Source organism: Corapipo altera, unplaced genomic scaffold (assembly GCF_003945725.1).
Source record: "Corapipo altera isolate COAL_440 unplaced genomic scaffold, ASM394572v1 78, whole genome shotgun sequence".
Taxonomy (NCBI): domain Eukaryota; kingdom Metazoa; phylum Chordata; class Aves; order Passeriformes; family Pipridae; genus Corapipo; species Corapipo altera.
Window position 1 is genome coordinate 6,101,145 of NW_020884904.1, and position 144,179 is coordinate 6,245,323.

The window sequence follows — 144,179 nt, forward strand, 5'->3', positions numbered from 1 at the left end:
ATCTTATGTACCACTGTCTGATTTCCACCAGCCTTTCTCACTAACAGAACATTGTTGTTTACAAATAGAGCCTCTGACACGGCCACTGTGAGTAACTGCAGAAGAATCAAGCTCGGAGCACCTGAAAAGGTGACTATTTCAGACTAATCTCTTTTATGTTATTTTGCCCTGGGTTTATTCTACTGTTGTGCAAAATTATAGACTTCTGCAATCAGGACTGGCAGCAAGATGAGGACACCTGCTAACATATGTCCCTTTGTCTCCCTGCAGAATCACCTTTACCCATATAACTTCAGAGAGAACAGGGTTTGTGTAAGCACAGGTGGTTTACCTGCTCCTTCTTCCAACAGAGTGGAAACTTGTATGAATACATATAAAGGCATGATAAAAAAACCCCTACACTGTCAAATACAAACTGGATTCTGTTTTATTATTTATGTGTGATAATTTTTGTGAGCTATACCAGCTTCTTTAGAAATTGCTCTTCCCCCTTTCAGAAGATGGCTTTGCTGTATTGTAACATTTCAAACTTGATGGACACTACTTCTTTCTCATATCAGGTGTCAGGAATAAGAGAAGAATGCATTTTAAGCCTGCATACAAACAAATGAAATTGTTTTCAGAAAATAATTTTCTCTCAAAATTACAACTACTACTACATCTCCTACCTGAGTTCCAGTACCACATTATATCAAAAAGCTATTCTATCCAAGCATTAAACACACCGCTATAGGACTCCTTCCCTGCATATGCAAAGCAAAATTGTTTTATATTTGAAAAGAGAAAGAAGGAGACATAAGAAATCTAAAAGATACATTAAAACCCATGTACGTGTCCTTTAAATTTACATATAGACTATAACAGTAGTGATATCTACCAGTTGTTTCTAGAAGGCTTTACAGGAATAGATCTTTCACAAGCTTGAAGTCATGTACATTTGAAAGAAAGCAACTGGATTTTACAATACAGATGAACTTTCTAGGAGTCAGAAACTCCTCCATGTAGTAAATGATTGTGGAATAATCTTCAGTTGGTGATGTGAAAGGTGCTCTGAATGCTCATGTAAAGGACACACCACAGAAAGGATGACAAACGTGATTGGCTATTGGTCTGCTGTTACATGAATTCCTGTGTTTTACTGTGCATAAATACAAAGGAAACAAATCCACAAAGCTATCCCATGCTCCAAAACCATAAGTTCCATAATCAGTAAATTTTAAACATGGTTCTGAATTCTTCATTACTTCAGATACATAATATTAAAAGATGGTAAAATTATGACTCTTTATTATTTTTAGATAATGAAATCTTACCTAAGAAGAAATCAAATTGCATCTAAATTGGCTTTAAACTAGTTTCATTTCTTCTTTGCTAGTTGTGGCATTAAGGGAAAAGGAATAAAAGGAGCAGCCCATTTAGTAGGCAAAGAAATACATTAAAGTGTGTGTTGAGTAACCTGATTCCTGTGGCTTTTTATCTACTTTCTCTACTTCATTAATGTAACATGGACCAGAGAAAGTACACCAAAGCCAAGTGCATGCAGCACTCAAGAGTAGATGGATTCTGCTGCAGGCAGAGTCTAGCATATAATTCTAGAAATCTGTTTGCAGTTATTGGGAAGAGGCTGTGTTAAAGAATATCTTTTATTTCTCACTTCCTTTTCTCTCATATGCATTTTCCCTCCAACGCTTACAGGAGAGAACAGAACTCTCAGTGAAAATATTACTAGTTTTCCATCATTTCATTAGAAATGAAACACTTGTTGCAGCAAGAAACACAATCCACAGGGACAAATTACAAAGGCAGAAAAGAGATCTTTTTAATGACTTACTGTTAACAGACTTCTCAAAGCAGTCAGAAAAGGCCCTTTTTCATCGGAGACAGTTTCTCGCCTGGTATGGGCAGCTTCTAAAGCTTCTGACATAAGATATGCAAACCTGAAGAATGATGGGGAGAGAGACAGCAGCAGATGGGAAAGTGAAAAGAGAAAAGGTAACAGTAACAGGAAGAGGGAAGAGAAAAAGAAGAAACATAATGTAAGGAAGCAACTTTAATTACAAGGAAAAAAAACAGTGAAAAAAGAAGAGGAATAAACATGGAAAAGGCTCCACATTGTGAATTCATACTGATAAAAAAAAAATTTATCAGAAGCTATGGAAACCATCCATACAGGTTAGCCTCATGCCTTTCATTACTCCAGTCCTGACACCTGGTTCAATGGGTCGGGGCCAATGCTCCGTGCTGAGCACTGACAACCTTTGCCTTTTCCCACTTGGGAGCACGCGGTTCCCCGCGGGCTGGCTGCACTCGGTCCATGCGCGTTCCCAGGAGCTCCGGGAGCAGCCCCAGCTCCTCTCGCCCTGGGGTGAGGCGCAACCTTAAACCGGACCCCACCGAGGGGGTCCCGGCTCCTGCTCAGACACCAGGACACGAATCATTTCCTGAATCATACAATCACAGAATCAACCGGGTTGGAAAAGACCCTCGAGATCATCAAGTCCAACCCTTGATCCAACACCGCCGTGGTTACTAGACCATGGCCCTAAGTGCCACATTCAGTCTCATCTGATAAATCCATCACCTCACTGGGCAGCCCATTCCAATGTCGGATTACTCTCTCTGTAAAAAATTTTTTCCTAATATCCAACCTAAACCTCCCCTGGCTGAGAAGCCCAGAAGGGCGGAAAAGTGGAAATAAACTCGAGGAGGCGGCGAGGTCAGCGGCGGCACGGGCGGGCAGGAGAAGGGAGAAGCGATAGCGGGGCCGCCCGACAGCAGGGATGCAACCAGCCCGGGGCTGCACAGCGAGGGGCGGTGTCCGGGGTGGGCGCTGGGGAAGGGCAGGGCTGGGGGGCGGAGGGCGGGAGGCTGATAAACCCCCAGTCCGCCCCGCCCGGGAGGGCGGGATGAGTTCCAGGCGCAGGTAGCGGCTGGAGCTCCGCGGGAAGTCGCCGCTGCTTTCCAGCCGTCCCACATGGAGACCCGGCTCCTGCTCGGGGCGCTGCTGTGCGCCTGGCTGCCGTCGGGTGAGCTCCCGCCGGGCAGGGCGCGGGGATGAGGTGGGATGGGATGGGAGAGAGGACAGGGCAGCCCTGGCCATCTCTAACCTACCGCCTTTGCCTTCCAGCCTTGTCTCCGTGGGGCGCCTGGGCGCAGCTCCCTGCCGACGGGGATGTGCCGCTCCGCAGGTAAGAGCCGGCCAGGGCACAGCGGGGCTCCTTCCCCGCCGCGGTGATGCGCGGCGGGAGGGCCGGGCCGGGTGGGCTGCCTGGGCCGAGCCAACCCTGCCTTATTCTCTGCCCGCAGCCGAGGCAGCGCCGGGGGACCTCGGATAGGAGAGGGCCTCTCCGCGGCGATGCAGGTATGGGGGGGAGTGCAGGACGCTGTGATGGGGTAGCTGGCGGGCACGGCAGGGCCGGGAACGCGGCACCTCCTCGGAGAGGCTGGGATGTGCAGCTGGGATGTGCAGCTTCCCTCCGAGGAGCCCCGGGAGGAGAGCATCGACCGCGATGCGACCAGGGCTGATGAGGTGATGCGGTGCCGTCGCTCGTGGTCCCAGGTGGTGGCAGGTTTGCCCGGCGAGACCCCTTTGAGGGGGCAGGTGGCCTCGGATCGAGGGATGGCTGTGCTGGCTGTCATCAGGATGATGTGCTTCTCAAATCTTGGTTGAATATGTCTGTACATTACTGTGATACCATCAATATTTCTGGTGGCTGTTCTTTGTAATTCTTAAGGACTTGTCCTCGAATGTGTATTTTATCCCACTCACGAGGAGTGTAATTTATGAATGAAAGAAAACTTGGGGTTTGAAGTGTTTAAGCAATGAGGAAAAACTGTATGGTTGTATCTAGAGTTTCAGCTCCTTCAGAAAGCTGTTTGTTGTACGAAGCATCCTTGTTCAAGGGAAAGCTGAGGTCTGGTCTGGCTCATCCAGCAACAGTTGCTTTGTGGGAGCCTTTTTGCTTCTCAGTAAAAGTGAGCTGGCAGTATCAGATCACTACAGCTCAGCACTCAGGTTTTTGGATGTGGTTTATCTTGGCAACTCGACTATATCACTCATGGCACGTTGCTGAAATGTAATTAGGGTGTGTGGTTCCTGCTCCCTTGTTTGAGGGTGGGAAAAGGAAAGTTTGCTTTGTTGTCCTTGTTTGTGGCTCCACAGAGGAGTTGCTTTTCTTTCTGCTTTCTTCCTGCTCTTTCTGGGGAAAGTTCAGCAAAGAAAAAAAAGTCACCTAACTGCAAACAGGTAATGAAATCAACCACCAATAACAGCAAATGCTCATAGATTGAGGTTCTCCCCCTAAGAAATCAAAAAATAGCAATAGACTCTTTGTTTCCTTCTGTGTTAGCCTACTGAGCAGGAGTCTTCAGTAAGAAATATGTTTGGGTGACTGGAAAAAGAAAAAAGAACTATTGCACGCTTGAGCAGAGTGACTGTACTTTTTACTTCACAGTGGAGTTTTTGATAATGTAGTGAGCAAATATAAAACAATGAACTTAACTAAAACTGGTAAATTTACTGATAGACTCTGAAGAGACTTTGAAATTTCTTGGTTATAGCTGCTGATTTATTTGTTCTTTCTGAAAGGAGTCTGGAATGGCAATTTATAACACCTCATCTACTACAATGTCCTTATCTCGGACCGGGAGACTTCACAGTATGAAATGTGGATCATCCAGTAAGTTATTTGTTTCCACATGAAATCTCTTGTACTTTATTTTCTGCATAATTTAATTATTTTTTAGAAAGAAATAAAATAACTAATACAGGTCTTTGTGATAAAGGAGGCCTGCTCTGATCAATCTCTAAGATCCATGGGAGTGGGATAATTTGTTATGGAGTTTAATGTAGCTTTAAGTTTACACCTAGTTCTGGTTTGATAATTTGAAAGACTGTCTCTAACTACAGTTTTTCTAATAAAAAGCTTTTACTAGGGCAATCTGCTCTTGTAGTGATATATCTAAAAAAGTGGATTGCTGCTGGGTGCCATTAAATTGTCTGCCCTGTACCTTTCCTGTGCTTGGAGGTTTTTTGTTTGCTATGTTTTTACTGAGGTGATCTATGGATGCTCTTCGTGTGTATGGGTTAGCAAGATAGGATGCTTTAGCCACCAGCTTGCAGCGGTGGGTATTTTCTTGAGGAATGTGTGTGTTGGTTTTTTGGTTCGTCTTATTTTCACAAATGAAGTGGACAGGCTTAAATATTTTTGCTGAAGGGTAAAGGTCCTCTCTGTTAACTTTACAGAAAGGTCCATGTTATGCTTGTTCTGTACAGAGGAGAAGTCTGAGGCAAAATAATTCCTAGTAATTTTAGTTAGTGATGCAAAACCTCTAGTTTCTCTTCTGTTAGCCTGATGGATTGCATTGGATGTGGGACCAACCTGATAGTGAATAGTGTGGATTTGTACCCCATAACTTTATAGCACAAAGGGCAAGATGTGTGGAATGGACTCATCAATTGTGATTAGGGTTGTGTCATCTCCAGAAACTTTTAATATCTTTAATACATACTATTTTCAGAAGCTTTTGAGAAGTGTGTAGCTAGATGTGGAGGAACAGTGCAAAAGTTTAGAGAAGCATAGTATTACTCAAATAAGAACTATTACTTATGAATCTCTCTCCATTATATGAAAAAGTCATATATGTTGCATATGATAAAGTTGCTTTACAAATATAGCACTCTATACTAGTAAAACTCCCTCTCTTTTTGAGGGTTGCATTGGCTTACTGACCAAGTACTTATGATTTCATTTTTTTAAAACTAAATAAAGCAGCTTAAAAAGAGAAGATAAGCAAATCATTCTGAGAAATTTGCTGCCATAATAATTATTTGTTTCCCTGAGTTTATTTTCTTTGTAGTCAAAGCTCCTTTAACAGGACTAGTGGATTTCATTTTTTCCTTCAGAGCAACCAGCTGGGAAAAAAAACCTTCTAAGATACGTTGTGTTACTGTTCAAGTGTGCAATAAAACACATGTACATAAACCCTTTGCAAGATTTCTATTTAGAAGCTCTTGCAAAGGTTTACATGCAAGTTTATTGCCTCTTAAATAGGCCTAATATTCAAGAAAGGGGAGAAAAAATTAGAACAAGGGAGAATGAAATGCGTAGAAAATTTCTCATGCTAACTCATCACATGTCTAAGCTTCTAAAGGAGGATGCAGTTACAATGGCAAAAAATAGATTTCATTGCTCTCTGCAGGTGTAATAGTACAGCCTTTCTGTTTTTACTTCCTCATATTTCTATGAGGCAAAAATATTACATGTGGATTTTCCATTTCTGATGGACTTGCTTTGGAAAGACAATGTTGTTGAAGACATACTTTAAAAGTTATTAATGATTGCCCATACTTGAAGGCAAATAAAATTAGTCTTATTAAACTTTTTAAACAGTGTAATACCCAGACCTGGAAGTTTCCTTTTTAAATTCCAGTAAACTTTGTGTGGGAAATGGAATCCATTGTTGTCTGTGTGTGAAAGACATATTGAAAAACAAAACAAAAGAATAACCTGATCTGCTTCATACAAGACTTTAGGTATCATGCTCCAAATACTTAGAAAAATAGTTTCATTTTGGCCTCTCCAATTTGAAGAGATGCAAGCTGCTATAAATCTACCCATGGACTGGGATTTGCACCCATTTGAGGGTATATGAAATAGTAAAGCTTTTTTTTTTTGTTAAAAAAACAACTCACCAAACACCAAAAAAAACCAGAACAAGAAACAAATCCAAAAAACCTCCAAAACAGAACAGCAAGGTAGGCTGTCAGCTGCTCTCCCTAGTTTAGCAGTGTCTCTAAGAAAATAATCTTTGAAATAAAACTATGGTAGAATGAAATATAAGTTCATTATAATCACAGGCAATTCATGTTGCAAGAATATTTTTTCTTGCTTTTAGTTGCTCTATGGAGATAAACCAACATGTTTTATGTGGAATGAGTGCATGACTGGTGCAATAGATGTCTTTACCTTTGTGTAAAATTAGTCAACTGAAAGCAGTTCAGAAAGCGAGGTCATGTCTTATCTGTCAATGAAACAAAAAAGTTGCTACAGCACAAACAAATGCCAAGAGATAAATTCTTGTGTTAGTTTCTTCTACCTAGGGAGCATGGCATTTGAAATGTTTACCATAATAATTGACAAAACCAACACATAGTTTACATAGCTGTTAAACTGTTAACTTTTTTTGGCACAAATCTGTTTTTCATGCAAAATTAAAAAAACGGTAAATGAAGTGAAAAAACCAAACCCCAAACAGAAAACTGCAGAGCTAATATATAAGCATATAAAGAACCTGGGACAGGCAAAACAAATTATTTGTGGAAGTATTCAAACTACTGCTGAGAATTTATAATATGTTTTATAATTCATAATATGTCAAATTTCTTGTGTTGAAATGCTGTAGCAGGCATGAGTCACTGTTACTATAGAAGATACTTGTCCCTTAAAATGTGTGCTTGAAGACTGATTTGAGGAGATGCACACGAGCAGAACATCTGCAGCTCTCATTAGAGAGAAAGTAATGCAAGAAATAAAATGTGTGCACAATATCATAGATGCAATATATATATCTATAATAATATTTCAAAATGCGTACTTTGATGAAGATGCAAGATGGCTTTGAACAGTTATTCTGATGCTCCTAAAACATGTCTTTTCAGAGAACATAAACAGTAGTCACTTGTGTGAAGGTGGACACTGATCTCCAGAAACCCTTGCAGTGAAGTGCAAACAGCCTAGATTACAGTCACACTTTTTCAAAGGGTCTGATAAATAATGGGTTTGAGGCCCTGCTACTGCTTCTAGAGTGGCAGCACTGTCTTCAAGGCTCTTACTGCCTGACACTGAAGAATTTAAAAGGAGGATGAACTGAAAAGGAGGTTCATGCACCCAAGGGACTAAAATAACCCTATGTGCATATTGTGTGGGATTGCAGCCTATTCAGTAATTACCTGATGGTTAGGATATTTAAACTGTGAGAACAGAGAAGAACTCTGACCTGTGTTACGAGGTGATCCCGAGTCTTCACCCTGCTCAATAAAGAGGAAATTTGGGATGAGTAGCTTCATGACTGCAGTGGTCATATTCTGCAGGTTGTAGTGGCGACAGGTTAGAAATCCCTTAATTACCTATGTGAGTCAAATCATATTGCTTAGGCCTACCATTTTCTGCTAGAAAAGTCTCACAAGTTTTCAGTTTCAGATTCCAACCCAGTGCACTCAACTGGCATAATGTCGAAGGGGAAAGAGGAGCTGAGAACTTTTTAGTAGGTGTCGCTTTCAGGTAAATGAAAGGCACAATATTCTTCCATAAGTTTTCCCAGTTCTAGTTTTCATTTAGTCTTGATGTTTTTTCCTTTTCTGCAGGTATTAAAATGTTTTTCACATCTCTGGGGCAGACATGACATAACCTTTCCATAAACTTTTCCATTTGACATGATCATATGGGTTAGCTTATTTAGGGAGCTTGTATTCCTTTAATGACGAAGATCAGAATTTGTTCCCAATATCCTAGGAAGTATTTCTGTGTTAACTGAGTGGAGCTATATGATTAAAGGAGGCCACTTTGTTTACAGTAGTAGGAGCACTAAATGTGATCTGAAACAATGCCACTTTTCTCAGTACACATCTAAGGATAACTATTATTTGCACACACAGCTCTTCTATGCAGTGTAAGGAAACATACTTTAAAGTGATGTAAACAGGGATAGAAAGAAATACAAGAGCTATGATTATTATATTTTCTTACAATCTTACATACTCAGAAGAAAACTTTGTAAAGAAGAAAACACTCATCACTGAGTCATTTCACCTCCACTTCAGATTTAACTCCCTTTCTCTCTAAAAGAGAGCCAGGGAGATCCTTCCTGATGACAACAAGGGCCCCCAGGCCAACTGACTGTGTTCACAATCTGAATATACATGACTTGAAGCAGGTTACCTGAGCCACACATAGAGGGGAATCATTCAACCTGAAACATCAAAAGAGGGCTAACTTCCTCTACAACCAAGAGGAACATGACTTGCAGTCTAATTGCACATTATTGTAACTGGACAGGCAATAGGGCAGAATCTTAGAGAAGCAAAGAATGGAGGCCTGAGCTCTGGTTACTCAAGTCTCACAATTCTCAAGATGAAAGAGCAGAATGTCTACCTCTCTTGACAAGAGGAACAAGGCTTTTGCATTATTGACAAGATTGGTCACTGTGAGTATGTAAATGAGACTGCTCAGTCAGAGTAAGTAGGAACCTTTCTACATGCTGCTTGCATTAGTTTTTATTGAACTCGGGCTGGCCAGGCAGGCAAAGGAGCATTGCCTTTTGCTTTGTCTACCTGCTTTGTTCTTTTCAGCATGGCTTCTATTTTTTTTCTTTTTTTTCCCTGCTGTATATGTGGGGTGCATGTTGAAAACGAAGGTATCAAAATTAATTGTTTGGATATCTTCAAATAACTAATTAGTATTTATAAGGTGATTGCAAATGGAAATAGCACTAATAAAATGTACTGTCAGATTTTGTTGGAACTTAGTAAGGGTTCTGTAAACTTGTAACTGAAGATAGTATTTTGTAAAAATCACGTGGCTTTAAGTGGATGAACACGTAAGCTTTTTTCTTTAGTTATATTTTGCTGTAATATTCTTGATGTCTTCCTCATTCTAACATTATGGTATTTAACATGATGTAATGATAATGTCTTGAAATTGGAAGAGAGTAGGTTTAGATTAGATATTAGGATGAAATTCTTTACTGTGAGGATGGTGAGGTACTGGAACAGGTTGCCCAGGGAAGTTGTGGATGCCCCATCCCTGGAAGTGTTCAAGGCCAGGCTGGATGGGACTTTGAGTGACCTGGTCTAGTGCAAGGTGTGCCTGCCCATGGCAGGGGGATTGGAATAGATGATCTTAAAGGTCCCTTCTAATGCAAACAATTCTATGGTTCTGTGATTATTTTTCAAGAATGATGTGTTTATAAAGATAAAGAAAAGAAGGCTGAGTCTTTAGTTTGTCTCTTCCTGAAACAGCTTCTCCTGAGCAACTTGTCTGCAGCAAATGCAATCTCAATTTGTGTTCTAAAGTGCAAAAATTACATCATTATATAATAGGCAATTATTAAAATTCAAATCCTCTCCTAAAAAAACTGTATAAGAACAAGTATTAGCAAAATAAGTGAATAGATCACAATTGTTAAAAAAAGATTCAAGCACAAAGTTTGAATTTAGTAGCAAGAAACTTTATTTCTGCTTGTGCACATCTTTCTTTAAACTGTGAAAACTTGTTTGGTCATATTTTGATGGGGATCTTCCCAGGGAAAATAAAAAGCCCAGCACCTCCCTGCCCCAAGCCCAAACCTGTCAAGTTGCAAGTCAGGGATCTGTGTCTTTGTGGAAAGTGTTTGTGGTTTGTACAGTTAGAAACTGCAAGATAGAAGGAGGACAGGCAAGTGAAAGAAATACAGCTGGCATCTGAACATTTGTATTTCTAATGTATTGTATTTGCTCTCATCCTGGCAGAGCTTACCCATAGGGTATTACTAGTATAAGTAAGATATAGGCACTGTGCTTTTTTTTGTGCAGTATTTGTTCACTTCATCTATTTATTGCTTAGGGGACTGAAAACATGTCAGACTAACACATGGAACAGTCATTTTGATTTGGCTTCCCTACATATGTAATATATTTGCTAAACTGGCTGTATGTTTTGAGGTGAAGCTTTCACAGTATTTTTCCTTTTTGTGGAGGCCAGTTGGATTCTCCAGGACCCTTTAATGCTAAGTCAACCTCTCCTGTCATTCATGTAGTGAATTTCAGCTTTGGTGAAAGCACTGGGTCTTAAGAAAATTATTTATTTTTATTATGCCTTGTTTTTTTTCCACTCAGATTCACTTACATGTTTTAATGGAGGTGAGTGTGTCTACACGGAGCTGTGCAACTGCAGTCGATTTAATGCAACTGGACCGAGATGCCAGACAGGTGTGTAAAAAGAGAAAACTAACTGCAATTCTGAGATTGTACTTGGGTTCCCACAACTACAAGAATGACTGTCCTCTGCCTAAAGGTTCCTTCTTGCTCTAGCACTTTTCCCTCCGATTCTTCTAAGTGATAATATTTCACAGCACACCACATATACTGTGCCATGTCAACTAGAGTGTGAATAAAAAAAAAAAACAAACCCAGTGCTATGTCTAAAGTGACTTTCCTTTTGTTAGTGTATAACACAGGTGCTGAAAGAGATCATATATGCAGAACATGGGGCCAGTATAATTTTGAAACTTTTGATGGACTCTATTATTATTTTTCTGGGAAATCTTCATACGCACTTGTGAGATATGCTGAAGTAGAGGAACAGAGCTTTTCCATACAGGTAGGGAACCATAATTCTGCATTCCTTTTAAATGTTATTGGACATGCTAATGATGTATTAATTTTAAGAGATTAAAAGTTACTTGAAATGATACTATGGGGTTGTGGAATGTAAGATAGATGTAATTCTGATGTGTTGTGGGCTGTCAGTTACCACAGCACGAAATATAAACAACTGGAATAAAACTGATGTGTGTACTGCCAAAACTTGCGTTGTTTTCACAAAACTGTGAAAAGACCACAGCTATGAAGACACTACTCAGTTTTTTTGTGCTAGAGTGGGACCAAACTACTTGTTCACAACTGAGTGTGGGGTTGGGGGTATTAGTTGTGTGACATGTGGATTACAAAGAATTTGATTAAAAACTTGACTTTGACGCTAGTGTTTTTATTTGGCAGGTGAATAATGATCCTGAATGCCGTTCTTCTCCTTATTCCTGCCAAAGGTCCATTAGTTTATTCTTTTCTGGAGATGAACAGATAAAGATGAGCAGTGAAGTCACCTATAAAGGCTTTGGGTAATTCCAGTCATGTTTCTGATGTTCTAGTTACATTAGAATTAATGTCATGGTAACATTTTGATAGCAAAGATGTAAACTTATTTGTATTTGTTGGTAGTTTGAAAAAGTATCCAGACCACAGATGCAATAATTACTCCCCATCTACAGAATAGTGTCTGAGGAAGGTGATATATATTGGTAGTATATAGTATTAAGAAGTATAACCATTGACATTCATGCTTTGATTTTTGCTGTTATTTGCAACTTCATTTGGTTTTGTGGAGTTAGTCAATATTTACATCAGGAATTTTCAGATGCATGAGGAAGTCATTACATCAGCAAATAATTTATTTTTAATGGTTATATTTTCTAATGTAATGTCGTTTTTGATTCTGTGTCATTTCAGAGTACGATTACCTTATGTTATTGGAAACTTACACATCCAGAAACTAGCTGGATACTTCCTAGTCAGGCACCAGTATGCCTTTACTCTGGCATGGGATGGTACATCTGCAGTGTATATCAAAATGGCACCAGAGTACCTGGGCAAAACACATGGACTGTGTGGAAACAATAATGCTATTCTGCAGGATGACCTTGAAACTAGTTATGGTGAGTATTTAAGATGCTTCCTGTTGTATAATATGTGGGGGTTTTTTTCAGGTGAAATAAATGTTACTTTGCTCAGTTTTTAATTATAATGCTAAGTGAATTTAGGATGAACAACTTTTGTAATGGAAAATACAATGTGGAAATAACTGGTAGATGATACTGTTAGTGAAGAGGACCAGTTTCAATACAGTTGGGGCTGTGGGGAGGAACATCTTAAGAAAGCTGTCTTGCTCAATTACCTGCAATGGCATTTGTACTTGAGTTTCCTGGGACCTGAAAGGTAAAATCTGATTTTAAATGTTCGCTGTCCTCATAGCAATTCTTCAACCTGTGGAAGCCTGAGATATTGCTATTGGAAATAAATCAATAATTACTAAATCAAATAAATGAAAACTGTCAAATCCTCTTTGATCTGGCATTTCATTTATGATAACACTCTCAGAATTAACTAGTGATCCTTCATTATTAACTTCAGACACTTACAAGAGTCTTGGCTTTCAGTAAATACTGAGTGAAGACCTCAATAAAATAAACAGGGAAAGAAAAACAGGTCTCTTGAAAGGTACTTCAAGTTAGGCTATAAAAACTGGAAATCATTGCTTTGGGCTGTTTAGCTCTTTGCTCCCCTTTAACATTAGGGTATTTCTGTAGAGTACTACTCCAGAACTCAGAGTAGATGTGGGTAATCCAAGCAGTAATCAGTGCCACCGCTTGTCCATGATGGATGATAGTAGTAATGATTAGCTAGTTTCACTCTAGCATGGGCCTTTCTACTTATGTGAAAGTGTCACACCCTGCTTGGCTAATGCAGACAATCATTTTGAACTGTTGCAGTGACCCATGAATGCCTCATCTTTCTTCAGTTTTACACTCTCTGTTAGGAGCTTCATATAAAATAGAAGCATAGACCTATATATATATATACAGTTTATTAAAGCTCTTTTTTTTTTTTTTCAATTAATGGACTAAGGGAGGCATGGCACTCCTCACTTAAGGCCCTTTCTTGCCAAATTGCCTGAGTAAGCTGCCTTCTGCTATTCTAAAACCCCTTCTGTAGTTCCTTTTAAAAGTATTTTTTGCTTCTTGGAAGTACCGGATCGATTTTCAGCTGATTCATTTAGTAGTAGGAAGGGTTGGGTGTTCTCTTCTTAATGTGTTTTGATTATTGAGATGTTTCCCTGGGAAATCCTATAGAAACGCTGTTGTTCTTCCAAGTCGCTGTGTGACTGTATGTGTGTGTCTTGTTTAGGAAAACTGACAGATGATGTAACTGAATTTGTAGAGAGTTGGCAGGAAAATCCTCCACAAGGAACACCCAACTGGGATAAATCTCTTCTCAATGAACCACCGTGCCTTACACAAACCCATGAATCTCTACAGGTTTGGATCAACACAAAAACGTTATTACAATAGTTGGTGATTCTAATTAGAGCAAGAGTTTGACTTAATGCTTTGAAGGAGACTAGAAATATTCAATCTCACTGGAAATATTCAAAGCTCTTTGGAGAAATGAATTGAAATGATTGCTGCAGTAGATGTTCTCATCGTCTCATCCTGCCTCCCCCCTTTTCTTCTGTATTTCTTGATCTTTTCAAATATTGTATTGTCTGCATAGCAGCCAATAGAAGTGTTTGAATATGGAGCTAAATGAGTGAAAAGTTGTAAAACAATCATGTTCTAGAACTAGTTCCCATTCCTTCCCTTAGGAAGCATAGAAAGAAGCAGGGATGCAAAACTAGAATGAGAGCACAGTTAATTTGTCAGTGTTTAAAAATGAATTATTGTTACTTTTGTCCATAACACTGAAGTAATTTTTCCTTTTAAGTAGTATTTCCAGGATATAACCCTTAAATGAAGTGCTTTGAAACTAAAGCTGATGACAAACATGGTTTATTTCTGCTGCCTGTGTATTTTAATTAAAATGAAGACCTTTTTCAGGTTATTTTGGCTTAGTTGTAGTTCCCTTGGGGAAGGAATATGTTTTACTATCACTGGTATGGTATTGGTTATGGATACTCTGGCATGTAGAGCAATATGTTGCTAGACACTGCTTCTAGCTGGTGAGAGGACAGTGATTCCTAGTCAGAGATGTCTGTTCTGATTTTCCGTAGTATTCTTTTATATTCAGCTTGTGTTTATTTTTTAAAAACTTCACAACAACTGTCTCTTTCATTTCAGAGGACATATGCTCTGTGTTATATCCTGTTACATCCCCCATTCAAACAATGTCATGAATATGTGAGTCCTCTTTCTTTTATGGCAAGCTGCACAAATGATCTTTGCATGTAAGTGAATGTTTTGGTAACAAAGCTGTTATAAAAAAAAAAGTCCTTCTATCATGAGAATTAATTCTAAATGTTAGCGAGACTGATTTGTGTCTTTTTCTGCATATTTGTTTCTATCTAACATTATTATTTTGTCTTTGCTCATTTGTTCTAGTTTTACTGCAGTGGAACACTGTGGAGTTGTTCCTATTTTCTTTGGTATAAGAGTGACCAAAGTCAGGCTGTGATATCTTCATACTTTGTTAATGTATCTCCCGTGAATATGGCATCTGTTTTGATTCTGAGTGTGCAACATCCTTAGTATTAGTGTAGTATTGCTATAATGAAAAGTAATAGTGAAAAGGTCATTTTGGCATCTGCAAGCCATATGGTGATCCATTGTAAAGAGAAATTTGATTACTATTTGAACTTAGGCTAACATATCACAACCTGCTATACTCCTTGTCCAAGCAATTTTTACCAGTCAAATCTAAAGGCAGGGCAGAAGGTAATTTCCATTCACAGTACCATGGTGACTCACTGGTGGAAATCTTGTGAGTTTTCTGCAGGGTGTTAGCCCTTTTGTAAAACTCAAGAGCTTTATTCAAGTCTGTTAATACTGCTGTAGGTCTGTCTTTCATGGATTTATTCAAGAAATTAGTGTGAGGTCTCAAATATATTGATATTCATATTGATGATCTGTCTTCAAGTGTGGCAGAATGTCTAATCCATTAAAGACTTTTAACCTAGACCAACAGCACAGTACAATTTTAAAGTAGGTTCAAACAAGATGGTTGTATGCAATGCAGGAGCATTCATGAGGTTATGATTGCGTGTTTGAACGTAGGTAGAAAATAATATGCCAATTTTTATTTGTGTAAGGTCAGCAGTTGATAATGCAACTTGGTGTCGAGCACTAACTGAATACGCCAGAGCGTGTGCCCAAGCAGGAAAACCACTTCATGGATGGCGTGTGCACTTTGAGCAGTGTGGTACGTAGATGCTTTCATACTTGGAAGCACTGCTTATTAACTGTATTTTGAAAAGGATGCTCTTCATAGTTTTACTTCATTGTCCTTCCTCCTATTTTGTATTCATATAGCTCTTAATGAAACTGAGTGAATGAAACTCACTCAAGGCTACATAAATGAGATGGGATTTCTCTTTCATGTGTATAATTTGTACTGACTGTATTTAAAGTACTAAGCTTATTACAATGTGATTTAAGAGCCTTCTTACTAAATCAGATATTTTTAAAGATAATTAACCATTTTTATTTTCATAGAGCTACTCTTTCAAATGTCCAAATCTTCATGACTTTCTGATGTGTGTGTCATGAGTCTTAAATTAAATTCAAATTACACTTGCATAAGTCTTCATTATATAAGTCACGTAAAGTAAGTTTGAAAGAGATTATCTAATTTGTTTACCTGCCTGTAACACAGGACCCAAACTTCTTTGTTATCCAGGACAGATTTCCCCTATGGTTCCAAAAATCTCTGTTAATGGATGTTCTGACTGTGATGGTCTGAGTATCTGAATAGCTCTACTGTGAGAAAATTTCTGAGTCTCTCTTGGTGTAATTTAAGATTATTCCTTCTTAAAGCACCTTTAATAGACAAAATGTGAATATATATAAATATGTATCAATTCCGTGTGTGTGTTATGAAAACCATTTTTCTAGACAACAGATACTCAATTGACTTGCCAAAAAGTAAATACCTGAAAGAAACATGAGCAATCTATTTAAACCCTGAGGCATTACCACAATACCTTTTCTCTACCTGTTTCTATTTTTTAGTCATTACCTGTGCTGAACCCTTGACCTACAATGAATGCATCAACTGTTGTCCTGTTTCATGTCATCAGCAATCACAGTGCATTGACAGTGAGCTTTCCTGTGTTGATGGATGCTACTGTCCAGATGGTAAGTTTTGCTTCTCAAATACATATTGTTTAATTCCATATAACTTTGAGGTTGTTCTTCCCCAAGTTTACGTCTCTATATGACCTGACTAGATTAAAGCCTTCCCAGGAGCTCTTTATAAATGAGCTGCTAATGGTGTGTGGATGAATGACCTTATTTTCCTTACTGACAGCAGCCCTTTCCTCCTTCTAACAAGTAGCAGGAGATTTCAGCACAGATGCACATTCTAGCTGTACAGACCACGATTTGAATGAAAAATGGTGTTTACTCTGTTGTTATAGGACAGCCATCCTCCTGATTGTGGTGGTTGCTGCTTGGTTTTTGAGGAGAAGGAGGATTATTTTGGTGGGTTGGGTTTTGGTTTTTGTGTTTGTTTTGTTTGCTTGTTGCTTTTTTTGTTTTTTTCTGCATTTTTTTTCTGCATTTTTTTCCTGGGGACTACCTGCAAGGTTACAGAGCTTAGGAGAGCTCAAAAACATGCCATGAGTAAAACTCATTCATGTGGTCATAAACAGGTTTTCATACTGAGATTCTTACACTGTTGTATGGTTCTGGCAAGTGACGTATTTACAGTGTGACCTATAGCAAAACTTTACCCTCATCACCAAAATAGACGTCTATGTCCAGTTTTCCTCTAGTTACTGGCTTCTCTTGGATACGTAATTCTATATAAAAGAGGATAGAGGAAGTTATGGCATGGATCTTCAAGTCACACCTCTTATATGTACCCTGATTATTTATAAGTTTAATCATCTTTATTATTTATTAATCATTTTACCTTTTATGGGTTGTAAAGGCTTTTAGATTCTGGCTCTCTAATAACAAAATAATAAACCAACCAGAAAACACCAAAGCAAAAACCTGTTTCAGTAAAATAAGGACCAAAAGGTATCTTAAAATGGGCAAAGATTTGTAAATGTGTTTAAAAAATAAGCCAAAGGTACTCAAAGAAGTGTGACTTGTGTATTCAGTTTGGGGTTTTTTTTGTGTGTGTGGTTTCCTCCCCCTCCCACCCAGTATTAAATATTTATTATTCATACTATATTTAGTGTATCTCAGGCAATTTAGTGATTTGATCTATGTAATATAATTTATTTAATAAAATTCAAATGCACTTTTTTTGGTGACAATTACTAACTACTAGTCTAGAGTATATTAGCATACAAGACTATTTGTGTTGTTCTTGAATATACTTTGTAATGCTCTGTCAGTCATTTGTAGGGGTATTTCTCTTTTTTTCTTGTTGTTTTATTTATTCTAGGCTTAATTTATGAAAATGAATTGTGTGTCAAACCTATGGACTGTCCTTGTGACTACCATGGAAGTTTCTTTGAAATGGGTTCGGTGGTTTATGAGGAATGTAATAACTGGTGAGTAGTTTTGCTTTTTATGCTGTGGACTTCATCCTTTCGTGGTCATAAGACACAACTTCTTCAAGGCCTATTTCAGTTGGACGTAAGAAACCTAATGTAAATGTGACACTAAGCTGATGTTTTTGAGAATTTCTAAGGTAATTTTATACATTTGAAAGAAAAATCTATAGGAAGAGAAAGTGCCTTTTGTTGGATCACCTTTATTGAAGAAAATGGATGAGTTTGCAGATGCGCATCTTTTTTTTCCACAAGAGTTCTACTTTTAAGTCATAGGATTCAAATTGCTTGTGTTTTTTTTTCTCATTTTTATTACTCCTTAACTTTTTTAATGGTTATTAAGGATCTAAAAATAAATGAAAGTGTTACTGGATGCATGGATGAAATTTCAGCTTATTGTATCTTCATGACAAGTTCTTGCCACAGCTTGCAGGCGTTCTAATGACTGTGATATCTCTGTACCCTTTTGTAAGATGGAAGACACTTTGTGCTCATTTCACAGAGAATGAATCTAGGAAGAACAACTGAGGGACAACTGCATGTAATTCACAAAATAAAAGTTTGAAACCTTTTTGTTTTGATTTCAGCACCTGCATTGGAGGAAAGTGGATCTGTACAAATCTTACATGTCCGGGTATGTGAAAGTCTCGAATACTTAACTTTTTGATAACTGAATTCTTGAGGTAAAACATTATGATATTTCATTACGTAATTTGCATTTTATTTCTATCTACGTATAAATGCATCTACAGACTAAGTAGATTAAATATTAAAGTGGTCTAAATAGCAGGCATGTGCCTTTCAGCTTAGTGCAGCCCATACATCACCATAATGTCTCTACATGAGTAGATGACACTACCTGATCATTTATTTTCTTCAACCAAATTTTCTACTGCAACCCTCACTTGACATCATTACAGCAAGTTTAATTTATTGTACTCAGTATTGCTGGCTTATCAGTTAACCGTGGGAGTGCTTAATGTTTCTGAAAATCAGTTTTAAGAGCCACAAATCAAATCCCCACTATGTAAGGATTACACATACTATTGCTTCTTTTTGGGGGAAGAGATGTTGAGGTATCCCAGCCAGGCATCAGGTACAAACCCCATTACAAAAGCAAGGATAAGGTTCAGCTCTTTAACTATGTTCCTAGTGACTGGTTGTAATATTCTATAATTTCATAAATTATAGAATATTATCACAGTGTATAAACCCTACAGCAGTAGTACCTGTTGAGAGTGCACTGTCTTTGCTGCATACTTAAATGCATTACTTATTGTGTTTCTCAGCTGAATGCTCGGTTTCAGGAGACACTCATTTCATGACCTTTGATGGGCGCAAATACACTTTCCAAGCTCCCTGCCAGTATATTCTAGCCAAGAGCCGAACATCTGGAGCATTTACTGTATCCTTGCAAAATGCTCCTTGTGGACAGGTAAGTCTTAGAATTTTCTTATAGTGTTTATGTCTTGAAGGGTCTATTATTTGGGGAAAAAAGTATTAAAAAAAAAAAAGGCAAGCGAGCTGCCTGCAACTGCATATAATAAATAGTAGCAACAACTTTCTGTAATGATGTAGTTGGACAGCAACAGAGCAGAGAAAGTCTGTACATAACTTCTCATGTTTGCTTGGGGTAATAGGGAAGATATGCTAGTGCTCTGATTCACTGTTCACTGAGGTCATTCAATAGCATGTGAGGGTTCATGCAGCACACCCTGGATGATGACTTCTTTTCTTGAGCTTTCTGAGTACATCTTTTTGAACTTGCAACCAGCACAAAGACTACTGCTTATTACTGCTTGAAGGAAGAATGACTTTATGTCTTCAATATAGATTTCTTTTTTGTCTTTGTTCTTGCAACTTGAAATTTGCTTTTACTTATGTTGATATGAAAACGTTTGGTTAGGTTTTTGGGCAGCTCTCTCAGATTTGTTTATATAAATGCATTTGTCTTACTGTTGCTAAACTGGTAGCCTTTACAGTTGTTTTTAACCAAACATCCATGTGTATGTAGGTAGCTGATACTAGCGGTGCTGCTAAAGGTGATATTAAGGGTGCTCCTACTTTATATTTGAAGGTTTCTGGTACTGTACATAGAAATTGCCAAATGTTTAATCTGTCTTATATCCAAGACCTATTCTCTTTTCTTTGTTGTGTATGTGAATTTCTGAGCATGTATTATAAAACTGTGTGAGGTATGGAACACTGGTAAGATTTTTGACTACATTTTCATTACAGTCTTGATAGGACGAAAAGCATAGTTGACTGAGTTGAGCCATTTTCTGGAATCAGACTTTTCTCACTGGCTGAGTTCTACATGTGTTTGTAAGGGCAGAATTTGACCCACATTTGTATTAGGGTCATGATGCCACTGTGGATGCCTACTTACTAAGTTGCTGGACTTGCAGTAGGGAAAAGATTTTGTATCTTGGCCAAATTTCTCTTCTTTCTCTAATGGTCTTCTGTAATGATTTTTACTTAGAAGCAACTGTGCAGGTATTTGAAGTGTATATTGCCTTAAACATAACATTGCTGTAATTCTAGACCACCTACTTACTATATGTTAGGCCTATATTGTTATATAATTCACATAAAATCAGATTTAGTACTATTACTTTGTACTTCTGTGGAGGTAGCTACTTGTGTTTCATTGTATTAATTTACTTTTGTGTTCTAAATAAATATATGATCCTGCAAGTCCTTTTACATTAATGATTAGGGTCACTCTTTTCTGCAGCTTATATTGTTCATGTACTTGAGATTTCCTTGGGAAGAAAAATGGTTGCATAAGTTGTCATACTACACTTTATCTAAAGGCACATTGCACTAAATCCTACTTCTCTGTATGACAGAAAATACATTTAAGCAGAAAGAATTCTTATTGAAAGTGGCAGTGGCAAGTTTTTTATACTAGAAATTATGTATTTGCGATCCAGATAAGAGATGGAAGACTGAGTGCAGGGAATCCCCTCATCTCAGTGATAAAAGTTGAGAGGCAAGAAAAATAGCTTAACTGGATAGAGACAAAATATATGTTACAACTAGATGATCCTCAAGTAAATGTCTCTTCTATGGTTCCTAGGGGAAACGTAAAGACACCAGGTGAGATATGTGACAGGGCTTAGAAGTTACCACCGTTGAAAAAGTGGATTCCTGTGTTGCAAATACAGCTGCTTTAAAATGCTCTAATAGCCTCTAGCTGTTTGAGGTAGAAGCATTACAGTGGGGGCTGTGAAATGAGATCTTGGCAAGGACATGCACATTAAAAGAACTTCTAGGCTTTAACCTCTGCATGCATTGTTCTTTGGATTGGGAAGAATCTAGAGATCCTGCTAGTATTTCCTGTTTATGGGAAGATTGAGAGTGTTTCAAGATACAATATATTTGGTTAGTGTTACAATTCCCCACTTCAAGTGCATATTTGGCTTAGCTTGTTTTTATTTTATTAATTCATTAATTCATTGGGGTTTTTTAATTAATTCATTCATTCATTCTGGGCTAAATTTGGAGTCCTGAGGGTCTGATTAAGTTACTATCATCTGGAAGAAAATAAATAAAAATAAGAGCTTTGAAACAAAACATAAACATAGCCATAAATCTGTTCAGTCAGTGTCGTATTCTCAGAATTTCATGGAGTCCAAAAAGCTTGACAAAGGTGGTTGGTTGTATATAGTATAACTGTACTATATAATTGAAGAAAAGCAAAGGAAATCTCCAGAGAAACACTCTGGGCAACTCTTTTATCAAATGAGAGTTGAGAGCTGAATGACTTCTTGCAGAAGCCTACAGTGAGGAACCTTCCAACCTGACCTGTTGAAAATCCCATCAATGAACAACAGAGGTCTGGAGCAAACACCTTTTGTGGTGATGTGCGGGGTATGAATATGTGTCTCATTTCTTGTGCTACAGAACAGTTATTCTGTGTGCAAAACAGACAGAATTGCGCCTTTTGGTTTAGTTGTTGTGATTACTTTTTGCTGGGGAAAGTGAAAATGGAGTTAGTTGGCTTTCTCCAGTACTGATGAGGTTGCAAAGTGCTTTGTAGTAACTCCTGGTTTCTTCTTCACCCTGACTTAGCAACTCTGCTTAATGGTGTCTCTGTGTTGAAGTGGTTTGTAGGTGAAAAAACAGATTCTCTTGCCTTTTACTACGTGTGGGGCTTCATACTTTGCATAGCCTTTAACAAAGGTAACCTGATCAGTCCCTAATGGTATAGACCTTTACAGAGGTTTGGGTGAAACATTCTGGATGTTAGCAGTCAGATGAGTGATCAGAGGATTATGTGATATGTTCCAGGGCTAACTTAGTTATCAGTCTACAAGTGGTAAGAGGGTAGTGAGAACAGTTTGTGTAGTATAAGGCAAGAATGTGGGTTTTTTTCAGTGCAGCTATTCGAGTGTCTAATTATCAACTAGCTGGTACCACTTGGCAGAAGAGTGCTTTTCAGTTCCCCAGGCACTGTCCATTATCTTTTTTCCCATTTATAAAAATTAATGAATTGAAATGGGAAGCTAAAAGATTTGTAATGTGGAATCTCATATTTCTTGATGGTTTGAGATTTTACGTGCTTCTTTAAAAATGCCTTATCACTCCCATCTTATTCAAGCAGATTAAAAAATGTGGAAAGAAAATACCTGGAGAGATTTTAGCTTTCTGAATCACAAAGAATCCAGTCATTTGAAGCCTTAGAGCTGGTGACATAAACAGTCATCAGGCAACAAGTTATTTGAAAACGATGTGAAATTTTGTTTAAGCACTTTTTGGAAGGAGAATCAGTCAAGTGATCAGCACAGCTTAACTTTATCTGAGTTTCAGGTGACGACCTCGCTGGCTTTGTAGTTTGTATGATGAGAAGGTCTTCTGAATATAGATTTTTTTTTTTTTAAAGTGTCTAGTGAGAGAAATGGCCATTCCTGTGAAAACACCTGCTGAAAGCTGGCAGGGACAGTGCTGTGAAAGAAACAGTTCATTGGAACAGAGAACAATTGTCAGGCTGAATTTCTCCTTCAGTTTCAGCACGAAGGAATAATAAAGCTTTTGTTGATATCCTGTAATAATGTATATACTGTGGAGGGTTGTTTCCTTGGCTCTGATCTCCTATGCATGTCACCTGCCATCCTTTTATCTTCAACTTCTTAAAAAGCCAACTGTGTCATCAGTATATAACCATTGTTTCTGAATAAAATGCACAGAAACCTAATTTCTTAAGTAGAGGCAAGAAAGCAAGATACACTACAAGGCTTGACTTCACAAAAGAGATGCCTGTCTTCACTGTCAGTCCAGAGGAGCTGGTTGAGCTGATGAAATAGTGCTAGTTATTTTTATAATTTGCTAGTTTCATTTTATCATTTCAGCTGTTGGTGAAAGATCACTTTTGAATTAGTCTCTAGAGACAGGGAAATTCTGCATGTAGTTTTTAATCTTTGCATACTACTGTGTGTATTTATGTGTCCATGGTACTTGAAGAGCTGACAAATGATCTCTTTGCTAGTTCAGCATCTGTGAAATCCACGTGGTAGCGTTCAGAGATCCTTGCAGCTCTAGTAATGGTTTTCATCAAGCAGGGCAACGTTTGCCCTGTATTAGACAAGTCCCAGTGAAAGTCAAGAGTTGAATAAAAGTGTAAATCCGTGAACTGAGCGTTGTAATCTCTTTGCTCTGTGAATGGTGCTATTCACTGTATAATTTTGCTGTTTGTGCAACTGTCCAAAGGTCATTTTAACTGTATCTGTTTCAGTGCCTCTTTCAGCACTGAAGATTGTTAAAATTTCACAGTTTCACCATTAGTTACGCCTTCACTGAAGGCAGTGGAGCTGAACAATGCAACCTCCCATACCTGTGCTGAACATTTCTGGACTGCAGCACTGTTCCAGATCCAATCAATGGGAAATTTTCTGCAGTGAGACCTAGACTGCTCTTTGACCAAGTCATTTCAGACATGTTCTGGTATATGAGACTGTTTGGGGGTTGTGCTGAAAATGGTGTTAATAATAGAGATATTTTTGTTATGACATTATGAGATGTTGAAGATGCATAATTGAGATGAGAGTAAAATGAACAAATAGTGTGACCAAAATGACCAGACCCAATTTTTGTCATTGTTCTTGAATACCTGTTGAATGTTTACAAGGTCTTGCAGGGAAGGAGGCTGAACAGAAGAAACAGCAGTTGAGTGCTTCCCCATTTTGTCTGTAGATGGCAGGGAATGGACAGTCTCTCAGCTTTATCCAGCTACACCAAGCCTGTGTAAATAAGCTGATGTCTCAGAAGCTATAGTAGAGAGATTTGAGGGTAGCAGGAGTGGCAGAAACCTAATTTTTTCCTAGAGCAAGGAGAAAGTAGAATGCGGACTGGAATTATGATATCTTTCAACATGTAGCAAGGTCAGTTACAGAATGCTTATATGGTATAGTTCAAGTCATCTCTCAATCCACCTCTGTGCCTGATTCTCTGTGATAGAACATTTTTCTTTTTAAAAAATTAAGTAGTGATCAAATTAATTCTTTTAAGAAAAATCTGTTAATCTATTGTGAAATGAAAATGAGAATAAACATGGTAGTAAATGGTAGTAACAATAAACAAGTCAGGCCTGTTGGATGTTGTGTAATTGTACGCTCCACGATGCTGCCTTTCTTTCACCAGTATTCATCCATGGAGCTTATGAACATACGCCACGACTCCTCTCAGAAATAATCAACTTATATGCTGTTTTAAATAATGATTCACAAGATACTTCTGTCTTTCATTATTGTTTGCCTTCAAAAGAATTTTGCATCTTAAAAATACTTTAAAAGGACCTGAGTATATTAGAACACTTTAAAGTAGAGACTTGGATTTCAGTGCACTGAAATACAGATAATGCAGCCTTGTTTGTGAGCAGTAATTCAGCCTCAGTGGGTCTTTAATCAGGGGGTTCCATGAATTGCAGGTGTCTTGGTACTAAGCTATGTGAGAATTGTTTCTGTTTCTCTTTACAAATCCCACTTTTGAGCTGTATTTGCATTGCAGGTTAGAGTTATTGTTAAACCTATATGAGAAATCATTCAAAATACTACATTTTCTTACTTAGCTGTAAAGCTGTATGTTTTACAAGTGCACTCTGCTAAGAAGGAAGGTATAACTTAAAATTTTTCAATCCCCACTAAGTATACCTTTACTTGTTTGTTTTCCTCTTTCTTGTAGAACCAGGATGGATCATGTATCCAATCAGTCAGCCTTATTCTTAAGCAGGATCCCAAGAGGCAAGTGACTCTGACTCATTCAGGAGATGTTTTGATATATGACCAATACAAAATTAACCTACCTTATGCAGATGGTAAGGAATTATATATAAGCATATAATTCTTATCAAACACTGAAGAAATATTTTATTGATATTTGTTTACTCTCAATATTGCTAACATACTGAAGTTAAATGGCATAGTTTAGTATTAATGTTGTTAATTTTTTATGAATGTTTTGCCAATTAACTGCTGGCATACTTTTTACATAATAGGAGTTGTACATTAGCTGTGTTGGGCTGGTGACTCTTAGGTTAAGATTGTGTTTGTTTTAACAAGTCCACATGCCACCCCTTACACTTGCAAGGTTGGTTAGTTCTTTTCTGAGGGGGAATTATTTTTTCTGATTCTTGAACTGAATAATCTCTTTTTCCCTTTTTGGTAAGCAACTCAAGTAAATGTAGGTGAAAGGAACCCTCTTGCCCCTTACAGATAAACTACAGATTTTCAGATGAAAAATTTATTTTGGTCCTTTTTTTTTCCTTTTAGTTTTTAAATCTCTCCCTCTCAAAGATATCTGTTATTCTACTTATGAATATGTGACTGTGTTCTGTGAGATTTAGCGTTAGCTTTAATGAGAGCTTTTTAATGAAATCATTAGTACATTTGATGTCTGCAAGACCTTGGGTCTTTGTGCATTTCACAAAAATGTATAGGCTTTAATATAGGAAGCATGTGCCTGGTGTTAGGATTACTTTGTCTACAAGAAGTGGTCTGCAGTGTTTGTATCTTTAAATTGATTTAATTTAGTTTACTTTCATGAACATTTCAGTGGACTCTGGATGCATTTTAAAAAAATGGTGACTCTCACAAGTTTCTTGTTTTCTTCTTAAAAGTTTGAATCAGTGTAACCTTGCATGAGAAACCAATGATTAGGGGACAATAGGGTCTTAATAAGAAAAAACGCAACTCTAGATAAAAATTATATGAACCAAAACCAGTGAAATGACAAGAAACAAAATGTAAATTACAAACAGGTTTCTTTTGCCTTTCAACTATCTGTTTTTACTCACCAGAATTATTTGAAATACGGAAACTGTCCTCTGTATTTCTGCAAGTAAAGACACACATTGGATTACAGATCCTGTACGACAGAGAAGGACTGAGGCTTTACCTTCAAGTGGATGAACGGTGGAAGGACGATACCACGGGCCTTTGTGGAACCTTCAATGGGAATACAGAGGATGATTTTTTGTATGAATAGCTGCAAGATTTCTATTTTTCCAGTATATGAATATCTACAGTTAGTGATAGATCAAGTGTGTATTGAAACTGAATGGGTAGATGGCAAGAATAATTTATTTTGCAGTTTTCCATTAGTGAGATAGATGGTAGGCTTTAGTTTGCTAACAGAAAAGCTGCATGATATCAAGCCAGGTTTTACTTTAAATATTCTAATATAAAAATACAGTGAAATATGTAAGGTGCTCAAGGGCTAATTTATCGGAAAGGTTTTGTCTGAAATATGAAGTGACCTACATAAGGAACTTTCTGCCTCCCTGCAAGCCTCTCCTGTTTTCTGTTGCAATTTCTAACCTGCTGCCTCTGACAGAGCCTCCATTGTTCAGTGCCTGCAGGTCTGCAACAGGAGTTGGCTGTTGCCTGAACTTCTTTTGGTTGTGATGCAGTGAAAGGTGGTCAGAGCTGCCTGAGCACTATAGTCAAGATTACTGTTTGTCCAGCTTCTTTGCAACATATTTCTCAGAGATACTGGAGAGCAAATTGGCTTCTGAGGGATTAGAGCAGCCAGATAGGAGAAGAAAGAACAGGAATGTAGAGCATGACAGAATGTTTCTTTTACCAGTATAGGAAAAGAAAGAGTAGGAGAACTTTTTTCTCTCAAAACAGTTGGGTTTTTTCTAAATCAAGAGTAGTTGAAAAATTAAAAAACTTTCCATTATAGTTCCCATTTGGAAACATGCATACACACACAAATATGCCAGTGGAGTTTTGAACAAATCTATCTTACTGATTAAAAAGTATTATCAGAATATTATTTATAATGAGACTAGGAAATATATAGACAAGATCTCAATAAAGAGATTATTTATGTAAAACTACTTAAAATATTTCTCTTTGACAAGTAGTTTGGTAGTGTGTTTTTGATGACAGTCTTTGGATTGTTCTCATATAAGTGAGAAGTTTTTCAATAGTTTGGTATTTGCAAAAAGAAGTCCTTAAACTTGGGAAGTTATGAATTGTGCTGAGACATGACACAGACTATGGTGTACAAGCATTTTGATTTGTGTACAAAAAAACATGATCCATGCTAGATTTGGGAGACTTGTCATAGACAGTAGTGTGTTTTGCAACACCTCCACACCCAGCTATTTTACTGGCAGAAGTACTACTGATTGTGTGCCTAAGGCACTCTTTTCCCTAGACTGAAACACACCATATTTAAATGCACAGTTTTGATCGTTCTCCCTGTACAACCTGCCTTGGTTACTTAGATCAAAGTCTTTATCATTCAGCTTCTATTGCCCCTCTAATTACCTGGGCCTCCGGGATATCTATTAATTTGCTTTTGTAGTTATATTTCTGAATGCTTATCTTTCTTTCCCTTCCTCTTCCTTGCAGAGAATAAAGAGCATGGAAATACAGCTACCCAGAAACAGACAGGAAAATATAGGTAGAGGATAGAGAAAAATGGATCAGATATCACTGAGGAAGCAAAAGTAGGAATAAGAGAGTGCAGACTGTCAGGACAGTGGTGTGCCCTCCTTCTCTCTTATAAAAACAGAACTTGGTCTATTTTGATCTTTCCTCCAGTAAAAGGCATCTAACAGCTCTAGTTCACATGTTGTCTTTCCTCCCTGGGCCTTTGCCTGGAAAGAAAGAAGAGTTCTGAAACTTAAGCTGACAGTGCTTTAGAGGAGAGAGCATGAGAATGTGGAGCAGTGCAAGGGGAACTTGAATCGACATGGTAGAACTGAGACCATTCTGTACATTCATTGTAGCTTTTCTGACTGAACTCTGTTTTGTGAAAGATCTCCAGTTGGAGTAACTGAAAGCACTCCAGAGCTGTTTGGAAACACGTGGAAGACTTCATCGGCGTGCATTGTTGTGCATGATAGTTCACAAATGGATCCCTGTGATATTCATCTGCAGGCAGGTGGGCAGTGAAGGCCAATTGTTATTGACAGATTACTTTCTACTTAGTACATCTGTGCCCATTTTCCTAGTTGGATCAGGTAAAGTAATAACCAGTCCTACCCACTGAAATAATTATTACTTACAGGTAGCATATGGTGAATTCAATCCCCTAAGAAATCATACTGTGTGTTGTTTAAGGATTTTGAGATACTTGCAGAAGCACTTGAAATACCCCCTTTTTATTTCTGGTTTTCAGTTATGCTTTATTAAGTTAGACATGCATTAAAGGTTGATGGTGTTGTCTAGTATTGGTGATGCTGCAAGTTAAGATGGAAACTGAAAACTATTGCAGCATTCTCTTTTGAAAATAGTGAAAAAATTAAATGTTTGATTTAGTTGTCTACTATTGAAGAGGATGAGTAGGAGAAAAGTGCTGATGCACTGACAGTCTTTAGATTCAGCTAAAAGGGTCCAGTTGGGGAAATATGCTAGTGACTGATGCCATGAAGACCACAGATGGTCACTAAGTCATCCTTTAATAATGATGAACTTTTTTGATTGTCAATTATATCCATTTCACAGTTCCTACCACATCTTGTCTTCGTCTCTACACACTTGTTGAGACGTAAAGGTGAAATGTTAAGGGTTTACCTGTACTTTCAGCAGTGCTAGGGAATCATCATGCCTCTTGCTAAAACAGCATCTGTCTTTTGAGTATTTATACAGTAGGCAGTATTAAGAAGCTGTATTCTTTGTAACGGGTTTGGATGTGAATGTAGAAAGAATTAGCCTGTATAGGAAGTCAGAAATTCTGGAAAAGGGATTTTGAAGTCCTAGTTTATACATTATGCTCTTTTTGGTGGTAAATTTATCTCTTTATTAGTATGCTAATATAGCATATTATTTATTTTAACCACTATTGCACAACTATTTAATTCATTCAGAATTGAGATATTCAGGTGAGTGCTGTGTTTGGAGCTTCTTACACAGCTATTTGATACTGCTCTTGCTCTCCTGTGTGACAAGCCAGCAACTCTGGTGCTGGATGCAGCCTTAGGCAACTAAAGCAATGGGTAATAGATTATTTTTTACAATACTGACCTATTGAAGTATTTATTGGGAATGACTTAAGCTAAAGTGATGGACTTGAGCTAAAGTGATGTGTAATGAAATATGTGTTCTCCAAAGGCACTGGTTAGTTTATAGCACCTGTTGCCTAACTCAACTCCATGAATCAGTTTAAAGGTAGAAGTCCTATGAGGAGAGGCTGAGGGAGCTGGGGTTGTTCAGTCTGGAGAAGAGAAGGCTTAGAGGCGACCTCATCACTCTCTTCAACTACCTGAAGGGAGGTTATAGCCAGGTGGGGGTTGGTCTCTTCTCCCAGGCAACCAACAATAGGACAAGGGGACATGGGCTCAAGCTCTGCCAGGGGAGGTTTAGGTTAGATGTTAGGAAGAAATTCTTTACAGAGAGGGTTATCAGGCATTGGAACGGCCTACCCAGAGAGGTGGTGGATTCACCATCCCTAGAGGTTTTTAAAAAGAGATTGGATGTGGCCCTTAGTGCCATGATATAGTAATTGGAGTTGGATCAGGGGTTGGACTTGATGATCTTGGAGGTCTTTTCCAACCCAATCTATTCTATGATTCTATGATTCTATGACTTGACTCTAGGCACTGCCTGCATATTGTAAAGTTTTCTGAATACCTTAAAATCATACCAAGAACAAGCTCAACACTATGAGCAGCTTTTTTTTCCTACTGTACAGTTGTATAGATATCAAAGATAAAAAGATTACGTAACAGAAGTATATAACCATGACCAGTTGCATTGTATAGAAAACACTTTTTGTTCCAAGTCTTTTTAAACTCCTTCACTGAAACAGTGTTTAATCTGTTATTTGTGTAGCCTCTTATGCAGCGGAAGCTTGTAGCATCCTTACGAAAGATCTTTTTGCTCCATGCTACCCCTATTTGAGTCCTGTTCCCTATTTTGAGCAGTGCAGAAGAGACACTTGCAAATGTGGACAGACTTGTTTTTGCTCTGCTCTGGCCCATTATGCTCATCATTGCCGAAGGTTCGGAGTTGTAATAGATTTCAGAGGAGCTGTCCCAGAATGTGGTGAGTTTCCTTTCACTTCTAGTCTTAAATAGTTACTGTTGGAGGACTTTAGAATGACATTTGGAAAATAAAATTAATATAATCTTTTAAATGAGGAGAGGATTAATCCCAGCATGATCTTTTGCACACAGGACAAGGTTCTTTTTTGTCTGGACAGAATTTAGTACCAGTGTTCTTAGAGGATTGCTCCTTTACAGTTTGCTTTCTTTAGTTCTTGGTTTGAAACATTGCAAAGATTTTATTTTTAAGTAGTTGGAGGGCTTAAAATATACACAGAATTTAAAATAAATCTGAATCTCTTATATGCCATTGTGTATCTCATACCATGTATATATTATTCATGAGCTGCATATATAGATTTATTAGTTTCTTCATAGGTGCTAGGTTTATCTAATTCTTTAAATGAATGAGGTGAAAAATGATGGTAATGTGTTTAGCAGTTTTAATTGGATTACTGCCAACTGACTGCTGTCTGACAGTCTGTCTTAGCTTACACTCTTAGTGTCAGTGGCGCTGAAATACACAGAGTGCTTAAGTGAATGTTGAAAATTGGTATTGTTGACATGTAGTTTAAGATGAATAGAAGAATATAAATATTATAAAGGTAGCCAAAGGTGACAGCTTTATAAAGCCTTACAAGTAGAGGAGTGGGATAATATTAAGTTTTTTCATTTATATTAACCTGTAGTGATGCAAAAGATATTGATAGGACATGTAGTGCCCTCACGTACATTTCTTAAAAATTATAGAATTGGAAACCCTATAAAACAACCCGAAACTGGTACCCCTGATGTTTCAGTAGGTTTGGCTCTATTAACAAGGCTTTTCTAAGGAACATTCATGAATTTAAGATCTAGTAATTGTCATCACATCATTACATCACGTCACAGCATTATCCATGTTGTAATGCATGATAAAGACGATATAGGAAGGTTGATCCAGTTTAAGTTTCTGTATGTATATCTGAAAAACTGACTTGCTTGCATTCATATTGGCATGAATGGCCATGCCCACTATGACTGAATGAGTCATTCGAACCATTTGATTTTATTTTACTTTTCTAGAAGCAAGTATAGTTTTCCTGTAATATATTCTAAAATTCATGATTCTAGGGTTTAAAATATGTGAATCTTTTTTGTATTTCAAGAACTTCAGATTTTTTTTCTAGTAGCGTAGGAGACATATATATAGATAGATAAAGATATATAAAAGAAAGTTTAAGATGGTATTGTGCAACATCTGCAAAGTATATACCTTTTATGTATTGCTTTCAACAGTTTATTTAAGATGCTCTGGGTTTCCCATGCACAAGGGCCAAGCATTTTCAGAGTTAAGAGGCAAAAAGGCTTCAGTTGTTCAGTTTCCCCAGTGTAAATCTGGATTAACTGCACAGGCTCATCGCACTTGTTATTACTGTGGATTTACATCTGTGTAGTGTACACCACATAGTGCCAAGATAGCAATTTTAGTGGAATTTAATGTGATTGGGAATGAAAGAATGGAGATGTTTATCAGAAAAGTGTTGGGAGGTCCTTGAGTCTCTTGCACCGTAATTTGAGAGACTCATTTCATTTGGACAGCTCTTTCATGTGAAGATACAAAGGAGTACAGTACTTGTGTATCTACCTGTGGCAGAACCTGCCAAGCACTGTCTGTGCCAGAGACATGCAGCAGTGATTGTGTTGAAGGCTGTGCTTGTCCCTCTGGAATGTATTTGAATTCCAAGACTGAACGATGTGTACAGAGGTAGGTAAAGCTGTGGTTCTCATAGTCACACTTGCTCTTTTAGACCACTGCATTTGCATGTCAGAGTGAAAAGCTAATAAACATGTAATGTAATAAACATGCATGTAGACATGCATCTGTAAACTTGTCAGAGTCTTAGAATGATACAGAACTGATGTCTGTATTGCTTAAAAAATAGCTCTTCTATAATATGGACACTCGTTCAACATCATCAACACTAGTTGTTACGTTTTGTCTGATTTTTTTTGGTATATGAAAGATTGGAAACATAACGTTCTACTTTCTTACTGATTTGATTTGGATGTGCTTGAGTTATGTGGCAGTATTGAGACCAATTTCTTGGTTTTTAAAAAAACCCAACCAACTGCAAAACACCCAACCAACCAAAAAAAAAATCCTCACCAAAAGCAACAAAGCAACCAATTGAAATTTGAACAGCAATTATGTCAGTGAGAATTTTTTTTTCTTTGTTCAGTTTGGGTTAATCAGTTTCATGTTTTTTCTCTGCTCCAGAAATGAATGCCCATGTTATTTTCAAGGAATTGACTATCCCCCTGGAGAAAATGTTATGACATCTTTAGGCAAATGGTAAGATACAAAACTGTGTTTTCACCTGACTAAATGGTATCACTTTAAGAGTTCTGTCAAATCATTCTGGCTAGAATGTGGGGTTTTGTTCTTTGATTTGTTTTTTTTTTAATGAAACACACAGAGTAAAGGTACACCTGTTTTCTAGGCATATTTGACAGAGGTTCTTTAGAACTTAACTAAAAACAGAACAGAACAAATAATGTCTATGATGGATATCACAAGTATTATCAGCATAATACTTTGGTTTGTTTTAAAGGCCATATAAGAGATTTGGTATTTTCGGACACCAATTGCAGTAGGGGCACTTACACTCATTTTCACTTTTATCAGCAGTCCATAAATCCTGATCATTATAAATCTATATCTTAATCATCAAGTTGGCTCATTTTTACCTTAAGGCAGATTTCCTGGAGAGTGTCAGGCAGCCCGTTCTGCATATGGGGCTGTGCAAAGGCTGGGTGCAGTGTTGCCTTCGGTACTGCTTTGCCTGTCACCTGGGTTATACTGTGGAGTCCTTGAGAACTTTCCCTACAGGGCTTTGAGGTCCAAACAAAACTCCAAAAGTATTTACAAAATGGCTGTGGCACATGCAGAATTTGATTCTGAATCTGCTGACTAGCTGTAAGGACACTGGGGATGTCTCAGCCGTTGCAAAGAATGAAAGAATAGTGCTGGAGTTCATGGACTCAGGTTCTCTGGTGAAGCACAGGACATGAAATGAAGCCAGTACTGCTTCAGTTTTCCCTGACAACGAGTTGCAACCAGAGCTGCTACCATTTTGTAAAAGTACTGGACCATTTTGGCTTCCATTAGACAGGAGCTGTCAGTTTAGGTTTCTCAGTGCTTCCCTACATAGAGTATCTTGTTAGGGTTGAGTTTTCTGCAGTTTTGAACTGTTTCGTATAGGGGGAAAAATGTTTTGTCTGTTCCTGTCTGTGTGGTATTCTGCATATGTGAGTGGGTAAACATGCTACAACTTTATATGATAAAGTAACTGAAAAATTTTATTTTGAATATTTGATTAGCTTGGAATTCTTTGAAATTGTTTAGGTTTTGATTATGAACTGTAGTTCCATGTGGTTCTTATAATAGCCACAGTAGGCTGTGATTTCAGGTTCCTATCATTTTGCTGAAGCAAAATTACTTTGAGGCAGCATGAGGATGAAATTTAGCAATTGCTTCACTGTTTCCTTTTGTGAGTCAGTAACACTAAAGTAATTGAAACATTCATTTTGTTATAAATGAGATGGAAATCCATGATCTTGTCAGATATTTGCCAGTAGATACCTGTTTGTGATTCATGCTAGGAGTGGTTGAGAGAAGAACAAGTTACTGATCTGCTGTTACTATGTTGTGCTTGGGTAAAAGTCACTCTAGTACAAAATATTGTTGCAGATATAATAACTTTTGATTTTATTATATTCAACATGGGGGTTTTGCCTTCAGCTGTGGGATAACTTAAGAACTATTGGTGTCATCAAGATTTTCACCTAAACTAGTAGCTTGCTTTTCAACCGAGTTCTATGATTATGGTGAGAAAAATGACATGTTAAGAATTTTCATACATGAGTACATACCCAGAGCTGTATCCTATGCATATGTGTGTTTAGGGTTTGGTTTTGTTGCTATTGCTCCTTGCATTTTTGTTTCAGATAATAACAATTTTTTTAAGTTCATGGCTTGGTTTATTATTACTGCATTGATATTTAGGGAGCAGTGTAGTGGTATATTTCTGTATGTATTTTGTTGTCAAGCAAGCTATCCTGACTCGTAATAATGTTATGTATAAAGCAAAAGTTTGAAGTGTAACTTATCCACTGTTCTAATATTCAGTGCAAACATTTATACAGTTACTTTTTAATGACTTATACTGCATGCTTCATTATTAAATAGAAAATATTAATATTTCAGATCTTCCCGGCTCTCATTACATCTCTGTATATTTTTATTGCAGCCATTGCAGTGATGGAGTAATGAATTGTGATAACAACATAATAGGTGAGTGAAGAGAGAGGTAAAAGATACTTCAAGTCCAATGAATACATATTCTCCAATCCCTGTGGAACCTCTTGCCTGTAGTAGAAGATTGTGCAATGTGTACAAATTAATAACTTCCAGGAGAGGATCCATAATTTAGAAATTATATGGTTGTGTATTTGAAAACAAGGCTGGTGCAAAGAAGCAGTATAACTGTTCAAAATACTGTTAAATCTGAGCAACTTTTTTCCCCAGTGCTTTAAAATATTATTTTTTTTTTTTAGATTGCTAATGCAGATAAGCTTAGCTGCATGATAAACAGCAGACTTTCAGTAGGGCCAACAAAAATTTGCTTTGCCCCATAAAACATGAATGTAGGAATTGGATACTGGCATTAATTTTTCACAAATATGTTTTCTTTCTCTCCACAAACTCTGAGTAACACAAATATGAAAAAAAAATTTATTTTGTCATACTTTGCAATACAATGTAACAAGTACTTTTTCCATTACGGTATATTTCATATATCATTAAATATTATGGTCCATACTCATGTTATGATGTGTGTTTTACTTCACTGAAAATAACATTTATTTATTTGAGGTTTCCATTCTGGAATTGCCAACTCTTTGACCAGAAATTCCCCATGCACTTGAAGGTGGTGATTTTACTGATTTTACAATTTTCCAGAACCTCCTTAACAAATAATTAAGTAAGCAAAACCCCAGCAACCAACCAAAATCAATTTAAAACGCTGAGACTACTTCTGGCATTTCTGTTTTGTGTACACAGTATGCTTGGTGCAGCCCTAGAGCAATTTTGCAAGAGAGTTGTTTTATTCATGGTCAGTGCTCCAGCATGGAAAGTCATATCTAGTTCTCAGATTCTTTGTATCTTTTTCTTTCTGTTGAAATATGTTTCTCTGTTGGTAGTACTTTGCATGTCTGGACTGATTCCTGACTAACCATTTAGAAAGTCATGTCCCTTACTAAAGGAATATATTAATTTCAGTATTATATATGAGATTTATAGATGTTCTATGAAGTTACCTATGTTTAGGAATGAGAGGCAATTGAATGTTTAGTAGTATTACTGGATTTTATACTTCTATGTCATATCCTCAATCTAAATTTATTGCACAGACTTACAGAATACAAAATTTCAGCTATGAAGATCAATGTGTTTGTCAATTTTTCCCCCAGCACACAACTGCCCAGTTGGACAGATTTATATTAACTGCACAAGTAATCCACAAGTTGATCCTGAACTCAGCAGAGAGAGAACTTGTGAAAATCAGCTGCTAAATCTCACTTTCTCAGCACACCTTCCTTGTGTGTCAGGTTGTGTCTGCCCACGAGGGTGAGTACAGACAGATGTGCATCTTTTGGTGCACAAAACATAAATAAATTACTACCTTCAGTAGTGATTAAGTAATTAATTCAGCTGAGGTTTTCTACTCAGCAGAATTCTATTTGGAGAGTGTGAATTGTCAAAGGGTGGGCATCCAACTTGTGAAGGCTTACACCACAATTTTGTCAGTTGAAGTCATAATAAATGCTAAACCAAGAGGCAAGAGGAGCCAAAGGTCTAATACCTCACAATAATAAAGACAAAATAGCAAAATGACAGTGAAATAATGTGATTCAATCCTTATAGTGCAGCAGAACTGTGTTTATCTACAATTTTTTTTCAGTTATCTAAGCTCTTATTTGATTATTTTGCTGAGGGAAACGTGTTTCTTCATTTATAGGCATAATTTTCAATATTCTCTCCTTCAAAAGGGTCTTTAAAGCTTTGGGAATTTATGTTGATAATGTGCAGATGAACTTTTGTTGTGTTTTGAAATTAAGCACTGTATTGTTGAGGGATTTTTGAGTATAAAAATAACAGTGTGTTTAAGTTATGCTGGTTTTGATGGGATTTAGTTTCTTGAGCACATAGCTTGAAGGTTTTGAGTATTGTCACTTTAAAATTATTGTTTATACCTTGTGAGCCACCTCAAAACAAAGAGTAGAATCCAGAGCCTCACTTGATCTGGGTTGAAATAGCTCAGTTGAAGTGTGTGGACTCGTAGTGATTGATGTGTGGATATTTCTATGTCATGATAAAAGGTTGCTACTCAGAATTCTGGGGTTTTACCTAATCATTCAGAAACATGAAATGGAACCTGTAATTAATCCAAGTCACAATATGGTACCGTGGTGAAAAAGTACAGTGCTGAGGTAGATTTTGAAATTACCTGGAGGTGAGTATTTTCAGAATCACAAAAACTCACCCTCCTAGACCTGGCAGGTACCCTTCAAAAACAGTGGCTACCTTCAGCAGCACTATATGGCCAGCAACTCAGATCATATAAAGTTCTTATTCTCTGCTATTCTACTGTGCATAACCTCTGAGGTTGTGAACTTTTCTGCTGCTTCCTGGTGTAAGTTAGTTCTGGAATTTAAACAATTAAAATTATTTCTAGTGTTGGAAGGCTCACTGTCAAGTGTTAGTGATCCCAAAGCTCTGGTCATATGGCTATATATTTAAAGGAGGCAGAGTTTTATGATTTCCTAGGAACAAAAATAGAAAATTAAAAAGTTTCATCTTTACTTTGGCATACTGAATTCTGTTCTCCTAAGGCTGTATGCTGCTTGTAAAGATACTCACATAAACTTTTTTGGGTTTTTTGGGGGGAGTGGGGGAAACACAAGGAGAGGTTTGTTTGGTTTTCAGGATTTTATCCTCACTGCTTAAGGTAGAACTAGGAAACAGTGTTAGGAGCCTAGGATTTGAATTAGAGTTTGAACTAGAATCTGTACTGAAGAAGTAGAAATGACAAAGTTATTTGCAAACTTGTCAAAACCGATATCTTTTAAATATTCAGCTCTGGTGGTCTGATATTGCTGGTATATTTATGTTTTTATTTGAGATTGCTTTAGGAAAAATTGAGATGGTCCTGAAAGCGTGTGTTTTCAGGTGTACTTTTGGAAACATGAGAGACTTCTGCTATGCCTTAACCATGCAGATTTTTTATTTAGACAATGAATCCTAATGGTTTAGGAATTTTAATAATAGTTGCTTTTGGATACAGTCTGTTAGAACTGAATAGCCCTAACATTTTAAGTCAGTCACTGAATTCACACTCCAATGATTTGTACTGCAGATTGACCATGTTAGAGTCAGAGCAATACAGTAAGGTAAATCTAAATTGTTGGAAGAGAAAGGCAGATGAAATACCATTGCCTTCACACAGTACCTTATCCTGTGTTGATGACAGTTCAAGTAGTGCAGAATTCAAATGCACTGTGAATTTGTGCAACTTTAAAATCACCTTTCTAGACAATCAGTTCTTGCTGGTGAAATATAAAACTGTGGTGACACTGTCCACTTCAAAAGGGTGAAACAACCACAGAATTTATTTGATCTTAATATTAGTTTTTTACCTGAAATAATTAATCTTAGTCCTTTATTAATGCTTTTGCTCCTTTTTGAGATCTTGTATCTGTTTATCTTGATTCATTACTTGTAAGCTAAACAGACTTAAGTAGTAATGAAATCAGTTTAATGTATTTGATTAGTTGATTTAGGTAAACTAATGAAATCAGTGAAATAAAGTGAATATGTCACAGTTAAGACACCTATATTGGAAACTACATTTTTTCATGAGGAAGGACCTCTCTGATCTGTTTAATGGGCTGATTATTCTTCAGTGATACCTTGAAAGGTACTTAACACAAAGAGTAGGAGAGAACCTCTTTTTACAGAAAAGGTGTTAGTATTTCAAGAAGATAATATTTTTATTTTGCAGTCTTATTTTTCTAGTGTCTGGAGTCTGAAATATTCTTTCAAGTACTTCACTATTTCTAGCATTCCTTCTTTCTTGTGCTCAGAATACATTCTAATGGTCCTTGCATAAAGTGGGGATTAAATACAAAATAAGTAGATCATAGGGAAAAGTAGCAGTTGTCTCCAAGTGTGCTTCATTTGTCCTTCTTTTTAATCTGTAGTGAGTATGCTTTTATTTGGACTGAGTCACGTGAATTGTTTTGTAATGTACATTAGTGTATATTCTAGATCACGTTATCCATACACATTTCCATTAACTGAAATATTTAGTAATTTCCATTTATATTTTACATTAATGCCACCTTGTTGGAAAAAAAAAGAGACCCTCCAGCCCCTAAATATGAATAATAAATAAGAGCTCTGAGAGTTATGTCAATAACTTGCACTACAAATTGTCTCAGATGCAGAGTGATGTTTTCTATTACTTCTGTTGCATCTACCTAATAGATCTTCCTTATTTTTTCCCTTTTGTGGTTCTATCCCCTCTATAAGCTATGTTAATTAAACCATCTGCTATACAATTAACCTAAAAAGAGGAGTCTCTGCTAATTTCTCAGTATTTTGAAACAAAAGAAATTGTTGTTGTGATTAACTTCATTTGAACTTTAAGTCATAACCAACTTCTCTTCCTAGTCGTAGTTATAAAACTGGCTGTAATTTTCTCCTTGTTTCAGTGACTTTTTTCCCCCCTCAATGTTAATAGTGCAAGGCAATAAAAGATGGATTCTCAGGTGGCTACTAATAGTGATTATCTGTCACTTAATTTCTCACAGCTCAGCAACATCCAGTACCCAACTGGATATTTTATGGAGTGTCCACAGACTGTCCTTACAAAAAAAGCAACATCATTACCAATTATTCAGTACAATTACCAAGAACAAATACTTTGGGATCACAATTCAAAGTATGAAAGGAACACTTATATACTATTTTGAAATAGTGTGCTCCATTTTTCCAAGTATGTATATTTATTTATATATATAGTCTATGAGCCTGCAGGAACCTCAAGAATACTAGACAGAATTGCTGCATCAAAGTTTTCTTTTTTTCTTCTCCGTTATATCCTTTAATTGCCTATAACTGTGTGAGCCACCTTTTTAAGCAGCATCTCTGAGAGAATATTTTCTTTTGTGCTGAAACTGGACTCTACTAAATTTGGGGCAATTTAATATAATAAGAATTTTTGTCTGTTCCTTTTTTCATCACTTGTTGCTCTCATAAAACAAAACTATGAAAAGATAGTAAATTCAAGGCTGTGGTATCCTGTAATTTGCAATGAAGTTTTGTAACTAAGGCATGTCATGCCAGGTTTTCTTTCCAAACATCTCTAAATTATCACAGTATTTCTGTGGTGGTGTACTGTATCAAATAACACATAAGGAGCTTAAATACATTCTTGCAAGGTTTTCTAAAAAAAAAAAAAAAAAAAACAACCCTCATCACTTTCTAATTTTCACAAAGAAAACAATGAATTTTGTCATCTTATAAACATGCCAATGGACAATCAAACCTAGTAATGGGGGAAGAATGCAGTTGAGTTTCAAATATTTTAGAAAGCTATCTTTATTGAAGTAATTATGTTGACTATATTATGTCTTCAAATATGTCTCTGTAGATGAAATCAAAGTCCTGTGCTTTTGGTGTGTGTTTAATATCCTTTTTCAAAAGGCCTACTCCTCCTCAGTTTAAACTCAGGATTTATTGGTTTTAGTATAAAATAAAAAGTGTGTTCTGTTCAAACCTCTCTTTTGGATGACCCTGTTGTTGCTATTGGGCTAAGTATTTTTAATATTTTGCTTCATCTGGTTTAGGCAGTGTTTTGGAGAGGTCTGTTAGGAAGATTTAATGTTTTCCAGGCAAATCCCTCCATGGATACCATCATAGTTATGCACTCCACTGTTTCCTCAGGAAAATACAATTCTGTTACAAAGACTACATCAACATTCCTGTATTTGAGTGCTTCAGTATTCACACTGAATCTTATGCTGTTTTCCATTTCTGATGACTGTACAGTCACAGGATGCTAAAGGTGCTGGATTGGAGCTCATTTCCAAAGAATACACCTATTTCAGTGCCATCACAAGACAACCCAGTTCTTTTCCATGCCCTCCTTCTTGCTGGACTTCCAACTTTCTTTGATATATTTCAGTGTTCCTTATTTCCTCTTTCAATACTTCCAAAACCCTCTTGGTTGCTTACTTTCTAGTTTACACTGTCTGCAAATAAATCTCTAGGGTTTTTTTCTGTACTTGTGTTTAATTAACAGTGAAACTTCACCAGCATAATTCAGATTCTTGAGCACCTTTTCATATTACCTTCTGTCTTCTGACTTCTTTTTAAGAGAAGCATTGAACTCTGTCACTTGGTTTGAAAGGAATACTTCTGTTACCTTTGTAGTTACTTTATGAAATTATTTTTATTACAAAAATGTGTTATTTATCTAAACTTGTGAATTAAATCAGAAAAATGTTATACTAAAATACCATTAGTGTATTTCACTTCTTGTGAGAATCTTTGAGAGGAGTTGAGGATTTTGAATCAGTCAAGCCATCTTTTGGGGGTTTGTGTTGTTTAATTTTTAATTTCCACTAAAATTTAAGCAGATACTTGGTCTGATTGTTAAAAAAAAAAAAAAAAAAAAAAAGAGGTGGTGTTATTTACTGTCAATGATGATTAAGTCCATTGTCCCACCACCTCTGGTTAAATCATCTTTGTTGAAAACTGCTTCAGCTATATAACTGAATTCTGTCATCTGACACATAAGTTACCATCTTCTTTTACTGTGGATTCAGAATTTGGAGTCAAGGAATATACTTTGATCTTTATCTGCAAATATACATTGATTCTCTCCAGAAGCATAATTAATAAAAATAGGTTCATGTCCCCCCCAGAGCATGCAATTCTTTTCAGAAGAACTGGTGCTGACAGAGTAGGAAGAGCTTATAGAGTCCTCTTGGCCATTCACAAACAGCAATTTTTGGTATCTCCATTTCCCCTGGAGTCCTGCCTTACATGATTTTTAGCACTGAATTGTACCCACAGCATTCTTAAAGGAAATTAGGATGAAACACAGGATGTTGCATTGAAACACATACCCACGTTTTATGCAGCTCTGAGTATAACATAATTTTGCTCTTTTCTGTCTGCAACAATCAGTAGGTGTGTGACGGCAGAAACTTCTTTCTGTTTGAGGATACTTTAGAGGAAGGACAGGCAATGGATGAGCCAAATTTCAGGTGCCTGTGTGGGAAAGGTTGCAGAATATGGGAAGCTGGATGAATCCTTGTCCTCTACCACTTGCTCTTGTTTTTCTTACATTCATGTACTTTTGGTCTTTAAGCTGCTACTACCATTTCTGTTTAGGGCCTGCTCTGCTTAGCACCAGTATGGTGCTGATGGTACAGCTGATTGCAGGAGAGTTTCCCAATCCAGGAAGAAGCTGCACAAGTGGAACATCAGTTAAAGCATCAAAATCAGTCATTAATATTGAAGGATATAGCAAGGATACTAAAAACCTGCCAAACATTCTACAAAATTACTTAATATTTTGGTATAATAAGCTAAGAGAAAGGGGAAAAAGAGGTGGACTGTAAAGAACTCCCCAAACAAAAAAGAAAACACTCAGCGGGATTATAGTAACTCTCCCTGTCTAGACAGTGTGTGGGCAACAATTAAGCCATTAGGTGCTACAATAATGCTCTTAACATCTGCTTTTCTTTCAAAATTTGTTCATCTTTTTTTCTGGTTAGGCAAGTCAGGGGTGGTGTTGGAATTCTGGTATTAGAAATGCTACTTGTTGCTTATGTCATTCTTTTTTACTTCCCTTAAACTCTTATTATAGGTGTTTGTAGGAAGATTTGTGAAACGGTCAGAGAGCAAATTTGTTGTTGGTGCAAAAGTATTCGTGGGTGCAAGAATCAGTTGACAGTAGGCTGTTGCCTGAGTGAGGGGAAGGAGCTTGTGCAATACATAACCTGTTGAAAACTGCTCTGCTGGAAGCTGGGAGAGAGTTATTTTTTCATCTTTTGGTCCAGAACTCTGTGCTTTGCAGAAGCAAAGAAGGGTTTGGTGATTCACAGGTGACATGTTGCTTCTAATGATGCCAATAATTATTTCCAAGACTATTTGCATATCTTTGTGTGAGTGAAGAAAGCTACAGGTAACAATGAGATGATAATGGAAGTGAACATTCAGCGTGGTGAAGTGTGAAAGCTGTCCTTGTGTCTTTGCAGTAAGTATAACCATCAAGAAAAATTTCAGATACTTCAAAGAGGAGCTGTGCAAGGCATCTCTGTAGGGTATTTGTGGTGAATTCTTAGATCATTGAAATCTATCCATTTGCTTGGCTTTACAAGAGAGAAAGCTGTTATCATGTCTTTTTTTTTAATCCAGTGTAATAACATGAGGGAAAAACTGCATTTAATGTTACCTTGTCAGTGTGATCTCTTTGTGTCTGAATGTGGCCTGTTCAGTTCTGGGGAGCTTTTCAGTCTCACAGTTGATTGTCTCCAAGTGACAAAATACTTGAAATAAGTATGGGTTACAAAGAACAATTTACATACCCTGGAGGAAAAGAACAATTTTTAAGTTTAATGGGGGAGGGGGTTTATGATGTTCTGTGTGTTCCCATTAAGAAGCACTACAGAGTTGTAAATTTCTGTCTGATAAATAGGACTCTGAAGAGGAGTCTAAGTCATAGTATCCAAAATACCAGTTCATTAATATGAGTAAGTAAAATGTTCCATGATAAGTACCATGATGAAATCTTTCCTTTTAGATACCAGGGAAACAAAACAGTATCGTCATCATGTTTGTCACGCATGTGCCTCACACCTACGATTTCTTGCCCAAATTACAGTGCTACACGTCAGAAACACCAAATCTGTGTTCTTAAGAAAACTGTTGGGAACACAGGCAAACCTGTATAAAACTTACATTACTACATAAATTTACTGGAATTCTAAACACATCTTGAAAAAAAAAGTAATCTTGTGAGCCCAACAGTACTGTTTTCAGGGACTGTTTATTTCTCAATACAAATACATTTCAAATGTTAGAAGCAAGGATAATCATAGATTGCACGGTGCCTGTAAGGAATTCTTTTACTATGTCACTGGCATGTTAGTTGTTCCAGCTGATTATGTTATATCAAGTGGGATCCCGTATAGGATCAAAACAAGCTGGAGCCACATCAGTTGGAGTGAAAGATGCTGCTGCAGCTTATCAAGAGTTTGTTTCACAACTGTCATTTGGCAGATTGATTTAACAGGTGTTTTTTTTATCGATTGTTGAACCTTTGGGTCCTGTACTGGTATCCTTTTACCTATCTAATAGCACTACAATATTTATTTTTTTTAATAAAAGAAACACAACTTTCTTGGGTTCTGTGAAAATATAGTTTTTTAATAAAATAATTCAATACTTCTGGTGTATTTCCTGATATTTATTTGTAGAATTCACTTGAGGTCTTTCTTTAACTTTCATACTCTCATATTTCAGATTTTCTGGGTATTATTAAAAGCTACAACCATTTTACTTTAAAATTTAGACCAGTTGCTTTATTTAGTCTTGCTGGGCAAGAATTCCTCTGTTCTTTTTCTATTAAAACAATCTTTTTAACAGTTGTGGTTTGTTTTTTTTTTAAATCTGTTACTCTAGGAGTTGTGATTATAAGCAAAAATTTATAGCATTAGTCTTGAACTGTAAATAGCTGTGCATATGGTTATCTATGTTCAATGAAAATCTCCCTTAAAGACTAGGAGGATATTTCTGCCAATAAAATGAAGTATATTTGTAATTACTTCCATGAAGGTGCCTGTCATACATACTCAATTTCATGCAACCAGGATAGCTCTTTTGATATTGATTGAATTATTCACAGGGCAAGAGGTGTAACTACAACTACAGGAAAACTCTGCAGCAAATTAAACCTCTTTAAATTAGGTAGAGAAAAGAAGAGAACCAGAAGAAATCCTCATTTAAAAATTCTAAGACTAAATATGCCACTAATTTTTGATAGTAAGAGCATATACCACTAGAACAAAGAGCCATACTGGCTCCCATGTCTCATGAGTGATCTCTTGGCTTAAGTTAAATACAAGTTAATTGGCTTATTTACAAGAAATTTGGAGAAATTTAGAGGATTTCTAGAAATTCTTAGTTTCCCTGAACTTAAAATTTTTGTTAATGAATCACTCTTCACAGGGTTAGTAATTGAAGTGCTAGAGCCCAAAGTGCTGGTACTTAGTAAAGATAACATATTCAGGTACCTGTGAAAGGAATGTATCAAATTACTCATCCATAATTAGTAATAAAATTGCACCTTTTCAATTTCAGAAGTTTTAAAATATTATTTGCTTTCTGCTAATAATAATGCTAGTGATTTTAAAGTTTAGGAAAATACTGTTGTATCTAGATAGCATCTATACTGCTGAATTTGCATTTTTGTTCTTTTTTTGACAGTCTTGTTAAACATGGGGAAGTGTGCTTGGATGCAGATGAATGTCCATGTTCATGGAAAGGAAAGGAATATTTTCCGGGGGACAAAGTAATTTCTTCCTGTCATACCTGGTAAGCAGAGGTCTCTTTAAGTGATTATTTCATTTTAGTTGTTTATTTGTAGATTGATTTTTTTTCCTTCATGTATTTTAATCATAAATTTCACAGCAGATTATGGTAAATCATTTACTTTGATTTTGTATTTACATTTCTTCAAAGAGGTATTAAAATGACATTGGCTTATGGTTTGTTGTTTCAAAGAGCTTTTACATAACAAAATAATAGCTATTTGGGATTTTCTTCTCTTTTAAAAAAAGCTTGATTTAAAAAAAAGTTTGGGTTTTTTTGTTGGCAAGGTCATCTAAACTAATATTCAATGGTTAGTGTTCATAAAGTAGAGGAAAAGTACTTATATAACACCTTAGTGACACTTGTTAGAGCTTCTTATTTATTCATTTTCACATTTAGCATTAAATCTGAGCAGTCTAACAACCAAAATATAACCCTGTAGCCATAAGTATACACCCACTACAATGATAATTTAAGGAGGGTACTGAGCAACATCATGTACTGAGCATGGTAGCAGATAAATTGATTGCTAATTTTGCATATGTGGATAACTGATGAATCAATTGGCTTTAAAAGGAGGTGTTCCAATAGGCAAGGTTTGATAGGATCACTCAAATACATGCAGAAACCTATTTCTTTTACTGTCCAGTGTTGTAAATGCAGCACATAGGTACAGCTATGTTACCCTGTGAAGTTTTCTTGAGCACTCAGTAGAATGTGTTACATTACCATTTTAATAAGCTTTACAAGAATGTGACTATATTCCACATCTGCATGATCCTGAAACAAACTTTTTTCTTGATGGTCCCCGTCTGTTTTCTTCTCTGACCACAGCTGAATGTTGCAAGCTGGCACTGAGCAGTGCTATTTGTCTTACCAGAGCCTCAGAAAAATCAGCTGTCAAGCACGGAGATAACTGAGGTAGTGGTGTAGCCTCCAGATTCTCTGCAGAGCAGCTCCTTCCTTTTGTCCCCTTCTTGTAGCTCACCAGGAACATGTAACTGGGGTCACCTGGTGAACTGCTGCTCCTGGCCTGCACAGCTTAGTATAGCCTGGCACGGTGAAGGCTTCTCCAGTCAGCACTAGTCACTGCCTTGTCTGGATGTCGTTGCCCCCTCCAGCCTTGTGCTGACTGCCTACCTCTGCCTCTCGTCAGGTCCTCAGTATCTGCTCTAGAAGAGATTTGTAGCCCTTTGGTCGACTGGTGAAGCGACTTACAAGCCATCTCCACTGGGCAGGCAGGTAAAGCGACCGGGTTATTCACCCCCTTATTTCCAAAGGCCTCTCCATTTGGACCTGGTGTGGGATTGCTTGCATCAGAAAGAGTTTATTAGATCCCATTTAATCTGTATGAGACTTCACCAAAGGCAACTGCAGTGCAGGCAGAAAGACACTGGATATTTAGCTTTCTCTCTTTTTTTTTTCTCAGGCCAGGCTCATTAATTCATGTACAGATCTTTAAGGCTGTCATGGTTTTTCTAGTCTTCTATGTCCAGAAGCAAAGATAAAGTGATAATAGCTTTTTGGCAATCAGTTGTCTGCTGACAGATGGGAGTCTGCAACAAGCTCTGCTTCATACAAAGCATATGAAGTCTTTGAGTCTGCTATATGTGTATGCAGGGGTGCATCTGATATGTTAAAGGAAATGTTCAAAGCGTGAGAATACTTCTGTGCAAACAAACCCACTTAGGCACTCATAGAAGTTATAATTTAGTGGTTTTTAGTGCAGAGAATCAGTGTACATTGATATTAAATATAATCTTACTCATACGAGATGTAGTATTAAAAACAACTATTAATCTGATTTACCTATTGAACAGTAAAATGGCAAATAAAATAATTTCTTAACTTGGCAAAACTACCTGTGAAGTGCCAGGAACTTTCAACTCAAACTCTGGGATCTTACTGAACTATGGTTCTGGGTTTTCCAATTTTTGGTTTTTGTGCAAGTGCCTGAAATTTTTAGCATGTGCTGTCAAGGTTCTAACAGAAAGAGTTCTGATGCTGAGGGTATGACAGCATTTTGGTGCTGTGCTGTACAAGGTAAGATGGGTGGTGCAGTGCTGGTTTGCTGTCATTTGTTGAGACCATTGAGCAACTGCTGGTTATTGTCTGTGGGCTGCTGAATTGGGCCTTCTGTTATTAAACAAATACTTTTTGGAAATATGTTTTTTTAAAAAGCTCGTTGAAGTTTGGAAGATGCTGATAGTTCTGCTTTTCCGAGTAGGGCTCTCTAGATTCTGATAACTAAATGTTAGTTCACTTGGTATGAAACAAGCCTGGTACAGAGGACTTTGAAGACATTGTGTACCTCTTAATCCCTCCCTTCTGACTGTAAACATGTTAAGACTCCTGAAAAAAGGAAAGTATGAAAGGAGCTCCCTACTCTTTACATGTTAAGAAAAGTTTCCACATGAGTACTTAACAGATCGGCATGTGGAGGAGGATTTGAATAAGCCAAGAGTAAAATTAAAAGCTAATGTCTCGCAGAGAACATGAGAAGCAGTACTTAGTCCTTCAGTCCAAATATAATTCTTTCCATCTGCCCCTCTCTTGATCAGCTTGATTAGGTTCCTGCCTTCATTGCTGCCTTGAGGTGACTAGGGTTAGCTGGGCAAACCCTGCTGCTGTCTCCTTGTGCTTTGGCACAGCAAACACTTCATATATCATACTTTTAACTTATTTTAGCCATGTGCTTAGTGTATTTATATATGTACCTATACAAAACACAAGTGCTGGGGCCAAATCAATGACGGGATAAGCAGAGTCTTCAAAAATCTGGACAAAGATTCCATGAAGGTGCAAGCTACCTGATAAGGGAACAGGAGGAAGACGATATTAGTGTTTGGAGCTGCTTAGATTTTTTAGGTATTTGCTGCTCTTTTGAAAACAGTGGTGTTCTGACCCTGTGATAGCAATATGAACAGAAAAGGAAAAATTATAATGACAAAAAGTTATACTGAGAAAAAACTTCATACTGCTTGGTGCTTCAGTATATGAGATACCAAATGTTAGCAATTTATCCACTATTTCCGTAAGTCAGGTTAATACATTAGGTGTAAAATGTGAGACATTCATTTAATGAGGAAATAAAAAATCTTTTTTTTTTTTTTTAAAAGTAAACTTAGGTACCATAATTACATCACATGCTGTATTTAGTTTAACCTGTATTTATAAATATACCTGCAGAAAAGCTGTATCGGGGCACCAGCTCTGCTGTCTTTATCAAGAGAAGTTTTTTAAGTATCCAGGTCATTTAGAAACGTAAAAATAACCTTTTAAAGATTACCTGTGGATATGGGAAATAAAATTATATCCACTATTTATAAAACTTAAGTAGTTTCTGAAAAAGTAATTTAGATTGCAAGAGGGTGATGCGGAAAGAGGTATAAGATCCAGTGCTGCAAAGCCTCTTACAAAGCAAAGGGAATTCAGGAAAGTCTAAACAATCACTTAGTATATGTGTGATGAAAGCCCTCTGATGCTTAAGGTGGTCATAGACAGAACTTGAACTATTCTGGAAACCCCTAAGATGTTAGGCTAGGGTTTGGGGGTGACAATATGTAGGCATCAGGAAAAAAAATAAATCCAACAACCGGAAATATGGTTCTTTCAAGGAATCTAAACAACAAAATAATGCTACTGAAATGTTTCCTCTGTAATTCTGTGAAATTCCCATTCAAGCAGAGAATGCATAAAGACTGGAATAACAGGACATGTTATTTTTTGATTCTAAGATTCAACTTGTATAGAAAAAAACGTTCAGTGAAAAGCTGAAAAAAAAAGCTTTGTCCTTGTGGCATGTTATTGATGTGCCAGTAGAGAATAAATTGTAGTACTTTGGATGATATTTTTTTTTCTTGTTTTGATGTCTATATTTGCTGGAACCTATAAATTCTAGCTGAATAAGAAGCATAGACAGTATGAGTTCAATGTGTACATTTTTTTTCCAGAGAATCAATTTATGTATTCTGCTTTTGGACAACATTTCAAAATGCTTCTGTCCACACTCATCACACTTGCATGGCTTTTATTTTTTTGCTTCTCAGTGTAATAGCTGTAATAATTTTTCTGGGCTTGCAGCTGATATTACCGTTATTGATCATACATTTTTCAGCATTTGCCAGCACGGATCATTTCAGTGCACCTTCCATCCTTGCCCATCAATGTGTACTGCGTATGGGGACCGGCATTACAGAACGTTTGATGGACTAACTTTTGACTTTCTTGGAACTTGTAAGGTTTACCTAGTTAAGGTGAGATTTTTTTTTTTTTTGTAAAGCCTCTCTAAAACTGGATTTAAAACTCTCTCTTAAAATCTACCATTCTACTTATTTCCTATCTGTACATTTTATTAAGTCCTGCATACTGTTTTTTCATTTTTGATGTTGTCTAGAATTTGAATCAAACATAGTATAATAAATATACGCTGAGGTTTCTGCTAATGGAACTTTGTATATATACATATTTATATTAGTATATTTAAAAGTCATCTTTTTTATTTTTCAGGGTACTTCTTCAACCAGTCTTTCTGTTATTATAGAGAATATTGACTGCTTTAGTACTGGAATCATTTGCAGAAAAAACATTTTCATTAATGTTGGAAAATCTTTTTTAGTATTTGATGATGAGACAGGAAATCCAGTAAGTTTTGGGTTTTGCCACTGATCAAAAAGTAGTGTATGCACTTCTATGGGTGTTTCTTACTTTCATTACCAAAAACTTACTGTGCCACTTAAGTAGCAAAGGTGTAAATATCTTTACTGTGAATGCTGATCATATCTGTATTGTTCATTGGAAGTATTAAAATCTTGTCTGTATTTGACAAAAGTGTTAGTTGAGATATTGTAGCTCTTTTGTTTAGACTTGATTCCTGTTTAATATCTTAGGAAAAATCCAGATGTTTTGAAGTCAGTGGGAATTTCGGTTTTAAGTCCACTAGAACTAAGAGTTTAGTCTGCTCTGGAACGTATAAGAGGAATATTTCTATACAGTTAAAAAAAACCCCCAAATTACAGCCCCTGGTATACTCTATAGCCTGAATGTAATTTTTATTTTGGCCAAACTGCAAATTCTATTGCTGTAAGCATTTAGTATTTCTAGCAGTTTTAGTATAAATGGTACTATTTACAGCTTATAGACTGACTATTTAAAGGAAGTTGAATCTCTCTGTTTGAGATATTGTGTAGTTAAACCAGACATCTTAGTCCATGCTACAAATAAATTGGAATCTGATTGTTATTGGATGGAGAGAAGAAAGCTTTATGTAAATGAGATTGTAATCTATGGACATATTGGGACAGTTCCTTATTTCAGGACGTTGTTCCATGCATCTTTATTACCTATCCATAGTAGAAAAAAAGGCAGGTGACTGAGACTGAATTAGGTATAGTTGAGGGGAAAATCATAATCAGGAACCTTAAAACTACTCTTATACCTCCCGGAAGAACCATTAACATTTTAACCTTCACTGTTACCCATCCTTAAATTTGATAATGATCTTTTAAAGTAGGGAAGTCATAAAAATACAATACAGTTCACAATCAAAGTCCAGACCCCTTTTGCTTGAGCATTTGCCCCTATGTGGCCCTCTGTCTGCTTTTGGACTTATGTCTGAGAACCATGTAGTTCGTTTTATTTAGGCATTTCATTTCCTGTCAAGTGAACATGAAGACATTGCTTCCATTATAAGCTCCCTTGTTTTATTTTGAACAGAGCTTATCTAGTTACATAGACAACGTACAAAAATTGCAATTATGGAAGGCTGGGTTTTTCACTGTTGTTCATTTTCCTGATGAACATATCACCATTCTTTGGGATCAAAGAACAACAGTTCATGTCCAGATGGGTCATCAGTGGCAGGTAGGTGAAAGTCAATGCTCTTATTGCCATTTCTTTGAGGTGTTTATGTAAATCTCATTAAATAAGACATATCATTATACAGGGAATAGACAATGTGTCAGAAATCAAGGAGAGAAACATTCAAACTGCCTTGTCAGTTACAATATTTATTCTTATTGATTTTTTTTTAAAGTTACTCTTTACGGTATAGCTGCTGTAACAACAGAAACAAATATCTTTGGGGAGAAATTCTCCTTCAGTACTCATTCCTTACATGACTAGAGTAGGTGTTATTTTGCTGAAGCAAAAGAAAAGCATGTAACTGGCTAACAACTCACTTCTTTGAACAAAAACATCAGCTCCTTTCTCAGAGACCTGGGGATACATAGTTGAAAGGGAATAATACTGGCATTGTCAAAATAAAATATTCTCCATAGCTTTATTATCATGAAAAACTGAATTGTTTTGGGTGAAATTTAGCTAAAGAAGGATCAAAACCTGACAAATTTATAATTAAGTAACTGAAAGCAAAAGTTTTGGAAGTTGTTATGGATGGTAGCATTTTGTCACATGAAAATGTTTTTATGTATGTATATATATGTGTGTGTATTTTTTTTTCCTCCAGGGTGAATTGACTGGATTATGTGGAAATTTTGATTTGAAGACAGTAAACGAATTGAGGACTCCAGATAATTTTGAATTAACAAACTCACAAGAGTTTGGAAACAGCTGGACAGCTGTAGAGGTACATAGTAAATAGAATGTGTTTACTCGTAGATTTTTTTGCTGTTATGTCATATAACTTATCTAGAATGAAATCAGAAATTCATTCCTGAAAGTGTCAGTCAGGCAGCAATGCAAATGACAATATCAGGGATTCTTACAGGTGCTGTAATCTGTTAAGGAAAAGAAAATAATCACCTTTTTTGCCTTCACAGTGCAATAGTGTAGAGAAAAATGCTGTACAATATTCTGAACATTTTTGAAGATATTTGAACAGTAAAGTAGTAATTTTTTTGCCTAATAGAATAGTTGTGGGTTCACTTTAGACTGTGTTGTCAGTTTAGCTGATCTTTCATAGCTGGGAAATATTTAACTGTGCAGACCTAACAATGGAAAGAAAAAAATTCTTTCCATACACTGTAAAGTTAAAAACTGAGCTTTTTTTTTTTAATGTCACATGTCTAGTGGTGTTCACAGAAATGTCCCTTCCTAGTAGTTAGAGTAAAAATATCTGATTTCTGACACTTTTAATGTGAATTGTCCAAGTGACCCTTGTTATTTATGGAAGTGAGACTGTTCAGGTGTAAGGAGTGCAGGTTGGGACTGCCTGGCAACTCTGGTTAGACCTACATGTGCATGTGTGTTTTTCTGCTGCTGTCAGATACATAAAATGTTTTTTCAGCTTGTGTAATTTTCCTTTTCTTCAGATTAGCATCACCTTTTAATTCTATATCTTTGTCCTGCTTTAGTTTCATAAGCCATACATTTGTTTCATGGTTTACATCTCTTAAAAAAAAACAACCGCAGAACTATGCTTTGCAAGTTCAAACACAAAGTGGTTATGAAAAAAGTTTCTCACCTTAATTTTGCTTTCTGGTTAAGTGTGTTGACAGCTCTGACATTCGAAATCCGTGCAGTTTGAATCCCCTTAGAGAGCCATTTGCCAAGAAGGAATGTGGAATACTATTAAGTGAAGCATTTGAAGCTTGCCATCCAGTGGTGAGTTGTGGTCATGTATAGAAACAAGTGAAGGTGAATATATCAGTAGAGAAAAATGTTACTTTTAAACTTGAAGCACTTCAAATCTTCATCTTGTCTCCCATTTCATGATAATTTTGACTAGCAAAAGAACACAAAGAAGGTCTAACCCATACCTATTCTGATTCTAAAATGTGAATGTTAAACTGGACTGTCTGCACTTAGCTGATGTAGACAGGAAGTGACTTTGGCACCAGTTTAGTCTTCTACAATATGGGTAGTCCTAGTAGTCTCCTTTGTAATTAATGCAGACAAAAATACACCCATTTTGAGGTGGTTTTTTTAATTACAAGCATTATTTGCCTTCTTTTCCTCAAATGTATTATATAGCACACACATTTTTCACATGTATGTAAATAAATTAACATTTAGGTAGGCAGTATCAGATGTGAAGATATATGCCTTTTTTTTTTCCTCATTCCTAGGAAAAAAAAAGGGCATATATCTTCTCACTCAGGCAACCACCTAAGGCAGTAAATGAGCCACTCAACATGTTGTGGCGGTCAGTCATCTCAGGTTCAGTTGGAGCATGGAGGAGAAGCTCTTTTCCAGTGGTAGGTCTCACATGGACAATTACACATCCCAAGATGTTCAGGTGTTGAGACTGTGTGCATGGCTTAAAAGCTTTAAAATACTGTAAGGGCAAAATGACAAATTCTCTTGTGAAATTGTCTGATAATATGAAGAGAATGAATCACTCTCACATGAGGAGTTGTCCATCTACTGTATTATTTCTTACATTTTATGTGTATCTGACTTTCTCAGTGCTTCTGAGGTTTATTGATTTGTGATCAGCTTAGAAAGTCTTATTTTGTAAGTTTCTCTGTATTTTGTTAGGGCTTAAATATTAAAAACCGTACAAAACACAAACTCACATCAACATCTTAACGTGCCTGTTCTTAATGAGTTATTGATTTAATTCTGTTATTAAGTGCTGGAGAAGATGATGTGTTCTAATAAACCTTTCTTCTTGTCTTTCAGGAAGCACTTAAAGTAAAATGTTTATTGCTTCATAGTTTGATATATTAACTTCTGAAAGAGTCATAGCTTTGTATCAAGGTGTTGGTTGGCAGTGTCTATATGAGTATTTTTGATAAGTGATATTTTCGTTTCCAGATTGACGTCACCTGGTTTTATTCCAACTGCTTGACAGATACGTGTGGTTGTAACCAAGGAGGTGACTGTGAGTGTTTCTGTACAAGTGTATCAGCATATGCCCATCAGTGCTGCCAGCATGGAGTTGCAGTGGACTGGAGGTCCCCTAGAGTGTGTCGTAAGTTTACTTAAACCAGCATTGCCCATGGCTGCTACTGTCTGCATGCACGAGAGGCAGACCTGAAAAATCAGTCACTTCAGGGTACCTGGGCCATGAATTGAATGACTAAGCCGCACTGGTAGGAAGATGAGTTGGTGCCTCTCATTGTGATTTCGTTTTGGTGGATTATGTTCTTCTCGCCACATTTGTGAGTGGTACTTTTCTATTTTTAATTCCTTGCCCTATGATGTGAGAGGAAAAGTAATGGAAAGTCTGTATTAGGGTACAGCTTGCATCCCCCAAACCAAAGGTACAAAGTTAACAGCTCAAGTGATTTCTGTTTTCAGCAGGACTTTACTTCTCATTAAGGTCTAGGAAACACAGCTGCCTTACTAGAGCCCCCGGATAAGGTATGAAATATAAAGGTCTTCTGAAGAAAAACAGTAGGTTTTAAGCATTACCTTAGAGTATCCTTATCCAACAATGCTTAGAAGTTGTAAAACAATCTAAGGCCTTTTTCTATATAGTGGAAATGCCTAATATGAGACAGTCATTTCCCCAAAAATGTGATAAGAAAGGGCAGGATATAAAGAATGGGAAGAAACAAGCAGTTTTCTAACTTTGCAGTTGCACAGAGTATGCAGCTTGCTCAATTGCACAGCAAATTTGTCACAGAGTGAACGGATTACTCTTAAATTTTGATAGAAAAGGTTTGTGTGTTTTAGTGAGAGCACGGAAAAACAACGCAGCTCAGTCTTAGCCACTAGAGGTCACAAAAAGACAACTGTATGTGTGTAAACTTAGTATTTCCTGCTAGGAAGCAATGCTTTCTTTAAATAAGTGTAGTTTAAATTAGTATTTTACCTAAAGCAATGAAGTAAATATTTGACAATAATTTTTTAATAAACCTTTATGTATGATCTCATTTGGTCAAGCTTTTGGCTTACATCTTAATTGTAAAGGGTAATAGAAAACCAGTTTATCTGCAGAATGCCTGTTAACTGCATTTATTTTCTTTTTTTTAGCGTATGATTGCGAATATTTCAACAAAGGTAAGTCCTAAAGGAGTTGATAAAATGTCACTAGAATCTTTGGTTTCTTTATATAAATCTTAGAACTTTGTATAAAAATAATTGTGAATTATTTTTGTGAAATAATAACTTGTGAATGTTTTATTTTTTATATAGCTGAGATTATGCTTTACTGGTTTATTTTTCTTTTTCAAAGGCTTTTAATGTAATAATATTTTTTTTATTCTTGGACCTTTCCCAAGAGCATATGTTTAGCTAATTTTCTTTGCAGTGATGGACCATGATTAAACAACTAAATCATTAAGTAATTAATAGACTATTCAACTAAATAGTACTAGGGGCACTACTTGCTTAAGACATAATGCAGTTCAAAGCTAATCCCCAGTGGGTCTGTTAAATCACTGATGGTCTCCTGTGCAGCCTCCAGAGGGAGGTAGCTGTTAAGGTATGACAACTTTTTGTCTCCAAATGGGGAATAACCCTCTATTTAGTTATGTCTACCCTAGCCTTAAGTTCCTAAGCAGCAAGCACTGCTGCTGCATAGAGTGGCTCTCAGTGAGGGGTGTGCACAACTTGTACAAGGTGCTGGAGTAAACCTTGAATCCGCACTGGCTGCTGTAATGCCCTGTTAGCACTGGAATCCATCTTCAGACTATTTTAAAGTTACATTGCCAGTGTCTGCATAGTTAGACGTGGCATGCAAGCCAGCCTGATGTGAGGAGTGGTCAGGACTCCTGCTATTTATTCTATAACTCTTTTTATCAAACCCATGTAGAAGCCCATCTATCCACATGGTTTGTGGTATTTTGGTCTTCTTTTAGACTCAATATTGCAGGAGCTCACCCCCAGAAACATCTCAGAGAGGGATCAAGTTTAAATTAGAAGAGACCTGTGCAGTTTTCCAGGCCCAAACCATATGGCCAAGAAATCTACATTTTCTTGTACGCTGACTGCTGAAAAGATTTTGCGTGGGGTCAAATTGCTAATGCATGGGAATTTCATCTACATCACTATCTAAGCCTCTAAATTAATTTAAATAAAGGAGAGTTGAACGTAAGAGGTGATTGAAGTTTTACATTTCCTGTTTGGTTTGGGGTTTGTTTTGTTTTGTTTTATAAATGAAATACATCTAGTCTGATACTAGATGATCTTAGTGCAGTTTTAACATTGAAAGTACAGTGCCTCTAACATCTATGGTAGTCATCAAGCTAGATGATAACACATACTTTTAAGGTGTGTTATTAGTTTTATTTGTTACTGAACTCTCACTGATAGAAATAAGTTGAAAGAGTGGAGAGTTTGTGCATGTGACCAACCTTGTAATAAGCATTTTTATCATATACTTCTTACTTTGTATCTTGTTTGCTAATCCAAGTCATCAGTATTTAACCTATGATGTTTCAGAGCTGCCACTGGGGAAAAAGAAATCATCTCCGTGCTGAAGATTTACTCATCTACCTCACTTATAGCATTACCTAGAATTACTTAGTTTTGGAGAGAGGAAGGTTAAAGCATCATCTTAGACCAGAGAGATGTTTTCTCTGTGTAACTTTGTCATGAATCCAGAGTGACATAGTTCCTATTGTCTTTGGAAAGGGAAAATTCTCAGCTGGTGGGTGTGGTCTTTCAGGTTTTGGATGGGCCTGAGATATGAGATTAAAGATATAGTAATATTTCTAGAACTCTGGATGTTTTAAGTAATAATTTTAAAAATGTTTTTCAACTCTCTGTGCTGAAGGTGACGAGGTATCATTGTACATGTTTGGGTGAGCATGGACTTCTGTCCTAACTACTTACTTTTTTAAAGCTTTAGAATCTAAAACTCTTGATGTAGTGCAGCCTCCTTAGTATTTCAAAATTCTTAATAAATTTTAAGATTAGTGAGAACCAGAATATGAAGGCAGACTGCAAATTGCAGTCCAAGCTTTTAACTTCTTTGAACAGATTTTAAAGGTCAATGGTATTAGCTGCGACTATTGGCTGACAACTTCTGGGACACTTTTATCTCAGATGTATGCTTACCTGACTTGTGAGTAAAATTGTAATGAGGTGAATTGCTAAAGTGTGGTCTGAAATGCCTGATTTTAACAGAGAACTTTACAAAACCAGTTTCAATCATTTAAAAATAAGCTTTAAAATATTTTTCTGCAGTGAAATTGGAACTAAATGAGAAGGTGTGACATTTTAAGATTTGTGAAATCATAACTTTGCATGCTTTTGACATTTTTTACTTGTAGGTAAAATATGACCATTCTTTGCTTATGATGCCAATTTCTTCCTGTGTTACTTCCCAGTGGTTATATTTATATCTCCACTGTTTGATACTTGATGACAACAAATTTTTATTCCCTGCAAAATGCCTCACACATTAGACACTAATAAAATAGATTTTAAAGAATAATAAGAAGTGTATAATCAGTTTGACTATGCAAATAAACAGTTTAGAGGGATCCTAGGGTGGTGTACAGACATACTGTTTACTTCTAAGTCAAATAATGGAGGGGTCAGCTAACTTTAATAAAGTAGATATGGAACCAAAGCAGATGAGAGGGACAAAAAATAAAAGCTAATCATGAGTCTTGAAAATTGAAGGTAGGTATTCTTGACAGTTTTCAGAACAGGTATTTTCTAAGAGAGTTTGACTTCATTTTGATTGTCATTATAGTTTAGTCCATGGCACCTAGAGCTATTTTCAGAGTGGTGAGATGTGTGCTCTGTCTTAACGTTTAGAGCTCAAGCATTTGTGACACTTGACATGAAAGATAATTGTGGTTTTTCTCTCAACAGCTCTGGGAAAGGGCCCTTACAAGTTGGTCAGCTATTTGGAAGGAAAATTTCTGATGGCAGTGAAATCGATGGATGGTGTTGTTTTCCCAGTGAGAGAAGAAGATCCTTTTGCTGGACATGCAGTGAGCTTTATGTTGACTTCAGGACTTTATAAACCCAAAGCACATGGTAAAGTCACAGTAACCTAGCATCTTAATAAGACAGAGCAAATTCTGCCCTTGAATATGAGCTTATGTTTAAGAATAGACTGGGGTCAAAAAATCTTTTCTTTATGTGCTAGCTGAATATGCACTCAATGTCTGCCAAAATTTTCATTGGGTTGGTTTTAGTTGGATGATCACAACTTTGTAAACAGATACCTTTAGTTGAAAAGCAACAGCCCCCTCCAACCTTCAGAAGCATCAAACTGGTATTATAGCCCAGTGCTCCAGATATGTGTTCCTCCCTTTACATTTCTTCTGCCAAAAGTGGGACATGGGAAAGAGTGGGAGAGAAATGTGGCAAGAAAAGTGCTCCCTACTTCACTCGTTCTGCCACCATTGCTCATTGTCTGCCTGCTTGTACAGAGATGCCCACTGGCACTAACCTGTGCTTTATAAGACTGAGTACTACAAATTTGTCTCCTTCAGGTCCTGACTTAGGTTGCCCCTAAGGGAGCATGGTGCTTATTCAGCAGACAAAAGATGTCTTGCAAACTTTCAGACAGGTGGAGAAAACTTAGAAGAGTATATTCAGCATTTGTGACATTAATTAAATGCTAGAGTTGTCTGCGTACACAGCTTTAATGCCCACAGAGCACTTGAGTTTCAGTAGAGTTTTACTGCCCAGAGTCCCCCCATCAGCTCTTTGGACAGCCTGAAGGTGACTGTCTTTGTGTAAGCAAAGGAGGGATATGGGTCAGTTGAAAAAATGACAAGCATTTGATTCCTAATACTGCTGTCTGTAGAACTGACACAAGAACTCATGTAACAGAATATCTAGGGCCAGATTTCTTTTATTAGTCATAGTTTTGAGGCACTTGTACATTGCATTCAATTTATGTTTGGAAAGGGAAGGTCAGTCCTACTGCTCTATTCCCATATAAAAATCTGCTCAAAATTTAACCTGGTGAATAGAATTTGTGCTTTATAGTCCAATTTGAACAAATGGAATTTCATCATTTGGTCATGGAGGAGTTTGTATGATCTATATGATATATCATTCATAGAAAATTCAAGTAAATATTATGCATATATCAGCAAAATGCAGGTCTTTTATCAGTTTCAGGCCATTTGTGGACAATGGAGAGTTTTGGGTATTGATGCACTGACTGGCTGCGTAGCAGATGTTAAAAATAATGCTGACTGTCCATTGTTACTTATTTAATAGCTTCTTGCTACAGGCAAATAATAAAAAGACATTCATTAGTACGCTAGGGTTTTCAGATTAATTGAAGTTCAAATGCTCAGAAAACAAGGTGATCTTCCACAAGTGTTATGCCAGAATGTGATAATGTATCCTTTTAATAGAAATATTTGTTTTCTATGCTTTCTTTTTTCTTTTTTTTTTTTTGTTGAGTAATGCTGCCCAGTCCTAGAGTGTTAATTGATTTTACAGTAGTTTGATGACTGTTTCCAAGAGAATAGCAGAGTTTACAGCAAAGTAGAATGAAGTAATTCTGTGAGCAACAGATGCCTGTAACAGGCTCAAAGTCTGCTGCTCTGCAATTGGTTGTACTGAGGCTGCTTGAAATCAGCAGTGCTGATTGCAGGGTAAGGTATCATGAGGGGACACTTGCCAGAAAACAGACTTTGCTCTAACATTTTTAGAGGAAGGGGCAGGGAGCTGAATGCAAAATATGTTTTCGTAATTTGTTTTTAATGAAACACTGAGCTCTTAAGCTATAAATTCCTGATGGCAAATGTTACTTGTAAAGCTAGTCAAATGAAGTTTAAATTTTTATTAAATAAATGGTTTAGCAAAGACTGTAAATTAAGTTCTGCTTGACTGCAGGGCTATATTCCTTTATCCTGGTGTGGGCAAATGTCTTAATCTCCTTGTATTCCTCTTGAAATCTGTAGAGTATTTTGAAAAGTAAATATCCTTCACCATCTAGCACTCTGAAATCTATACATAGTGTATTTGCTTACAAGATTGAGGCTGTTTTCACTGGAAAGGCCTAAGTCAGTTTTCATTCCTCACACTACTAATATCAGTAGTGGTACATCAGAATGAGCTTAGTTTATTATACATAAATCAACAAGTAAATGAGTTCTGTGTATTTTATTTTGTTTTCCAGATTCCAACTTGATTTCATTTGAAACAGCTGAGAGACCGAACTATTTTCTTCAGTTGGTCTCCAATAATACTCTTGTTCTTTCCAAATGGAAAAAAACTGAAGAGTTTCACAACAGGTCTACATTTGTCATTCACAAGAATACATGGCTTTCAGGATACAGTTCCTTTGAGTCATTTGCAAAACCAGGATATTTCATCCACATTTCAGCCTCTTCAGTTGAGCTTTTGAAGTACCATCATTCAGAGGAATTCAGACTGTCAACCCTTTTTAAACTTGTAGGTAGGTGATTAAAATTTAATATTATGAGCAGCAGTTTCCTCCCTGTGAAAATCCAGCCTAAATGGTGTTGATATTTTTGGAGGTTATGAGATTGCTTGCTTCTTCCCTACCTCACAGGGACCTGTGTGTACTCCATGATGTGCAGGGTGAAAATCTAAAAAGGTTCTAAAATCCCTGAGCGTTGTAATGAAGATGAGATTCTCTTTTCTTGTGAAAAACCAGTAAATAGCTTGACATACAGTGGGGTTTGGAAATACATGTCCTGGTGTATAGTTTGTGGGCAATACTGGCCTTGTAGATGGTAACAAAATTCTTAAGGAGTCGAAAATTTGTGCTCATGAATAATGGATTAATGAAGGGAATAGAAAAGAATGGAATGGATCTCTAAAAGTTGAGGTCTGTTGATGATGTTTTCTCCTCCTTTCCCTTTGCCTGCTGCCAAGAGAGAGATTTCTGTACAGTGCATTCTCATTCCAAGCTTTATGGCCTCCTTAGAAGTCATGTTTCCTATGAAAAACACCTTGACTTTTATCCACTACCCACTCAGAGATGCTCTGCCTTTTGGGATGTTAACCCCTAGTATTTTAGTCATCATCTAGTTGGAGGTATTCACCTTTTCTTGAGCATCTTGATATGCATTTCCCTGATGTTTCTTGAGCAGCTACAGCTCTTGAATACAAACCTCAGACTGCTGTGAGAGTATTTCTACCTATTTGAGGGATTCCCATTCCCATAATAGTTCCATTCCACTGAGACTTTAGGATGAGAAATGAAGGAGATATTCTCTCCTAGGACCATTCATAGGAGCTGGCTGCAGAAGTTACTCCTACACGAACTGATAAAGAAAACAGATAAAAAAATCATTAATCAATCAAGATCTTTCTTTTTTAGATTATTAAGGAAAAGAAAGGGTTGGAATAACTGTCTTTACATATTCCTAAACACTTGGGAACCATGTGCTGACATGAAGATGGCCTTAGAGGTCAAGAAAAAGATGCCAGAAGTTATATTGACCTATAAAAAAAAGCCAAGCAGATTATTCAAGAAACCACTGTTTGCTTTAGCTTCTGCTTGCCTTGACGTATCAGATACAACAGACGTATTCATATCACTTTATGAAATTCAGCAACAACCAGTACTTGCTGAATCCACTGGCTATTGTGTGGTATATAAACTTCCAAGATCACTGCAAGTGTTTATTTTTATGTTCTAAAGCTTTTTATTGTGCTGTAGTTTTAAATGGATTACAATTTGTTTATTTGGGTAACGGGAGTATTTTAATAAGTATTCCTGGCAATACCATTTTTAAAAATCATCTCTTCATTCTCTGACACTGAAATTGCTTTACAAACAAAGAAAGAAAATGAAATATTGTATCAAATGAAGCATGGCCTGGCCATGTTTTACAGTGACCATGTTCAATCTTGGCACAGACAAACCTGAAGCAGCCTCTGACTTCTCTGTTAGAAGAGGCCAACTGTATGCCTCGTGGAGCTTCTTGTTATCAAAACATTGAATTAAAGTGTTAATGGTGTCATTGTGAATCTGCCGGTGTTTTGCTGTACATTGTGCTGACAGCCTAATGCAGCTGTTGACTGGCACACTCCAACTTCAGAAAAATGACAGATTTTGTCATTGCCAAATGCCTGTTGCCTCTTGACAAATGCTTGTAATCGCAGAGATGTTGAGGTTTTTGGATAGCAGAATTATGGAGCTAATGCTATTACCAGGATGTTCATACAACATTTCAAGCAAGGAACTTTTTTTGGACATAACAAAAATATCTCCTCGGTCTTTTATCTTTGAGGGAGGAATGAAGAAGGTTAAAACATGTTCCAATTCTCAGTGGTCGTCCATTAACAGAGAATGGTACGTCTTTTCAAGTGTGAAGTCTTTACCCTTCAGTCATTATACCAAAAAATCCTATCTATGCCAGTGGAAAACTAAAACAATTTACCTCAGCAAGTAGGATCAGATCAAATGATCGAGAGGTATTTCATTAATCGCCACATCCGAGGGCTTGGGTTTCAGAGTTTTATAAGCAGAGAAACACAGAGCTTGAATCTTTCTCCAGTGTACTTTCACAAGGGCCAGGCTGCTGATGTAGGGTAATTACATGGTCTAAAAATACAGCAGCATTTGTTTAAGTTAATGGAAAAGTTACACCAGCTCCAGAGTGCGCAGGCAAAAGCATATTGAGTTTCCTGCTGACTATTGTAAATGCTTTACATATTAGATCAGAAACTCTGGAACAGCTATTCCTGCGGAATCAGAGGATAAATATCGGGAGCAGAATAATAGGCCCAGTAAATCCCCTTGGCCAGAAAGTTCCTCATGAGACTTCTTCATGCTGTGACGCACATTCAAAAGGAAGAATTTTAAATGACCTGATCACCACAGCAATAGATACGTATCTGTTTAAAGTCAGCTGACGAGTCACTTTTTCCAGTTTCATCGTGATAAATATTGTCGCATTGGAATACTTTGGCTATAAATTGCACTATATAATAGCACATGGGCTAAGGCTGCGAAGTGTTTTCCATGAGAAGTCACTTCAGCTTTTAAATTGAGTTATGTTCATTATACTTAGATTTGTCTGCTGTCCTGTTCCCACAAACATTTGAAGAAATTGAGTTGATAACTGAATTTTAATATCTAGCCTATACTTACAAGAGAATACATTTTTGCATTCTATTCAGGAATTTTTACTGGCAGATGGGTTGGTATGCATTCAGTCAAAAGAAGGAAGGCACTTGGCCTACCAGATGGACAAGCACAGAGGTGTCATGTAAGAGTGATCAGTTCACATTTGAAATTGTTGGGGAATCAGCGTATGTAGGGAATTGATGGTCTTTTTATGGATATAGCTGCAGTTTTCTTACCTTTTTTTAAAATCATGTGCTCAAGCTAGTTACCTTTTATCTTTCATATAATTATCATCCCTTTAAGATCACTATGGGTTATTTTTATGTATGTCATAAAAATGTGACTTGCCCTATACAAATTTTGCAACAAAGTTCTTAATGATGTTAGTTATGTGCTTTAATAGCTAACTCACTGTAAACATATGACCTGTTTTAGAGAGTTTTCAGCTAAAATTAAAAGCTCAAGGTACAGGCATACTGCACAGAGGTATTTTTCAATGTTTAAGTTTGATACAGAGCATTTTTGGTTCCTTTTAATGTTAGTATCTTAATTAACTGGATCACATTTGGGAACACAGTACAAAACCAAAAATTTAATAAATTTTAATGAAAAACCTTTTTTTTGCAAAACCATCTTTCCACCTTTAGCCAGATTTATACATAATAACATTGACTATTTAACTTCAACTTACTCTTATCCTGTTCCATGAGTAGAATTAATTTTCTGGACTGTCCTGTTTTACTCATAACAAGTTGCTGTTGAGTTTAACTTGAGCTCATGTGCTTTTTTGGCCCAAAAGATCATGACATGAGCCTTGAGACTGGATAATGCTGAGCAACTGTTGTTGAACCTGCAAATCCAGGGTATGTCACTGAGCACATCTGCTTGGTAGCTCACAGAATCAGACTGAGGTTACTGTAGAATAATGTTTTACCTCCCATTTTCAGCTGCATAGGAGGAGATTAAACAGTTAACATTGTAATAGTAAACTGAACCATAAGTATTTGAGAGGTAGATAATTACACTTTTCTTTCAGTGATGTTTTGGCTGGGCACGAAGTTTAGTTTTTCCAATGATGTTTGCTTACATTTCTCGTTGAAGAAACTTAGAAGCCATGAGCAGAGTTTGCTGGTAGTTTGTGTACGTTAAGTGGGTAGATAGGATTTCATGTTTCTAAACTTGTAACTGAGGAGGTAGGCAATCTAAGTTACTAAGCAGAGTTTTGCTGCGGTTATAAATAGAACTAATTCTAAAGCAGTTTTTGTACCTATTAAATTTTTTTGGAGTTTGGGGGAAAGGTAGCAAAACAGAAAAAAGTATCAGGTAAGAGTGAAAATCCAAGTACTTAATTTTTTTCATTATTTTTTAAACCCTGATTTTAAATACAGCCTTTTATTAACATTAAAACATTTCAATTTTTAGGGTTTACTCTTCAGTAAATTGCCATTTTTGGGGGCATAACATGCAATTAATCATAATATACAGATTCTAACAATGGCAAATTTTGTCTGTGTGAGGTAAAATCATAGAAAAGCAAGGCCGTCTGGACTTGTGATCTTTAGGAATTGTCAACACCAAAAAAGTGGCCAAGCTGCTAAGAAAGGTGGTTGTGACTCAGCAGAATACCACAGTCTGTCAGTGATAAAAAAATCAAAGTTCTTCATTAAATGGTAGCAACTGTTCTTGTTATCACAGTACCATTTTTGAAAGCCACAGAGAAAAGAAATCCTTAGTTACAGGGAAGATGCTTCTCTTATGTCCAAGAAAGTGAGCAAGCAATGGAGTTGGGGATTATCTTTTAATATATCGTCTTTGGCAGCATGTGTACCTGCATTCATACGAAAGCTTTCTGCAGTACTATAGTATGTTGATATGCTCAGCTCCTGTTAGGTAGGAGAACTGTAGTCTCAGCTGGTGTGTCAACTGCAGCAACTGCCACCCAGGACATAATTCACCATTTTGTAAAGGATTTGCTGTGTCACCAAACAGAAGACAAATGCTTGTAGACTTCACTAGGAGACACATGGATATTTTCAAATGCCGTGACGAATCCTTTTGAGGAACACATGCCTGATACCAGAAGCTTGATTCATTGTCTGTAAACTGTGTATCATTCTTTTGTTGTGAGTGAACTTTACTGTCGCATAGGGTACAGTAATCTCATATTAATGATTGCTGGAGGGGGAATTTAAGCATTAAAAAAATGGGAAGCATGTGGTGGAGGTGGCTGACTAGCATCCTGGCTAGCATAGAGAATTCATGCCATGACACTGGCGAAATCCAGAGTTTCTGTGCTGTGATGGTTTCAGTCATGGGAATTGCAGTATTGTAGTAACAACAAAGCTGAGGCTGGTCTGATGTGGAAGGTAATGTCTAAAATCTGTACAGAGACTGAAAGGAATATTTCCCTCAGTTTAGGGAGACAGGTGCTTGAATGGCTTTAAAGCACATTGTTACTGCTTTTCCTTATATGTTAAAGATTAAATGATTGTGGGTATTGGGGTCACAGTTAATATATAGATTACTGAGAGAAGCAAAATAACCTATATTTTATCTAGATACTTTATTGTTCTTTTGGCTTATTCTTGACTTCATGTTAGTTCAGACCATGGCTCTGTGCTTCTGTTTCTCCTCCTCTGCATTTTCTGTCTAATCTCTACATCATCTTAACTTTTTAAGCAGGAACTACATCCTCATAGAATCATAAAATATCCTGAGCTGGAAGGGATGCGGACACACAAGGGTCATCGAAGTCCAACTCCTGGTCCTTCACAGGACAACCCCAAGAGTCACACCATGTACCTGAAAGTGTCCAAACACTTGAACTGTGTCAGGCTTGGTGCTGTCACCACTTCCCTGGGGAGCCTGTTCCAGTGCCCAGCCACCCTCTAGGGGAAGAACTTTTCCCCTATATTTAACATAAATGTCCTCTGACACAGCTTCAGACCGTTCCCTTGGATCCTGTCACTGGTCACTGCAAAGAAGACGTCAGTGCCTGCCCCTCCTCTTCCCCTCGCAATGAGGACTCCCCTCAGTCTCCTCTTTACCAGGCTGAACAGACCAAGTGCCCTCAGCTGCTCCTCATACAGCTTCCCCTCAAGGCCCTTCACCATCTTCATTGCCTCCTTTGGGCACTCTCTAATCATATATTGTGGTCTTAAGGTGAGGCTGTACCAGTGCAGAGTAGAGGTTGTTTCCGTGCTGTGTTTTTTGTTTTGTTTTGTTTTACAGTGGTTTGTGCTGTCAGTGTTAGGTCCTTGGGATGCTTAGGAATTTCAGAAGTGATGTTTACAGTAGTAAAAACTTTAAATATGATAAATGACTGAAGTTCTCCTAATGCTTGAAAGGCATTTTCTAATAATTCATAACAAAGCACAGATTTCACTATACCTCATGGGTTTACTGAGGCATACTGAAAACTTTCTGAGATAATGGAAAACAATGCAATATCTTCAACTCTTGCTGTGGGGATTTGGTGTGCTCTGTAATGTAATTTACACACTAATACATGCTAATACAGCTTGGACTGGCATACTCAGTTCTCTAAAATCCCTCTAAAATCCCTTGACTGTCAACTGGTTCTACAGCTCTTTGAAAGCAATTTTTGTGATCAGGTTCATGAATTCATCTGTTGTCCATAGTTCTTTATGGAGAAGTAGGGGCAACATCTGCAGACAAGCGTGACTTCGTTCTTGACTCAAAGAAATGTTTATGAACCACTCAACAAATGCTATGCCTTTATGTAGAAATTCGCCCTAATTCCTACCAAGGCATGCAACACCACCAAACTCTGTGAACTTAATCTGTAAAAAAAGCTTGAGGAAAGCATGGCTATCATTTCATAAAGTTTATTTGGAGAATGGGAGATGGTATGTTAATCCCAGCACTTGGAAGTGTTAATTCACGATCACTGTTCTGCTAAATTGAGAAACTATAATTCTTCTTTGGGTTACAGTATGTCCTCTGCAAAGCTTGTACCTTTATGTGTTTCAGACTTATTCAGTGGTTAATGGTGAGTTTTGTGGCAAGAGTGAAAACCTGTGGATTGGTCTCTGCACTTAATCTAGGGTAGACTGATGAATGAGATTTCCTAGATTCCACTAGGCTTTACTGTTATTGCTGGTTGTTACTATTGTTGGTGATTTTCCCTGCCAACAGGTCTCTAATGTATTCTGTCTTTCTGTCATGTATCTTCCTTTGTTCTTAAACCTTATCACTCTGACCAGTCAGTGCATACAAAACCCTATACATCAGTCAGAAAAATGTATGGAAATAATTCCTTAATTCCTCCAGTAGATTTAAGTAACTAAAATTAATTTCAGTAGAAGGGGTCAAAGAAGAATTCAGTGACATGTACTTAATTTCTTATGGGAACATAACTTCATAAAAGCATTTGTTACTGTCATAAGAATAATGTTTTTAAAAGCAGTGACAAGTTACGTCCATGGATAAAGTGAGATGTAAAAGGGTAACACTAGATGGCAACATACACATCCTTTTGTCTGAGTTTGACTTACATTTTTAAGAGAATTATTTGTATTTTAGAGGAAGACATTAATGGTTAATGACAGAGGGATAATTACTTGTAAGTACAGATGTCCCTAAATTTCAGGAAGAACAATTTCTTAAGATCTTCACAGAAAAATGGATGTCTTCAAGAAGATATAAAAGAACTACTTTCTTTGTATCTCAGTCAAGCAAAGATCAGCAAAACTTAAAAAGTACTTCAAAACATCAAAAATGGAATCTCTTTCTAAGCAGTTAGCATTTTCTTTCTGGTGATTAATGTAAACATTAAGAGCAGTTATTCTTTGTAGGCTCTGAACAGCATTACTCTAAGCTCAGGTTTACCAGTTCAGAGGGGATCCATATATCATGATGGTGTCTTCTGGAGGCATAAATGTAGGGAAGGGTCACTGCCCTGCCCTACTGCTACTAGAAGGAGCTGGGGTGGGCTGTCACAGTTCAGGTACTGAAGTCTAGATATATTGTGTAAATCTTGCAGGTGCTGGAAGAGCACTGGACTAATGTAGTATTGTGTGGGAAACTTCTGCAGGCAGAAGGGGAGGGCTAGAATTGAAAAAGAAAGTGTGATAGTGCATTTGAACATAGAAGTGTGTGTCACCCACACGATGATTACCATAAATTTGTTCCTCTCAGATTTTACACTCTGTTTCTTCTTTACATTAATTTTGTAAAGTTTCTGCATAATTTAGTAAGTACTGGAAGTATAGCTGATCCTTATTTCTATTTATTCTCACTTTGAAGTTTAACTCTTCCTCTATCTGAACTTGTACTTTGGGTTCCCATTATGTGACTTGGAAATCTTTCAATAAGCACCGTCTGCACAGATGCTCTGAAGTCAGGTTGGGGTTGTTTTTTGTTGTATTTTGGTTGAGTTAGGTTTGGGATATTTTTTTAAATTTGCCATAGAGTTTAATTACTGGTAGCAGTTTCATTTACTGGTACTGGTATTTCGTGTGGTGCAGTATATGTTTTAAGCATTGCAAGACTACATGTTTCATCTTAAGTGAGTTGCTTTGTTCATGATGGAAGCGGTTAGAATTTCAGATTCAGAATATTTTGAGGTTTTGAATGAATTTCTCTTGGAGTGGCTATCTTGTATGGCTTTTGAGAAGATCAAATGTTAAGATATACTACTTTAAAGAGCCTTAGCTGGCATAATTTCTGATTGCTTTGAAATGGTGTTTTGTTTTGGCTTGTAAAATACAATTGTATTGTACAAGTTCTGTACACCTTTGTGTTATATCAGCAAATTTTACACATGAAGTAAGCAATTGTTATGATAACCTATGCTATAAAGTGTATCAGTGCATCCAAATAGTGTTTTTAATTTTGATTCTAATAGCAGTAATTGTACAGAAACATCATAATTTTAATTTTACACTTTGTTTGAATAACCTGACATATAGTTTTGTTGTTGATATAGTTGTAAAACTTAAAAGCGACAGCTCTAACTTGTCTGGTTTTAATTTTCCTATGATTGTAATATGCAGTAAATGTGGCTAATTCGATGATATTTTTTATACTGTAAAGAGTAAAACACACTGTAGAGCAAGCATACTCTAATATATGCTGTGTAAATGTAAACTGGTTTTCTATTTTAAAAACCTTAGTAGTTAAAAATATTACCAATTTTATTTGTAGAGGAAACAAGTAGAAATAGTAGCAGACTTAGAGCTGCAGTGAATGTAAACCATGCCTCTTAGGGGTACTTATCTCTGTTCTAGAAATATATGAGAATAACAGATCTTTGTTGGTTTTCAGATGTCAAATTTAAATTTCTGTCCCGTTCTACATGTGAATGGCATTATGATGCCTGTACAAGCCCTTGTTTCAAGACATGTAGAGACCCTTTTGGAAAAAACTGTCAGACAGTACCAAAGTAAGTATCTGTATTTTTATGGAAGAGTGTGTAATTTGGGCAATATACTTAAGCAGGATAGTAGAAATATAAGTGACCAGATATATGCTTAGTATATCAGGACTGTGTTCTTGTATAAGGAGCTAAGGCAAAGAGAAAAGAAATGGAATAAAAGCTGCTGCTGCAGCTACATAAAAGTGACATTTCCGTCGTTAGTGTACCGTCAGATTCTGGATGTATATTTCTATGTGTACACCCTGGGGGTGGTATCAATAAAGAAAGGTTATTACAAGTTTGTTTCAAATAGTTGTGCCCCTACGTTTCCATTATCTCATAGCGACAGCCGTATCTGTACTTGCTTTTTCTTCCCAGTTGGAATTTTTGCTAAGCCTGATAAAACTGGCATTTTGTTTTTCGCATGTAAAAATGTTTGGTGTATCTTAAGCAATAGTATTCACTATTGAACGTGTGACTGTTGATTTCAAAGGCTGAGTATCACAGAGCTTATGCTTTAGCTTAGGTCTGAGTGAGAAGGGAAGTCATGACAATGACATTTTGAAGGTTCACCTCACACTGAGGTGAACCAGGCATACTTTATATATAAATTCAGTTTTTCTAAAATTAAATTCTCAATCCGGAAGATACTGTTCATCTAGTTAATAATAACTGTTTTTCTTTTAGAGTGGAAGGATGCATCCCTGCCTGCCCTCTCAATATGTTGCTGGATGAAATCACTCAAAGATGCGTGTATTTTGAAGATTGTATGTCTGAAAAAATGATATATTTTATGTATTATAGTTAGCTTATTAATTTCTTAGTTCTTTACTCATAATTTCAAATATCAGTGCCTACATTTGTGTAACCGTGATCTTAGTTATATGAATCTTGAGCTCACTAAACATATACTTGTGTTAAAATAATTTCATTTGTCAAAAATATGAGACAAATCTTAAACTAAGTAAGATGTTCTTGCTTCAAAACATTTCAGTAACATTATATTTCAAGCAAATGATTTAATGAATTTATTTTTTAATTTTTCTACAAGCTTTAGAAGTTTAAAGGCAATTGAAGAGATCATTTATATGAGTTAACCTGTAACTAAGTTAGCTTCATACTATAATTATTCATGAATTTCAGGCTGTTTTCCTGTGTCTCATTTCAGGCATTGAACCTGCAGATGATATTCCACCTTTGTCTCCCAGCATTCAAACACCAGCAGTCCCACACATAACATCAAGTGCAAGTTTGGCAGCGATCGGTGAAGCATTAACTTCGTTTCCTGTACCGGGAGCAAAGGACGTGGAAACAACACTTGCTGCAAAATTGCAGCTCACTGCAACTACAGGGAAAACTGGATTTTCAGCTGTTACATCTAGTACAACACTTCCAACAATAACTTTATCATCAAACATTTCATCACAGTCAACAGAAATGACATCTGGGGGAAGCACAACAGCAATATCTGGGACAACAAAATCTGGTGTAAGCTTGTTTGCTTCTGGTGACACTTCTCCTGTGTTTCCATCAGCTGTCAGTTCAGAAACTTCCACAAAGGTACAAGTGATCAGTAGTGGTTCCACTGAAGTATTGAGGGCCACAAAACCTCAGACACTAACTGCTACACATGCAGTGACTACAAGCACAGAATCAGAAAGCAAACCAGTTGCTACTTCTGTTTTTACTGGGACGCCACTCATACTTAGAACAACAGAAATGCCAGTCAAAACTAAAACAATGGAAATATCTGAAATAGCCATAAGAACACGTCCCACAAAAGAAGCACAAGTAAAGCCAGAAGGAGTTATAAGGTTTACACCCAGTTCATTTGAATCAATAACAGATAAAACTACTGCATATGTGCCACAGTTTTCCAGATCACCACCTCTGGATGTACCTTCATATACAACACCAGTAAACTTAACAAGAACTTCGGAAGGGACAAAAATCAGCACAGAACAGTCTTTTAGCACAGTAGCTAATGTTACAGTAACATCAGTTTCTCCTATGCTCACTACTTCATCTTTATTAAAACCGGTGTCTTCAGCAACAGCTGTTTTAACCAAGCAAACTGTGAAGACAACATTTTCGCCAACATCCATGCCATCTATTTCATTAGGAAAGACAACTGTAGAACCTCCTTTTATAATGGTTCAACACCTGACTGGTACTCCAGAGGTACCTTTCACTACAACTCTAGGTTCAAAGAAGACAACTCTACAAACTCAAGAGAGATCATCAGGAACAACTTTATCGTTTGCAACTCATAAAAAGGAAATTCCCAAAACAACATCTCATGTGGAGCATACATCAAGTTCCTATTTCCCTCCATATTCACTACACCCTAGTTCTACAACTGAAAAATATTTCACTCTTTCTACAAAAAGACCTTCAGTGTCTGTACCTACTCCTGCTTCTCCAGCTTCAGGTGAATTTAAAAAAACATTTAAAACTGTTTCGACTACAGGTTACCCCTCATACACAGTTCTAAATACAACACAGTTCCTGACTACATTATACACAAAGTATCCTGTTGTGGCTGAGACTATCAGAGTGACACCTTTGTCTGTTAAGGAAACATCCAGAATAACATCCCCTCTTGAATTAGCAGCAAAGACAACTTTGTTTTCTGGAAAAGCGTCTACTGAATACAAGTCAACTCTGGTTTCAAGTACAGCAAAGACAAGCACTTCAGCATATTCAGGTAGTGTTACCACATCAGAAATGAAAACCAAAGAAACCACCACAGTTCCTTTTGTAGCTACAGAAAGAGAATCATCTCAAAGAACATCCATCACTGGATCTCCACTTACTCTCCTTAGTGGGACTGAAACCACATTGTTGACAACACAGCCTGATAAATCACAAGTGCAAAGTATTACTACCATCTCTACTAGAAAGCCATCTGCCTTGACTTTTTCACCATCAAGTTCTCTAATCCCTTTAAACATTTCTCTTCCTTCACTACCCTCAGATGGAAAAGAAGTATCACTGACAACTCTCAGTCCCATGCATACATCCCATGAAACAATCTCTTTATACCCAAGAACAACTATAGAAAAATCTATGTTAACGACAGAAAAGACCTCTCCAGTCCTGACTTTCTCTATTTTATCCACTATAACAGAACAATCAAGTCTAGTAACAACGGAATCATATGAAAAATCACCAGGCAAAGCTATTTTGAATATTACTAATGCCACAATCTCCCCATCCTCTGAATTTAGCAGCCAGCTCATAACAACCACAAAAGTAATGACAGGCAAAGAAAAACCCTCTCTGTCTCCTTCTGTTGTACTTCCAGTAACAAAGTCTTCTTATACTTTCTCTGTCTCTCAGTATCTAGGAGATAAATTAGTTTCTTCACCTTCTTTAACACAACGGATACCAGAAATAACAACCACACCAAAATATTCAGTAGAAACTAAAACAATTTCTACAGCACTGAAGCCTACAGTCCAAAGTATAACAGATACAGTGAAACTTACAGCAGCTGCAGCTCAGCCATCCCTGCCTCCATCTTCAGCAGGCCCCTTCTCTTGGCAGACATCTTCAGGACATAAACTTTCAGTACAGACCACAAAGACCATGGTTATACCACATTTTTCTACTCAGAAGATTATGGAACTTGATCATCGGACTTCTGAACCTTCCCTGATGAGCCAAAGCATTACCCCAGCTTACCAATATCCTGCAGAAACACTAACAAAATCCACTACAGCAAAACTGCCTTCCTTATACCCCTTAATGACCTCGCTACCAGAAGGCATTCATTCAAGTATATTGCCTTCCTCAGTAGGTCCTACAAAACTTATTTTACCAACTGAAAAATATTTGCGTTTAACTGATTCGGTCACGCAGCCAGAGGTATTAAGAACTTCTGTTTTGCAGTCTACAGTCCCAACTAGAACAACAGCTGACTTTATTTTTGGCACCAAAATTCCCTCTTTCTCACCAAAAGTGCTTGCAGCTTCCTCCTCTTTAACAACAATTAAAAAGGAGCCGTTTCCTTCATTTTCCACACAAAAGGCAGCTACGGATCTAAAATTCACACACCAGGCCTTGTTTTCTGAATCACTTGATTCAAGACAAACACTTGAAACAACCTCATCTTCACCAGGTCCTAAGTCAGCCTCTTCAACAGTTTTGTTACCAGAAACAACAGAAATTCCCATTGTGATGGGGAGTGGGCCATCCACATCAACAAGCAAAAGCGATACAGAGAAAACTGCGGTGTTGCCTAAGCAGGTCACACCTTCAGCCACCACCTTCAGTTCCGCGTTTGTAGCAAGTACAGCTGCAGCTTCAGCCTCTTCAATGATAAGCAGTGCTGGGCAAAATCTTAGTATTGCATCAGCAACTTTAGGCAAAGCAGAAGTGGTCACAGAACCCATCACAAGTGCAGTGAAGCCCACTTCTGTTACTTCAGAAGCAAAAGGAGCTGTGCCTCTTGACACAGTAAAATCTGAAGAGCCACAACTACCAACACAAGTCCAACCTGTTCTTACTCAGGGTGTTACTGTTACCCCAGAAACACCTCAGACATTTTACTCTCCATATTTCACGAACAAAACTTCAGTTCTGTCTACTATACCTACATCTTCTGAATCAAAACCATTTTCTTCTACAGCTGCATCATCAGTCAGTACTACTCAAAGTTCAAAACCTGAAATATCATCTGGGATGCAAACACCTTCTGTGAGTTCACTGCTAATGATACCTGGTCATCGAAATGACACAACAGCTCCCTCAGTTTCCTCGTTTGCCTATTTATCTACCAAACCACTTCATGACTTGACTACAACACTTTCTGATGGACTGGCAACAGCTGAAGCCATGTCAGGAGTCACAGCATCACCTTTTATGGTGCCTCAAGAAACAGCAACTCTTCAAACTTGTACAGTGAGTAGCTATAAATATTTATCTGTCTGTTTTGGAATATGTCTTTTACACACTGATTAAAAAAAATTGTGAGCCATACCTTGATCTTGAAAATTTAAAATATCTGTATCAAACAGGGAGCCCAGTTATGTTATCAATTGTATCTGAAACCTTGGATGATTTCATTGCGCATAATGTTTTTTTCCTAAATTTTATACTGTACTCAGTTTTATTCCTCAGTTTTCTGAGGCATGACCATTAAAAGGGTTTTTTGGCAAAAATGGTGCTTTTATATGCTTTTGTCATATCGCTCTCCTTAAAATATATCTTTCCAGAGATCCCCGCTATTATGCCTGCTCGTGCCCTTCCGTATTTTTCCTTCTCAACTTTTTTCAAAGTAAAGTTAAAAATTCAGTAGTGCTGTTCTCACCTTTACAACAGGACAGCAGTGTTAATGGTGTCCTCAGAATGGTCAGGTTTTCAACATGCTCTTCACTTGTAGCTTCTATGAGCGTTGTAGGGATCGACAAGTATTCTGTACCTGAAGAATGTGAACCCATTTTTTAAACAAAAACTTTACAATATTTTGATACTAAATTGATAAGAATGGTAACCTGTGTCTTTTATTAAATGTGCCTTAGCCAATCACAGAGAATGAGTGCATAAAACACATTTGCTTGGATGGACAACTGATCCAAGTTAATAAGTCCCAGAACTGCCCATACAATGCAACTCAACCCAGCTGTGGAGTTTTAGGATTTGCTACTCAAATGAATGGTGACAAATGCTGCCCAAAGTGGGAATGTGCATGTAAGTTTCAATTATGTACCTTTGAAGTGAATTTAGCTACCAATTTAATGCATGTGTAAGAAGGCTAAGAACTGACACTTCTATACCATAGCATAGAAATAGAAGATGCAGACTGTAGGGGGTTACTCATTGTCTAATGAAAGTTATAATTCTAGTGGTACCTCCAGGGAAATTAAATCAAAATACTCCTTTGATTTAGGATATTCCTCTAACTCAGCTTTAGGTATCTGCAGTAAATATGTCCAAGTCTGACTTAGACCCATCTTGTCATTGGTCTAATCAGGGGACACTTAATCAACATAGTCAGTGGATTCTTTGGTTCATTTTATATCTACTTGAGGATGAGAAGATTCCCCAGACTGTTAACTATCTCTGTTAGCAGTTTGGGGATTCTGTACAGTAGTCACTCCCATCAGTTACCTGGAATTGGGTAGAAGGAATCCAAACCTTGAAGACAGTTTGATTTAGTACATAACAGCAAGGAAATTATTCAGGGATAAGCAATTGGAATTTCTGGTTGTACTCTAAAGTTTGAATGAACTCGGAGTAGAACTTCAAGCCCTTTGAAACACAAAAGCTTTAGCAATGAGACTGGGAAATAGAAACTTTCCACCTTAGGAACAAGACTAGAAGAGAACTAAGGACCTGGTGGGAGCTACTGTCATTCATGATTTTTCCTAGTTTAGCGTTTCTAAAAATTGCAAACCCTTGCTGCCAAGACCTGTAAGGATAATTGCAGAGGTCTGCAGGTTGTCCCCCTGAAATATGCAGGATTTGACTCTGCTGTCCATTTCCAGACATGAAACAGTATCAAATATAGCTGAAAATATATGTTGCATATATGAAACTCTAGTAAGTTAATCTTCTAAAATTTATTTGTTTATTTTCATATTTTGTAATACTGAAATTCTAAAATAAGTTAGAAAAAAATTTACTGCTTTTTTTCCCTCAGGTCGTTGCACCATTTTCTCTGATCTGAGCATTGTAACCTATGATGGAAATCATTTGGCTTTATTCAAAGAAGCATCCTACATTGTTAGTCAAACTCAAGATGAAACTATAACCATCCATGTCCTTGACTGTAGAATGGTAACTAACATTTATCAGCTAACAGAAGGTGTTTGGTATTACTAGTAAGATGTATCTTAAAAGCAAGAGCATAGTAATACTACAGAGTTGTGGTTATTATTCACTCCTGTGCAATATCTATGAATTGTACTTGCATTTTATAACACTCACAGTTTGTATAACACTTTGTCACCTGACTGCATACGCATAGTTCCTTCTGAGACAGCTGGAAGATGAGAAGTAGATCCATGTTACTTTATAGTTTGTGCAATACAGACAAGGTGGTGAGAGGTTAAGTGGATACGCAGCACCAGTCACTTCTGTGAGTGCTGTCACCTAACAAAGACCACTGTAGTTGATATTTATCACCAGTGTATTTCAATGCGTGGTTTCTACCTGTGTTCATGTGGAGAAATTCACACTGAAAACACCAATCTTCAGAGCCGTAAAAGACTGTAGGAATGCCAGACTGAATTGGATCATGCTGTGCATTCTGAGTTTCTGACATGGGAGGAAGAGAGAAATCCTAGTGGGCATCCTGTCTAATGGGTAGTGTGGATTGGCTTTTGTCATGAAAAGTTAATTTCTTATGAGTCTTTACAAAACTCTTTAAATTCCAGTCTCTTCCATGAAAGCTAGGTAATTTTGTTATCCATATAAATGTCCATTACAAAGTTTGGTTCCAAGTTGTACCTTATGCAAGTTAATTTCAGGAGTTCAGTATGATTGATTTGAAAAAGATGTGTTTATGACTTTCAGATTTGCTTTCCTGTTGCATTCAGTACTTTCTGTTTTGTTCAGTGCCTTTTAACTCAGGAATTATACATGTATTTCTGATCCATTACTTCTGTACTGTACATATATCATACAGATAATCATTCCCAGTCTCATTCTTGCTCACCTTCAGGCAGTTAGTTCATATTTTTTGGTGTCCAAACCGCTAGTCCACTGATTTTCTTTCCCCTGAAAACTTGTATTTCTGTTATAATTGTATCAATTGTATAAATTGATTGTATCATACAATCAAAAGATTGTATGATACAGCACAGTTGCTGTAAACAAGAGGTTCACAGTATTTTCCTTATTTATTTTACACGAATGCTGTCCAGATAAACTTTGTAGTCCTGACTTGAAACTGTAGTCAGCAATGGATTTCCTTTCTTAATAATATATCCCCCAAAAATCCTTAATTTCCCAGTGCCTAAAAAGAGTAAGCAGCTAACATAGAAAGATTTTGCACATCATGACTATGGTTAATGTATTTTTGCTTTCTCCACAGAGTAATTCAAATTCAACTTCTTTGTGCCTGGCAACGTTGAATCTAACCTATGTATCAAACCAAATTATTATCAATCGTTTAAGTAGAAAAGTAAGTATTATGAAGCTTTTTCTTTTCCTTTTAGATGGTATATTTACTTCTGTAATCAACTGCCTTCTCACATGGATACTGAGGATTAATGTAGAACAAAAAAGGTCATATAAATTGTTGATTTCGTAATTTAGTAAACTCCTACTAAATTCAAAGAGCCAAACTGTCATACAGGGACAGTTACTGAGGTAAGTCACAGAGTAAGGCACATAAACTCTTAGTCCCTTTGGTGTCTATATTATCTTTGTCGAGGAGAGCCTGACTTCTTTTGAATTTGGTTATGATTTAGATGTCTAAACTGCTGAGAATCTTGCCTTAGTTCTTCTACCTGACAATTAACCTCTCTTCTGCCTGTCTTTTAGATAACAGTAAATTCAAGATCTGCTTGGCCTACTGTTAGAAAATATGGATACAAAGTTGAAGATTCAGGCTTCAAGTATGCAGTTGAGACCCCATCAAAAATCAGAATTCAGTGGTTTCACAACACAGGTGTGATGATTATTGAGTTTAATAGTAGCAGAGAACCAAGCACTTTGGGACTGTGTGGTAAGTATAGACGAGTGTAAGCAATAAAGGCATTCAGATGCTAGGGAGACACATTTTCCTAATTATATAAACTATTTATTGCAGGATCTGTCCCAAAAGAGTTATTGCAGATCATTGCAAAGTTTAAGATACTATTAAAATTAGTCTATTATTAATTTTTTTAGTTGTTGAAATGATGTCTGACATCTATCCCTATAATCACTTTTTGCCCATAGTGTTGCTCCTGTCTGTAACCTGTTTGAATCACAGGCATGACTGCTGTAACTAAACCCAAATAAATAAGACAGGTATAAGTCCACAATATCAAATAGGTCCTTTACAGATACAGTGTTTGATATCCATCTGATAGGAAGCGATATGTACTATTTTCAGTTTCTAAAGGTCAGATTTCTCAGGAAATGTTAACTTGAGAGAACTAGTCTGTTGGAGGAAATAGTTCAGAGGGAATTTCTTAATAATAACAGGTTAAATAAACATCATGTTGCCCTCTGTTAGATCAGTTCAATAGTTTTGCCTACTTTCTTTCTTTCTAAAAAGCATAGCCTTGAATAAGCTGTGGGTGTTATAACCTTTGCAAGCATGTATTTGTTGATGTAAATCCCTACCATGTTAGCTGAATCTGTAAATTTATCTGCTGTAAATTGGAGCTGGAAAACGGGATTAAAGAGATCATATAATTGCAGTGGATATCTTTCCAGTTTCAGAAAGGGCAAATGCCTGGAGCTCAGTATCAAATACCAGTGATAGCTCAGTCCAGTTTCAAGTCCTGAAGGCAGTAATGTGCTTCTCACAAAGTTTGAATTCATGCCATTTTGAAATTGGATTATTATCTGTAATTTGCCCTAACTTTTGTTTTCAGAACCGTTCTTACTCTCTTTGTCTAGTTGTTATTGTGATTAGATCAAACAGAAACAAGAAAGTAAAGACTGGGGTTTTTTAGTAAGCCCAATTCAAGTTATCCGGAAAGTCTCTTTTGCCTTTATGTGTTTGATTACTGTGATAGGGAGCACTGAGAACATTATATTCCTGGTTTACAAGGCATTTTGACTAGATGACAACACATTTCTGTGGATGATGTTGCAAGTACAACTTCTTCAGAGAATGTGCTGTGTATTTCTGGTATTCCTCTCTGACTGGGATTCGCTGCATAGGTCTGCCTGCACTGTGCTGTCTGGTGCAACTTACAGAGCCTACTTTAAGTGAGCTTCTTGTGGTGCATCTTTTCAGGCTAAATTAGTCCACCCGGATCTCCTGTGCTTTCTGTGTAATTCTGCTGCTTGTATTTGACCTTTCTCAGATGTCTTTTAGCTTAACTGCAGTATTGGTAGATCCTGATTTCTCAGCTTCATGGAAATGCTAAAACTCAAGACATCATTGCAGTTTTGTGGTACAGTCCTCCCTTGGAAGGATTTGTTTCAGAGACAACAGCGTGTTTTACAGTACAAGGATTGGCCAAATGTGTCAGCTGGTGAAGAGCTGGTGGGGGAGAGGAGGAGTTTGGGAAGGGAACATTGACATCTCTACAGCAAAACTGGTGAAAGAGAGTACAAGAATGTCAGTTTTAGCTGTAACCAGATCCTGCCAAGACAAATGTGAAGCCTTAGTTTTGCTGTATTAAATCTCCTTGTCAATGTATAAGAGAAGTGAAAAAAGATATCCCTGACATGACAGCAATCCTTTGAAGTCTTTCGGGACCATCAAATACTTCCTATCTGTGTTGCATATACTCACAACCTCAAAAGGTTCAACCAGAAACATTTTTTATCAAATAAAGGTTACAGTTTGAAAAGCTGTTTTACTCTCTGAATGCCTGTTGCTGTATCACTGATTGTCAGTGACTTCCTCTTGTCATAAGCGATTGTGAAAAATGGTAAAACAGACCAGTTCTTTAGAAAAGGGTGAAATCCACAAATAGTTTTTGAACAGATAAATATTTAGGATTGTGTTTGTGGAGACTTCAGAAAAAAAGATTCTAGAAGTCTGATACAAAAGTCTCAGAAACTGATTAGGAAGAAAGAACTGGGGACTCATCCGTCATTCTGCTTTTTTTCTACCTGCTATCTTTTAAAGGACCTTCTGAGGAGGCTACTGTAATACTTGGATGTTCTGTGTTGACCAGACTCACCCTCCACGTTATATTGCTTCTTTTGCTCCAAAATGTTTCAAAATTACCAGCTATCTTAGCTAAAACAAGGGGGGAAAATGGTGATGCTGCCTTCTGAGAAGCAAATATAGAAAAGTTGGATTTTTTTTTTTCTCCTGCTGAGTGATAATATAGATATACCTGGAAGTGCCAAAAACTGCACTTCTATGCTAGCTCTTCAGACAACAGATGCTTAAGGTTGCTCAGAAGCATAAGTAGAATGATACAGTATGAAATACTGTATGATACAGTTTGAAATACAGTATCAGATAAGCATCTTTGCATTTTATGGGAGTTCCCTCTTCTTACAACATTTACAGTTTTAATTTGTTGCTATACACAGAGGTACTTTGTAACCTTTTTTAAAATAGATTTTTGTTTAGTGCCTGTGCAACTGAGGGGTGAAGTTTTGTGCCATAGCTGGACTTTCTGAATAGCTCTTTGATATGCAATAGATTTCCACTCATAGATGCATCTTTACTTTCGTTTTTCTTAATTTTTCTGAAACTTGTGTGTTTTGATCCACCAAACACTTTCTACATCTGTTGTAGGTTGTTATACTGTTATATTGTGTAAGATTTTATAAAGCTATTTACTTGTTTGAATGTGCCACTTCAAACATTCTTCAGAACGAACCACATGGTGTTAACCTTTCTTTTCCTTCTGGTAATTCACAGGGTTTTGTGATAGAACCTTGGAAAATGACTTGATGCTACCCAACAGGACAGTTTTAAACAAAAGCAGTTCACCATCGACTTTTATAGACAGCTGGCAAGTGCCAGACACATTAAAGTATGCTGGAGAAGACAGGCATCAGGAAACTAATTGCTCACTCACAGACTGCTCAGAGTGCTTAAGAATGGTGTTGAACCAGACCTTCAGCAGCTGTCATCCTTATGTATGTTAACTATTTTGAAGCTTACATTTTGAGAGAGCTGCAGTTCAGATATAATCTTGCATACTTGATAATTTCGTTACTGTGAGACTGCATGTAAACACATCTATTGAATGAGATGTATACTTTATCTTACATCTACAGTTGCAGGGTAAAACTAATTGAAGAGTATGGCAGTTTGATAGGAGAGTCACAGTTAGCAATAACACTTTTGGAATTTCATCTCTGTTAGTTTTGAAATAACACCTAATTCATAAACCAGTCTCAGCTAATTCAACTGTATCAATAAGATGTAGAGAAAAGTAAAAGAAAATAGTTTTAGAATCTAATTAATCCTTAAGTCTTCAGCAATTTAACAAGTCCCAAATTGCAATAGGTAACCTGAGAACCTGCATTCTGAAAGGCTCTAGAGACACAGTTCCAGCTCAGAGATGTGAAAGGGTAGAACAGATCCTATAAAGCAAGCCTAAGGCAAATAACAAACTCACAGTGTGCAAATAAATTATTTTGATCATATGAGTGCAGTACCATTTGACCTTTTGTATATTGTTGAGTTTGATGAAGAGGAAGCCAAAACCAGGTAAAAACATAGAAGTAAGGAAGAACAAAGAACAAGTAATTATGCCTTCTGTTGGAAAAACTGTATTACCTCTTACTTTGTCACTTATAAGAGATGAAACTGAGGAATATAAGCATGGCAACATTCAGAAAGTCTTACTCTTAAATACTAGTAGATTGCCTCTGTACACCAGTGAAGGCTTACTGTAAACCAAGAACTTTTGGCTTCATTGTTTGCAGCTGACACTTTAAAAGGTCAGTCTTTTTCCCACCTAGCGTAGTCTCTATGAAGGCACCATATCTTTTTTTTTTTTTATTTTGTTAGGTTCCACCTGAGCTGTTCTGTGATATATGGGTTCAAGACACTGAGTACATTCGAAATCCATGCATTTCCCTAGCTGCCTATGTGGCAATGTGCAACAAATTTAATATTTGTATAGAATGGAGGAGCTCTGATTACTGCCGTAAGTATTCTGCATGTATGTGCACCTCTAGTGCTCACAGAGGCAGAACTTGCCTAGTACAAGAGTTACTGTAAGTTGAAAATACCAATTGAGTCTTCGTGTACTTTGGAATTATTATTGAGATAATAAATTTAGCGTTTTTTATTATACACTCCAAGCAGTGTTCAAAGGAATCAGGATCATTATAGCCATTTGAAAGATGGAAAAGGTAAACTGAAGAACCTTGGTCACACGTCTACCTCTGGTTTATTATGTATATTTATGCAGAAGTTAAATCTTCTCTCTTGCAATGTAGTGTTTATTTCTCAACCACTTCCCAGTGATAAAAACAAAACACAACAGAATTGGTTGCGGAAAGGAGGAAACCACAAAAAAATAAGTTCTGAACAGTATTACTGATCTGTGTAGTATTTGCAAAGGTTTTTGAAGTTTGAATTATTTTGTGTCAACACTGTTGACATAGTTTGATATCTCTACTGCCAAAAAGCAAACCAAAGCCTGATGAAAATGTTACTACAAAAAGAGAAGTAAAAGTACTTGAAAATCCCTTTTGATTGAATTTGTCATGTAGAAGGTAACTGGTTTGTATTGCTGTGTCAGACTGGTAGATTTCTGAATTGGCAAGCACAGGAAGTTGACAAGACAATAATTTCTTCTCTTAGGTATTGCCTCATGTGATTACAACTTCAGAATGTGTGATTTGTTTATTTTATTTCTAGCCTTCCCCTGCTCTGAGAACTTCTCCTATCAGCCTTGTATAGCTGCCTGTGAGGTTCCAGATAGTTGTCAGAATAATGAGGTTGCTTCTCTGGATTCAGACTCCTGCTCAGTGTTGACAGAAGGCTGTGTCTGTGCTGGAGGGACCATCCTTCACCGAACTCATACTGCTATCTGTATTCCTGAAGAAAAATGTGGTATATTTGGATGTGATTTTCTTCTTTATTATCTGCAAGTTGGTGGTCAGATACTTCATTATTAATAAGTTGAGTTCTGGTTTGGTGTTGTGTGGGTTTTGCATATGTCATTCAGTTGAGGATTCTAGATATTCAGCAAACATTAGCTGGGCAGGTGAGCGAACAAGGAATGTCCTTGTGACATACATTTTGCTCACCTCTCAGCTGAAGAGTGCTCTTCAAAATGGAAGTCTGTTTATGCATTCTAGTATTCTAAGCATGTTAGTTTTGGCCTCCTTTTTACCTAAGCTCTTTGCCAAGGGTCCAGCCTTTCAATACTTAATGGCATTCAAAAAATATGCAGCAACAGTTAATTACACATTTTGAATAATACATGTATATGTCCTATATTCTTTCTGCCAGCATTCATGTTTATTTTTATTATAATTCTGCCTCAGCACACCAAATAGGAAACCAATGCCTAACAACACAAACCTTAAAGATGTAGATTTATTAAGATTTATTATGATAAAGCAGACAACATAAAACACTGTAAAGTAGTAATAGTTTTGATATGTGTGAAATACAAAAGTATTTTGTGTGGAGACACAAAACAAAGTGGAGGCCCGGATCTTCTGGAGGATACTGAGTGTCTTGCTTTTCCACAGGGACTCAATCTCAGACTGTCTTCTCTTTCACTTTCTTGTGGGGTGATGGAAATGGGTGAAGCCTTTAAAATTCTGGGATTTTTAGACTTCATAGAAAATGGTGGTCAAAATTTGAAATAAAAAAGGATTACTTCTGTTTTCTGTTGTCCTGATCTAGCTTGTACAGACAGCTCAGGAACACCTCACGCAGTGGGTGAGATTTGGAACACTTCTTTGAGTGGATGCTGTATGCAAAAATGTGTCGACAGTGAGACTATTATTCCAGTGGAGTACAACTGTTCAGATACCCACGATTTAGACTGTCAGCGATTTGCAGAAGTGACCTTGCATGTTCCTGGTGATCAGACATGTTGTCCTCAGAAGATCTGTAGTAAGTATTCCTTAATGATTATGAATACTGCCACTGAAATATGCAGATATCTTTACTCTCTGATTGTGGGTTTTTTTCCCATTACATATCTTAATTTTGAAGCAAATGGAAATGACTTTGGTTTGAATTAACAGATTACTAGAAAATTGTAGGAACTTTTTACTGTTTGGCTCAATATCCAGTAGGTTTTGGGGCAGAAGTAGAGGTACAGGTGAGGGTTAAGAGGACTAAAAGAGCAATATGTTTATTTGGATATGAATTGTGTTTCTCTCCGCCATAAAGGTTACTGTTGTATTTTTAACATCTGAATACAAGCAAAAGATATAAGTAATTCTGAGAAAAAGTGTTCTGGTGATTGTTTATCAAATTTACGAAGTGAGGAGTAAAAAAATGACAGAAAAGTGGTTTTTTTCTTTTAATCCTTACTTAGCTTAGAAAGCCCATCTTCAAAAAGAAATTTCAGTTCCCATGTTTTGATCACCTGATATGATGCAGTGAGTTTGTCACAGAATTTTGTTTTTTCAGTTCTTACTAAACTAAAGTTTAGTGTTGCCTCCATGGAGAGTGCTGCAAATGATGGACACTTCTTAATATTGCCTTGGGATTTTTTGCTAGTTCATTGTGGTTTCATATGCATGTTGTTATTTGGAGATTTAGGGTATCTAACTGCAAATACTGCTTGTCACTGATCTACTTGACTTAAAAATGCATAGTTTAGAAGGTAGTTATTTTTTTTTCTTTCCCTGTATGTAACAGTTTGTAATCAGAGTCTCTGTGAACGCTTGATCCCTGAGTGTAATGCCTTGGAAAAGTTGGTCACTTACTACAGTGAAGAATCCTGTTGTCCCAGCTACATTTGTGGTAGGTTTCTTTTCAAAAGGTAAAAAAGTTCACCCTGTAAAAGACATTTAGTAAACTAAATAGATCAACTTGGATGCACAAAGGTAGTTAGTGTAGATACCATTGCTAGTATGACCACTTACAAAATTTGTTTTATTCTAAAAGATTGGGGTTGGTCTGTGCCTCAGTTTGAGCAGATATGATGTAGTCTCGGTTTACTGATAAGGCAAGAATGTCTTTGCTCTCTTGTGATACAAGGTAGAAGTTTTTTCTAAAGCAACTTGTAGTATCTCTCTGCTCTGCACTGCCTTTCTTAGGAATATAGCATAACAAAGGAGGAATTCTGAGCTTCATATAAAGAAATACATCTGTTGTACTTTTTTCAGAATGTGATCCAGAAAAATGTGAACCAGTGGAGGAGATACCAAGCTGCCAGGATGATCAGACACTAATTGCTGCTCGGGTGGAGAATACCTGCTGCATTTCCTATATATGTGGTACAGTAGCCTGACTGTTTGACATTATAAGTGTGTTTTTGCATATGCAATGTTATTTATTATTATCTTGCAGATTAGGGCTCCTTGTACCTCCTTTAGCTCTCCCTTCCTAATAAGGCTTGAAAGTGGTTAAAACAATGGGCATTAAGTTTACAAAACATAAGAAATGGCAACAACCATGAAAAGTCACAGAATACCTTTGTGCAACTGAATAGTATTCATGGGTTATGCAGAGGACTGGTAATGGAGTCCATGGGTGAGGAATGAAGGAATTCAGGGCTTTTGAGAAACTGTCCATGTATAGGGTGTGAATTAGCTGCATAAATATTTTGTCTGAAAGAAGACTAAAGTTATATATGCTTTTACTCCCTATGTTCTGCTATATGAGCCATGGTCCATATTAATCAATGACAAATATGCCATATGATAGTAATATGCAAATTTATTCAAGTCTTTTGGGATTTGACCTTTAATGACTTAATTCAATAAAAAAATTGCACTTTTGGCATTAGTGTAAGAGCCCCGATATTACTATACAGTTGTCTTCTGCATAATAATATGATAATCAGGTTCTATTGAGTTTATCTTTGCACAGATATCTGTGATTCAAAGGCCCAGTTGCCTTGATTAGCACTTCCATGTGCAAAAGTTTGGGCATTAATAAAAACCGTGAATTACACTTCTGTTATTTACAGTAATCAGGGGATTACTTTGATCTTGTGTTAACAATGTACAGTGTTTGGCTCTTCTCACTGTCTGCAGAGCATCCTTCTGACTCTTTTTTGATATAATGTGTCTTTATACTGTACATGTTGAAAAGTACATGTTGTGGTTTTCATATGTGTTCAAGTGGGAAGATAACACTGGGATCACAGGAGATGCCCTTTATTTGGGATCAAAGATTCCAGAAAACAGCAGTGTGAGCTAGTAGGAGAGAAAACCTAGCAAAATTTTTCATAGCAAAAAAGGGAGAGAAAATCATGTTTGGTCACAATGTATTCATTCTTTATAGCAGGGGACAAAGGAAAAGGCAAGCTGCACTGTGAATTAGCCTCTTGTATAGGGAGCACCTCTGTTCTCTTTCATTTGGGTCTGTGATAAACTTATGGGAATGTTTTGTAGGCAGTAGTAAAATTTCTTCCTATGTTTTAGATTTAAATAATTGTTTTCTTCAGCATGCCCGGCTTGCTCCGATCAAATACCCAAGTGTCAAGAAGGAGAAGTTCTTATTGTGGATGGCAACACTACTGACAGGTGTTGCCCTATGTACCAATGTAGTAAGTTTTGACTTGATTTTGATATTCTAAATAATAGAGAGCATGTCAAATTTTGTAGTGTGGAGGTTCAGTGCCAAAAGTTGTGGATTAGAAATACTGCTCCCCTTGTGCATGTAAGCATGCTGTCATCTGTAGTCCCGAACAAATAATCTTTACTTTTAAACCTTTGTGTGTAAAGCATCATCCGAATATCTGTATTATGGAGAAAAATGAGTAAATTCAGGCCCCAAATTCAGGATATTTAAAAACTATTTAAATATTTGCTTAGAGTATTTGTACTCCATGCTACCATCACCTGATATCTAACAATTAAATTTCTATTGTAAGTCTTTTTGAATAAGATGTTTTCTAAAGGTATTTATTATAAGTAATCTATTATATCTTGATTCATATTTCTATTCATCAAAACATGACAACCTTGCATTTATTGAACCTTCTTTTCTTTACTTTTAGTTTGTGAAATACATCGTTGTCCTGAATTCAAATGTATGCTGGGCATGTCTTTGGTGGAGGTGTGGAGCCCAGAGAAGTGCTGCCCCTTTCGGACATGCGGTAAAGTCACTGATTTTCATTATTGTTGCCTTAGACAATAAGATATTGAAAACAGCTTTGGCCTCTTGGTTTTGAGTCTGGTTTCAGCCAGCTGTACCGTCGTGATCTGCTCATGAACAAATGATGTAGCAAAGTCATTTCACAGTACAGAACTTCCTAATCTGCCTCTTCTGATTTTTCTTGCTTCAGAGGGTTGAATAGCATCTTGTAGAATTTGCTGTCCAAACTGGGTGATTTGTCATCTTGAAAATGTTGTAGCAGTTTCCACTGGGTTTGCATGGCAAGGTTTTGGTGGGGGTGAGGGCTTCAGAGGCAGATTCTGTGAGGAGCTGCCAAAAGCTTCCCCCATGTCCAATACAGCCAATGCCAGCTGGCTCCAAGCTGGACCCACTGCTGGCCAAGGCTGAGCCCACCAGTGATGGTGGTAGCACCTCCGGCATAGAGTATTTAAGAAAGGGGAAAAGTTGCTACATGACAGCAACTGCAGCCAAAGAGAAGAGTGAGAGAAAGAGATATGTGAGAAAAACAATCCTGCAGGCACCAAGGTCAGTGCAGAAGGAGGGGGGGGGAGGAGGTGCTTCAGGTGCTGGAGCAGAGATTCCCCTGCAGCCTGTGGTCCAGACCATGGTGGTGAGGCAGCTGTGGCCCTGTAGCCCATGGAGGCCCATTGGAATGCACAGATCCACCCGCAGCCTGTGGAGGACTCCATGCTGGAGCTGGTGGATCCCTGAGGAGGTTGTGACCCCATGGGAAGCCGGTGCTGGAGCAGGCTCCTGGCAGGACCTGTGGACCCATGGAGAGAGGAGCTCATGCTGGAGCAGGTTTGCTGGTAGGACTTGTGGACCCCATCAGGGACCCACACTGGAGCAGCCTATTCCTGAAGGACTGCACCCCATGGAAGGGATCCATGCTGGAGCAGTTTGTGAAGAACTGCAGCCCATGGGAAGGACTCGCACTGGAGAAGTTCATGGAGAACTGTCTCCCATGGGAGGGGCCCCATGCTGGAGCAGGGGAAGAAAGTGAGGAGTCCTTCCTCTAAAGAGGAAGTAATGGCAGAGACAGTATGTAATGAAATCACTGCAACCTCCCTTCCTCATCTCCCTGCACAGCAGGCAGGAAGGAGATAGAAAAAAATCAGAAGTTAAGCACAGGAAGAAGGGAGGGATTATGGGAAGGTGTTTTTAAAATCTGGGTTTATTTATCATTATCCTATCCTGATTTAGTTGGTAATAAATTCAGTTCATTTCCCCAAGGTGAGTCTGGTTTGCCCATGATGATATTTGGTGAGTGGTCTCCCCCTGCCCTTATCTTGACCCACGAGCCTTTTGATATATTTTCTCTCCCCTGTCTGTTTGAGAAGGGCAGCTTTGGTGGGCAGCTGGCATCTAGCCAGGGTCAACCCACCACAGTTAGTCAATTATTTTTGTCTATCAAAAAAAGAAGTTAGGTTCACAGGTCAGGAATTTACCAGTTTACAATGACTGTAGCATATATATCATACATCTTTGTGATGCCTTAAGCACAATTCTCAATTGCTTTATATTGATTGTAATGATTGTCAGCACTGCAAGGAGACCAGCAGCTAGAATGGCCATAATTTCTTTAATATGTTCAGGTGAACTGCAGTTGATACTCTGCTGCTGACTGTTGTAATGAGTAAAGGGGGTCAGAGAAGCTGCTATTAGTTTTCAGAATGGCATAGACATCAAACATGATTCTGAACTCCCCAGGTGGGTATATTTCAAGAACTTCTTCAGTGACGACTTTTAAATCTGGAATTTTTGTTCTCTCTGATGGTCTGTTTTACACAAAGGGCATATAACTTGCTAAACTACTGTTTCTGTTATTGTATTTTGTTTCAGAATGTGCATGTGAAACAATCCCCAAACCTCAGTGCAAACTGGTATGAAATTTGTCTTCTTTGTCAGTACTCTTTTATTAATTTCTTAATAAATCTGCTTATCAGCATCTTACTAATAGTTTTATCGGTGAAATATGAAATGCCACATAATTCTTTGTTTTCTTTTTTAATTGCTCTATAATAAGATATATACATTTTTAAGAAGCCAGTTTAGTTTGAATACCTTGTAGAATAACATGATTTTATGGCATTGGTATTTCTGGAGTTTATTACCATATCATCCCCCAGAGTATTAGTAGAGTGGAACTGCCTTTGTGCACCCAAGGATAAAATTTTTATTTTAAAGTGTTAGAACTAAATGCTTTAGTGCATCAGTGTTTTTTTTAATACCATTTGTTGTGGTGAATATGTTAACATTTGTCATACTCCTAGACTGCTGACTAATCAGAACCTTTAAACTGTATTTCATTGTGACTTGTTCTGCATTACAAAATGCTTATTAGCATTCCTGAGCTGGATTCCCAGTTAACACTGGGTGTGCTTGGATTTTGCTTGTCACTGTTTTATCTAGAAAATAATATTACTGCGGGAATAATTTATAAAAATTATAATTTTGAGTCCTAGGAAGAAATGGGAAGAATTTTTTTATAGAGAGAATTCAATATGGTTTGTAAGGTCAGAGTGTTGTTAGTAATTTCATTTCTTAGATGAAGAAACTTGGACATGAGGAATCAGAACTTGCATAAACATAGGAGAAAAATCTTACTGTGCCTACATAGAAACAATAAAAGGCAAATTAAATGTGCATCTGTGCTATTGTGATACTGTTTACATCCATTAAGTTACACTCTGAAAGAATACACTCCACACTGTGTGGAGACTTTTGTACAAAGGCAGGCCATTACATTGACCAGTCTTAGTTTTTTTCTGTCCTAAATGTCTGCTGTACTGAGTGTAAAAAAATTCGCATTTGGTTATTATTAATAAGTTAAATGTCTCTGTGGGTGATGAAAGTGGATTCAAAATAGGTTTCTAGGAGTAAGAGATACTGCTACCCAAGTTCTGAAGAAAAGTTGCTTAAAAGAAAAAGATCATACAGATAAAAAAACACTGTAGTTTCATTTTTTTTTTCTGCTTTTGTACTCTTAGGGGCAGAAACTTCAGATAGATGAACAGTTTCAGAACAGTACAGAAAATATCTGTAACTGTGTGAAGTACAAATGTGGTAAGTCAGAAAATAATTTAATTCAAAGAAATACCCTTTCAAGTGCTAAGGTAAATTAAGAATCAGGTGTTCACTTTGAACATGGCACCAAGGAGAAAAGAATTAACTGACAGAATTCAGAAATAGTGAAAGAAAAGGCAAGAAAATAGGACTCCTCACTAAATATTTGGTTGATTGTGGCCTGTCCTTGTATTCTGTTAGTTCCTGCAGTGAGAAGTTTGTGCAGGGAAATAACAGACAGTTTTAGGATGGTTGAGTGGTGTTGGCTAAGCAGCGAGGACTCCAGCAAGAAACTAGAACACACACACAATGTCCACATATAGAAAAGTCCCACTAACCCTTATGAGACTACTCAGGAGCTGGTAGACATGCTTACACACTTTACAAGGTCAGGAATAGCATTCAGCACCATGTGAGTTCATCTTAAAGCGTGCCAAATAGTGTCTGGGAAAACTTGGAGAAAAAATAATTCCTATGGGGCACCCAGTTGGCTGAGAGAGTTGGGATTGTCCTTGCTTAGATTTCTATAATAAAGATATATACTTCTGACCTGATTATCCTCTGTGCCCTCGGTAATCTGTGGGGAGAAATAGACATTATCCTGAAGTAGTCTTAAGAAACAAAACAGTTGAAGAAGCCTGCACTGTTATTAGGGTGGTGCAGGTAATAAAATATTATGTGCTTATTTAGATTTCATGCATGGTTATATTTGAAATAATTTGGTGATTATAGTGAAGCATTAGACTACTAACAATTCATGTTTGAGAATGTGATCCATAATTCTTAATGAGGTGGAGTAGCTTTTTCCATTCCAGTTTTACTGTTGGAAACATTTTTAATGGAGTTTTCATACCATGCTGATTGTCCTGACCATGCTGTTTGTGTTTTCCTGTAGTGAGAGACAAAGTTTGCCTGAGTAATGAGAGAGGTGTGCTGCTTCCTGGACAGAGAATCGTGGAACACAGTGCAGATGGCATTTGCCATATTTCTTATTGTACAAATGTGATTGATCCCTCCACTAAATACTACCGAATAAACACATCTTCGATAGACTGTGCTGTCAAGTGCAAAGCTGTAAGAAATTCAGAAATTTAGACATGTATATTGTAACTGGTGGCCTTAATTACATTGTGATGGGTTTTGTTGAGCAGATTACAGTCACAGGAATAAGTTGGAAAGAGTAACCAGGAGATCTCCCTCTAATGATGTGCTACCACACTTCCAATAGAAGTTTATAAAAGTCTCACTCCCTTCACTGTTTTCTCCCCATGTGCATCTTTTTACAAACTAATGTATATAGAAACTGGCTCCTTGGGTTAATAGCATACTGCCTCCTTGCACCCTGCAGAACTTCAGCTGCATTATGAGCAAACTGGTACAAATTCCTGGCAGACATTAGCTCAATAGGAGTAGAGAAGAGAGTAATTATAAATAGAATAAAAATTCTAAAAGTTGTGAAAACAACTTTATAAAATAAGCAAATGTTACATTGTCTTTTTACAAAATATGATACGTTACCATAGGAATATTATATAGATGTGTAAAAAGTCAAAATTTCAGTGGTTCTTGAAGTAAGCTGTCACTTATATTTGAAAAACAATAGATAGACCAGTTCATTCTCTCACTTGAAACTTCTCCCCATTTACTTCAGTTGAGAACAAAGGTATTTCATGAAAGTTTCATGAATGTACAGTGTGTATGAATGTAAGCTGTGCAGTTTTGAAAGTTATTTAAAAAATATCCCTAAAATCAGATACCTAAAAAAAAAAATCTGCCTGTTACAATAATAAAATGTTGATTTGCAAAATAGTCTCATACAAGGAGTAATCTATTTGATTTTGGCAGAACCAAGTCTATCAGCCTCCAAAAGATTTAACAACTTGCTGTGGTAGCTGCAAGAACTTGTCTTGTCTCCACACTTTCAGCAATGGCACAGTTTCCAATTTTAAGGTGAGTTTATGCATGTTTTATTCCCTCAAAATATTTAGAATTAAAGAAAAAAAATTCTGAAATACTGTATGCATGTTGCCATATAAAATTTGCAAAAAAGAGCTTTATTTGGCCAAATACTTGGAGTAGTTTTGCATGTACGCAACATTAATTTCTTGGAGAGTCAACCATACAGCTGTCAATAAAAGTAGAAAGGATTTTTATATATATATCAGAGAATTATCATTAGCTCAACTAATTTAGAACCTGCTTAACAGTATGTATTTGGTGGACTTTCAAATCTGTTGCTTAAACAGAACTTTTACATGCATCTGAATTGCATTTTGTTGTAAGTATTACTGTTGATTCATTCAAGATCACATTCAATGAAACTGTTTTATGCATACTTGTAATACTGTTTTTGCTGAGTTGCCCAGTAAAATTTCTGTTTTACAATTTTTGACAGCCTGGTGCTGTTTGGATTTCGAACTGCATCAGATATGAATGCACCAACACAGCAATAGGACCAGTTCTGGTTTCCTCTGCAGTTGGCTGCCCACCCTTTAATGAAACTGAATGTGTGAAGGTCAGTGTACAATACATTGTTTGCATTCCAGCTGTGGTTTATGTTGGTGTGAAAAGATTAACACTGACAATTAATGTTTTTTACCTCAAGAAGGGAGAAATTATATATTCTTGCAATGCCTACATTTTTACCTGGCCATTTAAAGGTTAAAAGTTATAACCATACACATATAATGTGCTACCAGTCTGTCCAGTTATGCAGCTGGAGTCACATCTTCTTATTCTCAGAATTAATTTATTTTTTTAATAGAAGCTTGTAATATCAAACTAGTCTTCATACAGCTGTGTGAACTTGGATGCTTTTCTGAGGTGGACGTGTTCTTTCTGACTGATTTTCTGTGTATGAAATCTGATCCAGTATCAAACTGATTTGATTCAGCACAGTGGTCAAAAACATAGAAGAAAGGGAAAGATTGTCTGAATATCAGGAACAGTTTTTAAGTACTGACACATAAAGTTTTATGGACTAGTTTTGGAGCAAGAAGAAAAGTTCAATTTGAATTTGCAAAATGAGATTAGGTTAAGTGCCAGGAAATGTAGGCAGGGAGTGATCTCGCTCTCTGTAATTCCACATTTACATGTGGATGGGAAGACTTTCCTTGATGAATGATGTCATAGAAGCGGGGAAGAGTCCTGAAGGAACAGGGTGGCTGTAGTTCTTCCTTGCAGATGACAATGGGTTGGTTCTGCAGAGAGTCTCTTACATAGCTGGTGAAAGGCTTTTTGCTGTTCTAGGCAAACTAAGAAGTTAAGGTGGAGAGAGAGATTAGCATGGCTTTAGATACTGAGTTGGATGTCAAAAATTGAACTCTCCTTCAATGTAATCCTGAGAAAGCTTTTAATATAGCTGTAGGTATTCTTCCCGCAGTATTCAGGGGACTGCTTATTGCTCAGCATTAAGACATGAATCTCCACTACGGGGAGTCAGTGGCTTCCCATTCAGATGAGATTTCTTCCTGCTCTGAAGTCAGATTCAGGTTTTTGTAATTGTCAGTAGAGCCTCTACAAGAGGTCAGGGTTTTACTCTAATAACACATGATGGAGTCAGACTTAACACAGTCATTCCCTTTCCAAATGAGGGAGCTATTTGGATAGCTGGTGTTGTATAGTGGCATTTGGTGAAAGCCACCTGTGCGAAAACAGTAAAGTCAAATCATTTATAGCCATACCTTCATCCATTCAACAGAATGCTGCATTTGCCTGAATAATGATGTAGGGCTCTGTCTGGAAGATATTTCTAATAGTGGAGATATATGGGAATGAATGTTTGAGAAAATCAAGGGTTTTTCCCCTTTATTTCTCTCTTGGTCAGGTTGGAGGCTACGTTGTGCCATTCTTAGAAGGATGCTGCAAAACATGTAAGTAATTAATGATACTACCTGCCTCACAAGTCTGTCTAATTTGTTGTTACGTTAGAAATAAGGTGGTTCTTTCCTGTATAAAAGCTTGATTCACTGATCTCAGAGGCTGTGCTTTTCCCAGTTTTACTCATGTGAATAACACTGAAACTAGTGGAGTTAAATCAAAAGAAAATACTTTACCATTGATGCTATTACTCCACTGACAGTGATTCTGGCTGGTCAAATCACTAAAATTCATACCCTTTATTTTGTAGTTCTCATGTAAAACACCTCAAAATATTAGTAACTGCATTTAATATAATAAAAGGTACTGTGTTTTAGAAGGCAACTTAAAACATGCTTCATCTACATAAATATCTTCATATTTGGTAAAAATGAAGATTGATCCAAGTAGTTTGTAAATTAATTTTGTAAATAATAAACAGATTGTAATATAGAAATTAGTAGACATAATTCAGAAACCTTCAGGCAGTACCTTTTTAAAGCTTTTAAATTTAAAAAAAATTCCCCCTTGCTTGATAACCAATATATGGTTTGGACATCTGTGAGAGCTAATAAAGATTCTCTGAGGGAAAAAAAAAAACCCCAAACAGAATAAAAATCCTCTAAGGAATAGGTTCCAAATATACTATTTCTTAATAGAAATAAGGAGTTAAGTACATTTTATTTTCTTAACACAATGGTACATAGCTGAAACGTTTTGGTTGATTTAATGAAGAACTTAGCCTGAGGAAGACACCTAACCAGATGAATTTAAACTCAAATACTTGAAGTTGACACTGTTAAAAGCAGTTGAAAAGGAGATTTTTATACTGGGCAGTATCATGCTATCTTTAAAACCATGCAAAATTCTGACTCAGTCTGCTTAAGTGGCTGAAATAGTGACCTAAAAGTGTGGGAGACAGATGGAGGAAAGTGCAGGTATTTCTTGCTTGGTGGGATGGAACTTGCACAGTCACGACTACCAAATCTGGATATATGTTGCCAACAGGGAGGTACCTTTTGGTGTGATTCATCTGTATTATGTTTGGTACTAAAAACTTGATTGAAACTGTGGAAGATTTATCTCGAGAGTTTTTTTTATGCTCCCGCTGTAAGGGAATGGTAATATCTCTTCATGTTTTTTCACTCTGGTGGACCTGTGTTTCAGGCACTTTTCCTAGTTCCATGACTGATTCTCCATAGGCTCTCTGACATCAGTTTTTGATTATCTGACATTACCCTTCAGTGCCCTGGCAGGCAAATAAGCCACTTTTGAAAGATTTAGTAAGACAGTTAAACATCCATTAAGCTACTTTTCAGCAGGGCAGAAGATCTTGCTACTGTGCTTAGAGAAACATCATAATCACCTCTTTAATAATTAAATTATTGATCTGTGGCATGTAGAACAAAGTAAAATTAAGCCCTTGAAAAAACCAGTGACTTTTGAGACGCATTTACAAGTAGAGTCCTAGAGTTTTGATTTCACACCTGTTGGTAGACAACACAGTAATTCTGTGAATCACGTAAGTTCATTCTGACTCCAGACAAATCTACTGTCATGAGAGCTGTCAGTTGTAATTGTGTGAGACATTTTATGAGAAGGATTATTGGGTTTTTTGTTTTCTTCTGAAGTACTTTACCATTAGAACCAATTGTGATTTTTGTTTTCAGTTTTAATTGGTATTTGAAAATTAAGACCCAGGAGTTCCATCAAAACTTGGAGAGGTATTACAAATACTCCTGAGAGGAAATTATACTATTTCTTTGTTGTAACCCCAAAGGGCACATTAAATTCAGGATAGCAGACTGGCTAAGTTATATAGATCAGATTCTTCCTGGTTTTCACATGAGGCTTAGCAATGCAAGTAATGCTTGGACATGGTCCTGAGCCACTGGCACAATGAACCCTGCTTAAGCAAGGAGGAACCAGATGTCCCTTCCAACCTCAGCCATTCTGTGATCCTTAAAGTTGAATTCTGTTTTCAAATATGCCAAAATCTTGTAATTCCCAAATGTTTTCATACTATAGGGAATCCTCTGTAACATGTGCTCTGTTCAATGTGTAATATTCTTACCAGGTTCTTCAGTGTCAGTGTTCCTCCCATTCCCTGTTAGCCCAGTCACTCCTACAGCCTATGCTGGCTGTCACACAGGTACATTTTCCTCAAATAGGAACCAACCCAAACAGCATCATTGTTGATTTCCAACAATGTACTCCCTGCTAGGATCATCAGACCTCACATTACCCAATAATACCAAAAGCTGCAGTGTAGTGTAACTGCTTATGGTTCAGAGTGGCTTACATTTTTGTTTTGATTTGTTTTTTCATTTTGCACTGTGTGGGCGGTGCATTGTTGTTAGCCAACAATGTACTGTTGGTAGTAAGCACTTGCATAGTCTTTAGCTTGCTGCATGTGTAAAATTGCTGTGTTTGAAAAAGTAAACTAATTCTGTCATGTTTACAGTGCTGTAGAACATAGAGAATAATGGCTTTGCTTGTTAAAGCTTTACTGTGTAAGCAGCATTTTTGCAGGTGATGTATCATACAGGTTTGCTTTGTGCCATGTACAGTAGAAGCAAATAATTTCTTTCCCATCCATAGTTAGGACAGTATACTGAAAATAACAATCCAGTATTGACTCCATGAAAATTGGAGATTATCTTTGTTCTTTTTCATAGGGCATGTTAATTCTTTGAATTGTAACATATTATGAATGCATTTGTTTTGGCATTTATTTTATGAAAACAACTCTATATTTCTCTCAGAGAAATTATGGTGACTCTAATTCTGTGCATTACTGAGTGACACATCCTACATTAACTTATGCTTCTGACTCTAGGACTACTAAACTGAAATCTGTATTTCTCTTTCATACTGGTGTCACTTTAAGTGACAACAGTGCTATGAGTCAACCCAAAAACCAAGCAAGGATTTTCAACCATACGGACAGTGAAAAAAACATCTATAATAAAACACGTATAAAAAGCTCACATGTTTTGTAAGTTTCTTCATGGAAAAGTATATTGTGTTGTAAAGCTCATAAACAACCACTGGACAGTAATGTACATGCATGGAAATACATTGTATATTTATTTTTTATGGGATATGATGTACTTTCACTGTAGCCTGGGTGAAGTCATAGTCACAGCTGCACTGAATTCTCCACCCTAAATACCATGTATAATGTAAAAGAAGACAGAACCGTGAAAAGAACTGTGAAAAACATGAAATAACGGTGAGTTTATTTTCAAGAACAATTTCTTTTTTTCTTTGTTTCTCAATTTACTTTTTCACTAAGCAAATATAATTCAACAGCAGCCAAGCAGTAGCCAACCATTTATGTTTGCGGGTTTTTATTTGTTTCCAAGAAGATTTACTGACATAGTTTCTTTCATATTCTAGGAAACTCTACTGTGTCCAGAAACAGTAAGAGGCTTAGATAATTTAAGAAAAAAAAAAAGACAACAAAACCAGCAACCAAGCAAAAAAAAAAAAAAAAAACCAAAAAATTGTTTCTCTTTGAGAAGCAGTATTACTGGTTTGACAGTGATTAGAGCAGGGAACTGGATACTGCTCATAAAGATGTGATAAAACTGTGTCCCAGTTCAGTATTGGGTATTGGTCAAACTGATGAATCCTTTAGTGCCCTTGCTTTTCTGGAGCTAACAGTATTCACCTTTTGTCAACATCCTTGGGTTTCTTGACTGAAAGAAAACACATCTCTGTAAGTGGGGAGTCATGAGGGACTGCATCAAGAAGCATAAAATCTGGTGTGAAACAGTGGAAGCTGTTATATTAAAATGAGCTGTTCATTTCTCTTACAGATCTGCAGTATAATGTGGTTTCTCCAGCACAGAGAGGGTCATCCTAAGAAGACACTGTGCTTCCTGATCTCTTACAACTGAACTTTATACTGAACATCTTTGTTTTTCTTCAAATGTTCAGGATTCCCTTCTTTAATGAAGCTTAACTCTGTATTTAATTCTGTGATTTCTTGTTATCTTTTTTGTTTTATTCATGTACTTTGTAAATACTTCTATGAGAAAAATTGTGGAAATAATGTTAATGGAAATGCAAATAAAAAATTTCATTTGTTCACTGGTGTTCTTTTATTTAATAAAACCATAATAAAACCAAATGTAAAGCCCCCTGAAGCCCTGTTCTTCATCAGATTCTGCTGTTGCATATTAATTTTGAACTTTGTTTATACCACTGGAATGCAATTACTGCTATTAAAGTTTGTTGCAGGTATTTAATAGAAAATGCACTTTATGCCTTATTAACAGGTCTTCTCACAGGAGTGGTTGATCACTTTTGTGAAATTTTTTGAACACAGTGGACTTACTCTTAAAAAACTTCTGAATGAACAATGAACCTTTTATAATTGTTATTAAAGATATAATGAGATGGATACTTTAATGCATAAAATAGAATAGTTTTAAAAGTGATTCAGTATATAGCTAATGGGTATCTTCTTTGTGTCTCTTGACCCAGTAAAATGTTCAGGAATGTTCTTGTCTTGGAAATGTTTAGCATTTTGAGCTGATGTTTTTTGATCTATGACCATTTTGCAGGTAAGGAAGATGGAAAATTCTGTAAGAAGGTGACTGTTAGGATGACTATCCGCAAGAACGACTGCAGGAGTAACACACCAGTAAGTAGATAACTATCACAATTTCCTTTCATAGAAGGGAAAAAATACGAGAAATAAAATGAAGGAAGAAAAGGAACCCAAATTTCACAAGGCTGTTGTCTTCATCTCTGTCAGAGAGACAGAGATTTCTGTTTCATAGAGCTGTTTTAATGTTTCCCTGCATTCTCAGCAATCATCTTCTCAAATAATAAAAAGGAGGCTGTTACTTCTGCTTTTGTATGCATCTAGGTGCATGTTGATTTAGTGCAAATCCAAAGTCTCATTTCACCCTATAATGCAATTATTATATGCAAATTAACTTCAATATAACTGAATCTTGCCCCTGATATTCTACAGTTAAAACGACTGCAGATGTGTGTAATTTTCCATCTGCCCAGGGAAAGTATTAAAATGCCAACTTCGTGAAGAAAGGAATCTTGGGTCCTGAAAGCTTTTTTTAGACAGCAGCATGAACATACTGTAAAATGTGAAGGAAGAATGAGGCACTATCGAAGGATTTACTGTTGAAGGACACCAGCAATGTCCTGCTGGGCAGTAAGACTGTGAGCAGCAGCAAGGGTGCAGACAGACGTCTCATGTGAGATGTGTAAGAGCGCCTGGAAAAGCTGTAATAAAAGAGTGTAGGGAAACAGCTGTAACCTCTAAAATGACTCAGAGTACATTTTGTAGAGTAAGCTGTTGAGCAGCCAGGAAATTTAGTCTCAGTGTCTCATTGAACAGAAACACGAATCTTAACTATTAAATATGAAAAAATTATTCAGTTTCTATGACTATTTCTCTTACAGTCTGTATTACAGATTTGGTGTCATTAGTAGTAATTCCTCTTGGCTTTCCAAAGGATTGGTTCTTTTATTCCTCCTTACTGATACCAGTACAGCAACACTGCATCAGTGTATCACTGAAATGAATACGGCAGAGAGTTGGAGACAGAACATTTGGTGCTATGTTCGAGCCAGGGTTGTTATGAATACTTTAAAATTCAAAACAGAATTGTTTCTTTGTGTCTGTTAATAGCCAAAACCTGTTACTGAAATGGACAGAAAAGTCATCATTGATATCAGTAAGATAAAAATTGAGACCTATCTGGGCAATGTACTTCAGATCTTATTTTCAGATGTAGTAGCATTTCATGAGGGGCTAGAGGAAATACCTCCAAATTTTTCATTGCTTTGCCATTGGATTTGGGATGCCTAATGTTTTTGGACTTCCTTGAGAACTCCTAACTATCTGCTTCAGTTTGCTAATTATTCATCATGTTTGTTACTAGGTGAACATTGTTTCATGTGATGGGAAGTGCCCTTCTGCAAGCATTTACAACTACAACATCAACACGTATGCAAGGTTCTGCAAATGCTGCAGGGAGCTCGGGCTGCAGAGGCGGACTGTGCAATTGTACTGCACCAGTAACTCAACCTGGGTCAGCTATTCAATCCAAGAGCCCACAGATTGTTCTTGCCAATGGTCTTAAAAAAAACCCAAAAACACATAAAAGGAAAGAAAACAGCAAGCTCAGCTGTTCCCAGCATAAGATGATTTTAATAGTTTATCTCTTAAAAATAAAATAGCCAATCCACTGAATTTCACCAGTTTAATGCAAAAGAGAGCACAAATACTTTTGGACTCTCCTAAATTCCAGAAAAAATGGTTTTGCATCTTTTGTATTGTGATTTGTCTTCATTTTCATTCACAGGGATTGTTTTAAGGGTTCTTGTGATATGTGCCAACTTAAAAGGTGATTTACGTTAGTGACACCTCAAGAGAAAGAGCACCATCTGTTTTGTTCTGGAAGGCTGGCCCACTCTTTGTCAGACACCCACTCTTGTTTTAAACCATTGACAACTTACCTGACAGTAGGTCACTATTTTGAACACATTGCACTTGTGCAAATACATTCAGAGTCTATTAAGAAAAATTGTTTGGACAATACGAGAAGAATTTTCAGTTTAAATCATATTCCTGTTGCTAAGTAGAGCATGTATAAGAAATTAATGTAAAGATTTTTTTATTTTTTTTTAATCTGGGAAGCATTATCAATACTGATAACCATGTAATATTCCCTGGTAATAATTTCAGTTTTTTCTAGTGTATTTTATATTGCAGTGAAAAGCATTATGGCAAGCATGTATTTTATGGAACAGATCGGCTGATTTTAGGTTATCTAGATTAGTCATTAATAGTTACTTTATTTTTCTGCTAAACAATATGACATAAACTGAAAATGCACAGATTTAAAAAATGAAAACCATTTTACATTCCTTTGTATAGATATACCTTAAATGAAAACTTTCAGCTTATGAAATGAACCATACTTAAATTGTTTCTTTAGGAGAATGAATGTTGTTTAACACTAACTTTAAAGATGTGAAAGTTCATTAGGAAAAAGAAAATGAGGATTATGTATCTGTCTCAAAGAAAAACAAAGTTCAAAATCTTTGTCACTTGTATAGTAGAATGTAACTTCTTATGGCAAGTGCTTGAAACTGAAAATGTACAATTGTAAGGTTTGAAATTTCAAAAGCAATTTTGCTTATGAATTTGAAATATTAACATTATTTTTTCTCCTCTAAGCTAATGTTAATGTTCTGTTCTTTTTCAAAAAAATGCCACTGAGATTCAGCAAAAATTCAATAGCTTTCATTTTGTAGATTAAAACTGTAGATAGCATGCAGTGATACACCTGAGATCTTTTAGTAGAAAATAGATCTCAGCATGATGTCTTTAAAAGCTGCTTGCTGCAGTTAATCCAAAGAAAAATCAATCATGTGAACATTTTTGATATTAATTTTGTATACTGTACATTTCATTCTTACAATATCTAATAAACAACAGGAAGTCTTATTTTGTTACAATTAATTTTTCTATAATTGTTCAAGCAATTTACTGTCATGTGATGCAACATACGTTTACTCTTCTTTTTTTTTTTTTTTTGCAGTGCACATAAGTAGTTTTAGGGTTTGCTGCTATCACTAATATTAATGATCTAATACTACAGCATGAAGGATGTAGTACTACAGCAGGAGGAAGACCTGCATAGGGGATTTTGAAAATCTACATATTTTTCTGATTCCATCACCACTTTCATCCTCAGAAGTGCAAAATTCAATTATGTCATTTGATTCAGAACAAAAATTGGAAAACCGTTGTTCATGGAAGTGTAACAATGCATATCTGACATTGTCAGATAGACTGTCCTGGAAAAAAGGGGGTGAGGGGGAAAGAAGATAAATTTCTACACATTCTCTTTACACATTTTTTTCCTAAACTGACCCTCAGGGTTGACTGCAATCGGTAGACAGTGTTTTGAGTGGGCATTTTGTTACAATATAGTTGTTGTGTAGTGATGATCACCCTTCAGTACATAGGGCCAAATAAGTCTTAAGATCTAACTTGTAGGTGCAGTCCCTACCCACTTCACATGTCGTATTCCTTGTCAAAGTCATCTTCTACATAGCAAGAAAGGACAGGATTTGGGAAGAGTGCATCCTTTGGAAAACCAGAAAAAAAAATTGCTGTTTACAAGACATTGAACAGAGCTAAACCCTTGAACCCAAGTGCCTAAAATTCAAGCTTTGGCATTTGCAAAGGTAAAGTTCAGCCTCCCTTAGTTCACCAGCTGGCACGTGCCTTCCTAGAGGGTAGGAATTAATAAAAAGAGCTGTTTCTTTTGCCCTCGACCAAGACAGTATTTGCTGTGAAGTGCCAGCTGCCATGAAGGACAGAATTAAAGCAGGAATTAGACCAACCACCATGCTTCCCTCACCTGCAGCATGGTCCCTCCTCATGCCACTTGAGCAAAGAATTCATTGCTTCCAGCAGCTCAGGGCAGTAACTCTGAAAACCATTCAAGATGGAAACTTTCAGCTCCCGGTTGAAGAGCAAAATTAGTACTGGTAGTGAGAGTAGAAAGCAGACTGTGCCATATGGGGTAACTGTAATCAAACACTGCTGCTGCTTCTACTTCAGCAGTAAAATAATAAGCACATGTCAAGTCCCTACTTCTGATTTTTTTAAACGTTAAGCTTATGCTGAGAGAAACAAGGAGAAAGATTCAAACTGCCTATGGCTTGATAGGGGAAGCTACTTTTATCCCTACCTCTGTGTTAAATTCCTTTACATGGTTGTTCAAAGCCACCCAGGCCCTTATCGTGTATTTACCTTGCCCTGCATTTGCAGAAAGCAGCTCAGCTGGAAAAAGATTGTGCCTTATTTGTAATTCCACATCTTCAGAAACCAAAGGGACCTCAATGTGAGTTTCATCTGGCCCTTCCATGCTGGAGGTACTGGGACTGTTAATAGTGACTGAGTCCTAAAACAAGTTTATATTCTTTCTGCTGTCTTTTGCTTGGAACTGACCTTCTTGAAACTGAGGCCTCTTACATTTCTTTACAAGTCTCAGAACTTTACTCCACCCCAAGGGCAATGTTCTCCACATGTTTGCATACATGGAGTTTCTCTCCAAAAGTGATTCCTAATGTAGGTGTAGAAACATCACAGGCTTGTATCTTGTTAAATCTAGGATTTAAAACCTTTCTCATGCTGGGTTTTTTTTTCCCATCTTCGAATAAAACATTTAGTATATGAATATGAAAACATTGCTTTTTCGTTATGGTGCCGATTGCTCATTGTCATCTCCTTTAAAAAACACTTTATTTGCATTACCTCGAGCAAGCTTACCCAGCCTTGATTCACAGGAAAATATAAGCAATTTGGCAGCTGAAGCCTTGAGTATTATGTATATTGGCCCTTAAGAAAGGCCTTTAAAACGAAATGTAATTATATCAATTGTGCTATCTAAATGCTCACTGTCTGGCTTATTAGTCCGCTATCGAGATTTGGGATAACAGTCTCTTGAGTAATGTTTCCTCTAATTAGTGATAGTACTGCCTGGTGGTTTGGTAAATTAATCTGAAATACTGGCATCTGCTGGTCTGCAGTTTAATGAGAACTCTTAGTCACAAGTTAACTTACACCCCCTCAGACAGCTCTCAAGTATGCAGTCCATGAACTCAGATCAAAATCATTCAAAAAATTTTGCCCTCACTCTTATCTCTGCCCACACCATCATCTCTCTCCCCAGTGCAAGCGGCTATGAATAATTAAAATGAGGTAACAGCTGCTATGCAGATGGTGATTTTTTTGGAAAAAGCCCCTCTTAGTGTGATGAAGACATCTAACCTCTTTAGAAATAGTACCTGACAAATTGCCATCAGATCTCCTTTCTCTATGGACTTTTGACCAAGGCTTTGACTATTTCAGCTTACATTAGCCATTTAAAACATCAATAACTGAATTAACTTAGGTGGCCAGGCTTCATCCATCCCCAAAGAAAGGTATGTGCATCCAAAGAGTGACTCATCCTATTTTAAAATAAATGTCTAAGATCGATGTGGTGAATCATCCTCCAGATGTATCATCTTTCACTGTGGAGAGAACTTGGATGGCAAGATGTGGTTGGGCACCTCGCTTTTGGGTTATTAAAATTAGCTGGAATTAAATTCACCTTTAATGGTTAAAAATATCTCAACAGGCTCAAAGTCAGCTACTCTGATAGCGATTATGACATCTTATCTGACCACTTTATATGAGGTGATTAATGGTAATATATGATTTGCATGAAGCTGAATGGGATGTAATTTGTCTTGTATGTTTTTTCCTTGTGTCCTAAAGTATACTTACTTTGTATGACAGCTATAAAACTATCCCTGTATCTCTAGAGCTGAAGACAGACATCGTCATCAGCCAAATCTTCAAGATGGAATATACAAGTGAATTTGCAAAGATGGGATGTGTTTATTTCCATGACAATATGCTATATTAGCTGGTAAGGTGAGTGAATATTTCTGGTTTATAGATGTTTTATTGCGTAGATGCTGGCTTGAGTCTTGCAAGTGATTTGTGATCTTGCTTTTTAAGCTTTTGGCTTCCAAGATCTTAAAAGTAATACAATTCTTCAGAAAATGATGAAACCTATATATGAAATATCTTTGTGTTTTAGCTCTTTAGATTGTCTGGAGTTGAGTTTAGGGCAGCAGAGAGGTTTTTCAATACACAGGCCTTTCCTGACTGTTTTCTATACGATTGCTCAGGGGCAGATTCTGACCTCAGTTACTCTTCTACTTGAGAAGACATCAGATTTGGTGTTTGTTTTTTCTCAGGAGTGATATTAGTTCGTGAATTGAATGTATGAGATTTGTCCAGTGTGTGCCTTGTGTAGTCAGTTATTGGTAAAAAATATAGCAGAGCACTTTAATAACATTTCTTTTTGATTAAAAATTCAGAAGTCTAATCTTAAGTGTGAAATATATAAGACAATAGCTGGAGTTATGCCTAATACCAAGACCATGCCCATTCTTGATCTCTGTGCTTAATCCCTCAACTGTCTTTTCTGGGCCATATTCCTTATTGAACTTCACATTTATTTAACTAAATACGGGAAAGGCAGAAAAGGACCGTCTGAGAAGAGGGCATGCAACTGCCTAATAGGCTTGATCTCTAACCTGGTTCTATGCAGTGTGGTGTCCTTTGACTGTAAGACAGGAGTATCACTAATAACATGCTTTTCGTTTCTTAGCAAGAGAAGACAGCTATATTTTCTTCCTCCCCACGACCACCAAAGAAGCACTGTGCCCAAGCAAAGCTATTTCAGTGAGAGGCAGAAGTTAGCTGTATAAAAATTAACCACTAAAATTAAGTGTTCTTGTTAAATGTTGCTGGAGTGACCAGGGGTTCCCAGATAACCCGGTGTGTAGCACACAAAGATCAGGGTTTTGTCTGAGAATGGTAGCTTGTACAGCCCAGCATTCTGTTTCTGACCTCTTGTTCCTGAGGAAACTGCAAGAAGAGGGAAACTTTATATTAGTGTTTTTGGAATTAAAAAAGTGATTTAGAATTTTACATTGTGAAACCTCATTTTTAGGCAGATACACCTATGGGCTGTCCAACACTGTAAAAGCAAAGTCTCACATGTCTTATGAATCATAAAAACCCCTTTCAATTATCTCTGGTGGTAATTGATTTCACAGGCCAATTGGATGCTGTGAGGAAACACAGTTTCACAGTTGGGTGGGTTTCAGTTCACAGGAGGGGAATGGGCCCTGGCTATTGGTACCATTTATTGTTTGCACAGGCTCACCACAACCCTTTTTAGGGCCGTGCTGTCTGTGAGCACCAAGAGCGCACTGGAAGCAGATTTTGCTGTTGCAGTGTTGATGCTGTTTGGTAAATAGCTTCCCCTCACCACTACTTGTTTCAGGCTCTACAGCTGGACATCCTCTTGGCCTTTCCCTATGCTATTGTTTAAAATAGTGGTTGTTTAAAAGCATTTTTCCACTACTGGTCTGACAGTATTACAGTAGTTCTACCTGGGGTAGGACCAGCCCTGTGGAAAAAGGAGGACAAGTTCACATTGTATTTCTGCTTATATATTTTCCTGGAATTCCAAGTATGAAAACTTTTTAGAAGAAGGCCTAACAAAAGGGCTGGCTTAAAATATAAATAAATGCCTATTGTATCTATTTGGGACAACTTTGAATAGAAAAAAACCCTCCACTTTTGTTAAAATCCCTAAAATATTACAGATGTTTTTCTGGAAACGTCCTTATTTTCAAATATTCTGTTGAAATGCCAGTATTTTAGATCCTGACTCTTATCCTTTCATTTCTGCTCTGGAAGAGGCATAGAAAGGAGATCAGGGATGAGATTTTTAATGACAACATTTAGAAATTTTTCTCTTCAAATTGGACTGGCAAGCCCAATTCTCCTGGAGTTGTTACACAGAGGGAAGTGGGACTTGATACCTAAGGGGGCCTATTGTGAATTTTGGCTTTAGAGGGGCAGGGGGAAAGAGCCCCTCCCTGGATAATGAATGGAAACCACCGTATTCTGTGGTTACACTGATGGCAATGGGCTTGGGTGCAGCCCTTGGTGTGGTATTAGTACAGGTTTTCCACATGTGTCCAGTGCCCCTCTGTCTGTTTTGTGGTGATGCCTCAATAAGGTCAGAGCAAGCTGACGTGGCAGGGGCTGAAGATTGCTGCTGTTTTTCCCAGCAAGTGCCTATGGATGTTTGATGAAACGTTCTGGCTCTGTAAATTCTTTCAGTTCGGGATGTGTTGTCTGTGCTTTCTCAGGGCTGCGGTTTGGGACTTGTCTTTAGGCAGTGAGGGAGATGTAGCTGCTGCACAAGACCACAAAGTTCATTCTATGTTGCAGCTTGGCCATGAAACTTTGCGCTGTCCACCAAAATAAAGAGTTGTAGGCCAGAGTTAATGCAAGGATTTCTGTGTTGTTACAGTATTACAAACTGGTACATACTTTTTTTTTAAATGAAAAGAAATATTTTGCAAGCCTGTATTTAATGGTAAAAAATTGCAAATACTGCTCTGCTTAAAAAATAGTTTTATCACTTTTAAATTATTGTTATTATATTTTTAATAGTAATTACTCTCCTATCTTCTTTCTTGTGGGACTAAAGGAGAAGTGTGGGGTCTTCAGATAGCTCTAATAATGGAGTCTTGTAATTACCTATAATCGACATGAAATGAAAGAAAATATAACCTAGTGCCCTATAAGTACTTTACTTAAGCTGATTTCTGGAAGGAAATTCACAGCACTATTGCACATTTGTTTCTCAGCTCCATCACCAGAGCACAGGGGGAAGGGAAAATAGCATTTTTAGCTTTAGATTTGGCCATATTGCAGCACTTCGAAATCTTCTGTCAACACTGGTGTGACGTTGCATTCATTAAAAAATGCACGACCTTTTTAAATATCCATCTGTTATATAAATAAAAATAATGCAGCCCTATATTTTTAAGGTATGCTAATCCTGCATAGCCGTGGTCTAATTATCAAATGATTTCATGCTACCCTGGTGGCAGGCAACATCCAGACCACTGAACACTTGCTATGGATCTCTCATTAAATCCCTCTTGCACAGTTTCATTCATAAATTTACCATGGCTTTTAAAATAAAATAGTTTGATGCTTATACAGCAATATCAAATAAGAGCAGTATCTTTCCAGAAAGCAGCAACATTTTTCAGATGCTCCACTTCATGCGTGACTGAGTAATTGGTGGCAAACTCCATTATTGCTACCTTTTACCTTGAGTGGAAGCCATGCTGCTGGTTGTGGTCAAAGACAAGGTTCCCTGGGTGTAACCTGTCCATACCTTTGTGGAGCTTGAATATTCTACTCTGTACACCAAGCTTCATTTTGACAATAGGTGTGCTAAGTTGGGTATCAACATTCCTGACCCACACCCTGCTCCATTCTGGCTATGTTGGAGCTAGCACAGAGGTGCTGGGGTGCTCATGGCTCTTGCCTTCTCTCATGTTCTTCCAGCACTGCCCTGTGTCTGCTCCCAAGGGGAGATATGGTGTCTTGGAGCTTTGGAAACATGTCATATTAAGCTTGGAGAGCCAAAATCCAAAGAAAATTGTGGGTTTGTTGGTTTTGTTATTAATTTAAGTTTGAAAAGGCTTGGAAAGTTACTTGGTGGAAGTGTTTGTTTATTTCCATATGGCAATTTTTAACCTTTGTGTTCAGTGCAAAGGGCTTATTCCCAAGTGACCATGCAATTAACTCCACTAAAAATGAAATTATTAAAACCAGAATTGAAGTATTTGTCCAGATTTACTCTAGACTGCAATTTATCCTAAACAACTTCATGCCATCTGTGCCATCAGCTCTTTTACAAGGCGAGTTTTGCAGCTTAACAAGACATTTTCCTTTTGTCTTGTGACTTGGAATAATCTGGTAATATCTCTTTCTCTGGGCTTGTACCACCCTCCATGGTGTGTCTTTTAAAGCAATATGTACCCCCTAGATCTGTTTTCCTTGATTTGTCAAAGCACTTCTTGGGCAGAATTGAACAGAATTTTTTCTACCTCTGTGTGAGAGCTGGTAGAGAGCCAGTTAGCTGGATCCAAGTCATGGTGGGGAAAAAGAGCCTCTGACTCACAGCGGGCAGATCAAAGCATCCTCAGCAAATTTGCAGATGAAACTAAGCTGGGTGGTACTGTTGACACACCTGAAGGACAGGATGCCATCCAGAGGGACCTGCACAAGCTCGAGAAGTGGACGCATGGGAGTTTTATGCAGTTTAACAAGACCAGGTGCAAGGTCCTGCACATGGGTCAGGGCGACACCCCGTTTCAATCCAGGCTGGGGGATGAACAGATCGAGAGCAGCCCTGCCGAGGACTTGGGGGTGCTGGTGGATGAGAGGTTTGACATGAGCTGGTGACATGAGCTCACAGCTCAGAAACCCAACCATATCCTGGGCTGCATCAAAAGCAGTGTGACCAGCAGGTCAAGGGAGGTGCTTCTGCCCCTCTACTCTGCTCTAGTGAGACCCTACATCAAGTGCTGCATCCAGCTCTGGGGTCACCAGCACAGGAAAGACATCAACCTGTTGGAGTGAGTCCAGTGGAGGCCACAAAGTTGATTAGAGGGATGCAGCACCTCTCCTATGAGGAAAGGCTGAGAGAATTGGGATTGTTCAGCCCGGAAGAGAGGAGGCTCTGGGGTGACCTAATTGCAGCCTTTCAGTACCTGAAGTGAACCTACAAGAAATATGGGGAGAGACTATTTCCAAGGGCATGCGGTGACAGGACAAGGGGGAATGGCTTCAAACTGAGAGTAAGTTTAGATTAGATATTAGAAAGAAATTCTTTACTGTGAGGGTGGTGAGGCACTGGAACAGGTTGCCCAGGGAAGTTGTGGATGTCTTCAAGGCCGGGCTGGAGGGGCCTCTGGGCAACCTGGTCCAGTGAAAGGTGTCCCTGTCCATGGCAGGGGTGTTGGAACGAGATGATCTTTAAAGTCCCTTCTAACCCAAACCATTCTATGTTTCTGTGATTCACTGAAGATAGCAAACATCACCAGTGTGCAGGTAGCTGGGGACTGCTGGGGAGGGGGGACATAGAGAGAGACGCCTTGTGATTGTGCATTTGGATTAATTTCCCATCCTTGCTGCATTTTTTTCCTTTTCCTTGATGAAAGTTTTGTCACTTCCAGTACTTCCATATTCTAGTTCAAATCACCTTGCACAGCTCAAAATATTTTTATCAGCCTTTTATGTTTGCCCCAAACTGCTTCAAATCACAGGAGTGATTTGCACCAATGTACTATCAGCATCTCTGTCTTCCTGCTAGAGTTTAATGAATGAATTTCCCTCTTCTCCAGCACAGCTAATTGTGATTAAAGAATTTGTAATAAGCTGGACTTTTCAGTGAGTTATGTGCTTACTCACTGACCTACATGTCTTGCTCATTGCTTACAGAGCTTGTTTTTGTTACCAGGTCATTTGAAGTTCAAAGCAGTTGAAGATCTTTGCAGCATATTCCTTAAGATACTGCTATTCTCTGTGTAGAAAAATCCTTATCCAGAGCAATGGAGAAATATCTGTTGGAAGTGGAATTTGAGCAACATTTCTTCTAAACCATTTGAATAAAAGGTGCCTGGGGACTGTCAGGGTACCAGCCTGTGTTAGCATTCATGCCACTTCCCAGTTTTTATGCTGCAAGCCATGTGCCCTCATGGCTGGACTGCCACTGTCAGCAGAGATTAGAAGAGCACAGACAAGGCAGAGTGACATGTTGGGGCGTCACACAGACACATATTTAAAATGGCTATATTTTCTAATCATGTTTTATTTAATTTCCTTTGTGGGTCATCTGAAAGCTGTGGAAATACAGATGGTAATAAAAAAGCCCTAAATAATCAGAGCAGCCTGTCTTATCACTGCCAGCTTTCTCTGTTTCTGTCTGCCACAAGCCTGCCTCTTTCCTTCTTCTTCCTCTCAGGTGGTTTGTTTTCTTCATGTCCCAGTTGACATGTGTGAGGTACAGGATGGTGGAGTGTGGCTGAGCTGGGAATTCCTGAACAGGGGTGTGTGGAAACAACTGTGTCTGGGTAAATTGGATAAATTTTTACAGGCTAAAGTGATCATCTTTGCATTCAGGCTGGTCCTTTTCATGTTTCTCTTCCAAAGATTGTAAGTACCAGAAACTCCCAGGCCAATGACTCCACAGACAGATATATATTCTAATTACACAGACAAACAAATAACTCTTTCAGCTGAGAACTTCAGTAGCACACATTGCAAACGAATGGAGGATTGTGTCCATTACAGAAAACTTCTATCCAAATTATTTGCTTGTCTAAATTGTAAACTTCCAAAATAAATATTTTTACGAGGGAGGGTTATGGGTAAATTGTTCGGGGGGTGGGGTGCTTCCACCATCTCTAGCAAATAATAATGTGTGGAGAATTAATGCATGTGCAGCTGAAATGTGTTACTTGCTCTCCAAGGAGGTAAGTTGTGGTGGGAGGGACGAAGTAGTAAGTGCCAGCATCTGTGGTCAAGTTAGCCTTGTACTTCCAAGAAACAGGTAACTGAAAACAGGAAAACTAAAAAATAAATTTCAATTATTTGATGTTCTGGTTGTACTTGAAATGTATATACACTATGTATAATCTATGTGTGTATATCATATACATGCATGCAATGGTAATGTGGTGGCCAATAAACAGCACCCAGTGGTCACGGATGTTTTCTCTTTATACCTGTTGAAGATTCCATTTAAACACCATTGATTTTATGTATATGTGCTTGTGTAAGTAGGTAAAATCAGATATTACCATCTAATATGTGTAGTAATAGGGTTTTTTATTCAAAGCACTGGTTACTAATTGGATTTTCAGTTCACTGACTTGTCACATTGCTGCTGAGTTCAAGATGTTAAGAATATTTTCCAAATGGCCAAATCTCATATTTAAAATTCTAATGTATTTTACATAACATAAGAGGTTTTTAGTACCAGAAAAATTCCATTTTCCTCAGTCCAGTTTCAGGTTCCTAACCTGATTTTCTGGGCTTAATCCTCTTCCTGTTGAAATCAGTAAGTACATTGTAATATAATGATTCACGTTCAAGGTTCAACCATAGAAAATTAAGACTACATGCTGATTTTACTGCCATTGTTGAAAGATGATCTCTTAAAATGTGTAAAAGCACAATAAACTGTTTAACTCTTTCAGTCCTATTTTTCTTTCTTAAGAGAATCTAAACACTTAAAAAATGGATCTTTGCTTTAGACCTAATGAAGACAAAGAGACAAAAGCTGAGAGATGCTATTTAGATAGGAATACCTTTTATGGTTTCATATGTGGAATATGGTTTCATATTTCCAGTCACTGGACAATATGGAGCTTGACATAAGATGCCAGGAAAACTGTAGTTTACTTTGTCTACCTTTCTTGATACTTGGCTGTCATTTTTTATTTGCCATGTGACAAATGAGGATGTTTTAGAAAACACCAACACTTGCTCTAATATCTGTTGGTGAAAAGACATCCAAGTTGAGATGGTTTTGTTCCTCATTTGCATACAAACTGCAGTCAGTTTAGTACCACTTATCTTTCCTTAACTAACGAAGGTTAAGCAAGACTGAAAGGGTGTAAAAAGCAAGTGGAGCATATTTTATTGTTTTAACACAGAACAATATAATTAGCTCTATGGAAGTATGGGCTTTGATTTGTTTAACATTTTTGAGGGCTGTGGAAAAGCCACCCAAATCAATCTGTCTTGCTGAAATGTACTGGATGTGCTGTGAAACACACTGTGAGAGTTTGGGTTGCCCTGTTGTCATTGAACAGCCCTGCAGCATCTTGTGTGCTCTGCACAAAGGTTCTCTGGTTAGGAGGGGACTGACTGATGCTGGTAGCAGTGATGAGCCTGCATCTTAAAAGGTCAGTGTTTCAAAATGGGCTTTGGAGTATGCTTCAGGCTGTCTTCAAATGGCTTTTCTGGAAGTTTCAAGTGTTACCTTTTCTGCTTTGCTGCATCACACAGATGCAATAACCACAAGGATATCAGAAGGGTGAATTCTGCCCTTGGCTGCCCCAGTTGGAGGGGGGGCTCCACCTCAGGGCTCTGCTCCCGGTGGGTGCACATGTAAAGAGTCTCTATCACTGCTTTCCAGCAGAGCTGTTTGGAAGGTCATAAATATCCCGATGTCATGTGGCTCCTTCCTGGGAATAAAAGTCAATACACATTCTATAGCTTCTGCTTCTAAAATATGAAACTCCCTGTTAATGGAATAAATATACCTAAAGCATGAACTTCAGGCTCTTTGGCATCCCAACTGAACAACTGTTGTCTTTTTAACTCCAAAGTTTCTAGGAAAGAAAAAAAATAAAATTAATCTCCATCTCTCTTCCCTCTTCCTCACCCCAGCAGACTTTCTTAGGAAGGAAATTTCCATTAGGTTTCCAGTCTCATTCAGGCACAGTGATTTCCCCTCAGCTGCTGAAGTCTCATCTCCCTTTCTGGTTTGGATGGAGGAAATGCTATGTTATTTTCCTTTTTCTTGAAGGAGTGTGAGGGTATTCCGTCCCTCTCACTGCTTTTGGGACCCTGTATGGAAACACAGTTATCTGGAAATGGAAGTCTGTGCCAGCTGTTTGGGGAGCCCTTTCTTGTACAGGAGGACAGGGAGACTGAGGCTGTGGCAGAATGAGAGATGTGTTTGCTTCCTCGCACAAAGGCTTGTGGAAAACTATGGACTGAACAATGAATATTTCTAGCATGAACATAAACAGGAGTGCAGTATCCAGAAAAACTTAGTCTGAAAATATATGGTAAAAAGTAGGGTTTTTTTAGGTGTCCCTATTGATTCCAGTTCAATGTACCCATTATAAGATAAGATACTAGTTTTCTTTTTTTGTGAATTGTCTGATCCACCAGGAAAGGACTCACAGATTGCAGATCTCTCCTCCCCATACCCAGGTGCTGGTTTGTATTAAATCAGTAAGGATTGGACTTTTTTTTTTCTTTTTCTTTTTCTTTTTTTTTTTTTTTGTGGAAAAGCAATGGCTGTTCCATGTTAGACCAATGAAACTTCGCTGAGGAGAAAAAGGCTTAAAAAGGTAAAAGGCAGAATAGATTCAGCTTGGTCTCCTTGTAGGTGTGCTCTGCTGGTAGAAGAATGGAGCTGGCAGTTTTAGCAAAGGTGGTGGGTATGTGTGCTCCAGGTCAGGAGACACCAGTGTTCCATACTTCCCAGTAAAATGGAAACTTTTACAAAAAATGCTAACAGGGCTGTCAGCTCCCAGTGTCTTGGACTTCTCTAAATGCTGAAGTGGAAGCAGTGATGAGAAAAGTCGCAAAATTTTTCTCTAGCTCATATGGATATAAAGGAGTACTAGTAAAAATGTGGCTTGTTTTGGTGTTGGTTGTTTTTTGGGGTTTGCTTTGGTTTGGAGTTTTTTTGAGAGACGAAGAAATGATCTGGCCTTTTTGGTTTTGGATTAGTTTTTGTAATCTCTCAAGAGATTTGTATGTAGCCTACAGGCACTGCAGGCAGCCGCAGATGCTGAGAGGGAGGACTTTGTGGTGAAATGAAAACATCAGGATGTTTATGACCTTCACAAACAGAGGCACCACTGACATTTTATTTTCAAATATGCCTTCTAGTTCATAAGTAACTCCTATACCAAAGAGCAGTGGTTTGTGCTTCCTTCTTTAACAGATAGTGGTTCTTGCTTGTTTGGTAACAGTGGAAGGAAGATGGTTCCAAAGAGATGGTGTTGATACTTTGCTTTCTGGACCAGAGCAAACTGACTTATTTTTAGACTGGTCTTGATGTGGTGTGAGCTGCCAGTATACTTCAGGAATTTGTGTTGCATAGTTTTCCCAGCAATAGCTAACCTTTGACTTCTAGAAGTGTAATACAATATACATCCTAGATAAAAGCATCACAGTGATAATGCCACTTGGAATCAGAGTGAAAGTTTTGGAACAAATGGAAACACTTCTTAGAAAGATGCTACAGCTTGTACTTGCAAAAGCTTTGATGAATTATTATGTAGTGATATCCTTACTTTTATTAGATAAGATCTTGAAACTATGAGTTGTATGTAAATAAATCAAAGTTGTTCCTACTGAGATTTACAAATGGAGGAGTGGCCTAAAAATTAAATACAAGATTATCTGGATGTACAAAGTGTTTGGCTCTGAACAGAACAGTCAACATATTGCCAAATCACATCATGCCATTGAACATGGAGGGTCATGAGTATTTTTATCAGGGCAGCTTATGATTAAGAATAGTTAAATCCATTTCAGGTGGCTTTTTTTCCATTTGTAAGAAGCTGGGTAGGTTTGGTTCTGTTGGTTTGGTTTTGGTTTTTTTGGTTTTTTGTGTTTAACAGAATCTGCTATTAAATTTTGCCTTGACAGCTGGAATCTGATTTCTAAGTTTGATGAGGATATTACCAGTGTGCCTTCTGCATGTAAAAAATGTCTTCCTAAACATATCCTGTATTTGCCTCTCTGTTGGTATCTATTTATGAGATTCTAGATGTCTTGAAAAAAAAAAATCTGACTGATTAGTATGCATGCTAAGAGGGATGCCTCAGATATGAACTTATGTTCAATTTTGCAGCTTGTAGAAATTTCAGACGACAATTTTGGATCAACCTGGGTGAAAGCTCTAAAAGGTTTTTAGAATTGCCATCAAGCCAGCACTGCCAGATGAGGTCAGGGCCTTGGGTTCATGGTGCCTTCTGCCATTTTGGCAGGTCCCCTGCCTGATGCAAATTGATTTAGTACCTTGGAACTGCAGTGAAAGGTAACTGCACCTTGTTGAGTGCTCAGCTATGTGCTGAAGCCTTGAGGTAGCTGGTTAACTGCCGGTGACTAGAGAATACTTCCATCGGGCCTATTAAACTTGATGAATGGTGTGTTTGGTGAAGCATTGCTGCAGCTGGACAGCGGAGCTTAATGAAACAGTAGTTCCTAAAAATGATTTTGAGGAAGCAGTTACAGGTCACGGTGGTTTTTACTTGTGTTTTTTTCTTTTATTTGCACACTATGTCTTATGATCCTGGTTTTTGGTTCATGTGTGTTTCCAAACTACTTCATTGGCATCCAGTTGATAAGTTGGAGAATGCATGAGATGTCCGCTTAAGTCCTGTTTGAAGTTAGACTGAAGATACATTTTTTAGTTGCACAAATGTTTGCATCATTGATGCTAAAACAGAGAACTCTCTATAGGGGGTCCCATTAAGCTCCATTTCTATTCTTCTAATTCTTGGTTTATCTTCATTACTTTTAGATAGATGTTTTGTAAAATGAGTGTGTTTGTGCATGTGTTAAATATGTCAGCTTCTCATCTATTGTGATGCTTTAAATAGAGAAGAGAAGAATTTCGAGGGGAGTAAGCCAGGACCTTTGCTGTTGAAAATGGACAGGGCTGTTTGCAGTAGCAGAGAATTTGCTGCAGTGTCAAAGTGCAGGAACTGGGTTTAGAGAAGGAGTGAAAAGGTGGTAAATGGATTTCAGACAGAGGGAGGCTAAATGGTTTTACATGAAGCAAATGTAAGAAGCCTCTTTACATTGAAAATATTTGCATTAATGGAAAATACAAAATAAAAGTAGAAGACTAAAGCTACTGATTTTAAATAGCCAGAATGCTGTTATGTCTTGAAGGTCCATATAGCTATGTTTTCATTATTACTTAGACTTGTGAAAAGTTGATAGTCTCATTGGACCTGTATCAACATCTCTGTCTTTTCCTTTCCCTTGACTGGTTCTTCACCTGATGCTGAACAGCAAGTAGTCAGCTGATGACAGTGCTCACTGCCTGCATTTAGATTTATTTCTGTGGCTGTAGTGTTTCCGGAGTGATGCTTACAAATTGAGAGATAGAAATGTTTCTTTAGATTGTCTTTGGTTTTAATGATGCTCCTTCAGTTCCTGTAAATGCCAAGATAATTATGCTGAGAGCCAAGACTGATGCTTGGCATAATTACTGTGGATATTGCTCAGTAAGGTGGTGGAAGGCCTCAGAGAGCTTACTGTAGCAGGATCCAAAAAGGGGAGTGTGGGAAAGGGGGGCTGGAGTGCCTACAGTCTCACGTGCCTACAGTCCCAAGAGGTGTATGTTGTCCCCTAAGGGCAGGTAGCTAGTAGAAGATGTAATTCATGAGGGAAAACTATAAAAGAAGTATTCAAGGAAACCACCTTGTGAGTCCAAATGGATGAACTCTCCAAAAAAATTATTACCAGAAAGAAGTGACTAGTGATATCAAAATTGTCTCTGTTACTGAGTTTATAAACACTTCTGGTAAATAAGAGGTTAATAACTCTGTTTATAGTAAGAAAAGACCCCTGCCCTAGGATACACACACTTCACTGTACCCAGATAATCCCTGGAGCAAGGAGGTTTAAGGTAATTTGTGGTGCAGCTGTCCTTTTCTGGAACATGAGCAAATTCTCCTGCACATGGTCAGCTGCAAGAACAAATGTCTATAGCAAATGAAAAAACAAGATGTTCAACCGCAGCCTTCTGCACTTCCAAGAGGGGCACGTGAGCGGGGCTGTTCCTCCTGCCTGAATCAAACTCTACAGCACGAAAGGGTTTAGTGTGCGGCTTATGGCCAAGTGGAAGCAACGTGTCAGCGGTGAGGGAGGAATGCTGGTGATGGAAACCCAAGTGATTGACATACAGTGGCCATAAAGTCATAGTAAATCTATTGTTTTGCCAGAAGGAAGCAGGATTAGAAAATGTATAATCATTACAATCCCTGCACTATACAGCATCAAGTGACGGTTGCTCTCCTAGTGCTGGTGTGGCTCATACTTGGCTTAATCCCAACAAAGTCTGTACTTGGGTGAAATTTTCATATGCTCCATGTGGTTCAAGCCATAGTAATTAGTATATTTTAACCAAGAAATACCTATATGGCACTGCAGAATTTAGCTCAGTAGTTTTAAGGAGGTACTTTCTCTGGTGAGTTGCTGCAGACACTCACCAGTGGCAAGTTTAAAAATTATGATCTGGGAACTGATTCTCAATTAAACTATATACAAAAATCGAGCTAATCAAGAGAAGAAGGATCCACATCTCTGGAACAAATATCTTTTATCTACAAAGAAGTAAAAGTAAAAATAGAAAAGAATGTCCTTAGCAACTAGAGGCCAAACTTGCTCCTGATCTAACAGAGCTGAAGGAAAAAGTTGGATTTCACAGAAGTCTGAGTGGCCTGAAGATGGTTGAGGGGTAAATAGTGTATGCCATCACACCTTCAGTTCCTTACTGACAAACAAAACAGTGGGGATATCCAAACCTGTTGCATTTTTTAAAAACACCTCTTAAAAATGCAGAACATCTTCTGTATTTGCATTACATGTTCCCCTAAGCGTATTATTTTAGATTTCTGCCATTTCACTTGCCTTGCAGGATAAACTGAGTCTGTTTTACTCTCTTTGCATAGGATGCCCAAATATCATGCAGAGGTCTTCATCAGCACAAATCACTCTTCTTCCTCCCAAGCAAACACAATGGAGAGAAACCCTCAAAGATTTTCCTATCCAGTCTCTAAATCAGTTTCAGAGGTTTTCCCGTGAAATAAATGAAAATATTTGGTGAAATATTAGAGTAGATACATGCTGGATATAATAGAAATTAATGCTTCTCACAGTCGTTCACACTTGCTACGTTGTCATACAGCGTTTGACCTGACCAGTGCCATCCCACCATGACTTCTTGCTGCTTAATCTACTGAAGCTGTCTTGATGATGGGTTTATATTGTAACACAGTGTCTTTTGTGATTAAACTGTGGCCCATTTTCCTTCGGAATGCTGGTAATATTAAGAGGATAGAATATGCCCCTGCATGCACTATTGCTGAGGTGGGAGACTACCTGCGTTATCTGTGTCAGAGAACGGAAATGGAAAGTCCATACTGGCCAAAGTTTGGGTTTTACTTTTGATGCTCAAGAATAGCGAGTGGTCTTTGTTCCTAGGGAGATACAGACTTTATGAAATGATATGACGTGCTTTATCTATTAGTGTTTATAGTAGAGGGGAAAGGAACTTCCTAATTCCTTTCAGGTTTACATTATATTCAGAGCTGAGATAACTGTGAAATGGCATTGGCTACCTAAGGAGTGCACCTACTAGTGTACTACATGTGGGATTGGGAACTTGCTACTGGAATACAGCCTGCAGCTGCTCAGAGAATGCCTGACAATGATGATTCAATCTTCTTTACTAAAAAAGGTGGAGAAGTTTGATAAACCACAGGCTTTAGACAAAAAAAGTGGCATATTATATATATGTGGTGAAATTACTTCATAGCTACTTCTTTTTTTTTATTTCACGGGAACATTTTTAGCCAGAAGACAAATCCATAAGTCTCTGGTGTGTGTTTATGGCTACCCTGAGCTGTACATAGGAGGGCTTTCTGTTGAATGTGGCCAGTACTTACCCGCTGCATAAGCAAGTTAGGGCTGTCACAGATCGTGTGAAGACTGAAAATACTGTGTTTTTGCATAGGATTTTAAGAGTTTGGAAAATCACTCTCCCAGTTTACAGTGAAAAAAAATTAATTAAACTTTCTGTTAAGGAAAACTTTGAGGAAGTTATTAAACCCTTCTGTTTTAGCAAAAAACCTCCACAATGTTTATATTTGAGTTTACCTTCTTCTATTCATACTGTCTGGATCAGTAACACTGGAAGTTCCCATATACTTTCGAAGTAAAATTAGATATTCCTCCATCTTAGGAAGGTGAAACAAGATATTTTGATGTGAATTAAGTTCAAGCATCTTAACACCATTCTGTGTTGTCAGATTTACTTTTTTTCCCCAAAGCCTTGACTTTAAAATATCCAGGAGTTAAAATGGGAGATAGACAAGATGGAGTTTTTTGAATGAATTTTAGCAACAGTTGGACTTTTTTCCTGGAGTGAAAAGCTGATAACATGAGCAGTGCGTGACGTGGACCTCATGAAGTGATGTATGCGTTGTTTTGGTTTTTTATGGGGTGGGAATACATGTCTTGAAGATAAAGTTGCAATATCTCAGTCACTTGATTTAGGATAGAGCTTGATTTTGCATTAAATGGTTGTGATCACTTATCTTAGTTTTTAAGTTTATCTTTCAGTTTTTCTTTGTTTTTCAGTCTGTCTTTCACAGTTTGTGATAAGGAACTTCCTTAATATTTACTTCAAGGGCACATAGAGCGAATCCTTTGTTTAAACTTGGTTATATTGGATGTATACCAGCATAAATCTGGACATGGGCTTTTGGAGAAGTCACTTGACTTCTCCCCTTTGACCTCTCTTTAAAATGGAGTCAGGGTTACCTGCTCTGCTAAGAAATTCCAAAATGGCAAGGGCTATTGAGATCCTTGACTGGGAGGTGGAAGGGAAGACTCAGGCTTTAAATTAATTATTCTGATAGGCACGAAAGCCCTGAATGAGTGAAATGGCAGAAAAGCAGAGAGGGGGAACTGGAAGTAACCGTAATTCATCCCTGGTGTTTTCAGGCAGCTAAGCACTGCTGAGGTGATGCCGGGAAGGGTTAACTCAGCAGCAGCTGGCCACCAGCGCTTGGTCCTTATCTCACTCTTATCCTCTGCTATTAACTGGCCACAATTACAGACCATATCGGTTACTGCCATCTGTTTTTTTCATGAGGCGTTGGTCGGATTGCAGCCAACAAAGGGGATTAGGGGGAGAAAGGCAGAAATGACAAAACGCCTCTGCGGCGCTGGGGCGCTGCGCTGGGGTCCCGCGTGCGGCTGGTCCCTGCCACCATCCCCGACAGCTGCGCAGAATTAAGCGTAAAGATAAACTGTGAAGGCAGTTTCAAAGCTGCTGCAAAGGAAATGCATTTCTGCCTGCAGTTGTAATGCAGGGGTTGTGCAGAGAGAATTAAAGTGTGAAGCGAAGGTGGTCAGCGGTGGGGTGTGTTTTGGGTGACTTTTAGCTTCTGGTGTGGGTTGATACCGGTGGGGTCAAAGTCCTTCAGCCACAGGCAAACAGCAACTAAAAGATGGATATCGGGTATGTTGAATAAGAGGGGAAAACCGCCTCAGGCTGTTGATTGAAATACCTCTTCAACACTTATTTCTGCAGTAGAAATCACCATCTGGGCTCTTGGTAAAAGCAAAGGCGTGCAAATCGGGGAGTGCTTCAGTTGCCAAAGAGTGTGACCAGGGAAGGCAGCATAATTCAGTCCTGATTACCAATCCTTTTAGAAGAAACAAGACTTTTGACAAATATTAATTGACTGCAATGCTATTTTTCTAAACTTCCCAAATGTTAGACCATCCTGCAGTAATGCGAGAAAGGAAGAGTTTTCAGAGTGATACCAGGGATTCAAGAATCATTACAGCTCAACAGCTGTACTTTGATTCGAAATTTTACTAAGACCAGATTAATTAAATTATTCTAAAGTATGATATAGTGCCAAAATAAGGCTCTTTGGTTTTTATTATTTTGGGTAAATTAAATTAAGGATAATACAGATTTTAATGTTGGAAAATTAATTCTTAACTAATATTTAATATCCTTTCTTAATTTTTAATTAATACATGATAGTCAATATTCTAAGGATTAACATCAATATAGGAACAAATCTAATTATTTATAACAGATAAGTTAAAGAAATAACTAGAGGTGCTTTGTACTTGGAAAGCTACTCCTTTCCCTCTTTCCTGATAAACTTGAGTAACAAATGGAAGTGGGCAAAATCACATTGTTATGCCTTTTGGCTTTTTCATTATTTCAGGTCAGTTGATGTTTTTTGGATCAGTGACTGATGAGGCACTGATGCCCTTAATGTGATCTGTGCTCCAGATTTGGGATAAGTTTTGGTCGTGGGGTTTATTTTCTTCTGTAAATGCCTGCAGTTTTACTTACTGTTGGGAATAAGATGCTCATGTATGAAAAGTAAATTTAACCTGATGTTGCAAGTCAGTGGTGTTGAGATGTAACTATCTTCATATTCTGTATTTAAGTAAGGATAGATCCCTATTGTAATACTGTATATTGGCAAATACTGAGACTTGCCTGCCTGCAATATTTTAAACTGAAGGATGTAATAATCTTCTAGGCCTTCACATCAACTTTCCTTCTTGCTGCTATGCTACTCCAGGTAATTGCTGAAATAATGTGTTTATTTTTATGTTGTTGAATTATATTATTACTATATGCCCAAATAGGATGTAAAGTAGCTCAACATTCATATAAAAATGTTCAGGTAGGCTGAGAGTAACCTTTTATACCTACGTGCATAAGTGAAAGCCAGTGTTGTTGAACTCTCTGGTCCCTTGAGACTCAAGGTTAATCTGTCAACAGAAGTCATAATGTAATGATAATATATACCACCTGTTCAAATCAACTTATTAATTTTAAAACTTTGTACCTTCATTTCTTGGCTTTTTATGTAGAAATACTAGTGTGCCCTTCACTTACTAAAAAGCACACAGAGGAATATTGGCACCATATCCCTCTAGCTCCTGGAATACATATGTCTCTGTCAGAATTTCTTTCAGCATGATTAAAAGATGTGAAAAGTTTTGCACAGAAAATTATACTATGTACACAAGCACATATCTCAGTCTTCTGTTGTATCCGAGACTGAAATTCAGACTCTTCAAACATTTTTTTATATTCACCTATTTGATGGTTGCTCTCTTTGTATGCCTCCAGCTATGCAAGACCTTGCATTCCAGAGCTTTGTTGTACACTGGAAATCTCAAACTCATGAATGCAGGAAAGAACATGACTATGTGATGGTTCATGGTGTGCCTGACAGTAATAAAAAATAAAAGCTGTCTGCTCCTTCAGTTCTTTACTAGAACTTTCACTTGGAAAAGGCAGAAATTAAGAAAAAAATAGTTTGTGGAAAGAGACACAGATATACACTTAGTTGACTCAGGTATAAAAAGTAAAGTCGAAAAAATTATGTTGAACAATTTTAAGTCCCTTCTTATTTGTGTTTGCATGTCCAGTTAAGTAACCTCTACATAGATTTGGGTAAAGGGTTTAGTACCATTGCAGGTAGTCAGTGAAGACAGCACTTGAAAACTTTTACCTCTTGGAGCTATGTTAGGCACTCTTGGGCCTAAGTTGGCTATCTATGTCACCCAGCTTGTCCCCTGTGATCTCCAGGGCTATGTTTTAATCTTTGTGCCAAATTAAATTTTTTCAGAAACTTAGGGATGAAAAATATCAATGACGTTTGCCTGAAGCTTGTAATTCTCTCTGTTCATGTTTGCTAAATGCCATGGGTTTTGCACCTGTTTAATTTATTCTTCCTTATGAAAAAAAGCACTAGTTTTAACTTCTGTGTTGTCTTCCAAGTTATCCAAAGAGCTCATACCCAAAACATTTATATACCCACACCATGGCAAATATCAATTATATAGATATTTCTTGGCCTTCGCTTCGGTCCAGCAAAAATGACAACTCAGAGAGAAAAATCACAGAATATGCTAGTAATTGGTTTCAGTGCAGCTTGACAGATAGATCTGCCTGGTTTGGGTTTTTGGAAGATGTTTGCTGTTGGAAGGACTTGGTTGTGTTTGTGGTACATTTCCAGGGGGTCAGAGGTGACAGCCTTGGCTACAGCACAGCTGTCTTTTTGGGGTGTAGGAGTGGCCTTCCTTGGCAGATGATGCCCCAGAGTCTTCAGGGTTTACACTGGGGCACACCTGTGGAGCGGGAGAATGCAGGTCGAGTCATGGCAGAGTCGTTTTGGCTGTCAGGACGGCAGGTTTTGCCCTCCCCCCAAGGCAGAGCAGGGTGGATATGAAGATCCAGCGTTGTCCAGCGAACCCCCGATGAGCAGGGAATAAAAAGCAGCTGGTGGTCCCTGTCACAGGGAGCCAGGCTGAGCCATTGGTGCTCACTGGGCAGGGGGCAGAACTAATTAATGCCCGCGCTGCTCTGTGGGTGGCAGCATCTCACAGCCAAGGGCTTACAGCTGGCGTGGCAGGGTGGAAATGATTTGTGAGTGACTAGAGAGTTCACGGGTGGAAGTGATTTGTGAGTGACTAGAGAGTTCATGGCTATCACTGCTCTCCCTAAAGAGAAGTTTTGTAACTTAATGTTGTGTACAGGGGGCTGCAGCTCCTCCAGTGACTCTGCCCAGGGCGAGTGATGGCAATGTGTGGAGGAAATCAGTAGTGGTGAATTTGTGGTATGGCCTCATTCATTTATTATTTATCTATTGTGTTCCCCTGGTCCCGTAGCAAGAGAGGAGTAAATTTTCCTGTAGTGAAATCAAACCACGGAAGGTGCTGTGGTCCTGAACACAGTCTGTACTACCATAGCTCAAATGAGTGGTGGGGAGAGGTATATTTGGGGGAGGAAAAGGGGAGCTGAAATAATGTTCTTTTTTTGCCTTTCCTGGGAAGGCACACAGGGCAACACTGGTCACAGGTGAAACTGTTCTTACCATCAGCCTTGTGTGGGAGCTGCGGCCTTGGAGCGGACATAGAGTTGGGCAACTGCTGCAGGTCCACATGGGCCAGGGAGAAGACATCCATGTTTAATAAGGCATTCAGTGTTAGCCAGCCTCCTTTAGGTGTAAGGAGAGGAGTACTTTCACAAGTCATGGGCCATGAAATATGATCTCTCCTCACCTCAGTGAAGATATCTGGTTACTTCTCCAGAAGATGACATGGACTGGTGTTGTACTTTGCAATATAGATGGGGCTGAGCATGACTCCTCCTCCCCACCTTCATCAATGTTTAATGCCTCTTGACTAGGGGAAGTCACTTCTCAAATGCAGAAGATGTGTGGTTTTAGGCTGAAACTAATGGATTTATTTCTATTTTATCCTGTAGGCATGGAGGCACTCCAGACTGTGTTTCCTGGTGGTAGGCAAAAGAAACCTCATTTATTTTCTTATCTTTCAAAAAACTTTTTCATGATCCTTTTGATATTTAAAGCAATCTTTGATTTAAAAAATACATTCAATTTGTTTATAAATATTACTACATTGCTAAGGACATCAGACTGCAGCATATCTAAAATCTCTCAGTACTGGAAAAATGAATGTACACTTGTGAAACCTAATGGTAAAAATATAGTATAATAGATTAACTTCACCTTAAGTTTTTTTTTAAAGTCTTCTCAAATGTTTATAAATGATCTTAAACAACAGAAGCAGCAGTTTGAATTGAATATGAAAGCTGAAACTGGGTTTCAAACTGAGTCTCACTTGGATTCCTTTTAGATTCCTTTTTAATCTTCTCTCATAATTGACTTTCCACTTGAGGAAGAAAGTGAATGTTTCTTTATCCCCATTTTTTATTTTTTTTTCTGAAATACTAATACCAACTAAAATGACGAATATGTTTCATAAAACTGACCTCAGCTTGAGACCTGGAAATTATGTGGCTTTTAGGAAATCCCTGCAAAGGTTAAGCAATTTCTTTGGTTAGAAGCTAGTTTTTCTGTTTTGCGGTGTGATTTGGTTTGGAGTTGTTTTTTGCTATCATAGTGAGCAATAGTGATATGTTAATTACATTGCAATACTAGGCAGTTTCTTCAGATTCAGAGTCAAATGCAGGGATTGTGGAGGGGGACTAATTGGAGGCAGTGTGGAGTCTGCCCTGGACACTGTATTTGCATGAGTCTGGTTGGACACGTGAGTGTAAGGATGGACTAGATGCACAAGTAATTCAAGCATTTTATTAATCCCATTTTACAGGTATTTAGATGGTCAAGTTGCTATATAGAAAGAAGAGTAAATCCTTGCTGAAATAAAAATAACACTTAACAGTGAAGCCTGAAAAAGAAAGTGTTTTCAATGAGTGTTGACAGCTTCAAGACTTTGAAGTATAAGTTCATCCTCACCCACAACAGAGAAGAGAGTATAAATTAGACTAATCAAATCTGGTGCCCCTTATTCTGTGGAAAAATTAGCAACTGAAGGCTTTCAATCCAAAAGGATTTAGGTAAATCAAAGCTTAACTCAAAATAAATAAATGTTTATATAAAAGAAAAATGCTGTTAGAACCATTGACTTCCAACAGGGCAAAAGGCTTCACCTGTATATCCCTAGTAAATATTTCCAATCAAATAAAAGTAGGCTATGGTTTCTATTCTAGTTGCCAGCAGGGCCTTGCATTATCTTTTGTGGTAAGAGTACCTAAAATTTTGTGACTTCTTCAATTTTCTCATGTTTGTTTTCTGCCTTGTGCTGTATGGCAGTGGTTTCTGGCACTGATCCTGATCACATAGACTGTATTCAACACTGCTTTTGAGACTACCTGCCTCTGATAATATAGCACATGGCATTTCTATGTGGTTTATGGGAAATTATATTTGTTAACATGGTGGTGTTTTTTTCACGAACTGACTCATCGCATGCTCTTGGCTTGATGTGCTGGAATAAAGTGATAAAGTTAAGGAGAAGGACAAGGGGTAGTGGCCTTAAACTGAAAGAGAGTGATTTCAGACTAGATATAAAGAAATCTTTTTTTTTTACCACAAGAGTGATGAAAAACTGGAACAGGTTGCCAGAGAGGTGCTAGATGCCCCATTCCTGGAAACATTCAAGGCTGGGTTGAATGGGGCTCTGAGCAAGCTGATCTAATTGAAAATGTCCCTGCTTATTACAGTAGTGTTGGGCTAGATGACCTTTAATAGTCCCTTCCAAACAAAATGACTCTATGAGGTAGCAGGTCCAGCATGTGGATGAGAAGAATTCCCTTCACATACTTCATCATATCTTCAAACACTTCTATTTCTAGGTATTAACAAGAAAACAGACAATAATATGAACCTGAAACAGTTCCTAACAACTGCCATATTTGTTAAATCCTTAAGAATCCCCTCTGCACTTGCATATTGCATACATGAATGGTTACAGACCAAGGCATTTCGGAAGGTCTGAGCAAAATGAATGTGGCAGTGGTTCTGCATGAGGAACTGATGACTGACAGGGTGAAGTCTTTGCTCTGGAGCAAGGCTTCACAGTGGAACCTCATGTGTAAGTACTGGGCTGAAAACAATTCATGGCAACCTTCACCCCTTGAAGGAAAGATATGAAACAAGAATGAGAAGCTGCTGCTATTTTTTTTCTTGAATTAATTAAAACTTCAGATGGTAAGGCTTTCATTACAGGTATAAGCCCGCCTGAACAGATCCAAAAAATTATTGTTCCAGATTTAGCAATTCAAGGAGCAGTTAACACACAACATGTTGAAAACTTTATGTTGTGTATTTTGTTGGAGTTTTTAGCTAAAGTGGTGGTTTATTCCATTCAGCTGCTTGGCATGGATACAGATAAGATAAAATAAAATACAGACTTAAAAAGCATCAAAGATCCTGGTTTTATTGGGCCTATACTACATGTTTGGTTAGAAAAAAAACCTTTGCAGGACCAGAGGAGAAACTGTATAAAACTCATTTGGCTGTAGAGAGCTCTTCTGGTTCATGACAATGCCACTTCACCCAAGGATTGCTGTAGTGTGCCAGTAAGGTGAATTTTATCCAACCGTATGTGCTATCAATGTTACCAAGTGCTCCACAGGTGTGTTCTGAGCTTCAGGGCAGTACAGTGATGCCCTAAGGGCCCTTAAAGCCTTCACTGAACAAATCTTCCCAGAGGGAGAGAAGGACCCTATTGTGGCTCTTAGCAAAAACATTGTCAAGTTAACACTGCAAATAATTAAAATGTTATTTATTTCAATTTAGATAATTTCTTAGTTAAACATGCAGCCAAATTGAATATAAGCTAAGCAGGACTCCTTTAAAAGCTTTATCTTCTTCCCATTACCAGAGAACTAGCGAACAACAGAGATAGATTCTAAAAGGGTTTTTCACCATTTCCTGGGTTTTTAGATCTTGGCCTGGTTGTGCTTACAGTGACAAGATTCTGGAGGTTTTCTTATTATGGAGTTGGCATAGTAAATTATTTTTATGATCCATTTGCAAGCATGTTATGAAACAAAACACAAGTAGAAAGCTGGGGTGCAGCCTTCAGAAGGACAAGGAAATGGTTAAAGAAATCCTACCTCTTAAAGGAGATTGTAATTCTCTATGTATTCTTGAAAAGCATAAACTATTTAAAATAAATAAATAAATAAAAAGCCCCAGACCAAAGAGAATCCAAAATTATGAGCATAAGATTTAGTGGGGCCAGCAGTTGCTCTTTTAAAAGATGTGTGGAGTTGAAGCATTTGCTTGCCCAGACAAGTAAAGTGCTGGGGATCTGCTAGCATTAGATAAGTTGCCACTAATACCATTATTTATAGTGTGGTACAAGCAAAGTGACTTACTCCAACAGACACTGCATAGGTGGGTAATATTTTTACACTCTGATGTTTCAGTGGCAAGTAACTAAAGAGGACTCGCATTAGTCATGGTGTGAGCAGCTAAAAAAAAAATCCTTCATCTCTTTCCTCTATTTCATCACTTATATAAGCAACACATTTCTGTGGATAAAGTTATAGTTTTTTCCTTCTAAAGATGTCACATAACTTTCAAAGAGCCCAGTGTTCAGCTTAACAGCTGCTCTTGCTTTTTTAAAACAGGGCTTCTTCATTCGTACAAAATGTAAGGGAAATATGTCTGTATAGTATCTGGCAAAGTAGTCCCCTGACCCCTTGCTGGATAGGTAGGTGCCACCAGTATTTATGTATACTTTGGAGCTTGTTTTACACTTTGAAGAAGGGCTTTCTCCTTTGTGATCATTTTGAAGAACACTTATTCATTGTTCCTCCATTAAGTGTTGGAAGTTTGAAAGTCCCAAAAATACGGCACACAGCACATAGACAGAAAAATCACCAGTTACTCTTGTGCCAAACCTTTGCCTTTGGAGCTGTGCACTTGGCTTTTCTGCTGGCAGGATTTTTGCATTTGCCTTTGACACCTGAGCATGGTGCAGAGGGTAAATGCTGGGCATTAGAGGAACGAGGTGCTTGCAGGTTTAGACTTTGATCACTTACAAGAGGGAAATGGGAGGAAATGGCAAACAAGCCAAAAAGTTTTTAAAAGCTCAGCATGGTGTGCCACTGCCCTAAACGTGGCTTTAAGTTATGCCTCGGCTGTTATCAGTAACTGTGACACATGTTGCTATTTTCATGAGTGGGATAGCAAAATATCTCAACTCATTACAGTAATATTTAGAAAAATCCTTTGTCACTGTTTATTGCTTGTATTTCTGCCTTTCTGGATTATGTCCAAGAAGAATACAAGTTTTAAACTGAGATATTTTGGATTTGAACAAGACAGGCCATGTTACATGTGTGCAACAACTTTTTTCACATCTTCACCTTAGCATGCAAGTATTATAGCAATGTGGAGTTACAACAGTGCTTTTGTCCTCTGCCACTGACTTTCTGAACAGATCTTCTGACTCTCTTCAGAGTGTTAGACAACATCTAGGCTTTTCAAAAGGGAAATAAGCACCCCAGAAAGTGACGTCCCTCATATAATTTTCAGATCTGTTCTTCCACTAGTTCATAACTCAGGTTCTAAATGGGAGTGAAAGTCTTCTCTGTACTGATATATGGGAGTAGTTTTTCCTCTTATTCTGAATTGTACTTGAACATCTTTGCCAAATATCTGTTGAACCATGGTGACGTCACTGTTTCTTGATGATGGCCAAAATTTGTCTGGTACACCTTTTTTTACATATATATATTCTTATTTTTAAGATGGGGAATGTTATCATGCAAAGATACAATTCAGCAAAATGATCTTTGCATCTTATGGCTAGGGCTGTGCTTAAGAGCAAATGCTCAGCTGGTATCTTGCTACAGTTCTGCATTTTTCAGTGGATTTCTGACAACTTACCCCAGTGAAGGGCCTGCCCTTTCCTCCACAACTATCGAGTTACATTGACCAAGCATTCCACTTGCAACAGAAAAGTGCAGCAAATTATGATTGGTAACATAAGCTGAATACCAGCTCTGAAAAAAACCTCAATTATATTTTTATATGACTTATTTACAGTGAGTTAGAAATGCTTTTAATCAGGTATTTTACTATACTCATTAAGAAAATTAGTAGGCTAGTGTAAAGCTTGCTTACACTATTAAGCAAGGGCTGAGTGTACCAAAAACTCATGACATGGGGAGCTAAAATTATGTGTTAAATCAAGAAGAATGATCCAAGAAGCTGGAGAAAAGTATCAAGTGTAAAAAAATCCCCCAAACCCAAAACCAACCAAACAATCAAAATCCAACAAACACACCCTAGCTGATTTGCCTTACTTGAGATAGTGTCTTCCTAAAGCTTGTTGCATAGGCAAAGCGTACAGGAGCTTAGGGCAGAGGTGCCTCTCTGGCTTTGCACCAGGGAACAGGGGTCCTTTGGGTGTCTGGACCTTAGTCACCTCCTTTTTGGCTGACTGTCTCTGCCTTCGGACACCCCACTGTCCAGCCTCTGTGAAAACATTACTGATGAGGACGTTAAAAGTTGTTTTGGGGCACTTGTGTACTGGGTTTGTCATGATTAAGCAAATAACTTTTTTCTTCTTGGTCCTGGTGTGCCTAATCTGGGCTGCTCTTGATTGCACTGTCTGTGCTTTCTTGGGGAGGGGAAAATTATTAGTGGAGAACTCAGCAGATAAAAGCTTTAAGCATTTCATGGTACAGGGTTTTTTCACTGCTTAAGTGGGGTGATGAACATAGCATGAAGAACAATTATGGATCATATTCTTCCTTTCTCTATGTTTTTAGTGGAGTTTAACTTCTTTAGATGAAATCCTGTATGTTTCAGCTTTTGACTAAAGCCAAATCAATGGAACTCCTTGGTCCTAGTTTTTGTACTAGGAAGGGAAGGCCCGTTCTCCTACAGGTATTTGTGACAGTGCATTTTCTCCTCAGTGTCTCCTCTGCCTTTTATAAACTGTCTGGCAGTGCTGCTGACTACCTTCGAGCAATAGATAAAACTGTGTGTGACTGTTGCTGTGGGTAGGAGTATTTTGTTTCATTTTTTAATAGGAAGTTGTAAGATACAGTGTTTTTACTGACTTACAATGTGAGAACAATTTTCAGAGCTTGGTTTATAAGCCTCTGGGAGGGTTTTGCAATAGCTTTTTTTTTTTTTTTCTTAGGGAGGTTTAGGTATTTCAGCTATGATAGGACTGAATTTCATGCTCCTCTAGTATCAGACATTATTACTTAAAATAGTTCCACCCCACTGAGGGCTGAGCCAGCTTCCCGTATGCTGCAGTGGACAGCAGCTCACCGGGAGAAGGGCAGTGCAGAGACATGCCAGAGCTGCTCAGGAAAAATCCACTCAAACAGCCATCTGCAGATGAAAGTTAGGGATTACTCACCGGAAAGATCAGTTGTTTAACCTTTAATAGCAGCTCTGGTGGGGTCTTTGACAGAGAAAGCCCTTTGCTTTCTACCAACCTTTCTTGACTAGTTGTTTCTGGCCAAAGCAGCCTCTGATAAGAATTTGCGTTGTTCCTTTTAAGTTTTTCCTTAAATACTTCACATTCATCATAGAATGGCTTGGGTTGGAAGGGACCTTAATGATCATCTATTTCCAACCCCCTTGCCATGGGCAGGGGCACCTTTTGCCAGACCAAGGTTGCTCAGAGATTCATCCAGCCTGGCCTTGAACACTGCCATGGATGGGGCATCCACAACTTCTCTGGGCAGCCTGTTCCAGTGCCTCATAATAACTGAATTGTTTACCTTCGTAGTAAAGGATTTCTTCCTAACATCTAATCTAAATCTACTCTCTTTCAGTTCAAAGCCATTCCCCACCTTGTCCTGTCACTACATGCTCTTGTAAAAAGTCCCTCTCCATCTTCCCTTACTGGAATTATTTACAAATGGCAGACCTAAGGCTTTACAGGCAGATACAAAACCTGCTCTCTCCCTATCTCTAGAATTATCAGGGAAGGCTTAAGGAGCACGTCCACATTTATAAACTGAGGAAAACTCCATTGCTCTGCCTCTTGAGATAAACATAATGTATAGACAATGTTTGTTAGATATTTGCAAGATGGTGATGCATTGTGGGAGAAGGTACATCAAACACCTTTGGTATTTCAATACCTTTTGGTATCAAAAAGAAAATAAATAGTCCCAGTCCAAGATCACTTTCGGGCGTGGAAACTGAAGTGTCTCAGGAAGTTTTGGAACATTAAAACATATGAATATAAAAATCCTTCTGAAGAAGGATTATCATAAAAAGCTCACTTTCTGTGGAAGTTGGATAAAGGCAATGGTTTGTGTTTGGCAAAAGTTATCCAGGCTCAGAGCAGTGTGTGTGGCAAGCAATTAAAGGGAATCAACCTGTTTCTACTGATTTCAAGATGACCACTTGCCCAGTGTTGCACATGATGCATCATCCCTCTCTGGGCAGATATATCCTCCTCTTCAGTGGGTATTTTTCCACTAAAACAGACACAGCCCCATCTTATTGTCAAACGAAGACTGAAAAGGATGATGAGTGCTGCCCCAAAGCTAATTGACTCAAGGCTTATTTCAGGAATACAGGCTGGAGCTGGGATAACACCCAGGCTTGTAGCTGGATATGGCCAGGGGTGTGTGGGAAGCTCACTCCTGGCAGTGGCAGCCAGTGATGGGGAGCACTTTATGATGCCAGTGTATACTCAAGGAGTGCATAAAGAAAGATAAGATCATTAAAAGAAAATGTTATGTAGCTATAAACTTGCACTGTGAAGAAATCATTGTAGAAAGATTGTATCTGATTTAATTATATATACTTGGTTGGATGAAAATGTCTTAAAAAATATGTAAATCTCCATATAGTTGAGAGTCAAGCTGCAAATAGGAATACACTCATTACTGTAAACATCTACATCTATTTTTTTTTTTTTGCATTTTAATGACTCAACTAAAGTTCCAGGTCTGAATTTGCTACAATTTTTTTCCTGTAGAAATGCATAAAAGAATTTAACTTGTTCTTAAATAGAACTTATCTAGTTTTCAGTCTAATATATATGACTTTTGCTGCTGTAGTCTCTGTCAAAGATCAAGGCATCATTCCTGTAAGTGCTAAAGAGGTTGCTAAGAGGCAACCTCTTGCAGAGGCCTTACTGTGTCAAGGTGGTTGCTGCAAATGAAAGACAGCTCACTGTTTCCTCCTCCCCACCAAAACCCCAGCCAAGACCATGTACTATTGACAGGTAACTTCAGAGGAGTAAACAAATTGGCTGTTTCACCTGTGCCAGTGCTGATGCCTTAAATGCTGTGAAGTGGAGGGGAAGAATAATTTATTTAATTTCAAATATGCCTTTGGTGTTGACTTCAAGTCCCTGCTCCATGGTGGGGTATCAGAGGTTTCACACTGACTCTCCATAGCACACTCTCTGTATTGTGTACTCCTACTTTTGTTAAATGAATCTACCTCTTGTCTTTGAGAGTCTTACTTGAGTTTTTAATTTGGTACAAGGGCTGTGAGTTCTATGTTGCTGTTAAAGGAGTTGTTTTTGGAGTATTTAGCCAACCTCAAGTAGAATTTAAATAAGTATTCCAGTGATAGAGTTGGTCTCTTAAGCACAGTGTGCCTGGAACCAAGAATATCAGCTGTGACACTGCTTCTGTCTAATTCTTCATACTGCCCTTTTGACATGTAACTTTTTCTGTACCAGTCTTTGAGGATGGAAAAACAAAGCTTTGTTGTGAAGGTGACTGCACGACTACATAGAGTGGTGGTTTCAGCATGCTGCTGGCTGGCTGAGCAAAGGGAGAAAACCTTCAAGTAATGTTTGCTGCTGTGGTTGGTGACATTATCAAATTTCCCAGTGCAAATACCTTTGAGAGGAGCAAGCCTTCAGTTTTTCTTCTTAAGATCATTTAATGAGTCATTATTTACTTTTGTCACATAGCAATGTGGGACTTGATTTCTGGGAAAAAAAGTGTAACTCTGCCAAGATTGTTGGTGAACAGAAGCAGCATATTTACCATAACAAAGTTTCAGCTCGTCACATGGGAAGTTTCCAGATATAACTTTCATTGTGATTTCATATTTTCCACTATGTTCCTGAGGGACAGCAGCTCCTTTCAGATAAGGTCTGCTCAGTAATGAGCTTGAAAGCTGTTTCTGCTTGGAAAAGGGAAATCCATTAAGAACATAGGAGAAGTACCATAAAAAGTCAGGATGTAAAGCTGGGAGCAATTCGGTTTGGGTTATGACAGCTGGATTTTAGGATGGTCAGATGTACAGTCTGTGCTTTGGTCCCCTCCTGCCACAGGGTGGGACACTGTGCAGTCCCAGATTGTGGCTTTGGGTTTTAGTTTCACTACAACCCTTTAAGCCAAGTAGTTTCAAAGGTCTGTGTTGCTGCTGTCCTGATGGGGTTTGGAGAGTAGTGGGGGAAGAAACTTGCTTTTGCTTGCTTTAATCTTCACTGGTCTGTTTCCACACAGGATGGGTTTTGTTTTGGGGTTTTGGTTTTCGTTTTTTTAAGCTGAATGACAAAGCACATGAGCTAAGCAAGTTTATAAGGTGTTTTCCAGCTTAATGAAAGTAGGGTGGATCGTATTGTGCCCAGTCAAGCCCTGGAGTGATAGGGGTCAAATGTTCCTGTTGTCGTAGTCACACCATGCACCAGATCAAAAGGAGACCCATCTATCTTCCCTGGCAAGAGTAATTTCTAACCTTCAGAAGGTGTCCTTGCAAGCCTGCAGTGCCAGAGCTGTAGGAGAAACAGGCAAAGGAAGAAGCAATAAGTTTTGTCCAGATTAGCCTGGACAGTTTACTGCAGTGGTTTAGGAAGAAGTAGGGAACAATTTTTGACACAGGGCTAGTACGTGAGGTTTGCCTCTGCACCCTTCTTGGCCATGAACTTAGTAGGAACTGCATACATCCAAAACAGCTATTTTGCATGACTGCAGTGCCAGGTCCCCATCTGTCATAAATATAGGCAGCTTCTGCAAACCCACTGTGATTTATGCCAGTCAGGGACTTGGCCAAGGTGTCAGGCTAAAGCACTGATAGGAGGAAGTCCCTCTGACTTTTATTTTCAAAGACTAATTTCAGGAGCGCCACATCCATGTTAGGGCTGACTCTTTCTTTTTGCCCCTCCCTCCTCTCCTGCTGGCCTTGTACATTTTTGTTTGTGCTTTGCAGTTGCATCAAACTGGATCAAAGCAGAGGTGTTGGGTTTTAGTTTGCTTTGTTTTGGTGGGTTTGCTTAACGTTTGTTTGTTTGGTCATGGTTTGTTGTTGTTGTTGGTCAGGGGTTTTTTTTGTCCCTGACTTTCTTTTCCTTTTGAATGTCAACTGCAGTGGAAATATAAGAAGTTTTGGCTTGACTCCTGAGGTGTGTAGTGACAAGTAGCTTATTCTTAGGATGTCTTTCTCTTAATCAAAATATATTATAGACACCTTGTAGCACAAGACTACGAGAAACTTGCAGCACCTTTCTTTAAAATAGATCCTGTCAAGCAGTCAGCAATCTTGTATGTGTGTCTCCCCAGTTCTCAAACTACTTGGTTACAAGTAGTAGGTGACCCATGGCATCAGCTCCATTAGCCATTACCATTAGGGCTGTACAAAGCCTTACATTGCAAATATGAATCACTTTTCATGAAGTGAGACTGCTAAAATTTGCAAACAGGAAAGCAAAGAAGGAACTTTTATTCTTGCTATGCTTAAAGAGATGCTTCTCAGGCAAAGACTACAATTCACAAGTGTCATCATGAAATCTTGACTATTTGCCCAAATCCAGTTTTTATTCAGGAAGTTTGTGATGAGTAGAGTTAAGCTCTAATCATGCAAAGCATAGGAAAGTGTGTGAGAATACCCACCTTTTATGGCATGGCATTTGTTGGCACTATCAGCTTGATTGTAGCAGACAAGATTAAAGGATTAGCAAGTAAGCCAGATACTGAACTGCTGCTGCTGAAGTCGTAATTTGCCAGTATATTGATTACAGAGGATTTTTAAAGCCTTCAGAACAATGTCCTGTATCCTTATTTCTATGTTAGCTTGTAACTGTATATCTTTAATAAAGTGGAGAGCTTATTTCATAAGAGATGTGAGGTGTCTTATTGCCAAGACGTAATCAGTTTGGTTCATTTCTTTAGCTGTCTATTTGGATTTGGTTATTTTTCTTTTTTTCCTATGAAGTTCACTGTGAAAGTAAACCAGACTTTTTACAATGTTGATATGAGTAGGGTAGTCCATGCTGAAGTCTGGTCTTATACTGCAACAAGAGTAAACTTCAGTCTCCTTTGGAGAATGCTGGCCATATAATACTGTATGCCAGCCATCCAATTTCTTTTCTGGAAGACATTTCAGAACAAAACCCTAAGGGTTGTTCTCTGAATCCCTGCTTAATGTATTTTCCCCCCTATGTCAGAGTATATTGTAATTACTTCCACAACAGAAGAATTGAGCATTTTTTAAAAATTAGCAATATAAACGTAAGGAATTGAATGTTAAGCTCCTGACTTTCCTTTTTGTGCAAGGCTGAACTCGGTAGGATGCTTTTCCACAAGGCTCTCAGTCTGAGCTGGTTTTGTCATAGCATCAAACTGGTAGGAAATGCTTCTGATGGATTGAGGTAGCATGAAGGTAGACTGGAGTGGGACCCAGGCAAAAGGGAAATCCAGGGAAACTGCTCCATCAAGTGTTGAAAGGTAAAACTGGCACTGCAATATGCTAAAAGGTCTTCCTCGGGCCAGAAGAAAGTTGCTCTACATGTGTCTTACACAGGTGAAATGTGCAAAATCCCTACTGATCTTCATAGGGACAGATTCCACTTCGAGCTGCATAACATTTTATGGTATGGTCTTCATTTTAACTTGATGTTTACACCCTTAAATATATCCACTGCAGTGACCAGTTGAAGGCTGATCTTTCTCTCTTCCCCAACAGTTCTAATAAAAGCAAATGTTTTGAATATATGAAATCACATTCAAATGCATGCTTTCAAAGTAAAGCTTTACTTGCTTTCCTTCAAAACGCAACAATAAGACTTGTAAGATTTGTAGGGAGATAAAAGTAAATATTCATTTTATCTTGAATTTTAAGAATTTATTTAATTATTCTATTAACTGTTGAAAGATATAAAGGCTGGTCTGCATGTACAAACATCACTGAAATATTTTTTAGGCTTAGGTATTGCAGGCTTTCTTGCTTTCATCATGGAAATTTGAACATTCCTGACCCAAACCTATAAATTACTGATTCATTTAGGATATCTGCATTGCTCACTGCTTAGAAGTTTACCACCTACATGTAGATATTGATTCTTATGTTATTTTTTTTCCCAAAATGGATCCACTCTTACATAGGTACTTGAATCAAAGGTACATTTTACCTAAAGTTCTTGGCTTCCAGGGCTTTCTATTGAGAAACTACACTGAAAAGTTATTGAAATCCCGTAAGAGAATAAAAAATTTTTAAAAATCCTTGTTGGAAAAGCCAACTAGGAAGTGCACAGGAATAATGTAATATGACCTGATTTTCATGCAAATACAGTGCTATGAATAATTGCATTTTTAAAAAAGGAGATAAGAGCTTTTAAATGTCAGGTCTTCAAAATATCATCACTGTTTAAATTTAAAAGCCAGTGCTGACAGAGTTGTTTCTTGGGGGTTTTTAGATGGGTGACAGAAAATATGTAAATTGCTTCTTCTAGTATTTTTACTTAAGACCATTGAGCTTTCACCTGCTTCTGCCCCTTTTCCAGGGGCTGTCCTGGGACTTGTTTTATCAAGTTGTCACTGGTACCTTCAGGAACCCAAAAACTTCATACAATCATGGAGTCATTTAGATTGGAAAAGACCTTAAAGATCAAAGAGTACAACCGTAACTGTACAGATTTATTGCCTCAACCCCAAATGCTGAAGGAGGTTGGGGGAGTGTACAAAAGCTAAAAATTTTCTTGAAGGCCTCAGAAACAGGTGCTTAATATTCACATTGCTGACTGCCCAGCAGAGGATTGGAGCTGAACAGCCCTCTGGCCAAGTCCAGTAGCTGCTGCTCATCATTGCTTTGGCTTTTTGGCTAATGACAGAGCTCAGAAAAATGTGCGGTTAGGAAAAAAATATCTTTAATTCTGATTTAGTCCAATTTAGCTTGGGTTATTTAATTAAAAAATTGTGGGTTCTTCAGCTTTGTAATTGACTTAGATGACAGTATGACATTTATCTTGCCTAATGCTAGATACCTACAAACTGCATCTAAGCAAGCTTGTGGTCAGTGGAGAGAAAAAGCATTTTTAGGTGCAGTTCAGGTGGCACATGCTAGTTGCCTGCCTTAGATATTGCTGGGGGCCTGATCTGTGCTGAATAAAAAGCAGGTTCAGATGTCTCCCCCTCACGTATATATGTTTCTTTTGTAAATGTACAACTCCAGTACAGGCACATCGAGCCATCCCATGCAAGTCGCTGAGGGGAGTAGGTACAAATCCGGATGTGCTCCCTCCTCACTCTTGAATCCTATTTGCAAATAATTATGAACAATATATTTTATAAATAATTTTCATGAAAATATTGCCGAATCCAAGCTTTTCTCATAAATATGAGTTAAAACCACTGTATGAGAACAACCCAATCTGAGAAGCGCTGTGCATTTCTGTACTTGTTTAAAAAACCTGTACATGTTTACCAACACCTAAAGTCTTCTCTGAATTTTGAGTTGGCAGGAGAATAATTATTTTATAGAGAAATAAATCACAACCAACCCGACCTTGTTTCAGAAAAGGCTTGGAGGATGAGTTTCCAGTTTAGGACCTACTGCATTCAATGAGGTGCAAAAAATGATGGCTTCAGGTGCCTCCCTGAACTCTTTGGGGTTTTGTGGAATTTGCCAACCTGGCTGAAAACCAGCCTGAAAGAGAGAGTGGTAATTGCTAGAAGACCTGTCAGCAGAGAGTAAAGAAAAGGAGGATGAGTCAGTGCAGAGTGATACTGTTTTTCATCTAAAATCCCGAAAACCCCCTCCACTACTGTGCAGAGGAACAGGTGTAACCACAAGCTTTCCCGGCTCCCTTCCCTAGCCCAAGCTAATTTAGGTTTCTAAGCCTATGGAATGAGTTCAACATGATGGAGCCAAAATTTATGAAAAAATATCCATGTTAATATAGGCTGTAAAATAAATGCAAACAAAAGTTGAAGTAAAACAGCTTTTATTCACATGAAAAAATAAACCTCTTAGCTCTGATAATCAATTAAAATATTATAGAATCAAGCAATCACAGATGTAGAAGCTTATCCTTCTTAAAGTCATTATAAATCACATCCTTTCCTAAATCTCTCTATTCCCTCTTATTGCTTACATTATAATCCCTGTCCGGGTATCATTTTCATTGCTAAACATACTGTTTGCCAGTCAGTTTATTAAGGTTTGTCTTGATAGTGCCAAAACAAATGCTCTTTTACAAAGATAAAAGGAAGGCTAATATTAAAATAATAACTTCACCTCTTGGCTTGCAGAGCCCAATTATTGAAGAAATTGGCACGTGAAGTCTCTGAGGTGACAGGGAATTAGTGTGTCAATAGGAACCTGCTTTGAAGTTGACCCACACTGTTCTTGGTCGTGTTGGGTATACCCTGCCTCTTTCAATATGATGTGGGGAAAGAACACTATTTGGAGTGGGAAACAGCTAACAATAAAACTTTTCTTCACTGTTTTTAATTAATTAAAAACTGTAGTAAAAAAAGATGGAACACGTAGGAGACATGACAAGAAAAAGCTGAGAGAAAAGTTATAGACTTGAGACTGTAATGACAGGACAAGGGGTAATGGCTTTAAACTGAAAGAGAGCAGGTTAGATTAGATACTAGAAAGAAGTTCTCTACTGTGAGGGTGGCGAGGCACTGGAACAGCTTACCCAGTGAACCTGTGGATGCCCCATCCCTGGCAGAGTTCAAGGCCAGGCTGGATGGGTCTCTGAGCAACCCGATCTAGTGGAAGGTGTCCCTGCCCATGGCAAGGGTGTTGGAATGAAATGATCTTAAAGGTCCCTTCCAACCCAGACCATTCTGTGGCTCTCTGATGACTGATAAGAAGAGCAAAGAAGCTTTAAAGAACCTGGGACAATTAAAGAAAATTGTAACTATTGGTTTTGTACAGGACAGGTTGTTTGGTGACATCAGGCAATGATGTCAGTAAAGTGCTCTGAGTACTGAGAGTGCAATAGGGCTGGAAAGCATTGTTTAATATAGCAAGGAGTGCTGTAAGCTACTGCTACAAAAGCAAACACTTGTATTACGCCCGAAACTGCTTTCAGTTGACTTTAAGCCTGGGGGAAGCATGAACCTAACATCTTAACAACCCTACAGATTTGTATGCACAAGCTACTATGAACAAGCAGGGCTACTAAAACATGACCTAAACACAAGCCCGAGAACAGAGGAGATGAAAATGAAACGTATTTTGTTTTTCTATAGTTTAGTTGGTGGCAGGCAAACCCAGAGCCAAGGAAAGCTGACAAGGATGTAGTCGTGCCAGTGCTAAGTGGCCTGAGCACTGGGAGAGAGAACCTTCTATTAAGTGGGAAGGCTTTCAAATCCTGAGCACTCCATACCATTTCAGTTTAAAATTCTCAAGTTTCAAGAGGGTCTGATGAAATAAAATATAACTAACATGTCATCTAAATACGTACTTGATATACATAAGTATACAAAATCTTATTGCAACAAGAACAAGAGAAGCAATGTTCCCTCTTAGAATGGGTAAGACTATTTAAAATAAAAAATAGAAATCGCTCCAGTTCATGGCAAGCAGTTGATGGACCACTATGGCTGGACATGCACGGGTATCAGAAAAAAATGGAAGTCTGGTCTCTAGCAGACCAAAAGATTAGGAATAACAGTGCTTGTGATAAAGAAATAGGTTAAGATGAGGTAGCGTAGGGGAAACATCACACAGAATCACAGAATATGCTGAGTTGGAAGGGACCCAAAAGGATCATCGAGTCCAACTCTTAGCCCTGCACAGGACCATCCCCAAGAGTCACACCATGTGCCTGACAGTATCATCCAAATGCTTCTTGAACTCTGTCAGCCTTAGTGCTGTGACCACTTCCCTGGGGAGCCTGTTCCATTGCCCAACCACCCTGGGTGAAGAACTCCTTTCTAATATCCAGCCTAAACCGCCCCTGACACAACTTCAGGCCATTCTCTTGGGTTCATCCGATCACCATAGAGAAAAGTGCCTACCCCCCTCTTCCCCTCACGAGGAAGTTGTAACTGAAATGAGGACTCCCCTCAGTCTCCTCCAGGCTGAACAGACCAAGTGACCTCAGACGCTCCCCATACAGCTTCCCCTCAAGGCCCTTCACCACCTTTGTTGCCCTCTTTTGGACACTCTCTAATAACTTAATATCTTTCTTATATTGCAGTGCCCAAAACTGCACACAATATTCAAGGTGAGGCTGCACAGTGCAGAGCAGAGCAGGACAATCCGCTCACTCGACCGGCTGGAGATGCTGTACTGATGCCCCCCAGGACACGGTTGGCAGGCAAGTGTCTTCCTATGGAGTTGCATTTCACTTTCCATTATATATGTTCTTTGATGTTCACAACTTCCTTTAAAGATATAGTCAGAAGAAGCAATTGATGGTTCATAGGTTTGGTCCTGGAACTGTAAAGGTGACCTCAGTGGTGTTATTTCAGTTTATAAAAGCTGGTAGTCTGGATATGGAGATAGGTGTCTCCATAACTCTATAATGATTTACAATAGCTCAGAGAAAGAGCAATATTAAAGTAGAGTGAAAAGGTTGAGCTTATTGTTTACAGTACTGATTTTGGTGTCATTCTTTCAAATTTATCACTAAGAATAAGCTGTCTGTTGGGGTTTATCAGTGGGGAACTACTGATTTTGCTGAGGGAAAGGATTCTTTAATTTAGAGAAATTTATCTTCTTTCCTATGACTGAAAATGGAATCTAAGAGTTATCATCAGATTTGAAAACTTGGGTTTGCATTATGGAACTTGGAGAATAATGGAAGGTCCTGGACATCAGGAGGAATTTCTTCACTGAAAGGTTGTCTGGCATTGGAATGGGCTGCCCAGGGAGATGGTGGGGTCACCATCCCTGGAGGTGTTCAAGAAATGACTGGTGTGGCACTTAGTGCCATGGTCTAGTTGACAAGGTGGTGATCAGCCTAAGGTTGGACTTAATGATCTCAGAGGTATTTTCCAAACTAAACGTATCTGTGATTCTGTGATCCCTGGAGTGCTCATCATAGTGTCCCAAGGCTCTCTTCTACTTTGGAAATGTCACCCAGAAGTGACTGGACACTCTAAAGTCAGTGCAGAAGGCTGAGGTTCCTTTTTTTGAGTACTCATCACATTAGTTACATAAAAATCTAATTTTTAAAGAAATGTGACTGGTGGGAAGATTTGTTTTCAGATTAATCATCAGATAATTAGTGCAGAGTTATATTTTGTGACTGCTGCTGACAAGTTACAGCAAGACCAGAGTTTCCCTGACATACTGGTTGGGTGCTTCTGGCAGTCCTCTTAATAAAACTCACTTTTTATTAAATTCCTGGTCTCTGAGTGTGACAAATTCCTGTGTCAAAGTTGATGGGACTCCAACAACTCCTAACTACAACCCTACCTTGAGGCAGGAAGTGAGCTATAAATCTTCAGCTACTTCAGGACCAGGATGAATTGGCTGTAAAGTTTTGTATGAAGAGACACCTTAAGTTAGTCCATTCGTTTGTCACAATTCTTCCTGTCTACATGAAACCACGAGCATCTTGGTGTCCCATGCATTTAATGAAGCCATTGGACAGTGATACTTAAAGCTGTTTCCAAGCTCTTTCAGTGTTAAAGTCACAGAATCACAGAATATTCTGTGTTGGAAGGGACCCATAAGGATCATAGAGTCTAACTTTTAAGTGAATGGCTCATACAGGGATCAAATCCATGATGCCATAAATCTTTCACAGTACATGTGTAGATCACTAGAAAGAGATAAGTGAGCTACTGGTTCTTTTCTTGAAAATATTAACAATGTACTTGCTTACTTGAATTTCTGGAGAAATTAGAAGTTAAGTTTTTAACGTTCTCTTTATCAGAGAAGATTGTGTTCAGATGGATCTAAAGTTTGCCTTAAATTTTTAATGCACCTTGATTTAAATGAAATGGTACTCTTGTGTGTGTGTATACATAAATATACAGCCACTGTGCTAAGCTTTCTGGTTTTAAAATCATCCCTCTGCTGTAGAGGGAAGGATATCTGAATTGATAACTCAGTTTGAGATGCTCATGGCAGGGAAGGGTTGGTCTAGTGATGAGCACCACGTGCTCAACATTGAAAATGCTTCTCTGACCTTTTCCTGGAATGCACACTCTGGACAGAAAGATATTTTGACATTTTTAATGTAATATGAAAGGATATGGATATCCTCTTGTGAAATATAATGAACCTATGTGTTTTATGTCACTCTGCTTTGAGACAGCTGGAGCTGAAAATGGACTGTAACTGTAAACACCATTAGTCCTTTTTTTTCCATCTGTGTGGAGCTCAGCCATCCCTCCTCCTGTGCTTTCTGACCCGTTAGGACACCAGCCTACTTGCCCCACCTGCACTGAATAGGGACATTGAAAGGTGCCAGGTAAACTGAGACACTGGTGGCTAGTCTTTTGTTGTGCTAATATTTCTTGATCGTGCGAAGAAAATGAGTGTAATTCCTGCTTACACCCTAAGATTTTTATAAAAAGGTAATAAGAGCTCCTTCAGGTTATTTAAAAAAAAAAAAGGCAAGAAAAGAGTAGGATGTACTTGCTCTCTCTATTGAGATGTTTTGGATCTAACACAAACTGTTTCATGAAAGCTCTGAGAAAAGCCTGTGGTTGGCGCTGTCTGGCTCTAACAGGAGCTTAACCTCTAGTGATTAATCTCTGTTGAGCAAAGATGAACTTCAGTTTCTAGTAAGAGTGGTGCAGTGAAGTGTCTTTGCCTTTTAAAATGTGGTGTAGCATGAGATGACATGTAAAGGAACAAGGAGCACCTCCAGGGCAGTGAGGAGAAGATGTGTCCTCAAGAGCCTGTTTGCAGAGGCTTGGATGTCCCTGAGCATCAGGTGCAGTCGGGGGCATGGGGACCATGTTGTGGCCAGGGCTGTGGGAAGGGGGATGACCAGTGGGGTGAGGGGTCCAAGGTGGTGGAGCAGTTTCCTGGGCTTTCATCACATCAGCAGTGAAGGCTGCTGCCTTAATTCAACCACAATCTGCAAAGCCAGCATTGGAGAATGAGTTTACCAACATCTCTGGTGACCAGCGGGAGGGTGCTGCAACCCTTCCAGCCGGATTTTGAGAGCTGCTGGGAGAACTGATGGCTGGTGAAGGGTGTTCAACACGAGTGCACTGTATCCAAATGAGCCCCCAGCACAACAGCCACTTAAAGCTCTCCCCAAACTCCCCCAAAGGAAGGGCAGGGCTAGCCCACAGGCAGCATCTAAAAGCCTTTTGCAGTCATTAGTGCTGTCCCCTGTGCTGCAAGCTGCCTGCAGTGAGCATGTCAACATCTCTGC

The 144,179-nt window shown here is 37.8% G+C and overlaps 1 protein-coding gene across 1 annotated transcript; it reads left to right on the forward strand.

The window, feature by feature from the left end:
- Positions 1-2,974: 2,974 nt before the first annotated feature.
- OTOG (otogelin) lies at positions 2,975-100,488 on the forward strand. Its single transcript, XM_027651289.1, has 57 exons — positions 2,975-3,026; positions 3,128-3,188; positions 3,307-3,361; positions 4,589-4,679; positions 10,874-10,966; positions 11,203-11,357; positions 11,756-11,874; positions 12,263-12,468; positions 13,718-13,848; positions 14,647-14,753; positions 15,615-15,724; positions 16,534-16,659; positions 17,921-18,029; positions 18,617-18,663; positions 19,319-19,464; positions 25,212-25,344; positions 26,326-26,503; positions 28,300-28,424; positions 30,314-30,526; positions 32,107-32,272; positions 32,786-32,860; positions 34,818-34,861; positions 36,043-36,199; positions 45,134-45,241; positions 49,356-49,494; positions 49,748-49,882; positions 50,954-51,100; positions 51,705-51,824; positions 52,685-52,801; positions 53,957-54,113; positions 55,121-55,147; positions 57,914-58,081; positions 60,192-60,470; positions 69,405-69,522; positions 70,183-70,262; positions 70,664-72,521; positions 72,789-74,400; positions 75,021-75,189; positions 76,142-76,278; positions 77,537-77,626; positions 77,989-78,172; positions 80,993-81,213; positions 82,094-82,232; positions 82,952-83,146; positions 83,951-84,163; positions 84,920-85,024; positions 85,390-85,500; positions 86,676-86,777; positions 87,231-87,329; positions 89,192-89,232; positions 90,340-90,415; positions 91,311-91,489; positions 92,261-92,365; positions 92,811-92,930; positions 94,242-94,287; positions 98,848-98,927; positions 100,195-100,488. The coding sequence occupies exons 1-57, from the start codon at positions 2,975-2,977 to the stop codon at positions 100,393-100,395; spliced, it is 10,377 nt and encodes a 3,458-aa protein (XP_027507090.1). The 3' UTR covers positions 100,396-100,488.
- Positions 100,489-144,179: the final 43,691 nt, after the last annotated feature.

Coding starts and splice junctions, on each gene's coding strand:
- OTOG (XM_027651289.1), top strand. CDS start 2,975: ATGGAGACCCGGCTCCTGCTCGGGGCGCTGCTGTGCGCCTGGCTGCCG. Junction 11,875..12,262: donor GTCACCTATAAAGGCTTTGG/GTAATTCCAGTC, acceptor GTGTCATTTCAG/AGTACGATTACCTTATGTTA. Junction 60,471..69,404: donor AACCCTTTTTAAACTTGTAG/GTAGGTGATTAA, acceptor GTTGGTTTTCAG/ATGTCAAATTTAAATTTCTG.